The sequence below is a fragment of the Amblyomma mixtum genome, chromosome 9 (genome assembly GCF_055824585.1).
Source record: "Amblyomma mixtum isolate Tamu chromosome 9, ASM5582458v1, whole genome shotgun sequence".
NCBI classification, from domain to species: Eukaryota; Metazoa; Arthropoda; class Arachnida; order Ixodida; family Ixodidae; genus Amblyomma; species Amblyomma mixtum.
Window position 1 is genome coordinate 76,489,341 of NC_143020.1, and position 144,179 is coordinate 76,633,519.

General features: G+C 46.3%; 2 protein-coding genes across 6 annotated transcripts; one reads left to right on the top strand and one right to left on the bottom strand.

The window, feature by feature from the left end:
- The first annotated feature begins 2,332 nt into the window (after nucleotides 1-2,332).
- On the top strand, nucleotides 2,333-5,740 carry LOC149329781 (uncharacterized). The gene is made up of 2 exons (XM_089559630.1): nucleotides 2,333-2,617; nucleotides 4,153-5,740. Exons 1-2 carry the CDS (start codon nucleotides 2,342-2,344, stop codon nucleotides 5,731-5,733), a joined length of 1,857 nt encoding a protein of 618 aa, XP_089415756.1. The 5' UTR covers nucleotides 2,333-2,341; the 3' UTR covers nucleotides 5,734-5,740.
- A 14,392-nt stretch (nucleotides 5,741-20,132) lies between these two features.
- On the bottom strand, nucleotides 20,133-74,920 carry LOC149329782 (uncharacterized). 5 transcript variants are annotated; one of them, XM_089560464.1, is made up of 59 exons: nucleotides 74,735-74,920; nucleotides 55,160-55,283; nucleotides 51,907-51,970; nucleotides 48,938-49,185; nucleotides 46,818-46,943; nucleotides 45,408-45,515; nucleotides 44,660-44,773; nucleotides 44,448-44,561; nucleotides 43,597-43,704; nucleotides 42,614-42,727; nucleotides 42,428-42,541; nucleotides 42,244-42,357; nucleotides 41,051-41,164; nucleotides 40,859-40,972; nucleotides 40,652-40,765; nucleotides 40,440-40,553; nucleotides 40,223-40,336; nucleotides 40,010-40,123; nucleotides 39,796-39,909; nucleotides 39,579-39,692; nucleotides 39,365-39,478; nucleotides 39,152-39,265; nucleotides 38,938-39,051; nucleotides 38,725-38,838; nucleotides 38,550-38,663; nucleotides 38,327-38,440; nucleotides 38,154-38,267; nucleotides 37,935-38,048; nucleotides 37,710-37,823; nucleotides 37,536-37,649; nucleotides 37,358-37,471; nucleotides 36,683-36,796; nucleotides 36,481-36,594; nucleotides 35,326-35,439; nucleotides 35,123-35,236; nucleotides 34,657-34,770; nucleotides 34,502-34,594; nucleotides 34,268-34,351; nucleotides 33,922-34,014; nucleotides 33,757-33,837; nucleotides 33,272-33,505; nucleotides 33,127-33,216; nucleotides 32,955-33,044; nucleotides 32,785-32,874; nucleotides 32,594-32,677; nucleotides 32,417-32,512; nucleotides 32,218-32,310; nucleotides 32,015-32,119; nucleotides 31,399-31,575; nucleotides 30,840-30,935; nucleotides 29,770-29,877; nucleotides 29,198-29,308; nucleotides 28,175-28,282; nucleotides 27,039-27,143; nucleotides 26,195-26,299; nucleotides 24,526-24,630; nucleotides 23,321-23,454; nucleotides 21,592-21,720; nucleotides 20,133-20,713 (listed from the first exon to the last, which is right to left on the bottom strand). In XM_089560464.1, exons 1-58 carry the CDS (start codon nucleotides 74,780-74,782, stop codon nucleotides 21,643-21,645), a joined length of 6,492 nt encoding a protein of 2,163 aa, XP_089416590.1. In that variant the 5' UTR covers nucleotides 74,783-74,920; the 3' UTR covers nucleotides 20,133-20,713; nucleotides 21,592-21,642. The 5 variants fall into 5 exon arrangements, with proteins under 5 accessions (XP_089416590.1, XP_089416591.1, XP_089416592.1 ...); XM_089560465.1 differs by lacking the exon at nucleotides 40,010-40,123 and having other exon boundaries at nucleotides 74,735-74,919; XM_089560466.1 differs by lacking the exons at nucleotides 39,796-39,909; nucleotides 40,010-40,123 and having other exon boundaries at nucleotides 74,735-74,919.
- Between the last annotated feature and the right edge of the window lie 69,259 nt (nucleotides 74,921-144,179).

Consider the following 144,179-nt stretch of genomic DNA (forward strand, 5'->3'; position numbering starts at 1 on the left):
GAACAAAAACTCCAAGCGCTATACCAATACCGTTTCCTCGTTTTTAGCCCCTCACCACCACGCAGGTGGTTCCACCCACCACACAAGTCCGGAGACTGTAATGACGGCTTGCGTCTTAATCGCCGGTGCCATCATTTTCGGGGTTATGCTCGCCACGACTTCCTCCAAGCGCAACATGGCCTGCGACAAGCCCGCCTGCCGAGAGGTGAGCAGTCACGTGACCATTTCAGGGAGTCTTCGCTAGACTACCCCAGACTCTCTAAGAACTCCTGCATTAATTGGTTCAGTGGTTGGTATGGTACACACCGTCCGATCAGAGTACGCCAGAGGACTTAAACAAGCGTAGTGTTAGTCTATTGTGTTCGGTTCCTAAAGTCATGGCTACTAGGCCAAGAAAGAGGCGGACGTTGTCGTGTGTCTTTCCCACGTCGGCGCCTTTTTGCCGCTGAGAGCCACGGCTTTTCGCAGCCGCAGAGCTTGACTGACTGTGCACGTTCGCGGCGTATCTTAGTTCTTATCCAATGTTGTGCATTCCCTCACAACTCAAGATATGTCATTCAATCGCATTCAAGGAGGCTTTGAGAAAGCGTTATTCCAACTCGTTCCTTTTATTATTCTTCATGTTTTTCCTGGTGCTGCTAATACAGATAACTTGAGCGCACAAAAAAGCTTGTGGAAACTTTGTCGGTAACTATGATGACCGCTTTTCAATAGCCAGGCTGTGTAACGACCAAGAAAATGGAATCGACCGCCGAATTTGCATCGACATGCGCTGCCGAGATTTAGCTGCGATTTCAGGTGTCCTCTTTCGTCACGGATAGGCGGATTTTTTACGAGTTGTTTGTAGCCGTATTTATGCTTATATTTCGAATATGAGTTTCCTTAGCGTGGAGGTATTCACCCGAGTTCTGGCGATATTTTTCGGCTTAGCGATGACGTTCCTGAAAAAACAACAACGAAACAATGAGAGAGATGACGGCCTGTCGCAAATCGGGTTCTTAACAGTTGCCTGGGGCCACGCTTTAATTGTTTGGGCTAATAAAAAATTCTGTAGTCTGCCCAAACGAGTCAGCTGCAACAAATATTTGAATATGAAGTGTTCTACTTCTGTCAGTGGCTTTCAAGAACTGCACTCAATAATCCTTTTCTGGCCCGTAAACAAAGTAGGGAGATCTAATTTCTTTGTTCAACTATTGATTTTAAACATAGCCTGAGTCTTTCTCTAGCATCAAAACATTACAAAACTGTCTTTGATTGGAAGAATAAACCTTCCCAAATGTAGTGGTTGGTCATCAATTCATGAAAATCACCGCAGCAAAGGTCAGAGATATATGAAATTGCACGAAAGTTAGTCTTTGTTAAAGCGGATTGTAAAACAGTTCCCTCTGCACCGTTACACAGAAATTTCACACTTCTGGCAGCATACAGGGGCCATTGAACACCATGCGAGAAATTTGTAACAATGCGTCCTTTTAATGAATCCATGAGAGGCGCCTCGTTTTGGATGTTTTCTCGAATAAGCCTGGCAGATTAATTTTCTAAACGCGCAGAATTATCTGTACTGCGTCTGAACATAGTACATTTTAGTCGTATGTGGTCCAAATAATTTTTTATGCACCCACAGATGTCTGCGGGCTGCGAAAACTACTGTACTTGGCACAGTCAAGCTTCTTTCACACAGGAAAGGGCTCCTTTTTCTTGTCTTTCCTGCGTGAAGAGGTTTGGAAGAATTTGACAATGAAATAAGTGTTTTCACTCAGTGCACCCTAAACGCCATGTATTCTGAACAGGCTGTGGGGTGGACAAAGCGAAGGCTGATGATAATGCTACAAGTACATCGACAGCAGCTTATGCGGCAAGCTTTTTAAGAATAATAAAACAAATCTCAAGGAATGACAGTCAGCTTTTAGAGATTGTGATCGGTAGGGCCGACGACTACATTCAAGGCCTCCACATGTCGCTCTTAACGCAGGATGTTCAAGAAAGCACTTCACATGTCTGGCAGTACTGCTAAAAACAAGATATTTTCGCGGATTATGCTACCCTTTTTATTGAGTACTACTCAAAATCTAGTAGTGGAGTACAAAACCCACATTTTACGTTCAGTGAAGATGGCTGGCGCTCTTTTTCAAGCTCTCATATGAGTCTTCTTTCTTGTGCCTGTACCTTGCATACTTCTTACGAAGGGAGATTATAGGACACTTTGCGCCTCCGACGCGTGCGCCCAGTGCTGCGTGTACTACATTTTGCATAATGTGCTTCTCGTGCAGACGTGCACAAGTAGAATCATGCACGGTGCCTGGAAGTGTGCTTCCTTCCTGGTTTCCAGGTGCTGGACTACATGGACTTCATCGTGGATAAAAGCGTGAAGCCATGCCACGACTTCTACCGGCACGTCTGCGGCCAATGGATCGGGAACGGCTCGCTTCCAGGCCCTGTCGCCTCATCCTTCATGGCGGAGGTGCTGCGCAACTACACCGCCAGGAGGCACCGGGAGATGGTGGCGCGGCAGGCCCTCGCGGAGCCCGCCGACTCTGTGTCCCGGTACTACAACAGCTGTGTCACTTACCTGGGCGTCTCAAGGACCATTCGCGAAATCGTCGATAAGGTCTTGGAGGTAAGAGAAAAACACTGCGTATGCGGGACAGGGAACGTGCGAGGGTTTCTTTGGAGCACATTTTATCAAGAGGCAAAAAGTCATTTGGAGGCAGATTCCGCGATGATCTGCCCTGCTGAAGTCAACCCCATGAAGTATTATCAGCATTGCAGTCCAAAGAGCATACATGTTTCATAACTGCTTCTTCCTATGTTGCAGAGTATGCATGATTTAGTTTTTAAGCTTATTTCTTATATCGGAAAAAGGCTAGCGTGGCCGCGGAAATAAAAGAAAACGGACCGTACTATGGCTGCGACGTTTTTCCGTGTTAAATTACATAGCGAAATAAGCTTCAGTATGGAAGAAATTGCTGCTGCATGTACTCAGAGTGGCCGCTTATCAGTACTTGGCTTTGGGAACACTTACCAAAAACCTTTGTGACAAACGCCAGGGGCTCCGTAGTCCTTCTAGAAGAAAGGTTGCGATGGCTACGAAAAGAGGAGCCTTTCGGCAGCAGTCGAACTGAGTGAAGTGGAGCGTGCGCAAGCAGTAAAGAGGGGCCGAGCAGCGGAGAAAGCGTTTGATGGCGATAAAAAAGCGCCCGGATGTGGACTGCCTGTATGAGAAATCTTAAAACCTGCGCTGCTTCTCTTGCAGACCAGCGAACAATCTAAATAACTTACTTTCGGCTGAAAATCACCCTTGAAGACTGTATCCAAAATTTTTACCGGCGGACTCTACATCGGGTGCGGCAACGAGGGTGTCCTGCGGCCACTAAGATTTTGTACCTCCCGAATTCGTTCAGGGCATACTCTGCTACGATGTGGCTACCCTGCAAACAGGGCCGCGCACTGAGAGTCATTACACGCAAAAACCATGGTTGTAGAGCGATGAGATTTTCATCAGTATTCCACTTTGTAATTGGGGTAATATAGGGTGCCCCTTTGAGAGCACGTAATTTTTGCAACTATTTCTAAAAATAAAACAAATCACGGCTACTTCTTTGTACGACGCACTCACACCGGTTGATTGTGCCCCATGGAAGCGTTGCGAAATCTGAAAGGAACATTCGTATGTTCGCGCCGCTAGCTGCTTCGCAATGGCTGCGATGCCTGCATGGTAAAATTGCGCAATTTTCATCTCGTCACTTGCCTGCGCAGACATGTGCGCGCCATCTCAGGTTGCATGGTCTACGCAGTGCGTTGTCAGCTTTGCATTTAATCGGAGTGTTACCTCATTCAAGAAATGGTGAAGGCCAGAGGCCGCCTGTCGAGTGATGAAAGTGAGTTCAGGCACAACGTACACATCTAGGTGGGTACAAAAACAGCGCCTAATTATTGTCCCGCTGTGAGATCGCGCCGTCAGTGTAAAATATAATGGCCACAGGTGAAAACCGAAATATAGCTTTCAAGACCCCGCGAATTGGGGTCACCAAGGAGAGCAATATTCTTTTCTATTTGTTGGCTGAAATACAACTAAGCGCCCTGATGGCAAATATCTTGTGTGACAAGGAAAGCGTTCCAAAGTCCTGAAACTCGAACCCCCTTTCTCCGCAGGTGCCGGGCATAAAGCTAGAATCCTGGCTCAAGATGTCCTCCGAAGAGACATTTTTCAAGCTGCTGCAGCTGTCTTTCCTCTATCGGCTAAACGCTCTGTTCATGCTAACCGCCGGAATTAATGACAACAAGACGCACCTAGCAATAGACAGATGGAGATCCTTCAAACAACGATTGCCTAAAACGGATAAAGACGGCCAAGGGAACAGTTACCTCACCGCCGTCCTTAAAGCCATTGGAACCGAAGGTGTCAACGACGCCGTTATCGCACAATGCCACACCCTCGACGATGGTATCGGGCTCAACGAAACGCTGCGGCACAAGGAGCGCTCCCCTTTGGCGCCGACGTCAGCAGCCGAATGCGCAGAGTTCCCGCCTGACAAATGGCTTCAGGGGATCAACGCACAAGAAATTGTCAAGCTGTCCCCTAACACAAATGTCCTCGCAAGAGATTTCAAAGCTATTTGCAGTGACCTTAAGTCCGTCCTTCTGCATAAGACGACGCCGGTTGGGACCATGTATCCTCTTGCACTGCTGGCAGTCGACTTCCTTAAACTTGATTTCATACTAAACAGCCAATCAAAACAGCTGGAGGAAGAGGTTGTGCAGAAGGTTTGCCACCAGGACACCATGACCACTTTTAAAAGACTTTGGCTTCCGGCTCTGTCCAAGGTACTTTCTATCTCTCCGGGCACTGTCGATGCAATCAATGGCTACTTCTCGACCTTGATGATGATGATTGAGGAAGCCGGTGTCAAATACCCGAAGTGGGTGAGCTTGAAAGATCGAATCACCGCGCTAACCAGAGTGAAAGAGATGCGCATATCGACATTCAACAATGGCACTCTTTCCAAAGAAGACTTGGACAACAGCCGGTTCCAACAGAGTTTGAAAATCACCGGTAGCGACTGGATTATCAACAAGGCCACAGTGCAGAGAAGAATGAAGGCCCCCGATGACGTCGATGAGGACTCCACCATGGCCGACGACGAGGAGTACCTGGAGACCGTGGAGGTACAGTTGCTGGAAGACTTCACGACAAACACCGTAATCGTCCCGCATATGTTCGCCGTGCCTCCAGTCGTGTTCGCAGACGTATCTGCAGGCAGCTACGCCAACCTCGCCATGTTCGGTTTCCTCATCGCCCGGAAGGTGATGTCGCTACTAATCGGGATGCGAGGTGTCACGCCTTGGTCGAACGACACTGCCAGCTACTACGCAGCAGCGCAGAGCTGCTACGCCAACCATTCTGGCACCTTCCACGGTTCGTTGGGCGACACGGAGTTTGACGAGGCCGTCGCAGCCGCCTTCGCGTTGCGTGTTGTCCTTCAGGTTGGGATGTTGGTTGCGAAGACTGCCCCCGCAAGCGAAGCCCCGTTGTTTTCAATGGAGCTGTTCTTCCGTCGAGCTTGCCTATCTCTCTGCGCTGGTGGAAAGCAGCGCGCGGATTTCAATTCTCTCGACCAGGACACAGCTTGGGCCGCATGCACTCTTGCGGTGTCGACCATGGAGGCCTTTCACCGCACGTTCGGCTGTAGAGCGGAGGATCAAATGGCGGCACCATGGCGCTGCAAAATTTAGCGTTCCGCTGCGATGAGTGCAGCAGAAGAGCAGCCAGTAAATACACACCTGCACCTGAATGTGGAAGGTGTGTAATGACTACTAGTATGTTTGTTTTGTTCATAGCCCTGCAGAATTGTGGCATGAACCTATGTCAAAACAACGTACTATCGGGGAAAAACCACCTCACCCTCCTTGTTCCCGATCGTGTCGCAGACCATGAGGGTACCATCTGAAGATGTATATCTGGCATGGACACCAGCACAGGTCGCTGATCTTGACGCCAGGTGTGCATCGTCGGGTGGCACCCTCATGCAGTGCGGCATGCTCCGCATCTTGGAGGAGGTTCACTTACATTTGTCGCCGATAGTACGTGTGCTTTCACTATTTCTTAAGTTCATCTCTCTGCAACCAGGCTTTTGGCGACTCGCGAATCAAGAATTCCAAGGCATATGGTTTCTTTCGATTCCTCCAGTGTGTGCAAACTCTGTGGGTTCCAATTCCGGCTGCCGCTGTCGCAGTTTGATGAAGGGTGAGCTTAAAAACGCCCTTGTGATGTTCCTTATCTGTGCACGTTGATGAACTCTGGGTGATATACATAAGCCGGAGCGCTTCACTAAGGGCCACCTTGTAGGCCATTTAGTGATACGGAACGTTAAACCCCAAATGTGATACCATTATTTCTCTGTCTCATAAGAAGTAGTGCTTGGCTGCAACGCGAAACCTCAGAAGTCCCGTGCATTAGCATCGAATGATGACACCCGATTGCTTCACCCGACTCCACTGGGCGGAATAGGTGGTTTTACCTGCAGCTGCTTTTTTATTGCAGTAAAGTTTCGCTCTTGCTTCCTTCTGATAGCAAAAGCGAATAGGTTCTTTTCTTCTTCTTTCCCTTGCACCAGGGGTGCCCCGTCGGAGACGGCTTGTTATTACTTGAAGGCTGAAGGTCTATAGGAGATTATACTTGCAAACAACAGAGAACTTGCAGGGGATATAAATTGAAGCTTTATATACAATAGTTTACATATATATATACAAGTTGAGCAGTGAGCACAACAACAACATGGAACTGGCTAACATTTAGGGGAGGCCCCTACCCGGCATAGCCGAAGATGCGTTACATCTGTCTCCGTAGCCCAGAACCTCTCTTCCGGGCTCCGGGACCCAGTTTTAAACACACATGGGCCCGGCCCACATTCATCAGCATCCAATCGTGTCAAACCCTTAACACGATTGGTTTTTAGCCGCGTGGTCCGCCCTCCAACTTCCTTAAGGCACATAACTCTCTCTCAAATGTACATATAGTAAAAAGGGCATCATTTTCTCTTAAAACACCGTACATTCCGAGAATTCACACACATGCGGATTGGCCGCCTGGGTTACGCGCCCCGCCCCACACTTCCACCGTATTAAACAAACTCTCTCCCCTATGGAAAGAACAGCAAAATACTTACAAACCACATAGCAAAACACTCCCACTATATCAGACCAACTCTCTCCCCTAAGGAGGAAGAAGCAAAACACACAAAACAACATAGCAAGACACTCCCACGTCTGTCTCCCCAGTACCCGTGACCTTGACGCTTCCCGGCACTAGGGCAATTGTCGGCCCCAACCCAGCTGCGACTGTCGCAAACATCGCCAGGGAGCGCAGATCCACTTTCCGATAAGAGTCGGATCACAATGGACTGCCGAAGCCGCCAGTTGTCCTCCGGGGTCGGGGCGGCGACATCAGTCAAGCGGCCGCCACTGTCCCCAATTAAGCAGGTGGCAGTGCTCGTTTTGTGCGGCGGCGTCTTCTGCGCGCGGCCCGTTTCTTGAGTCCGCGTTGTCGTCGAGCCTCGGGGCTATCCCGGACGCCAGCCAGCTGCACCGCCGCCCACAGCTCCCATTCATCCGGACGCACCGGACCCCGCTTCGTTCGGCAGTGTTCTCTTCTCAAAAGAAAAGCGGTCGAACCTCCGAACGAAGCGTCCGAAACTTAATTGGGCCGCAAGTGGTATTTGTGAAGCCGTGGTGATCTGTCGGCGTAAGATGAAACGGCGGCTTGGCCTTTTTATGCTCTTGGTTCTTTGTGCACTGGCACAAAGCGACCGAGCGGCGAGAAACACGCGTCCTTCCCCAAAAGGGGACAATGGGAGGCTTGGGTGAGCCCGCTCTGCGCTCTCCTCGCCGCCCCGCCGCCGGGGGCTCTCCGGGTTCTGCAGCGGCGACACCAAAGGCGACCGAAAGATGGGCGCTCCTAATGAGACCGCACGCATCCACATATCTCCCTGGGGCCCGCTCAACGACGAAGCCCCCCTTCCTTAGCCGCTAAGAAAGGAGGGGGGAGGGGGAATAAACACACATGGCGCATGCTAGCCCTCTACACGCCCCCCTCAAAATTCATCTAAGGGTTGCAGCACGCTTAGATGAATAACAACAAACACAAAAAGAGGGCTAGTGGCTCACCTACAACGAACCCAAAAACGAAACTAAGCACGCACTTCAAAAGTAAAAACGTTTCATGCATGCTGTGGTCGTAGTACGGGTGTCCCGGTCCATTGGCTGTGCTTACAGTCAGTGCCACACACGTGCGTACGCGTTTCACACATTCACATACAGCGCCTTGACAGAAGTCCACGCTGTCGCGCCGCGACCAGTTACACCTGCATGCACAGCCCCGTCCTGCCCGCGAATGAGCACACATACACACAGACACTTGCAACTGAAGCACTCGTATGAGGTCCGCAAGTGGCCGCGTGAGCCTCCTTGGTCGCACCGAGTGTCCCTGTGTGCATTCGAGCCGTGATATGTTATCAACGAACACGGTTAACGGCTAACGGTCACTCAGCTCATGCGCCTGGTGCCGCCACGGGGCGAGAATTCAAAAGCTGCTGCCCTCCAGGATCGAAAACATCCTGGTCCGCGATGGGTCCGAATCCCCACGCACGTGATGCCCCTGAGGGTACGCTTTCTCCGGCGTGCCAGTACAAACCGCGCGAAGCGTAAGGAGCATAGCCCCTGGTCAGCCTAGTAACCATACCACTGCGGCCGGTTTTGCTGCACTTGCTTTGGCGTACTGCCGCACGGAACGTATAGCTCCACGCGCCGACTTTCGGCGTGAAAGCCAGGCACCTGCCTCCTGGTACTATGCCTCGCTTGGAGCCATCTGCACCTTTAATGCACGGGCAAACCTTAAAATTGCCGCTCCCTGATTGATCTACTCCTGCCGGTTTCGTGGCTTCGTCTGAGACGGCATGAGCTTCCTCGCAGTCACCCGACCCGAATTTGCCCTTCGGCCAGTCCCTACGCATCTCCCTGTCCTCACCTGACCTGATCAGACACCCATTGGGTGCGTTCGACAACTGCGCGGTACTTCCCCTGGTCGGCCCAGCAGGCCCACCTCCATTCTCTGCCTCCGAAGAAAGGCTCTTGCCATCAGTAACGCTCCTGGGCACTTCCTGCCCTATGCCCGGCACAGCGTGCCGTTGCCGCAGCGGTAGCTCTCCTCCTGGCGTTAGCTCGCCAACCTTCCGTCTTTCGTTGCTGGCCGTTTCATGCCGAACGGACTCCTCTTTTTCGCAGCTTGCCTGCGACCGGGTTTTTCTTCCCGAACTCGTGCCCTCGTCCCTGGCCTCATCTGGGGTAGTGCTGATCTGAGCGGATTCCTCGTCGGAGTGCGCGATCACTGCCTCTAATACCGCTGCGTTCCGTTCCATCAGGGTGCTTCCTTCACTTGAAATTTCAGTTTCCCGATAAGCTGACTCCCTTCTTCCTTCTGCCTGGCCGTTTTCGTCTCGTTCTTTTGATATGTCGGAGGTCACAACCTCCGCCATCAAGCCTGCAACAATTTGACCGCTGTCCCGTTTGTTATCGGTCAATTTGGTCTCGCTTACCCCCAGCTCATCAGAATTTGGCTCCTCCCCTTCGTTACGAGCCGCCCGCAGTGGCGGGAAATCTGTGATACCTTCGCGCCCCTCAGGAACCTCGTCCTCACTTCCTGCGCTTTTTGCGGTCTTTTCGGAAAAAGAGGTGTTTCTGCCTACCGGCCGACTGCTTACAGCGTCCTGCCTGCTTCTTTCTTGGCCTGCGCTGGACAAGCATATCAATTTGCCCTCCAGCGCAGACGGCCTCACCTCTCGGGACTCGGAGCGGTTGTGTATGGCTAGTTGACTAGCTCTTCTAGACTCCCTGAGCTTAGCCACTTCGAGCCCTAGCTGCTCAAGCTTCGCTGTTACCACCTCCCAATCCTGAGGCAGCGCCTTTCCAGCATTTTGCTCTGCAATTTGCGCCTGCAGGTCCGCTAAGCGCGCCTTCCATAATTCCAATTGGTCCCTCACATTGAGTGTGGGTCGGCATAGATGGCCCTCCATACCGCTTCCGTACCCCTCGACTGTCCTAACGGCTCGAAACACACGAACAGGGATGTGAACAATGCGACCAAGGAAACTCACAGTTTCGATGCGTCGTTCCGCATGGCCAGCTCCTTGGGGTCGCGTCCACAGCCACTTTCCGCACGCTGCGATGAGCTGTCGCACGCCGCTTTACCGGTGCCCGTCGCCGTCACCTTGCTTTGAACCGCAGATGATCGTCGAGTCTCCGCCTCGACGCGCTGCTTTCCTGACCGGAAGCCCTTACGCGCCGCTGGACGATCGCTGAGGTCCTTGCCGCTCACTTGCTCGCTCTTGCTCCTGAAGCTGTCCGCCTGCGATCAGCTGCCACTTGTCGTCGGTGTCCTCGACTGTCGCCGCTCCACTGGAGACGATGGCAGTTGACTTCCGATGACGGGACCTGGCTTCCTCGACCGCTGCAGCTACTCTCCGCCTGCGCCTCGTCCTCCCAAACCGCCGATGCTCGACTTGTTGATGCCTGGACGTCTCCCCTTCTTTGCCTTCCCTTTTTCCTGCGCTTTCTTCAGACAGCAACAGGATCCTGTCGACTGCGCCAGTAAAGTTTCGCTCTTGCTTCCTTCTGATAGCAAAAGCGAATAGGTTCTTTTCTTCTTCTTTCCCTTGCACCAGGGGTGCCCCGTCGGAGACGGCTTGTTATTACTTGAAGGCTGAAGGTCTATAGGAGATTATACTTGCAAACAACAGAGAACTTGCAGGGGATATAAATTGAAGCTTTATATACAATAGTTTACATATATATATACAAGTTGAGCAGTGAGCACAACAACAACATGGAACTGGCTAACATTTAGGGGAGGCCCCTACCCGGCATAGCCGAAGATGCGTTACATCTGTCTCCGTAGCCCAGAACCTCTCTTCCGGGCTCCGGGACCCAGTTTTAAACACACATGGGCCCGGCCCACATTCATCAGCATCCAATCGTGTCAAACCCTTAACACGATTGGTTTTTAGCCGCGTGGTCCGCCCTCCAACTTCCTTAAGGCACATAACTCTCTCCCCTAAGGAGGAAGAAGCAAAACACACAAAACAACATAGCAAGACACTCACACGTCTGTCTCCCCAGTACCCGTGACCTTGACGCTTCCCGGCACTAGGGCAATTGTCGGCCCCAACCCAGCTGCGACTGTCGCAAACATCGCCAGGGAGCGCAGATCCACTTTCCGATAAGAGTCGGATCACAATGGACTGCCGAAGCCGCCAGTTGTCCTCCGGGGTCGGGGCGGCGACATCAGTCAAGCGGCCGCCACTGTCCCCAATTAAGCAGGTGGCAGTGCTCGTTTTGTGCGGCGGCGTCTTCTGCGCGCGGCCCGTTTCTTGAGTCCGCGTTGTCGTCGAGCCTCGGGGCTATCCCGGACGCCAGCCAGCTGCACCGCCGCCCACAGCTCCCATTCATCCGAACGCACCGGACCCCGCTTCGTTCGGCAGTGTTCTCTTCTCAAAAGAAAAGCGGTCGAACCTCCGAACGAAGCGTCCGAAACTTAATTGGGCCGCAAGTGGTATTTGTGAAGCCGTGGTGATCTGTCGGCGTAAGATGAAACGGCGGCTTGGCCTTTTTATGCTCTTGGTTCTTTGTGCACTGGCACAAAGCGACCGAGCGGCGAGAAACACGCGTCCTTCCCCAAAAGGGGACAATGGGAGGCTTGGGTGAGCCCGCTCTGCGCTCTCCTCGCCGCCCCGCCGCCGGGGGCTCTCCGGGTTCTGCAGCGGCGACACCAAAGGCGACCGAAAGATGGGCGCTCCTAATGAGACCGCACGCATCCACATATCTCCCTGGGGCCCGCTCAACGACGAAGCCCCCCTTCCTTAGCCGCTAAGAAAGGAGGGGGGAGGGGGAATAAACACACATGGCGCATGCTAGCCCTCTACAATTGCGAAAGCAATACTTGCACTTTCACGCCTTTGTCGTGCCGCGGCGGTGACCACCATTGACCTTCATTTGACCTTGTTTGCAATATATTGGATTAGATTGGATTGGATTGGACTGGACTGGATTGGATGGGATTAAATTAGGTTAGAATAGATTACATCAGATTAGATTACATTGCATTGGATTGGATTGGGTTGGGTTGGAGTGGATTGGATTCGATTGGAGTGGAAGGAGTTGCGAAGCACAGCATCCTCAGTTGCGAGACGCGGTGGCATCTAGGCTTCATCCCATACCCGCACTGCAAACTTGCATTGACAGACCATCAGGAGAGTGGCCGATCTGTATGCGCAACGAAGTCATCATCAGTGTGGCCCAGAGTAGCTGAAATAAACAATAAACAAATTTGTAGTTTATATCAGCACCCATAGTCGCACTAGATATCCTGGCCAAGCCCATTTAATTGCGAAAGCAATACTACTTGCACTTTCACGCCTTTGCCGTGCCGCGGCGGTGACCACCATTGACCTTCATTTGACCTTGATTGCATTAGATTGGATTGGACTGGATTGGACTGGACTGGATTGTATTGGATTTAATTAGATTAGATTACATCTGATTAAATTACATTACATTGATTTGGTTTGGATTGGATTTAAGTGGATTGGATTGCATTGGATTGGAGTGAAGTGGAGTGGAGTGGATTGGATTGGATTTGATTGGTTTGGATTGGATTGTATAACCGATGCATCACCACAAGTCTAACCACAAGCACCACCACCAGCTACACTACCAGCTGAACCATGGTGTAGGTACGGATATTGCTTTCGCAATTACCGGGCTTAACCAAGCTAAGCCACAGCGAATTTTTTTAACCTCCTTGGCTCTAGTTTATAATAGGTGTCCGTCTCTGCTATCATGTGGTAGTACGTCGCCTTGGCAGAGCAAGAGCGCGGCTGTGGCGGAAGCGGAAGCGAAGGAGAGGTTTCCTCTGGATCCAAGCAGGACGCTGCAACGCAGCTTGTTTTTTGGCAGAGGCTACGCTGAAGTTGAGCTGCCTCGTGACAACGACCGCTGATCAAATCTTGCCACTTCGGATATTTTGTGCCAGTTTTAGTTTGTGCCGCAGCATATGTACTCTTAGGCGCGTTTTGACTTCATTATACATAACATATTTCCTTAAATGTGTACACAATGGTTAAAGCATTTTATAGGTTGAAAGTACTCTCTTCCAGCAGATTTAATTATTTAAATTTTTCGAAAACATTCCAGGGAAGTTCCGAAGCTGGAGTGGCATTTAGAAAGATGTGCCGGTAAAATACGTCTAATTCTATTCGTCTCCAACTTTTGCTCGTTATCTGCGACTGTGCAGCGAATACCTCACTGGTGACCAAATGAGTGAAATATTGGCGATGTGTTTTGACGGTGTCGCTACCTGGCGATGAGCGACAGAAACTCCGAGGAAGAGGCTACTGAGGGCTCCCGGACGGCAGCATAAGCGGCGTGTTGTCGCTTGGTCAGCGGCGTGCGCTCGTGCTTCTTGCTTTTTAAAGATATTGAGACGATATTGAGTGCGCAGAGCGAGCGATGTACATCTGGAATTTGTTGAATTCTTGGTTGGAAATTACGCTCTGCAGAGTAAAGAATATGGATGAAGTGGCGGATTAGTTAAACATATGCGTGTCGCCGCCGGTAAATCTCTGGACTGTACAGTAACGGCTAGATATATATTTTCGCGTACCGTGGCTAATCAGAACTCAGCTGCTTGACATGCTAAGGCAAACTGCGACTCGTTTTCCTTCCAAGTGTTTGCACCGCCGGAAATTTTTCGGAACGCAAAAGCAGTGCCCCAAGAAGAACAAAAGCCGGGTGGATCATATGAGAATGACTTTTCTTTCCAACGCTCTTCCTCTGAAGCACGGCAGTTTGTCAGCCAATGAGCGGCACGGTGGCTCCATGGCTGTTATAGCAGCCCACGTGGTGTGATAGTTAGAGCGCTATTGCTTGCGACTCAATGTCATGATGTTGAGGAAATATGCGAGGAACCCAGGCTAAATGATTCCGCCTGGTCATGATCCGCTTTCTGTCCGGGTCGACCTGGCGTGACCAACGACCTAGCATGTCCCTTATACTGCAGGTGGTCAACTGGACGACCCGTGTTGTGCAGAGAGGCAGAATAACCAAGGAAAAACAGAAAAGCTGAATTTTTGTTTCCCCTGGAGGCGCGGTCTCTGCCCAGATGCGAGCTGTTCAAGGTTGTGCCGGAAAGTGTTCAGTACATCACACATTTCGCAGCTTGAAGCTTAGACCTCCAAGAGATAAGCTTGTTCGTCGTTTCCATGTTCTAAAAACTTTTGCGCGAACCTGTTCATGAAGCATATATTCTTATCTACTTAGTCCTATTGTTGCGTTCGGCGCAACTTCACACACCTATGCAGAAGAACTGCCTCCGCGGACACTCACCGGGCCCCACAAGCTTCGCATACGTGGTTGTGGCATGACTCGCAATCGTACCTGCTCTATACCGGACCACGTGCATTACAGCCGAATACGGCATGCGCAAATACCTTAACAGAGAAAGTATTCGCAGCTGCGATGGCAGCAAGTAACCAATATAACTTTGTGGAATCTTTCACATCGCAGCATTTGAAGTCACAAGTTCTCGCTCAGCACCTCTCCCTCTTCAATTAAACTTTGAATCCCGCCTTGGCCCGCTCTAATGTGGCTAATTATACCTCTTGAGCTGAGGAGGTTATCAAATGTCAGTGACGTATCTTAGGCTACCAACTTGAGCGCACGCACGACAAGGTTGCTACGGCGTGCCTACTAACTGCGTTACCCTCATCACGGCAGCTGCCTTGGATTTTTTCCTGTCATGCATAGGCCGTGAACATTGCGAATAGCAAATTTAAAAGTACATATGCGAATGTATCATCATTTTTTGCATGTGGGATTCCATTTTTTGCATGTGGGATTGCATGTGGGATTGCGAATGTATCATCATTTTTTGCATGTGGGATTTCATTCCAGGCAAGCAGTGAGGAATAATAACTTGTCGGACGCTGTCAGTTGTCAATGACTCTTCAAAAGCTGTCTTCCGCCCAGCGCAATGTCAGGCCAGTTGAGGCCATGTGGTGAGATTTCCTGACATCTTTAGATTGCAGTTGACTGTACTAGAATATTGGGAAATGTGGCGTCCGCGGAGCAGATGGTCGTCAGAGCGTTCAAAAGCGTACAGGGCTCTGATATAAAAAGGAGAGCAAGGAACCTTGGAACAGTGCGCCAGGAACACTGACACGCTGTCCGCGGTGCCTCCGCACGTCGCTTTCTGCGCTGATTACTGCCGAATCGCGTTCTTTTAATCGCCTGCCGTGATGCAATATGAACTATAGGGTATGGTGGAGAGACGGCCTGACAGAAAATAATAGGTGATATGCCGCGTGCTGCAATAGCGACCTGCGATCGCTCGAAGAATTGGGATTCTTGTTTTTTTTTGTTGCGGAAGCAACACTACGCTAGGTGCCAGCGATTTCGCGGAGCCCCGGAGAGCCCCTTCTGCGCATGCGCGATGAGCGAGTAATACACAGTTACTGCGTAATTTCGTTTCCTCAAATACAATTTTCATTTTCTTCATTACGGCCCCTCTTTCTCTTTCTTCTTTCACTCCACTTCCTCCTTTCCTACACAAACTGATGACGAGTGTCCACCTGGATATGAGAGACAGTTACTGAGTAATTTCCTTTCCTCAAATACAACTTTCATTTTCTTCATTACGGCCCATCTTTCTTTTTCTTCTTTCACTCTGGCTTCCTCCCTTCCTGTACGGTGCGGTTCAGGTGTCCGCCGAGATGAGAGAGAATTACTGTGCCATTTAATTTCCTCAAAAGCGTTGCGTTCAAAGGGCAAGGCATCGCGCCGAACGGATGGTGGCGTTCCGTGGTCATGACCACGGAACGCTGCCAGGGTGCACCCTGGCAGCGCTACATCACGCTGTCGCGTTCCCCTCCTAAAGGCCAAGCTTAATTGTCATTCATTAACAGTTAATTAGTATTTAGTAATTAATCAGTAATTAGCCATTCATTAGTAATTCCTCACTCGTTGGAAATTGGTACTTAATTATGTGTGACGTCAACCAATGGTGACGTCACCAGTGCCACAGAGGCAGTCAAAGTAGTGCGGAAAACGCATTCGCCTCTACGCACTTTAGACAGTCAAAGTGCCCCCTAAGGTGCCGCCACCGCCGCTGCGATTGCCGCGCCGTCGCTTCCTCAATTCTACTCGGGATGCCCATTGTTCAAACCACAACCAATTTTTTTTGCACTCTGCAGGAAGCCAATCGACCTGATGCGCAGTGTCGGGGCATCGAAACAAGGAATTAACAATATAGGTTTTCTTGGGACAGTTCATAAGGAGTAGAGATCCTGCCACATTGTCCCATTTCTTGGTGACAACAAATGTTTGGTCGGCCATTTCTGACATTGCCGTCAGTCGCAGAAACGGGCCACTTCTACTGCACGGGAAATTCCTCTCCCATTTCATTACAAATAACCTTGCCTTGCGCCAGCAGTGGCCACTCTACTCATTGAATATTTCTAGTACAATGCATGTGGCTCAGCAAGGCAGAAAGGAGATGTAAGACTCATTGTTGGTGAATAATTTAACTGATATTGGTACTACACTTTGGAGAAAAGGGAGGAAGAAGTGTTTACGTCTTGTAGCAGCAGGTGAGTCCGCTATGCACCCTGGACAATCCCCCTCCGTAGATATGTGCTATTAAGCCTGAGGACATCATCATCATCAGGTGAGAACGCCGTACTGAACTTTTCTAGATTGATTTCTTCCACCTCGGTTTCATCAGCGAGCACTGAGAGAGAACGGCTCATGGCCATTCGGGCATTTTGCCTACGGTGAAATGCGGCCGCCGAGGCTGCCATTCGATGCACTCCACTAGGGCTGTAATGTCGGACGCCTCGTCTGCTTAAATACCACTTCAGTTGTTAGTTTAATATATGATATGTGCAGGCTACTTTTAGTCATGTTCTGTACGTCCAAATGATGTACGCACTTTGGCGAAATGAATGACCACCTCATTTTGAAGTTTAAAAAATTGATTCCTTCGAAGGTACCTCACATAGAAACGCGTTTGGAAAGTTTATTTCCCACGCTAGCGTACACTAATTACGTGAAAGACTTGGAACATGATGTCCTTGCTCAGTGAGCTGCATTTACCCTTTAATGTAAAATATTAGAAGCAGGCCAGGGGCATTAGATGTAACAAGTCACTTACCTGAGGATAAGCAGCGTTAATAATCGATATCTTCACATGAAATTCTGGTGCATTTGTTTCATGTTGACTTTTATCTAGGTTCCATATCCTGCCGTTCTCATGCTTTCGCGGATCGGGTGTGCTTGCAAGGATGTTCGTTGTTATTCTTCATTCTTTACGTTGGCATCCATTTTGTTTTCAATAAAGTTCACTGAATTCTTAATATGTCACAGAGATTAGATTTTCGAGCCCTAAAACAGTTAAGTTTAAATGCGCAACGTATTCGATCTAGACGATTATATGATCCATTTGCTAAATTGAGGCGTTCAGAGGAAACACGTTTGCATTTCTCGCTAACGCTTTGGTGAGGTTCTGAAAATGCAGCAACAGAATATGTTGACAAGAATAGTTTTTATTAGGCGCTAACTGGTACTGCACTGGCTGAAGCAGTTGGCTGGCGCTCGATTCTACTTCCCCTTTTCGGCCAATATACTACGGCCATTGTGCCCGAAACAGCACGATTGTGGGCATTGAGCGAAACGAATAGCTAAATAAGAAAAACTTTTTGATTAATGCCGTCAATGCCAGAGCAGAAAGTGTACCTCGACGATCTGGCCCCCAGATGGCGGTTGCGGTTCGCATAGCGCCTGCTTCGCACTACTTTAAGGCGCTCATTGCTGTTTTCTGCCGCGCCATCTCGTGCCGCTCGGAGCGGTTTCCACTCTAGAAAACTTATAATCTGCGAGGACAGATGGCAGCACTTAAGTAATAACATTTACGGCTACCTTCTTTCTTTTCCGTCATCTTTGCAAACATACGCGGCGCTTGCGGAAGCTGGAGCCTTTACCTGAGCCTACTGGTGATGTAAAATAAGGTTAACACCACTAGCACCATGGTGTTTTCAGAGCAGTTTTCAGATTACACAGTGAATATACGATGCCGTCTCTTCGAGAAAAATAAGCAAAAGCAACGTTCAAGAGATAGTGAAAGTTTAAACCCCCATTTCTAAGGCTGTGCATTTTTTAAAACACCGCGATAAGTGTGCGAGGTAGCCCCACCCAGCGTGGGGTACTTGACGGGAGCACGACAAATAGAAGCGCATTTAAGCTGAGGATTCCAAGATATATTTCTCGTTTGGCAGAATACCGACCGATGCGGCAATTTGGTAAGAGTTTGCGAGTGCTTTGAAGAAGAGTTTGACGAAGCACGCTACTTCTTTTCTAATCTACCGGTTTAAAATGCCACGGTGAACATTTATTTTTGAAGCCGCGGATCAGCCCAAAACGCGTTCCTATCCGCTTAGTGTTTCCCCAAATCGCGCAAGCTTCTCCTGTAGTCGGGTTTGCTGCCTCGAGCCCTGCGTTTCCTCGCTGATAATGCCGTTCAAGCAGATGCCTTAGGCAGTTTTACGTCGAAGACAGTGCTGAAACAGGACGCTAAACGAGACGCGCACAGTAGCAGACGACTGCTGCGAAATCAATTGCCGATTTGGAAGAATAAGGCCAACGGCACGGATGAAGACCGAGTGCAGTGCCCCGCCGCGGTGGCTCAGTGGTTACGGCGCTCGGCTGCTGACCCGGAAGACGCGGGTTCGATCACGGCCGTGGCGACTGAATATCGATGAAGGCGAAATTCTACAGGCCCGTGTACTGTGCGATGTCAGTGCACGTTAAAGAACCAGAGGTGGTCGAAATTTCTGGAGCCCTTCACTACGGCGTCCCTCATACCCTGAGTTGCTTTGGGATGTTAAGCCCCAATAAACTAAACCAAAACCGAGTAGAGACACGAAGGACTACACTCGCGTCCCATTTGAGTCGCTAGTGTGTTTGTGTGTCGTCTTGTATGTGTCTCTACTGAGTCTGCGTCCGTACCGCTGATTTTATTCTTGCAAATATGCACCCACTGGGCCAGTTTTCCGCTCTACTCAATCAATGCGTCAGACTTTTGAGAGCGATTTACGTTTTATGTTTCCTTATACCCTGGTTTCGTTTGTTATGTAGAGTTTAACGCCTCAAAACGACGTACGGGCTACGATTGACGCCGTAGTGTAGAGCTCCGGACTGCTACAGGCCAGCGGAGGGTTCTTTAACGCGCGGGTTCTTAAAGTTGCGGACCTTTTTACACTTCGCCTACAACAGAATGAGGCCATATACTATATTAGGATGCACTGCCACCAGTTACTCTTCTACTGGTGTGCGGTTGTAAAATGTCGCGAATATTTGTAAGCGGGTGAATCATTCGGGAATATTTAGTGTCACAAAAATAACGGAAAGTTGGGTTAGTTGGTTTCAGAAATATATGGTAGCGGAAGACAATAAGGATGACTACAGGAGCGTGAAATTCCCGTATTGGACAGCATCTTGCGATCGTGGCCGGACTCTTCATCTTATAAAAGAGTGCCTTCTGTAGTCTGTAGTCATTGTTGCCTTGCGATACCATGCTAATGGAGCCATTTCATGACATCTTTGTATTTCTTCTTTCTTTTATTTATTTGTTTTCGCTGCAAGGATATGTTGTGAGTAGTACTCTGATGTTTCTGTGATGGAGCCAGCTCTTCAGTACTGTATCGGTCAAAGAATTCATTTTATCTTTAGCTGTATACAGACGAAGAAACATATACAGTGCCTAGCGCACTTTTCAGAGTGGCAAAATAAAGATATACGGAACATGTCGTTTTTGTCAATACCCCACCTCCGCGTCTCCTACTCTGCTGATTTTTGGCCGCGACTTCTTCACAGTAATCTCTTCAATTTCTTCGCAAAGACATGGCCCTCCACACTTCTTTCTTTTTGTGTGGAAACAAACTTCTAAGTCCTTTCAAAGACCAGGGTAGATAAAAGGGGGAAAAATTAACGCGTTTTGCTGCCTACTGAAGAGGAAAAAGAACAAACGGCCGTTTGTGTGATGTGCAAGTCGTGCACTTTTATTTCTTCAAGCATCGTGACAAAAACTGATAACGCAAAGTAAAAACGGCCATTTTAAACCTTTGTTTTTGTTATTTTTGAATTTCTTCGCAAAGGTAGCTAGGAGTCAAAGTAAAAATAAAAGCGTGCTTCTATAAACGTATTCTAACAGAAAGCCTTGTTAGCGCAGCTTCTGATGCGTGAGTATCAATGCGTAGCAAATACCATGCGCCCAATGCATCGAACATTCAAGCTCACAGGCAAAAAAATAAAGGTTATTCCGGCTTATTGGATATCGCTTAACGAACAGTCTCACACCCAGTGGTGCTTTGACATCATCCTCATCTTCATTTTGCGGCGCTCTTACAAAACGACGACCACTTTGGCAAAGCGTACAAAAATATAACGTCCTCGTACAGGCACCACCGACCCGAACGTATGCAAATTTGCAAGCGCAGAGGTGCCTGGTGAACGCTCGTATTGAAACGTTGACTAAGACGCTGACGCTTCGATGGGCATGTCATGGTGGGGTAGAAGGCCGATGATAGTCGCAGTGCCGTAGCTGCCGTTAGTCCTGCAAAAAAAGACAAATACATAAAGGGAACATTAGAATAGAGAGCACGTCCTAAAAAATAAAGAGTCGTGAAGTAGTAGTAGAAGTAGCGCTCATTTAACTATGGAATACCGGTACTAGAAATAAAAGATATTCCCAACCGTAATAAGTACTTGAAAAACAAATGAAAACGCGCTTCTTTCAAACTGATCAGAAATAATGGCAGTTCCATTCTTGGCAATAAAGCGCGCATAAAACAACAAAGATGAGAAAAGACACAACTTCCTGTTCCTGTCTTTTCTAGTAATCGTCATTTTATGCTCGCTTTGTCATCAAGAGCGGATTACCAAGTAGCCGAGACCCACACTTTATTAAGGCAATTTCACCTACATTACTTCGTCTGTAGGCCTTCGATTTGAAAACCGAACACAGCGTTCTGTTGCTAAATTTCAGAGATCATTCACGAGGCTTCCGGTTTGAGAAAGCGCGGTAGAGCATCGACTGGCGACACATCATTCTCGAATAAAACAAAAATTTGGTCCAGTGGGTACTGGCTGTACAGTCAGGGACAAATGTCTCCGGACCACGTGTTCCTCTAACGAAGCCGATAGCTCTGCTACTAGTCGGCGGCTGGAGACCACACTTGTGGAGGTAAAAGTTAAATTTTTGTTCTTTCATCTCCACAAGTGCGGCCTCCAGCCGCTGTCTGATAGTATAGCTATAAGCTTCGTGTGAGGAACACGTGGTCCGAAGACTTTTGTCCCGGACTGTACATGTTGACGTGAGTGGCTCCCAGTAATTCTTTCTTTGCGCTGTCCTTGTCTGTATGCCCACAAAACATGCACGTTATTGTCGTTCAACGCCTGAATGGACAAAACCGAAGCATGATGAAGTCGTACCATCGCGGGCTGCTGTCGCTTTCGGTAGTCGCCACTAGATGGCGCAATGTCCTACTTCTTCGTCTCCGCCACAGGACTGTGCCGGATGCCAAAGGTGAACCGGGGAGAGCTGCTCTTGTTCATCCAAACCTGCAAATAGAGAGGTGCAAATACGCCTGATGCAAGTTACACCTGTGTAGACAGCTGGGAGTGTTTCTAATGAAGTCCTTCGTTCGCAATTGAATACCGGCTGACCGTTTGCGCTGAATATCTGCCTAAATTGCCGCGCTTGTGGGCTCTTGTAAGGCACCTAATTTATTGAAAGTAATGCGGCGAATGTTATGTATTAGGAGGAGCATGCTAATTCAAAGCGAAGACGGAAAAAGCTGATGGTGGCATAACTTTGCTGTCAGTCAGTGCTGTCAGGTAAGAAGCACAGAAGGGCTTTAAAGAAGCCGTGGACCACAATTAAAACAGCGACGACACACGATAAATAAGATAAACTGAAGCAAAAAGACGAATAATGCATTGTGAGATCAATCTCAAAATATAAAATTCTACTCTAAACTCATAGCACAATACGCAACAGTCCAACCGGCAAAGTCTATCTGTGAGCACTTGTTCAAGCTGCCGTGTTATAAGTTACCGAAAATATTTGCTAGATATAACGAGGACTCTGATCAGGAGTATGAACTTAAAAAAAACGATGGAGGCTTCAGACCATTTCAATATCGCTGTTTTTGACTGTCACAGTTATATGATATACACCAAAGTAACCCATGTTATGTACAAGAGCATCAAGAACGTACAAGAAATGATTGGTTTGATAGTATTTGCGTCAAGTGCAGTATAACGCCTCTTGTTCGCTCCAACCGCCATTCACAGCGGCGTTTAGTCGATTCGGAGGACGGCGCTAAAGAGACAGGACAAGGAAGGGCCATAAAAAAAGAACTGGACATACGCCGCCCTCAGAATAAACTTTAGCTACGAAAAAACTAGCCCTAAGCAAAGTACTACTTGAGCGTTTAGTGCGCTGCCTTCATGACGTACTGTTTTTTGTATTATCTAGTTCGTGACAAAGATCTTGTTGAGGGTAGGTTTACAAATACAGCGAGCGCGAAAAAAAAATGTGCAACGGGGCTCTCGTTCTCAGTACTTAGAAATAAGGTGTAAATTGAGATGAATCACCAACATCAGTGCGGACGCATGTAAAGCAAGCAGGCTTATGGAAGACCTCTTTTCACACGTAAGTATTCAAGGCTGCTCTCACATGCATCCCCGGGCTGCAGCTGATGTGAATATGGTGTTTTTGATCAAGCAATAACCGGCATTCATAGATCTCTTCCAGCAATATAAACGTCGAGCGCTGCCTACCTAAGCCCAGCATTTTAACTCTAGCCTGACTGTTTCCTATTCCGAATGAGGGATTCTGGGTCTGTTGCTGGAGTTAGACTAGCAGATTGAAATGATAGGATGAATTGAAATTATGTTCGTTTTCAAGATATCGTAAATAATTAATACTTGGAAGAAAAGCCAAGATACAACTCCGCTGCTCTCCATTCAGCGTCAGTGTGGTTTGAAATTAGGCAAGTTTTCAAGTTATTATAAATAAATAAACCTATATAAGGAGACGCCGAGGAATCACACCGCTGGTCTTCATTAAACATTTACATATCTGATTAACTGGGTCTCCTAACCCCTTCCATTTCTTTGTGCAAGTACACCGACAGCTATTCTGTGTTACAGTTACCCTTTCTGGTGAATGTGCGCCAGGCCCGGGCTTCTTGGTCTGGTCCGAGGGGATGTTAGTGCGGTAGCTAAGTGTGTAGGCGGGCGACTTGCTCTTGTAGGTGTCCGGTTCCGGAACATTGTACTTGCCGGGCGCTGAAAAAAGAAAAAGAAATCGAAGTAAGTCCACGCTTGCCAGAACAATAAATTTCTCTGCTAATAAAAACATTATTTATAAGTCGTAAACATTAATATTGCGATTAAAAGCTCTTCCAAATTACTTTGAGTCAGCTTTGAAAGAGAGCGCCAGCAAAAAGTGACCGCCTTAGTGTGTCATAGTTGACGTTAATATGTGCCTGTTCAAGCACCACAAGAGACGTTTTTTTGCTTCAAAATTATTGGTACCGGCATTTTTATTTGCACTGAGGTCTGGTGCCTCGTTTCTTGTCGGTATAGGCGCTTTTCGAGTTAGTTCAGGAGATAGTTACATTGCATCCTCTTAATATACCGAACCTTAGTACAAGGTGTCTCTGCTTCATAACAATTTAGGATAGATGCACTGAACGCAGTTAGATGCTCCTTGAAGTCATTGACGATCCTTGTTAAAGTGTACTCGTAGTACTCATGTCACTCAGATGACGAGCAAAAAACAGCTCATAGCTAGAAACTCAAAGCGGCCATATGGAAACATTTGGCTGCCAAGGCAGCTTACTACGATTGTGTTCACACTACATTGTTTCATAGCATAAAGTAAAGCCAGGTGTTCTATGAAATAAGCGAATTACGAAAGGCGCTATAACGTATGCCAGAAGCAAATATGTTGACCAGAGAGCTATCTGAAAACCTTTGGCAAGACGTAACTAGACCGAATATCGATGGCTGCCATTAACGAGCAAAATAGTAGCCCCCGCGTTGCACGAGCACTTACGTGCGAGCGGCGCAGGTGAGTACACGTGAGATTTTCTATCGTGCACTGAAACACAAGTCTCTATGTATCTGTCCGGTGAAAAAGCAGCGTTTGATGTTTCGGTGCTAGAGCTCGAGTTCATGAGCATGGCGCGAAAGCGCCGACAACTCGCCATTACTACCAGATTTTTTTTTCTTTGATTATGGAAGGGCGATGCCCAAGCCTGACTTCAATTTGGCGTTCAATAACATCCCGCTAAGAATGGAAAGGTATAGGCTGTGCACAGGAAAGCAGCAAGGATGATATGTGTTGTGATTTACCAGGTACGTCGTCAGGCCTGGTATCCTTCGGTTTCGTGCCGAACGTGTAAGAAGGCTTGCGTACCAAGAGAGAGTAGGACCGCTCAGGGCGATAGGAGCCTGGTCCTAGGTGATGAAAATCAGTAGTGTTAATTTGTGAGGTTAAGAGTGAAAGAAAAAAGGTGCAGGGAAAGGAAAAGAGAGGTATGAGGTGGTCGGTCTTGGCTGAAAGAAAAATGGTGGCTGTGGCCGGAGATTTTTTTTCTGAGTTAGTACAATTATGTGCTTTTCTTGCTTTTCTGATAATTATTATTTCTCATAAATTTCTGGTTAGATGGTTTGTCATGACTCAAATTACAAACTGAAGGGCAGGGAAAAAGAAAACCTAACCACATAGAGCTCAACTATCAACAAGAGATGAATGACGGTGCAACGACGACAGCACAAGAGAACGATAACACATGTGTTGCGAATGTGGTGTCCTTCTCTTGGGTGCGCATGTGCTGACATTCTGTTGTGCTGTCGTCGTTGCACCGCCGTTCATTTGATGATGAACCAACTCTCTCCTTAGGTCATTATTCTGAACTATCAATAATGTATTGCGGATTGGCTATGATTATTTTCAGCTAAAACCAAACTACAGAGATATTAGAGAGATCGCACAAAGTCGCACAAAAGCTGGTATATAGCAGGTAGTTTATTACGAAACATTTTTCGAATACTATACTGCTTTCGCAGCTAATGCTCGACTTCTTTGTTTAGTGAGCCGACCTTCTTATGAATAATTCTTTAAGAATTACACTCTCATTTTTCTCAATCAAGTTTCTTTGTTTTCGAGAGTATGTAAAAACATAGAGCGGGCAGAATTTCTTAGGACTTAAAAGTGTCTTTGCGCGTGTAACTATATGCTCCGAAACTTAGCACACTTTTCGTTTGTCTGATAAATGGCAGGTATCAAGTAAGATCATTTATTAATATTACTTCTAGTGCCCTTTGTTTGTCCTTTCACAACCGTTTGCGACGTCTTCTGAGCGGTTATGTTACGAGCACGGGCTAATCGAAATTTGCACCAACTCTTAATAGAATCTTCAAAAGTGTAGCAAGGTGTTGATGTGCGCAGAAGAAAGAAATAGTGCGCCAAAGAACCTTTTCCCAGAGCTACGTTGAACTTACTAATACCCTGCAATACCCTGCCTTCGCAGTGACTACAAGAAACGAATGTGTTTTTTTTTCTTTTTCGAGTGTTGCAGCTCTTTGTTCTAAATTTTTCTTATTTTTTATACTCTCCTTCAGCTGGAATTTCCAACAAATGCTCTACGCTTCACAAAATTGATATCACTGCCCGAAAATGAACCTCTGAAATATCGCAACAATGGGGTTTTAGTAATGTCACAGAGCGCTCAGAGGGAAATTCAGTTATTGAAATGCCGAATCCGAAGCTTCTTGAACGAGGAAAGAAAACTTTGGTGAACCGATGGTCACAAATAGTCTTATGATCAGAACAAGGTAAAGGACGCTCTCTTGCAATGCATACTGTGTTTTCCATAACCGATATCTCCATTTTGTCAGCATAAGCATGAGATAATGAAAGTTAGTTATCACCGCAGTTTAATAAGGCAGATCCATTCAAGCTTTTTCTAGCCAGAGTGGATGTTTAACACGTTCGCCTTTCACAGCTCTAGCAAGTTACCGGGAATGTCATCAGGCTTTGCGTCCTTGGGCTTCTGGCCGAAGGTGTAGGCCGGTGTGACTGCAAGCACGGTGTCTGCTTTCTCGGGGCAGTAGGCACCGGGTGCTGCGGCGGTGCGAAGAAGTAGAACAGTTTGGTTGTAAAGATCAATTCGTGCTTCATGACCTGACTTCAGACTACACGCAGTTGTTACGCGCACTAAATGAGGGCCTTCTAAGCGTGTGCACAGTTTTCTGAAAGAATTCTTATTCTTTTTTTTGTCGCTCAAATAACGACTGTGTACAATGGGCCAGTACTTGCTTTGGCCATTGGTCCCAGCAGATTTTTCAAATTATATTTGTACTCGACTTGAGATATAAATAAAAGATAAAAAGAGGCTACTGCAGTTTTATAGAGCGCCAAGGTAACGTAGGAGCTGCTCATTTATATCATACGTAATTTACCTTCACAACAAGCCCAAAGAGTTCATAGTTTCAAACTTGATTTTTGACAGAAAGTTATATGACTAGTCTGGTGATATTTAAACAGCAAGCTTTGCGGGTACTTATGCAATGCGTCACTGTTCTGCGTATTCAATGCACATTTTTTTGACAAAAGGTACTTTAGGTGATATTTGGCTGGATGAGGTTTGGTAAAAATATAAATCCGTATTCTTCTACTTCCAAAATAATTGGCGGTTCCTTTATAGGTAAGACAAATATTACAGAGCGATTTATCCTTGCACATACATCATCCCTTCGTCATTAGCATACATTCGTAAATCGTCGAACGAGGCTTCAGTACAAAAGCTTCCATTCAGACACAGCTGAAGGCTCTAGTGCTACTGAAAAAGCATTCTCATTACCAGGAATATCATCAGGCCTAAGGTCCTTAGGCTTGAGACCAAAGGTGTAAGCTGGTGTCGTGGCTAGAACCGTGTCGGATTTCTCAGGACAGTAGGTGCCGGGTGCTGAAGGAAAGAAGAAAAGCCATGCAAAAGTGCGCCCCGTCATAGAGTTTCTTGTCGACCATGAGTTCCGGCTGCATTCATTCATTGACTACTCAAGCAACGACACACCAGTGAGTGCGAAAGGTCGCTGTTAGTAGGACGAGGTTTGTAAAGAGACACGCCACCTCCTAATTCGGTTGGCGACGCGCGTTCGGATAACGAACAGTTAAGACACTTTAGTTGCATGCAACTTAAGGAGGGAAATGTTGGAGGCCCAAAGCCGACAGTATAGGAAAACAAGTGAAGGTTGGCCAAATATGCAGCAGACGCCACCAAAGGAATCACTGGAACAGCAAACTAAGATGTTAGATTTGTATGGCTCGTTGGTTAAGCCACCGGACGATGCACAAGTATGCCGTTACACCCTAAGCCAACATTCTAAAATAGAAATGTTGCGAAATTTTGAAGTGTCTACTATTGGACATCAGCTTTAAACAATATCGTAAGCATCCACTCACGTCCACTCTCTTTGTGCAGTAACGCTATAAAACACGAAAAGGAACACTAGATAATGCAATCAATCTATCATTAAATGAAACACGTATGGGGTTAATTCTGGTGTCATAATATAATAATATTGCTTCCTCAAGAAAAGGGGTTATTTCTTTCTTCCTTCGTTTCTTTGTTTCCTTTTCCTTTCACTTACTTTTAACCTCTTTTTTGTTTCCTTCTTTTTATTTTAGTTTTTTGTATTTCTTTCCGTCTTTTTTCCTTCCTTCTTCCCTCATTCATGTCTTATTCACTCCGCAAGCATAAGAAGGTTTGCAGTAGCACTGGATCTGTGATAGCTCTGACGCTGCACGACGTTGAAGTGGCTATACAAAGCCTATGACTTGGCACTAATTACTAGCGAGGGCTGAGTAGTACGAGAAGAAATAAACAAAAATAAAACACTTCAGGACTCAGTGATGAGGAGACGGGGCACTTTGCAACATTCCCATTTTGAGAAGGTTAGGTGTGGGGAGGAGCCGGCAAAAGGCGGATTAACCTACCGGGAAAATCATCCCGTTTTCGTTCCTTGAGTTTCACTCCGAAGGTGTAACTAGGCTCCAGAGACCTGACACACTGATCAGCTCTCTCTGGGTCGTAGGCACCTGGAGCTGTCGAAACGCAAGGCCATATCCGTGTTAATACCAATGCGTTACAATTTCCACATTTTCACAATTTACCAGTTAGCTCGAGGATTCACGCCAGTGTTTCTTTCTTCAGCAAGCATACACCAATCTTTCATTTCTGTGCGGCGCAAAAGGCATCGTGACTGCGCCGAAAAGATGGTCGTCTGATATTATTTTATTATTCAGGAAACAGCAGGATTTAACCTTCGTTCGTTTCGTGAAAGATGTAAATATAGCTATAATCATATTTTGTGCGACATTTTTTTTCTTACTCATAATCGCACTACTTCGATGCAGTTTGTAATCAGGCGAGCATGCATAATGAATGCAAAGAAATGCGACGTCCGTAAAAGGTTTTGCATTCGGAATATATTTCACACACACCCTTCGATACACACAGGAGTGCTTGCATGCCTGTTGCTGGTCACATCACTGCGTTTTAACTTGGAATTGCATGGATATGTTTGTAATATCAGTTTAACTCGCGCAAACCTCATTTTGACTTGCGCTCATCAAAAATCTTCACATACGAGAAAAAACCAGCAATTTTGCCACCAGGTGCCCGCTATATGAAAGGTGTACAACGAAGTGACAATCAGGATGGAAGTCGCGTTCCTTAGAAAGAGATCTATGAGCGTCGTCGTGGCACGAAAGTTCGAGCCAGAGTACCATGAGCACGTGCAAGAGCCGAAATCAAGTGCATTGTATGCCGACAGAAAAGTCATCTTCGACGAGCAAAATAGAAGGTCGTAAGAGTGAGTCGGTGCGGTCAAAAAGTGTTCGTATGTGCCACCAGTGCAGAAGAGCGCCATACAGGGTGCTGCCAAGTGCCACAGTGCAGAACCAGTGCAACTCTTTGCAAGTGGTTTGTGCGTCACAACCGCTTCCAAGAGTACAAACCAGGACATCCGGTTCCGCAATGGCAACAGTCGCCCTTGTGTCCGAAGGTATATGACGGAGACATGGGCCACACGAGAGGGTCCGCCCTCTCGGGGCTGTAGTCCCACGGAGCTGCGTCGAACGCATAAACATCCGGTAAAGGAGCACGACTGCCGTACAACAAACAATAAAATGCACTTATCGTTTCAATTTAGCGTTTCAAAGACTCCCACAATACATCAGTCTGGGAATAACTAGCAGTAATATCACACATCTGCACTAAATGCGTAAAAAGTGTAAAAATCTTTCAAAGAGAACAACTAGAGACAACTCACAGAAAAGAATTCCAAACCAGTGATGGAAGAGAAAGGTGGTTCCAGTGAAGACTTTTATTATATTCGTGACAGTACAAAGAAGGGTGCTGAGGATGAACGTGTGCGCAAGAAAGAGGCAAAGAAGAAAGACGTGAGAATTTTACTGGAAGTGGGCACAATGCATGGGCATATACAAGATGAAGGACTGACAGGGGGAAAATAAAGGAAAATTGCACCGACAGACGGGTGATTCAAAAAAGAAATGCCGCAGGCACTGACCAGGCGTCGGCTCTTTTTTCGGGCACTTGATCTTTCTTCGTATTGTAAAGCTTGGCATGCGTGGGAAGCGCAGCTGTTCACCAATGCTGGGGTTATAGTAACCCGGTCCTGTTGTAGTGAAATAAACGTCATAGAACACCCGTAAAGCTCTCGCACCGACAACAATAAGGGATTAATAACTCATTGGCATCCACCCAAATGCAGCCATACTGATACAAAGCAAAGCTATACGGCTTCCACAGAAACATCGCAGTCAAAGAAAGTTCGTGCCGGACCGGGGTTCAAACTCGGGACAACGGCTTCACCGGAGCTGCCGTTGTACCGCCAGAGCTAGCCGGGACAGCGAGGATATGTTATGGCAAGAGCGAATTGATAAATAACCCGAAGTTGAACCGACACCATTCCCACTTCGTGTGATTGATTATTTCGATCTCGCCTTACCATACGTTAGCCGTCCCGGTTAGCTAATATGCTAGAGTGACTGCTCTGGTGTGGTAGTGGTCCCGGGTTCGAGCCCCGGACCAGTATATTTTTTTTCTGTGGACTAAAATTTTCTTTTTAGCCGTATTGCTGCGCGTGTATGGCGTTTTTTCAAAAAGACCAGAAGCCACAGGGCCTCAAATATAAATGATTTTTTACGTTTTCTTTTATGCCATCGTTTCTAAATACCTCTCCAGCGAAAGCCAAAACTGTAATGCGTTCACGACATTGGCATATCTTCTAAACACGGCAGAAGCAATTTTCTTCTCTTTGCAGCGCAGTATTTTTGTTTTCAAACCAATTCGCAAACGAATTCAAGCTGAACAAAAATACCATTTTATGCAGGCAGTGTTTTCGTCACTACCCGCGTCTGAACATTTGTTGGTGTTAAGAATGCATATCGTGGAAAGATAAATGCATTCCTTCTTCTACTCAGATAGAACAGGTTTTAGTGGATGCGTGGGAACCGCAATAATTGCGCCAACATTGTGGAAACAGTGACTGGACACTACATGCATGGAATGACTGCCTGAAGTAAACATTACACTGGGCTTCAGCGTTTGAACGAAAAAAAAAATAAATTGCCGTACCTGGAGTTTCACTCCGCATGACCGCTGCAAAACCTTTCCTGAAGAAGAGGCTCGCAGCTGAACGGAACATTATTCGGCTGTTGTCTTCTGCTTCAGCTGTAGGGAAAGGAATACTTCGAGTAATATGAGACTTGAGCAGGCAGCCTCGAAAAGAACTAACGCTACTAATATATATGTCTAACTTAGTTAAGAAATAAAAATACCTGATAGCAACCGCCAGCTATTTGATAGGTTATACAGTCAGCCTTAGAAAGGTAGCCTTAGAAATTACTCTGTCTCAGGTGGACCTGCATGGCACTCGCTGTGGGGTGAACCGAAAAATTTCCCTTCGATGATTAATGATTTGAGAACTGCGTTCACTTCGTGCTTTGTATACTGCTGAGGAAAATAAAAAAAAGCTCATAAGAACTATGTATAGTCGTGCAAGGCGCATGTTAAAACTTGTGGAAAACTTTCAGTTAGCAAAAACAGAAGTTTCGCTGAAGGAGAAATTTGATACAGCGCACATTGAAAAGTAATCTTAAGCAATCAAATATTAATGCACGAAAGTCTTACACACCAGGAGAAACAGCCGTTTCTTGAGTCCAGGACTGATAAAGTTTGGCAAACAGAGACCCTGTTCCAGGAGGCTTCCAGAAGTCCAAACCTTCTGGAAACCTGGGTGCCATTTTCACGCTTCCTTGGACAAGCCTTCCATCTCGAAAGCTGTCAGGCGACTCTTGTCTTGTCGACGAAACTGTAGTACGAAATTGTTTTCATTAAAAACCTATTACAGTGTTCGCTATGAAAATATGGTGTCATTTTAATCACATTTCTGTACCTGGTCGGATAATAGTACGAAACACTAAAATATGACGAACTCTCTTGGATGTTGGAGGAACAAACATTTCCAACTTATTTATTTTTCGACCAGCATTTCACGAAAGATTCCCGGTCCTTACTGCCCCGGTCGCAACACAATGCGAATAGGAAAGCAAATTCGCTGTATCCGTTTTGCGCTCAACAATGATATAAATTTCACCGCGTTCTCCAGGTGTTTTGGAAAGCCATAAAATGCGTTCCTGTTTTTCTTTGCCACCATGTTTCGGCCATCAAAGTTCGTGCATATTAGGAGCGTGAAATGCAACGAATAACGTTATTCTCAATGAGTAGAAAATGCTTTCGAGAACACTGACCCGTAGGCGTTCGTATAAAAGTCCTGTCCCGGGCTGACACGGTGTCTATCGTTTCGTCATCTTCGAACATGCCACTCTCGTCGCTCGTAGTAAACACGGCCGGTTCTAAATCAAAACGTTTAAAACACAGACATCAGGGCTGGTCTCATAGCATCACACGAGGTAAAAAGCAATAATAAAAAGAGTGAATTTTATGCTACTACCGAGGGCTTTCAAGTGCTGGGTCGAGTATCTCTCCTTCTGACTTGCAGAGAAAGCGGTTATATGTGTGTCAGACTTGGACACGTTCTCTTTCTCTGTGGGTAAAAAAAATGCATGAAATAGCTATTCAGTAGGCAGAGGTGCTACTGCCGATACACTTATGTATCCATATAGTAAGCACTGAGTTCCCTGTAAACGTACCCTCAACATCGTCGATTGCATTTTGGGCTATTCGAAGAGATCGACTCCGCCCTAATCTTCGCTCCGAAGGGCTACCCTTTTTCTCGAAGTCTTGAGCTGGAGAATGCAGAGAAAGGTTAGTTTTCATTCCCTGTTAACAGCAAAAAAACAGCTGCCAATATTTTGCAAGTGCAATACCTTCAATCTCGTCTTTCGTAGCTCTGACTGCGCGTAGCGATCGACTTCGCGTTGTCAGTGCGTCAGTAGATTTGGCTCGCTTATCTGCGTTGACGTGAGAAGAAGCATAGAACTGTCTTTGTAAGCATAATCGAAGATTTTTGGGCATATTGGTTAGCGATCAAAACAAAGGCAGTGATATCTGCAGGTACCTGGTACTTCCTCAACCTCTTTTCGAATGACCCGAAGCGATCGACTTCTTCGAGGTATCGTTCCTGAAAAACCCGCAGCACTTGCCCGTTCTTGAATAAAAAAAAACAACGCGTCGTTAATTTCAACAGAGAGACAAACGAGGGGACAGAAGGATAACCACGGCTCCTACCTCGACCCTCATCGGCTCTCGTTCTCTCAACACGAATTGAACTCTTCGGCATTGTGAGCTCTTTCGTTCCCTTAGAGGCCTTAGACAGTTCTTGAAAGGAAAAAGTGTTACTATCATATCAGACGCGGCACGAACAAATCTGAATGTGAACCTGCAAGCGAGAATAGTGTACCTTCAGTTCCGTCCAGCTTTCTTCTCAGAGTGCGAAGGAAAGTACTTCTCTTCGCAGGCGGAATCGGAGGCCGTGCACCAATTTCGGTCACTGCGAAAGGCCTTCGTAAGTATGAAACGGACAATGCTCTAGAAATACAGCTAACCTTTGGAGCCGGCTTTTTGTTTCGCTATAGTATCCGGCGTGCTTCGCTGTGTCGTTGCTTCCGAAACCACGATTTCCACTTCTGGTCGCCCTTGTGAACGGAAAAGACCGGTTTCATTTTTCCCATACACTGAAGTGGAGCCTATCCTAGCTTCCCTTGTGCCTTCTTCTTTCCGAACAACCTTGAAACCTCGCCTTTCCTTTGCTCTGTCTTGCAATTTCGCAGCATGCGGCTCTGCGATATAAATGTTAGTCTAATCAACTCACTGGCCAAGGCATTGTTAGACTGTGGGGCGAGAAAGGAAAAAGCGTGCTGACCGCATCATAACCATTCAGCACGAGTCTGCTGAGTGACCATTGGTAAGCACTTGTGAGAGGCGAAGAGAAGGAAAAGGGCAGGAATACAGACAGAAAAGAGGATAGAGATTAAGAGAAGTGTTTATAAACGAACAAACTACGTGCATTGGAAGATACTCGGACACCCACCCTCCATGCGAAGTTCTTCTTGTCGGACTAACCGAAACGATCTACTCCTCTGTGTTTCTTCCAGTCGTGATGTGCGCTTTGCTAAGAAGAAGAATAAGGAGAATTAATTAAGAAATTAGATGAGTTAAAACAAAGATTCTGCTAATGAAGGTGCGAAGTAGATACCTTCTGACGCTCTAATTTCAACCGGCTTCTTTCGACCAGCGCTAAGTGAACGACTCCTCTTCACCATTTCTTCCGAGGCTTTTGCATCCTTTTCTGTTGCGAAAAAGGCATACCGTACTGTACCAAATCTCTCAACGCCATTCTTAGCTGTTTATCTACGCGGGCACCGAGATAAGTGTAAAGCTGACGTGGAGGTTCTTACGTGTCTTCTTGTACCCCAAAGTATAAAACTAATTTATATACACCTACGACACCTTTTAACCCTCGAAAACACATCACTTATAACATACACGAGTGTCCTTAGTCAGATTTCGATTTTCTTGCAAAAAAAAAAACAAGCACTCACCATCGAGAGCATCGGCTGTCCTTCGGATAATTCTGAATGATGCGCTTCTCCTAGATGTTTCCTTCAAAGATGATGCCATAGATTCTAATGGCAAGAGATGAATGGGTTGTGTTAGCTAATGGTGTACTGCATTCTATAAAATAATTGATAAGCTCTGTTCAGATGACACATTAATTTCAATCCACTCATTTGAGCTATATGTGTGCCTTTACGAGCACTTTATTACTACTTTACCACGCTTATCCTGGAGGTCTTGTGACTTCGATCTTCTCGGTGGCAATCCGAAAAGAGCTGGATTTCCTTTGTCGGGGTCATATGTCCCTGGCGCTGGGAAATTATCGTAAAATGAAGGCAAACCAGAGCTACAGGCTCTACTCCGCTGTACTAACCGGGAAATGAAGCATTGTCCGGCAATCGCTCCTTGAGCCTCGACCGAATGCTGAAGCGAGGTGATTTTGGAAAAACTACTTCTCTCGCTCTATCAGGGTCATAATCTCCGGGCGCTAAAAGGACACAGAACACAATTGTGAATCCTGTTATTTCTTTACAAAAGAGGGCAGTCTGCAGAGGCACGCTTTTTTTTTGCTAAAGATACTGATGCTAAGGTAATAAAATGAAAGTTTTAAAAAAAAGGACATAATTTAAGTGCGGTTAAGAATGGCTTGCAACGGACAGCTTCTGCCAGGAAAGTGTTGCATCTATGCTGAATAGAAAATGGCTTTAAGCATATTGTTGAACAGGCTTATGAGTCTGTGTGTATTGTTTGCATGTATTCTGCTTGCATGTATTCTTAACAGAGCTGCTTTGCCTCCTCAAGTGTTGTTGCTAGGCTTAGTACTCATGTTTGTGCCATACCTGGGAAAGAATGGCTTTCGGGTGGACCTTGAGGGAGCCTTGCTCCGAAGGTGAATTGGGGCAAGGAGCTGTATACAGACTTAGCAGTTCGGGAAACGTCGTAACTGCAAGGAGCTAGATGGAAACAGTGATCATTTAGCTTTAGGGGAACGACTAAATGGAGGGGAGAAAGGTACGTGGTACAAAGCGTTCCTCGCACTGACCTGGGTAATCGTAGCTGTATGGCTTGGAAGGTCTTAGCTTGAAGCCAAACGTGAATTTAGGTGATCGCACTTTCACATATCTTACACCTCTATCTGGACTGTAGTCCGCTGGGGCTGGACAAAAAGAGGAGGGGGAGACGCGAAGAAAAGGTCTGTATTTCTTACTCCTATTTCAATTATGAATTACAGACTATAATTACGGCAAGCCACGAGGCCCAAATGGCAAAGGAAGTGCTGATTGAAATGGTGCTTGAAGAGTGGTCGACATAACAAAAAGGAAGGGGAAAGAATTCTGTAAAAACTTCTGTCGCGATTTGACTCTATAAAGAGAAAATGCAAGCAAGGCAGTTAATTTTTTTTCACTCCGTGCGGACTGTTTTGCACGGTCCTTTTGTCATCTGTGCTGTTGCTCTATGATGGGTGGAAGATTTATTTCTTTCTTTCCTTACGGGTGGAGCAGCTCTTCCATCGTCCAAGTGAATGTTGGATAGGCCTGAAGTTCGCTTATAATTGACCGACAGCATATAGTAGACAGATCTGTAGCTTCTCTCACCTACTCAACTGTTGGTATCCTGCACCTGCGCGGTGACGGGAATACTGCCATACAAGTGGCGCCTTTTCAACTTCGGTACTTATATTTAATCGAAACATGGAAGCAGAAAAAGATGATCCAGTATACACGAGTACGTTCTTAGCGGAACTGTTTAAAGGACCTATTTAACCCGAGCATGTACTCAATTGTCTATTTCCGCCATATCGAAGATACTAGGTTTTTAATAAGGGAGTAATTACTCATTGGCATCCACCCAAGCGCAGCCATATGGCTACAAAGGAAAGCTATACAGCTTTCTCAGAAACTTCGTAGTTAAAGAAAAATTCGTCCTGGTCCGGGGTTCGAACCCGGGACCACCGCTACATCGGGGCAGTCGCTCTACCAACTGAGCTAATCGGGACGGCAAACTTATGGTAGGGCGAGAGCGAATTGATCAATAGCTCGATGTGGGAACAATGTTGGCCAAATGTTTAGGGGAATCCCCCAAGGTGGAGTAATTAGGTTTTCTTGCTGATATTTCGATAGTTCGTCTTAAATAGCCGCATGAGCACTATTTGCGCACTTTGGAGGCACTCAAAGAAATTGACATAAAGTAGACAAACCAGGGTAGTCAATGTTATCTGGAAGCTTGTCCTTCAGTTTCATCCCTAAGCTAAATCTCGGAGACCCCGGAAAAAGCACAGCTTCGCTCCGTGAAATGCTGTAGTCTCCTGGAGCTACACAGGGATTAAGAGAGAAATGTCATCAGGCGTATGTTGCGCTGCATATGCACGTATGCAGCTAAAAAAGTGCAGAAAGACTAACCCGGGAAGCTCGCTGAATTGGGTTCCCTTTCAGGCGGTTTATAACCTATCGTGTAGCGAGGTGTCGAGGAGTGAACCGCCTTGTCTCCCTTAGACACGTCGTAATCACAAGGAGCTGCCACAGGAATTAAAAACACTGTTTAAATGAATGGATTCGTGTATTTGTCAATGCTCTCTTAATCGATCATGAACTCTTAGGTAACAACTATGGGTTGGTATTTCATATTGAATTGCACAGGTTTCAAGTAAACACTCGTCCTGTTCGCGCTATTTTTTTTCCTCCTACGTGGCAAAGTTGGCGCTGTTCAATTCAATCTTGAGCTGAGCTTTTTTTTTTGTTGCGCACTTTATTTTGACTCAGTCCGAAACGCTGCTGATTTCCATGGTTGGTGCATGGAAAGTGGAAAAGATACGTGGTAGATTTCAACATTGTGGAAACCGGCTGCTGGAAGCCTTTTTAGGACACAGTTATCTGCGTCAGCACACGAAATATCATTGGTTTTCCAAATTTTCAACTTTTTTCCTTTGTGCCACTGTTTCGTCGAATTGAATATTTATTTGTGAACCATGTTTCCTGATGTGATAGCTAGACTTGCGCCTTTCTTGCTACAGTTTACCGCGACAGAGTTTCCGGACCAAAAAAATTATATCTGAAACATTCGTATCGCTTACTAACCAGGAAATTCCCGCGACTCTGGCGGCTTGTCTTTCAGTTTGATGCCGATCGTGTGCTGAGGAGAATGACTTCGGACCACTCGGTCTGCCTTTTCAACGTCGTATTCTCCAGGGCCTAAAAGCAGCGTAGCAACACTGTAAAATGCGATTACACGAAAAGCGCGGCAGCACGAACTAACCGGGATATTCCAGAGATTCCGGTGCTCTTTCTATTAACCTGACGCCCATGACGTGCTGAGGCGACCGGTAGCGAGTAAACAGATCGGCTTTTTCGGTCTTGTACTCTCCTGGACCTGAAACGTAACCCCGTTTGTTTCCCTGACGCAGTCAGTACTACCACTGCACGCACTAACCAGGATACTGGAGGGAGTCCGGTGGCTTATCTCGGAGTTTTCTGCCCATGTGATGCTGCGGTGACCGACTTCTCACAACTTGGTCCGCTCTCTCGAGATTGTATTTCCCAGGTCCTAAAGGGTTATTATTTTTCTCCTCGTAAGCGCCAGCAAGCAGAAACGCGTGGAAGTGATGCAACCGTAACCGCGGCAAAACTGTACCAGTTTTCTACAACACTCACTGACCAGGAAAATCGAACGAGTCCGGCGGCCTATCTTTGAGCTTGACACCGATTCGGTGCTCAGGGGAGTGACTGCGCACCACGTGGTCTGATTTTCCGACGTTGTATTCACCGGGACCTAGCAGACAGCAAAGATGTATAGGAAGTGCAATTTCACTAAAGTGAGCTGGCCGAGACAGGCCATCTAATCAAAACTCATAAAAAGCTGGCGACATCAACTAACCAGGATAGTCCATAGAGTCAGATTTTCTATCTTTCAACTTCATGCCCATGACGTGCTGAGGTGACCTGCCACGAGTAACGGAGTCCGACTTTTCGATCAGGTACTCTCCCGGTCCTGAAACATATGACGAGCTACGTTTTAGGTTCTCGGAAGGACCGCTGGCCACTACTAACCAGGATAATGCAATGAATCTGGTGGCTTATCCCGGAGCCTCTTCCCCATCTGATACTGCGGGGATTGACTGCGCACCACTCTGTCGGCTCTTTCCACATTGTACTCTCCTGGTCCTGTACATTTTTACAAAGTTATTTCCGACATTTGAAATTGTGACAGTAATAAAGAAGAACTTTGGGATAAATTCAGGGAAATATGTGGTAAATATTAAGTGTTACTAACCCGGGAAGTCCAGTGAATCTGGCGGCCTCTGCTTTAGCTTCGCTGCCATCATGTGCTCAGGTGACCTGTCTCGAATCACAGTATCGGCCTTCTCTATCTGGTACTCCCCTGGTCCTAAAACGAGTAATAATTGTTTTCTTGTAGTAGTGAGTCACGGCAGCTGCTTGTTACTAACCGGGATAGTCGAATCCCTCCGGCGGTTTCTCTTTGAGCTTCTTTGCCATGTGATATTGCGGTGAACGACTGTGAACCACATGGTCGGCTTTGTCAACGTTGTATTCCCCAGGTCCTTAACATTGGGTTGAGGGTGCCATTGAGAAAGGAGAACAAATCAGCCAGAAATTGAGGGCAATATAAACCAAATCTCAAGAAATTAACAGTCACTAACCCGGAAAATAAAGGGAATCAGGCGCCCTGTCTTTCAGCTTGGCGCCAATCCGGTGCTGCGGTGAGCGAGATGTGGTTATGGGTTCTGCCCTCTCTACGTAGTATTTTCCTGGACCTGAATATGCGATTTTAGTGTTACCGTTACCGCGTTCTTATTATTCAGGTGCTATCAGATTCAACAGAATTCAGAATGAAGAAAACAGCAGTGAACAGACCCGGGAAGTCTAGCGACTCTGGTGCTCGGTCTTTCAGCTTCATGCCCATTCGATGCTGCGGAGATTGACTCCGTGTCACACGGTCTGCTCTCTGCACGTTATATTCGCCTGGACCTAAGAACACCGTCGCATTAACAGGACCCAAGAACAAGAATAATGCTACAGGAATAGACAAGAAAATGCTTGAATCCTAGTAAAGTGAATATGGCAAACCAGGGTAGTCCACAGATTCCGGTGGCCTGTCTTTTAGCTTGACGCCAATGCAGTGCTGTGGTGAGCGACTTCTAGTGACGTGATCCGCCTTGTCGACATTGTATTCTCCCGGACCTAAGATAATTGTTTAATTGTGAGCAAAGCCGAACGTTAGCAGACTGAGTTAATGAAGCACAGTGTGCTACGGAGTGTAACGGGCATGTATTTGACAAACCTGGATAGTCCACTGCATCCGGAGGTCTCTGTTTTAGCTTAGCACCAAATCCATGCTGAGGTGAGCGATTTCTCGTCACATGTTCTGCTCTTCCCACATTGTATTGCCCAGGACCTAGGCATGTCATGGTACTTTCAGCGCGAAAGAACAGTAATGATGCAGTGAGTATAACATGCAAAAATGATTTCAATGGCATGCGGACATGAATCCTACGGACCCGGATATTCCAATGAATCTGGTGGCGCATCCTTCAATTTAATTCCGAATCGGTGCTGTGGGGATGTACTTCTTGTCACGCGGTCCGACCTCTCCAAGCTATATTGTGCGGGACCTGAGCATGACATATTATAGAGCATTAATGTCACAACTTATTACAGAAACATTTCCTAGGGCAGCAAAACATCAATTCTTCAAACGCCAGTATAACTGACCTGGGTAATGAACAGATTGCGGAAGTTTCTCCTTTAGCTTAACACCCATGCGATACTGTGGTGAACGAGTTTTTGTAATATGGTCTGCTCTATCCACGTTGTAGTCTCCTGGACCTATAGTGATATTGTTGCACTTTCAGTTACTATCAATGGTCAATGAGCAGTGAACTCAGAAATCGCACATACAAATTGTGCAGTATTATCATGACCAACCCGGATAGTCGAACGACTCAGGCGGCGTATCCTTAAGCTTGGCTCCTATTCCGTGCAGCGGAGAGCGACTTCTTGTCACTGTGTCTGCTTTCTCTACGTCATATTCCCCCGGACCTACAAGATCAATTGGAGTTTTAGTACTATTCTTCATGAAAGAAAGTGTATATTCACAGCATAGCGCAACGAGCTAGTGTCACCAAAACATTACGTAACTGACCAGGGTAGTGATGACTCTCCGGTAGCTTCTCCTTTAGCTTGATACCAAATCGGTGTTGCGGCGACCGGCTTCTTGTCACATGGTCTGCTTTATCGACAGTGTATTTGCCTGGACCTGTGGATGCCATTACGCTTTCATTAGTTGGAAAGAGTGCGATAAAAGCTGTGTTGAAGCGTATAAGATTGGATTTAAGAAGGTGGAATTAGACAGACCGGGGTAGCCAAGGGATTCCGGTGGCTTGTCTTTTAGCTTCGCGGCCATTCTGTGTTTTGGAGAACGACTCCTCGTTACTACGTCTGCTCTGTCTGCGTTGTATTCACCAGGGCCTATGTCATAATTTCTCTATTAGTTATCAAAAGTAACACGTGTCACAGGGAAACTAACGGCACTTAATGTTCATTGAAAGGATTAAAACTGACCAGGGTAGCCATGAGATTCCGGCGTCTTGTCTCTAAGCTTCTCCCCAATTCGATAGCGTGGAGAGCGACTTCTAGTCACATGATCAGCCCTGTCGTAGTGGTACTCGCTAGGTCCTAGAAATGCGGAAACGAGCCTCACACTACGCAATAAACTTTCGCGCTCATGTAATATGCAATTCTCTTTGTACTAACCAGGATAGCCAAAGTAGTCAGGTGTCTTTTCTTTTAACCTCACCCCTATACGATGTTCAGGGGACCGAGCACGGACCACATGATCTGCTTTGTTGGGGCTGTACTCCCCTGGACCTGCAAACAATGTACCCACATATTTTCTTTTTTTTAATTCTTATGCAAACAGATTTCTGGGCTTATGTTTTGGTAGCAAAAACATCCGAATCTTGTTTAATTCTGGAGGGCGCAATGCTTATAATGGTTGGGAAATCGGTGCGCAATTTATTTTTATCAGTCGGCCACACTTTGGTGGATTCTAGAAGGTTGCATATCTCACCGCACCATATTTCCATTAAAATTAAATGGCATGCATCCTGCTCTCGTGGCTTTTGTCTAACCAGTCAGCTGCTAACATCGCGATTAACCCTGAGCAACATTATCCGCACTTCAATGACGTAATAATAGCAGTTGTCCACTTCGCTTATCTTCTCTTGTCGTAGGCTATAACAACGAGTAATACTCTTTTTTGGGCGAGTTGGTTCATCTTTGAACGGGTATGTACTTGCGCGATGAATACGGGACAACACAAAGGAGCACACACGATATGTGCAGAGCGGGACTTCCAACTAGTTTATTTATGTTGAAGGCAAATACTGGTGGCACACTTGGCGGTGCGATGCTTACATAAACAGTGCGTGTATTTGCCTGTTAATCTTGTGACTGCCCAGCGCTGGTATAAATGTGTCTGCCTTCTATGAAAATAAACTAGTTAGAAGTTGCGCTATCAGCGTCAATTGAAACGCGAACAAGCCAATTGAAACGCGAACAGCACAACTCGCAGATATTACACTAGGGAGGCAAAATACATGAGCAGTTGATTTTCCCATCGAAGCCGAGAAGACCGCTCTTCTGAAGTGCTAATAGGCCACGCCTGTATTTCATCCCCAGCCTCTAATTTGCTTGATTTTTTGTGCTCGCGTTTCAGGTGTTTTGTTCGCATTTCATTTGACGCTGATAGTACATGTCGTTTGTTTTACTTGGTTGTGTCCCGTCTTCTTCGCCCAAGCACGTACCCGTTAAAATATAACAACGAGAGGTTAGAAAGCTCTTTTATTAGGACTGTGAAACAAACCCCAGGGGATAAATTTTAGCACCTGGAATAAGTGACAGATATAGCCGAAACACTAATCTTTATAGGCAAACAGTTTACGCACCTGGGAATTTCTGCGTATCCGGAGGCTTGTCCTTGATTTTTAAGCCGAAGCTGTACTGAGGCGCTCTCGAGGCCGCCACAAACTTTCCTTTGCTTAAGTCGTATTCCGTAGGCCCTGCGAATGTTTGTGCGTTACAACTAATGCTACTGGCGACCGGAATACACGATAGTCGGGTGTTACGAACCAGGAAAGTCGATCGATTCAGGCGCCTTGTGTTCGAGTCTCGAGGCAAGACTGAACTCCGGAGATCGCGAATACACAATCGAGTCTGCCTTGCTGGCGTCGTAAGCTCCTGGAGCTGAATATTTACGTTTTTAGTCACTGTAAGAGGCCGCGCGCGTGAGGTAGGAAGAAGGCGCACAGAACGAACCGGGAAAATCTGCCGAGTCTGGTGGCCTTTCTTTCAGCCTTTGAGCCATCGTGTACTCTTGCGATCTTGCGTAGACAGCACTTTCGGCTTTGCTAATGTCGTAAGCTCCAGGTGCTGCAGGTTCGAAACGTGCTTCACTTAAAAACATGTTATCGCTGAAGTAATGCCCCACCGCTGTAGCATTGCACAGTGTCCGGTTACAGTCTGTCTATCAAAATTTCCGCGCTATGTAGTGCTTATGCATAACGTTTGGTATTAACAATATATACGTACAGCCTTCGTCTAAAGTATACAGATGAAGGGGTTTGCTTCTAAGCTGTTTTGCAGGGCTCCCCCGCATATATAGCAGTCCAAAGCTTGGGATGATTCAGGATGCGAAGCCATTTTTCTTTCGAGAGATTACGGTTGCTGAGCACGCGTAACGAGGCCTACAGCAGGCCTCACAAGCAAGCCCCTTGCGCCGTACATTTTCGACGGGAGCTGTACATTATACTTGCATACTTTGTGTGAGGTTAGTTAAAATTTAATAACTATTATTTAACTTCAGAACTCCTCTTACAGATAAGCGAAGCATATGATGTATCGAAACGCGGACATGAATCGTGCACAATGCGCAGTTGTACCGCCATACAGGCTTGCTTGCCATTCTGTCGACGGTATATGGTTGCGCAGTGATTCGAGAAAAATGCGAATAAATTTCATTAAGCCCCTTTTTTGTGGCCTTAGTACACGCAGTTAATTAGCGAGTAACTAAAACACTAAAGCCCATGCTATTCGTCGTATTCAGCTAAAAAAACTCAGAGCATACAAACAAGTTCAGCTTACTTTTCTCCAGACAGATGTAGAGAGATTTGCTCAGTGCAGTGCGTTTGTGCGAGCCTGTTGAGTGCTGAAGACAAACATGCAGGACTGAGCAAAGAACGGTGCGAAGTGCCAAATGTGCCGAAGGTGCTTATATAACTGACGATGACGATAAGACGCACCAGGAAAATCTTCTTTCTGTCGTTCCTTCAGACGTCTTCCGAAAGAATATTCAGGCAGCTTCGTATAAGAGCTGTCGTACTCCGTTGTACCAACATACGTACCAGGACCTGGTGGGGAAAATTTTTTTACGTCACCTTCCTTCTAACAACAGCTGTTTCGTGCCTACTTGTCACCATCCTTCGCATCATCCCCGTCATGAGCCAAACTAGGTTCACTGGATGACATATATTTATACCATAATTGGAAACAACTCAAGAACGAAGCGGCTTTTCCCCGTCAAGGAGCTCCCTTCCAGCTAATGGCATCGGCCGATTATCATGACACTGCCAGCACGACCACTCTGGGAGTGGCATATGAAAGGGAAGAGTTCTCTCCCTGTATTGTCGAGAATATTACAATTCCTTCATTCTCACTCCTATCCCTGCATTGTCATGCTAGAAGGGCGGGGAAATTCGGCTGACGCAATTGGCTGGAAGGGGGCTCGTTGACGGAGAAAAGCAGCTTAGGTCTTGAGTTGTACCCGACTATAGTACAGTGCAGGTGCCCTTGATCAGCCTAACATTAACCTGCGCATTTCTTTGCCTTATAATTTTATTTCAATCTACACTGCTCTGGATGTTTTCCTTTTTTCTATCCAGCTTGTTACTGTACCAAACCACTAGTTCTCTACCAGATCAGTGTACGGATCACTAGATATCTTGAAGGCAATGATGAACGAAGCACTTATTCTTCAAACGGTGCTGCTTTTTTTTTATGAGCGTCGAATTTAAAAGTTTTTTCTCCGTTTTCATTTATCATTCAGCCTGTATTGTGAGCGCATGGAAATGGGCAACATTAAAGTTTTACACACCCGGAAATTCAAGTCCATCTTGCTTGAACTCCTTTAGCTTGGAAGCAATACCATACTCTGGTGACCTTGCAAAGACAATGCCTTCTGCCATGGCTGTTTCGTAGTCTCCAGGAGCTAAGCAAGAAGAAAAGCCAATTAGATGAAAGCTTACAAACGCCTTTTATGACTACGCCTTGGGAGCCTTTTACGAAGAGTAACGCATGCGCACTGACCCGGGAACTGGAATATTTCTGGTTCACGGTGCGTGAATCTTCGGCGCATTGAGTAGCTGGGTGATTTCGGATATACAGTGTTGTCAGCCTTTTCCGGCCGGTAGTCGCAAGGAGCTGCAATAAAGCGGCGCACGAATTCTTTCCGTCAGGCGTGTTCAACATGTGTGGCTGACGTCTTGCAACATACGCCTTCGTTTTCAAAAATGCATCACATGTTCACTTCACGACGGACATGCTCGGTCTCAGCGTTATTTAAGCCGGCATTTATTCCACAAATTCCGCTATGGAGTTCGCGGGCTATACGTGTCCAAAAGGTAAAGCTTTCGTCTTTGCAGACTGTACAGAATTTTCTTTTTGAGTATCGCCCAATACTAGCATTCAATAACGAACATGATTTTATCATGACAATAAACAGGCTTCAGGCAGGGCGTGGGAAATTTATACAATGAAAGTTGCACCCTACGTACTACGCACTGGGTGCGGAGTATTAACCGGATATTGCGGTATATTATCATACAGCACTCTCTCTAACGTTTTTGACCCCGGCCAGTTAGAGACGGTTTCAAACAAAAAAAAAAAGACTAAGCCTACAAGAGGTAAGCCTGCCGGTACAGACAAGAAAGAATATTCCCACTGTCTCCGCAGGGCCATGATGATTCTTTGAATCCAGTGAACATTAAATAACAAGATTTTTTTTTCAAGCAGGGAGACGTGCTTTCAATTGTGCGAAAGTGTCGCCGTAACAAACCTGGAAGTTCTTCGGGGCTAGGGTCGCGAAGTCGTCGGCGAATCGAGAAGCTAGGCGATTTCGGGTAGACCACAGCGTCTCCCTTGTCGATGTCGTAAACACCCGGAGCTGCAGTGGTTGGCCGAGTGTGAGAACACCTGCGGCTGCTTTTCCTCGCGAGTGATATGCAGTGCGTTTCACCTTGACTTTCCATAATTTTTAAAAATACGATTTTGAATTAGAAGAACGCTTTTTAGGCATAGAATTCTGAGCTATGCAGTACATCAGCACAGAGCTAAGTGTTAACTGGCAGGCTGGTTAATTAATATGGAATAATTAACTTTTTACCTTTTACTTTTAGGCTCCTTAATTATTGAGAGACGTGTAGCCCCCGCATAAGTAATATTCATATAATCTTTTAGAATTTCGAAAACGCGGTTACTCTCGGCGTTGTGGCCCAGCAAGTTTGGCTATTTCAAAGAGTTACTTGTACTCGGGCGGTTCCTTTGCCTGCAACCTTCTCGGAGTAGCATGCATTCTGGCGCGATGTAACATAAATTTGTTGGGCCAAAGCGCCGAACCTAACCACGTTTTCAAGATTCTAAAACTTGATACAGATATTCCGTGGGCTACACACCCCTCAATAATTAAGGAGCCCAAAAGTAACAGTTCAAAAGTTAGCTATTCAATGTTACTTAACCAGCCTGTTAGTTAGCAAGTTTTATCTCTATTAAAATATGCTACGCCAACCACAAAGCTATGCCGGAAAAGGCGCTCTTCTTACTCAAAAAGCTTATTTTTAAGAATTGCAGAAAGTCTTCAGTAAAATACCCTGTAAAGAGTTATGTGCGTAATAGCATTGTTGGTTGAACGGCTGTAATCCTCTTCTTGCTCTCACGGTTACATGCAGTTCCTGAACGGGCCGATTATTCAGGATCATGGCTCAATGCGTGGCATATTATGGTAAGATGTTTAGAGCTTGGAAAGTTTGAACACATTCACTAAACAACATCGAACAACACATACTTTTTGTCATCTTGCAGATAAATATGATCATCTTATTGTATGCTCAATACGAACAAATATAGCTCGTTGAGTACTATCAATGGAAAACGTCAGGTTTTGTTTACTTTGCACTCTTGCCCTCAGTGAAGAATATGTGGTACCACTTTCCGGTGAACTACGCGTCAGCATAGTATACAGCAAGGCAGAAAAAGTAGAAGCCAAAAACCAAACGAATAGAGGAACTTCGCAGGCATGCTTTTTCACACAAGGTGCATTCCGTGCAGCTCGACATCTATAGAGAATTGGAAAGAAAGGAGCATCGTGAGCAGAGTGTCGGAGGACATGGTGCATGGTGCGCGAAGCGACGAGTGCGGAACGGTGCTCGCGAGGGGAGAGAAAAGTGCCTCTCCTCCCCTCTGCCTTTACCGGGGTTGTCGTTGGGGCGGAAGAGGCTCTTAAGTTTGAGGCCGAAGGAGTAGCGGGGCGCTCGTTTGTTTCTCTGCACGAGCAGTGGGCGGCGGTGAGTTTCTTCTTGGCTTGGGTGATCGGCCTCTGAAACAAGGCCCAGACCGTTTACATAGCCGAACTCAGAGCATCTGTGATCCATTACACGCTCATGTCATTGGGTTCAGAGCGCACCTAACATTATGGGCTGGGCGAAATTATCATGTCCCTTGTTACCCCCAGAATGCACGGCCACTTCAGCGAGGATATTTCTGTAAAACAAACGTGGGTTAGCAGATCTGTTTGCGCCCCAGCACCAATACGCAACCATCAAGGCATCCTCACACAAATAAGCACGCCTTATCTCTCACTGTAAACTACTCACATGATGTCGGCATATACCTGTGTAAAAACGGCATAACATCCTGTGCACAGATGCCGTGCGCCAACGCAATTGAAACCTTCCAACATGACGGTATCACGCTGGATCCGCATTGTGCACAGGCTGTGATGGGCAGAGAGTGACAACTCCGTATGCTGTCTGATCTGCAGAAACCAATACTGAGTTTCTTCAGAAACTGCAATCATAGATTGCAGAAACTTATTTTCAGTTCCTGAAATCCTGTCATGGATTTCATTCCAGTCATAGAATGCGAAACTGCTTATTAATTTCGCTAGTCTGTGACTGGAGATGCCAATTTCCAAGAACTATGTTCTTGAGGGCATCCCTTCATCTGGGACTGATGAAAGTATGCAACGTGGAGCTGTCAGGCACGGCAAAGCGCATTCTTTAAATGAAAAAGGTGGGCAGGGTCGGACGGGTAGCGGTTTCTGTCCAATCCAACAGCTGTTGTTGCCGTAGCTCTGTTTTGCGTTCACCGATTTTAAGGCAGAGAAAACACCTGGGTAGTAGATGAGCAGTGGCAGTCAGTACGAGCTTGAATGAAATTACGCGGCTATAAGCAAAACCCAAGTATAGAATAAATTCCAAACAGCGATCGCAGCCATTCATCGCTATAAGCTTTCCGCATTGAGGGATGCTGAAACAAACACAAGTTGAGCAAGTTTGTAGGAATCAACGCGACTTTCCATTCTTTCCATATTTCAGCCAAAGACTGGCATGTGCAATATAATGTGCAAGGCACCACTGAGGTAATCTCAGCATTCCTCGTGTCATAGTTAACGAAATATGAAGGAGGTATGACAGCTTTGGCTCCAAAAGGATGGTGGCATCGGCAGTGGTGACCAGCAACAGGCAAGCGCACACTTCGGTTTACAGAGGGGATGCACTCCTTTCAATCTATTCTCGCCATCGCAGTTAATAAGGCGAAGAATTGCACGAGATATCACACATTACTGATGCTTTTCCGCACTGATGTTACCAGTAGGAGGCTTCAGGTTTCGTAGTTTGTAATTAGCATCCCTTTAAGACGGCACTTGTGATCAAAGCGCGCGTCCTTGTTCCAATTATTAACGCTTCCAGTGCGTGAAACGCGGTTTGAGCCTTTGTTGCGCACTTCTGTGCATAAAATGGAATTTGTGCACTCCTCGGTACCATAAAAAAAATCCCGAGTAGCTCGTTTGGAAAAGCCAACTTTGTAATTCTCGGAAATGAGGGATAAGAAATTGCGCGAAGACTTTCTTGCTTCTATTCTTTACTACCCTTTGCCCTAGACTCTGCAACACAAGTAAACTCATTCTGTTTGAAAGTGGCTGTTATCTAGTCTGTAGTTCCGGCGCATTTAGACCAGGACTTTACTTCTATTGCTATGACACATTGTTGGGTAGCAGTTTCATTTTGTTGCGAGCACACGACGACTGCTATATGATCACTTTCGCTTCTCTTTTCAGTGCAGTCGTTTACATGACAAAAACCTCCTTTGCCTCCAAAGCCACCGCATGTAAGAAGGTCTTCAGCGTACTGGAGACAACCATGGCGTAGATAAAACCAGTCCCTAAGGCAAGGAAAACCGATTCGGAGTCATCAGCGCTACCTTCTGCGTGTTATAGACTAGGTATATTTTGCCAAAGACTTTTTGGTAGAGCCGGAAATGAGTTTTCGGTACATTAGTCTTTAAGGGTAGAGAGTGCGGCTCACTCACCGGGTATGTCGGCCGGCTTCGGGTCCTTGATCTTAGCGCCGAAGGTGTACATAGGCGCGGCGCTAAGAACGCACGGCTCGGCCTTCTCCGGGTTGTAGGCCCCCGGTGCGGGTGTCTTGAAGCCCTCCGGGTCACGTAGCTTGGGCGCTATCGTGTGCGCAGCCACGGTTTCCTTGCCCTTCTCGGAGAGGCCCGCGATGTTGTACGTGCCCGGACCCGGCACGAAGAGGTCGCGCTTCTCCTCGGTCCTGCGTCGCATTGGAGCATATAGTACATGCAGTGCACAACAATAGCAGAGAACACAATAGGGCATGATGAAATGCATGCAAAGAAAGAGGCCAACGACTTCTGGGCCAAAATGTGCAGAGAAAACGTCTCCAGCAGATTTTAAAGAAAGTGCATGGGTTGGATCCCTTTCAGATTTTGTAAGGCGTCGGCCATGGAGCCACTGGTAATCAGTAAAACGAGGATAAGTTGCTAAACTTGCACGCTACTGTTTCACATGCGCAGGTAGTGTTGGCGCTGATACTACGTGAGCGCACCCCGCTACACAAAACATGTAGACTGAGGCTATTGTACTACGGTTTAAAGTATGTTGTTCTGCCATTAGTAGCGCGTGCCGCATTGAGGGAAAGTCGACTTAAATTTATGAAAGGGTTCACTTAACAATGCAACTCGCCGTGGTGGCTCATTGTTAATGGGGCTCGGCTGCTGCCCCGAAAGATGTGGATTCGACTGCGGTGGCCGCATTTCACATGGAGGCGAAATGTTGCAGGCCCGAGTACTTCGCGATGTTAGTGCTCGTTAACAAACCCCAGGCTGTCCAAATAATTCAGAGCCCTTAAAAACAGCGTCCCTGATAGCATTAGTCGCTTTGAAACGTTAAGCCTATAAAACGAAACGAAATTTTAAGAATGCTATTAAGGAATATAATTACCGGCGTATATAAAAAAACACGGACCAACACATGTCAATGCCTGTTTCCGGAAAAGACTACGAAGGGCATCCATTGGCCAAAAAAGAGCTATGCACATGTCTCCGGATTTGCAAGTGCTCTTGCCTCTACCCGTGTGCTTTGATTTTACCCGTGTTTTCTAGCGGCAGGCACCGAAACTACGCGAGACTTTTTTCACGAGATCAAACGCGTCCCCATTAGCTAAAAAAGATGCCCGAGAAGAAAAGAACTAGGCTCTGGACTTTGTTGATGCAAAATTACATATTTTTCCCTTCAATTGGCCCGCATCTAAGATCATTCAACCACAGTGACTTCCTCGCAATGAAAAAAATGTTTATCATCGACTTCGTCTTAACGCCACGTTTACAAACGGCTTACGGTACCGTTTATGACAAGTGAAGAGTTCGCACTAAGACAGCTACGCCGCACTCAAACAATGGAACATATTCTTTGTTAATGCGTAGCGTATGCCGACGAGCGCGCCTACAATAAACACCGTATGGAGTGGGTCACAAGCTGCCTCTAGCATTGGAATGGGTATTAGGCTCCTGCCTTATGCTGCAGTGACGTCCTTAGAGCTTTTTACTTTCCTATTTTTGCGACGTGTATCTACTCGACAATACCTTTAATACCTCTTCGCATATAAGCATTATACGCAAATTTATAGAACTTCGCAGTTCACTATTTTGAGCATTTATATGTTCTAAGATTGTTCGTTGATCCATCTCAGACAAAATTCAGTACCCAATTTTTGTTTTCTTTTCATTTTTGTCTTCTTTTACTTTATCTTTTTGTGCACCTCTCTCCTTCCATCTTTTTTTCCCTAATTCCATTCCCAACGCAGAGCAGCATGCAAGCGATTTTTGAACGCGTGCTAAATGATCTGCGTTTGACGGAAGGGTTTCTCTTCTCCCCCCCCCCGCCACACACACACACATTAGCGCTATTAGTTATTCCCAGTATTATGGTCATTAACAAAGAGAAGTCCTTCCTTTCTTGATGATTACAGTACTGGTTTCCCATTGATCAACGCCTCCTCCCCCCCCCCCCCCCCCCCTTTTCTGCCAAGAAAAATAATATCTATGTTTTCCTTTCCTTCAGTGTCTTCTGACTTTCTTGATATGTACACCGTAACCAGGCCCTCATTTCCTTACCCGCTTCTGCTAATTTTTTCAAGTAGTTATGTGCTACTAATTATATTTGATTGTCAAACAGAGCTTATTCACTTGACGTAAATTGTGGGGCGCGCCTATGCAGGCAAACATGGCCCCCCAACAAGACAGTAGTCGCATCGCTCTAACAGTGGAGAGGCAGTTTTCTCTGGCAAATCCCAAGGAGTGGCGGAGAGGACTTTTGGCAGCGCCCTTCGACACACTTGTTAGAGATGTCGGGCGTGCTGCCCCTTTCCCATGTCCTTTTGTGCAGTCTTTAGAGACGGCAAATACTCTTCAGTTGGAGATTTTAGTAGCGAAATTCGCAGAAGTATGGCTGCTGAAGGGGTGCGGGGATGTCACGAAGAAGCCTCCTGCCGAATGTTTACATTGTGTATAAGCAGAGTGTTAAATATTTTTGTGTCGGTTATTTTGTGTATATAAATAAATTATAAAAAAACACGGCACCGAACACCTGTTTTGTGCAGGCCATCAGGTGCTTACTTTCGCTTAAAACTCTCAAATTCACGGAATAACACTTGTTAGATGGGCATCCTAATTTATATGTCCATTTCACCTTCAGCGTAAAGGAGAGAAAAGGCAGGTTCTTGAAACTTGAAAGTCTCAGACAGCTTGTATTATACCAACGAGATTCCCCCTCCGGCGAGCTCTGTCCGACTTCAACGTCCCTAATCATGTGATGTTTAGAAATCGACTTGCATCTTAGGCTAGAAGAAAAGCACAGTAAGTACTAGTCAAGCTTCCTCTTTCGTAATTGCTACGTTTCGTCCTCGTTGGCGATCGCACCAGTGCCTAAATTACATCGGGGAAACTACAAGATGGAACATGCTGCTTAGACTTACTTGGTGCCGAAAGTGTATGCAGGCGCCTTCTGCCCTTTTGTGACGTTAGTACTTGTCTTTTCTCCTGAAAAAAAAAAGAATATGCATATTGATCAGAAACGGGAGCTAGAAAGAATTCTGCAGGCTGTATAGGGTGCCGAAGCGTTTATAAAAGCAGAGGTCATTTTTGCCTATTTAACGAATACTTGAGGAAAGGTGAAATGCATGGTATTAGTCATGATAAAGAAAACTAACAAGCATGTGGACAAACAGACTTTTAGCCATCAACAGACAGTAACTAACGAGGCCGGTACTGCTTTGTCATGTTCTCACAAGGAAAGCTGGACCGAAGCCAGTTGAAATGGGACAACAGCAGCCAAAACATTTAGGCACTCAGTAGGTGCCTTCGCCATATTCATTGTCAGTTATTCAATCCTCCATGTAAATGGTCTGAGATAAAATTAAGCAACAAGTAGTTCCCGTCGTACTGGTTAGAAACCATCTGGGAGCCGCGCTGCGTAATGTGGTACCAGATCACGATATAAATGATGAGTACCTTTGTCACCAGCTTTACCATGAGCGTACGAAAATCCTCATTAAGTGGAACCTCGAGGATTTGCCAACTTTAAGAAAAAGCTGGATCTAACTATATTTTACAATTGTCCAGACGCACGCCTGTGCGATTGTGCTCACATCCTCCTCCCATGCGCGTTCAAGGTGTGCTTGCACCACCTTTGCAACTACTTTTCCTGTGGTCTTTTACTGTTTGCTGGCATTTTTGCGCGTAGATTTTACGTTTGTTAAGTGTCATTCATGCATTATTATCGCAGGAGATTGGGAGTCAGTTCAATAAGTAAAATAAATAATTGCTGCACAAGATGAAGCGTTTCCATAACAGACATTCTGGGTTCTCTAAATAATGGCAGAGAGAAACACAAAGCCATAGATTTCCTGGAGGATATTGAGACCTGTTCTACTAAATGCCATCAGTATGAGCTGTGACATGTATCGCTCAGCCACGATACCTAGCTTCAGCCGCCTGAGCAAATGGGACTAAGCCTAAGAAAACGCCGCACCGTCAATCACTTTTGTACCAAAGTGTTCATATGAACAGGTGTCACAAGCATCAGACGATATAACCCGAAACTACTAATTTCTTAACTGTCGGTAATGATTACAAATAGTTCGCTAATCGCTCAGGATTATTCCCTAAAGACGACTTTCCGTGAGGCTTCACGAAGGCCTCAGGCTTTAAAATTTAAGTTACAACTGAATACTACGAATGGCTAGACGCGCCCAAATATCTTGTGTGAAAAAGTTGTAGGTTCATTCATGTATTACGCCCCAGTTTTCAGATCAAGTATTGAAGTGGACATGTTGTGCAAGGGGGTCATAGAGGTGAAGCATGTGAAACAAGGTCATAGTTATGTGACTACTGACATAATTGTCGCCATAATATGGCGAATTCTAAACACGCGGCGACCACGGCGAGACATCGGGGAGGACTCTCTTTGATAGCTTGCCTCTAAAAATAGACAGTTAATTCTCGCTACTGAATACAATGTGGCTCAACCTTTCAAGCATCAGTAAGCCAACTCGCCGGAGCTGCTCAGTAGGTTTTACATTCAGCTGGTTTTCCCAAGGTATGAAACCCAACCGGGGCCATGGGGGCCGTCTTTTGATGGAGGCAAAATACAACAGGTGCCTGGTAACGGTGCAACGTGAGCGCACGATAAAGAGCCACAGGTAGTTTAAAATAAACCGGAGTCCTCCACCAAGGCATTCCTTATACGCTATGTGTCGCTTCGACAGTTACATCGTACGCAATAAATTGAGAAGAGGCTCGAAGAAGAGTATTGATGGTATTGTTGAGTGTAAAGTCAGTGGAGGAGTACTTGATTGAATTGGTTTATGAAGGTTTAACGTCCCATAGCGACTCAGGCTATGAAGGACGCCGTAGTGAAGGGCTATAGAAAATTTCGACCACATCGGGTTCCTTAACGTGCACTAACATCGCACAGTACACGGGCCTCTAGAATTTTGCCTTCATCGGAATTCTAGAGGCCCGTGTACTGTACGATGTCAGTGCACGTTAAAGAATCCCAGGTGGTCGAAATTTCAGGAACCCTTCACTACGGCGTCCCTCACTGCCACAGTCACTTTTCAAAGTTAAAGCCACATAAAACAATCAAATCAAGGTATCCGCCATTGACTTTACTCTCAACAGTACCATCAATGTTCATCGACGATCTTCTCTTAATTTTATTCTGCAGGATTTACATACAACATACATACAAGTTTTATTCTCCACAAACAAGTGGAAGGAGGCGGAGGGAAAAGCCGTACATCTGCGGCTTGAAAAATCCTCCGCCCCCTTACAGTGTATACAGCAGCAGAGTGGGGCAATAAACAGTCGCATTTTTGTTGCAAAGAGGAAAAAAAAAAAGCTTCAACACAAAAGGAGCTTCAACACACACACACAAAAAAAGCACTATATCGCATCACGAAATAAAATAAGCCTAAATAATTTTCAATAAAGCACAGGTTTTGGACGCCTGGGAAAACATTTTTCCCCCTTTTTTTTTAAACGTAAACAATGCAATGTAATTGAACATAAGGATAGACCTGTGCGTTCATTCACAAAAAAAAGTATGAGTAGCAAAATATTTGTACATATTTGGAAGAGACATATTGGATACATCAGCGGCTTCTTTTTCTGCAGCATTCAATAATCGCGGAAGATTATACCGGAGTGTTTGTTGTCCATAGGCAGTGCGACATTTTGGAATTTTCCATCGTTCTGGAGTTCTGGTGCTGTAGGTGGGATAATTGGGTCTTAATTCTGCCATTTCAGCAAAAACTGTACTCTTTCGTTGGACGCTTAAACGGTACTGCCTGCATAATTTGTATTCGTATATATTTCTTACTTTTAATAAATTAAGCGAAGCAAAGATATGCGAAGAAGGTGCTGTGTATTCAACGTTTTCAATTATTCGTACTATTTTTTTCTGTAGCCTTTCAAGCTTCAACAGATTAGTTTTTGTTGTTGTTCCCCAGACTAAATGAGAGTAGTTTAGGTGGGAGACAAAGAGAGCGTTATAGACCATTAGTTTAACTTTTTTTGGAAGAGTATAGCGGTTGCGATTTAAAATTCCAGTTATGCAGCTCAGTTTGCTGATTATACTATTTACATGATCATTCCTCAGACACTTGCAGGCAACATATATAGGGAGAGTGACGAAAATGTAACCCTTGTCTGCAATAACTGTCTCACCGATGGTGGACGGGATGGTGAAGGCCCCTGGGCCGGGGGTCTTGAAGTCCGACGAGATGGGGCCCCGCCTCTGGGTCGGCGTCCATGGTCGCTGCTGGACATAGTAGCCCGACACGAACTCGCTCTGCGAGAATAGGAAATGAAAGACAAACTTGAGGACCCCGAGTATGTGCGCTGAATCTGAAAGAAATTAAGTTCTGAGTTTATTTAATTTCGTTTTATTCACATTCCAGTGATCACATGTTGCGTAAGTCATCGATGGCGGCATTGGAAAAAAATAATATTGCTAAATAAAAAAAAATCGATTCCTTACAGCGAAAGCGAGCGTGGGCTGTAAGGAATGGCTTAAAGTGGCTTGGGTGGAAGGCGGCTACTAGCTCATTCGAGTAATCACGCAAATCTGAGCGGCTCGACAATAGTGTGGACCGTAACAAAAAGAGAGCGCGACTTTGGAAGCGCTCCCCATTCCTAAAGGCCACCCACACGCGCCCGAAATGTCAAAACTATTTGCTTAGCCTTTGTTACTATTTTTATTCACAAAGCGTTTTGTCATCCCCCCCCCCCCCCCGCTCCCCCTCCGCTTCTACGTATACACAGATCACTAAGAAGAATGAAGGAACAAAATCACTGTTTAAAATTTATCCAAGCAGATAATGCAAGAAATTGCTTCCTGCGCTAGATATAAGAATTTTTTTTTCTACAGGGATTTCTCGTGAAGGTTAGTCATAATAATCATAATAATTTTTTGTTTATATTTTTTTCACGCACATTTGTCCAGTTTGTTCATGGTGGCAAACGTTTTCCGCCGGAAAATGCCACGACATGCTCTCGGTTCTAAGGATCAATCGATGCTCAGGTGGAACAAAGACTTTACCCGCGGATAGTTCTTGCCGGGGAAACCGAAGGCAACTGAATTATTACCTAGGCTGGCGCTAAGTTTCCAAATTTGTTTTCAAAAGCATAATTAGCTTCTAGTGCTCTATGGTTTACAGCCCCGGTTGGAACGTCCCTTTTCGTTACGTCATCAGTAACAGTGGCGCAACAAATTCCACTTCGCTTTCGACGGCGCCAGACGTCGCCACCGCCGCCTCGCCGGGGCGTACTAGAGCGCGACCGCGTATACAGCGCCCTGCAGAGGAGGAACCCATGCGTCCTTGCGTCTTCTCCCCCGCCAACTGTCAGCGCAGAGCGTGGATGCTGCCGCCGCGGCCTTCATGCTCTACCGGCGACGAAGCGTGTCCCGGTTTGAGGTCGAACACAAAGGTGCACGCGGAAGCCCCTCATGGAAGCTGCAGTACGCGAGCGCAGATTGGATTTGCCGGGCGGATGAACGGCACAACGCGGTCTGCTAGGCTCGCTTCACAAGGAGGGAAAAGTTATTTCCTCGTCCTTCATTCACCCAAGCGGTTTTGAGGCATTACGGGCGACACGTTTATGATGCCCATTACCAATATCCCTCAAGAGAAAAGTATACAACAGCTGTATCTTACCGGTACTCACCTAAGGGCAAAAACGTGGAGGCTAACAAAGAGTGTTCAGCTTAAGTTGAGGACAACGCAGCGAGCTATATGGAAAGAAAAATGATAGGTGTAACGTTAAGAGATCGGAAGAGGGCGGAGTGGGTTAGGGAACAAACGCGGGTTAAAGATATCCTAGTTGAAATCAAGAGGAAGAAATGGGCTTGGGCAGGGCATGTAATGCGAAGGCAAGATAACCGCTGGTCCTTAAGGGTAACGGAGTGGATTCCAAGAGAAGGCAAACGTAGCAGGGGACGGCAGAAAGTTAGGTGGGCGGATGACGTCAAGAAGTTTGCAGGGATACAGTGGCCTCAACTGGCAAAGGACAGGGTTAATTGGAGAGACATGGGAGAGGCCTTTGCCCTGCAGTGAGTGCAGTCAGGCTGATGATGATGATGTTTATGAAGCCCATCGAGCCCCTTTCTAGTATCCGCTGTGGCCTCGATGGAACATAAAGTTATTCGTGTAAGAAGTGCAAGGAGTAGATTTGCTTGATAGCGTATATAAGGTTTTATGGTAGCTTGAATTATAGTGCACATATGCATGCTTATATCACATCAGAGTGCTTCTCTTATGCACTTTAACGCTGATACTTCAGTTTCCCAAAGAGCAGCGGCGCTGAGAAGGCCTGTTGATACTTTGCGTTTAAGAAGAGATTGTAAAAATTAATGTTTCCTTTTCATTTTGCTCAGTTGCAGAACAAAGCAAGTCGAAGTCAAGAATCGGAAGATTATTATCTACGCACGCCTTATCTGACCTTAAGAAAAGGAGAAGGGTATACAGAAATACTTTAAGCGCTGCCTAATGAGTACTCTGAACAGTTCAGGAAAGTGCCAAAATCGTCACCGCTGTAAGTATAAAGCGTAAAGAAGGTACTTATACCAAATGTAAGCTATTGCTTATGTAGGGTTTTTGTGCACGGCGACATGATTGTTATTCCAGTTCACGGAATTTCAATAGCATAGCCTTCTTTAAACCTACCAAAGCGTTCAGAAAAGACCTGCTAACCATCTGCATGGAAATTCGGAGACGTAACATGCACTTACAAGGTGAAGGCTAAGGAATGAATTCAGAGAAAGGTTTGTCTATTGAGCTAACGCAGGCGACTCTGTAGGTTTCTGACATGCATCTTAGCGTTAGAGGGACATAAACTGCTCTGGAACTCACCACAGGCAATCTAACTTGACGGAAACTGTAACAGGCAGCTGCGCAACCGAGTTGAGCGTGTTGTTTGTAACAGTCGGCATGTTGTCGTCTTGATTTCACTTTAGGCTACTTGACTGCAAGTGTAAACTTCCTCGAAAGAAGGCACTAAAATTGTGCAAATATAATGCATACTCCGACTTTCTAACCGCCGTCCAAGGTCGGTTCTATTCAGAACATCACCACGTGAAATTCAGCCGCGTTCAAGACGCCCCGAGAACATTAACAATGACGTATAGCCAACTAAAGAAAGTTTTCTCGAGTATTAACGTGAAAGTGTTCTCACTGCCATGAAAAATAAGGAAGAAAGCTCGCCAGCGGTGAGTAGAAATAATGCTAAATAGTATTGAGGTAATACGTGACTAGCCTCTCATAATTATTACCACGGCTCCCGGTCTTGCGCCTACCTCAAGTCCAAACGATAGGCTTTCTTTATATTGCTGCCAACTTTTGCGCATTCGTTGGCTCGCTTGCTAAGACTATTTCGCTTTTTGCGAAGCGCATTTGTCCCGGGGGGCTGCTTTCATGATAGTCATTTTCGCACGTCGGTTTCATTATTCACAACGCATGCGCACACTTGTCCTTTACGTCCCAGCGGGGCCACTTCGAAGTAGGAAGGTCCTCTCAGCATGCATATGGAGACAGTCTCTCAGAGGAAAGAAAATAGAAAACAAATTCTTGAGATTTTGATATTCCCGCTCGTAATACGTGCACTTTTATTTTGTATTGTTCAGAGAAAGGCATGCCTTTTTTGTTCTGTTTAGCTAAAAAAATACGTGGTTAGCATATTCATCACTGCAACATTTCTTTTCACAGTTCTTGCGATGACGTTTATTTGAGGAGATAAAAATCAATTCTAGTTTTATACTTTACATTGAAAGTATTCTTCCTTTAAATAAAAGACGTTCTTCACACTGAAGGCTGGGTGCAGTTTAATGTACCCTGCCTTAAACAAGACCTACTCTCATGTAATTCACTGGAGCGCAGAATATTCTGCTGCCTTTAAATCGCGCCCGCATTTGCGCGGTGTGTGCACCAAGTAGACCTTGCACACTGTAGGAGCGTCTAATAGTAAGAATATGTGCAAGCATTCATGAATGAGCGTACAAAGGCTATATAAGGCACGATAGTTTAACATGATCTGTGGTTCTGGCTCAGCTCCCGCAGAGTATCCATAATGCCGCATTTCCCGTACACTCCCTCTCAGACGGAGGCTGTCAGCAGTCATTAAGCAAGAAAGCACGCGCACACAAACATTTCCTATTGACATACAGATAAAGCACGCCATTCACTTCATGTTTCTTGTTCCATATTGCCGGCTGAGCCAGGTGGCGGAGGATCAGAAAAGCTTATGCTGACGGTAGACGCAACAATCATGCAACTATAATAAATGTAAACTTAATCCATGTGCCTCGCATCGAGAAAGAGTACGATATAATATGATGCCTATGACGCGTTTGACATCCTCCAAAAGATCAGGTCTGCATTGTTGAGACCGAAGCCACTCGTGTCTACGGGTCATATTTCAGGGGACACTACAGAACCTCCTACACCCGAACCTAACCTGGTAAGTAGAAAAGAGGTTGACCTGGTGCTAATGAGCTGTATTGATCTGCACGCTGTTGTTTTCCTTGTTTCTTTTGCTGGTTCGATTGTAGCCTGAAGAACAGCACCATTTATTTGTTAACAAATTATGCCCACACTGCCTTTTCTTTCTAGCGGTTGTTCGATGCCGCTATATAGCTACAACGTCAAAGATGAGCCAAACGTGTTCCATTGTGAATTCAGAGGCGTCCCATATCGGTGCACAAATATACACTCAAACGCGCACATGCAGGAGCAGCGGATCTTTTAACCTCCATAAGGCACGCCTCAATATTTTTCTACGTGACAGCCGTATCCTGCTTGGGCTTGTCGCAAAAGGTATTGAAGGAAAAGAACGCGAATGGAAGAATATTAATCCATACAACGAATAAATATGCGTGAATACTGAAAAAACTGATGACGATTGCGATAGTTGGTGCGATAGTTCAGATCTTCCCCTGGCAGCAACCTTCCAGGTAGCGTGTCCCTCTGATAGATGGAGAACCGGTTACACGGACAGCGCAAACGTCTACGACTACTACAACGCGGAACAGAGGAGTGGGCGCCTAAGAGCTGCGTTCTAAAACAAACAGATCTTGTAGGTGGTTACTACGAGTTAAGGGCTTTCAGCAATGTCTCGAAGTCATAATTAACCACGGCGACATTTCACATACGGTTCTTGTAAACCAGCGCAACGGCTCGAAGCCAAACAAGGGAGGGACAAAACACAGCGCTGAGCTCAATAACCATGTCTGACCAAGTCGCCTACCACTTTATGTTGTACATTTCATATACCTTCACTAAAACCTCATCGACCTGCTGTTTGTATGTGAACTGTCCCGGTCACGTTTAATTTGCCCCTGCAGTACATATTACAGCGGTGGGTTCAATGGGAAATATGAAACCAACTCGTGACCAGCGAGTTCGGTCTGCAACCTTGCGCGCGTCAAGCAGATGAAGAAGAATAGCCGTCGGCAAGACGAGAAAGGCGATGGAGTAACACAGCACGGCAAATGCGCTCTCCCCCACGGACGAGTCCTCAATCCGGCCCCATTGACGACGACGGAATGGGAGGGAACCTCCTTTCTGGCGACGGCGGCGCCCAAGCACTTGAGGGCGCCTATACCATCCACGCACCCCGCAACAGGTGCACTCTCGGACAGGGAAGGTCACAGCCGTAGATGTGGGTCAGTGTGAGAGCGGCTGGTGTTTTCTTCCTCTTTTAATCCGCTCCTGGCCTTTCGTCCGGAAATCGGCGGGTCCGCTCCTCCGCGATTATCTGCTGTTTACAGAACATACCTCGTGCATCCAGTGGGCTAAAATATTGAGGACCGTTCATGTTTGCACCGTGCGCTGTGTTGACAAAGAGAACACGATGAAATAACAGACAGGACACGAGCTATGCCCGTATCCATGTCTTGTATTTCTTGTCGTGTTGTCTTTGTGAAGAAGCGCAGTGAAAATATGAACAAAAGCTAGAAAAACCAATTTATTGCCTTATTAAAAGGTTGGTTCCAAACTGTCGGCTTCCAGCACATCGTAAGAAGACCGCTAGTAAGATACCATACACACTGAAAGGACGTGCAAATGATTACGCTTCTGGACTGTCAGAAAAGAGTAAAAAGAAAAATGGACCGAAGAATTAGATGGTAAATAACAAGATCAAATATTAGGGCTTCAGTAACCGTCTCATGAGACATCATTGAATCGATGCAATCAGCCTTCGGAGAGCGTTGCTATCTTCGGTTCTTGTAGGACTCACGGCGGCTGTAGGCGGCGTTATTGCTGCTCTCAGTAAAAGGGCCGGCAAGTGAATTTCAAACACGGTTATATTTTTTTCCGGCGGCATGGACAACTTACTGTCTCAATTTACTACTTCATTTTTTCTGTGTGAGGTGCCTATTAAACTCTCGTTTTATCACAAATAAGCTAAAGATTCTTACCACAAATTGTTTGGTCACTAGATACACCCTTTATTCTGCATCCAGATGCTGAAAGCCATGGTTAGCAAATGTGAGGGTGATTGCACGGCGCCAGGTGCAATACGCCGCACCTAATACAAATACAAATGTCACCAGGAAAACTGTAATCAACAGCTTTAGAAGAGAATAGCGTTCATTTCAGTTTCCACCCCAAAAATGTTACGGTGAACTGGTGTACGCATCGTTGACGAAAGTTTCAGTGCGCCATAATTACTACTTCGTCCAAGGAATGGAAACACTGCGTCAACATCTAGAGAAAAAGGCTAAAACTCTTCATCAACGCTGAAAATGGAGTGTTGTTTTTTATCGAAGGGATGACTGGAGAGAGCGGTAACCATTGACGTATAACGAAAACGCCTCACAGGAAATGATATTTTGCACTTAACACCAAATCTGTATCATTTTAACGAGATGTCGTCGCATGATGGAATACAGCGGTTAATGAGAAGATTCATCGCAAGATGCAACTTGAGGTTGTTTTTATCTGATTTCGAAAGCACGATGAAACTTTTAAATCCTCGTTTCTTAGACATTTCACTGCTTAACTCTTATAGAAAGAGGCAAGATGTTTTCATTTCCAACCGTAATCCATTGGCGCGTTTTGGTCAGTTGCCGTGCCTTTTAACAACGATTTAGAAGCCGGGCCGGCGCATCTACACACAACGCGGGATTGCCTCCCCCGCCTCCACACCCCCACATCCCCCTCTCTTGCTTCAACACTAATATAATAGCTAGAGAAATGCAATCTACAAGCACCAAAAACTGCCGTATGCACTACCTAGCCGCACACCTGCAACGCTACGAGTTGTTAAACAGGCTGGGCTACCCCGGAATTCCCTGCCGTTTCTCTTATGTGCTCTCTCACCCTTTCTCTTTCGAAAAGCTAAAAAATCTCTAGCATTGAAGAACTCACATATGAGCCATGAATTCGCTCAGCAACTCGTCACCTTGTACGGAGCAATTCTTTGGCTCCGCGCCATCGAAGGAAACGCCCCCTGGCGGAAAGGGGAGAACCACCGTCGTCACGACGATAATGTCATGCAGAGAGGCGTGAGAGAGGCTCACGAAGAATCACGTTTAGTCGTGGTCCGGGGGGACACTGCGCGAGGGTATGCCAGTTGCCGTACCTACCGCGCCGCGAACCGTCGTTGGGAACCGCTAAGCGACCTTGGTGACCTCTACTGACCACGGTCCGTAAAGCTATTCGTGGAAGGTGGAGCAGGAGGGGGACGGGAAATGGAAGGGGGTATGAAGAGGTCGGCCACTCCCTCCGGAACGTTTTAGCATGACTAAAGTGCAGGAACGATTATTTACGCGCCAGGAGTGTCTGCAAGAGTTGGTTTCACTGAAACAATACGTGCGTGTCGGCGCCCCTGGCCCGGAAGAAAAGATTCCCTCGGAGAACACATGGAAAAGTGGCGCTTGCAAAGAGAACTGAAGTCCGTTCCATGTAGCAGTCAAACTGATCAATTAAGGAAGAACCGAGAGAAGAATAATATAACAAAACTTCCATAAGAAATCCACTGAGCCTTCTGCGCCTTTTGAAGCAATCATTCTAACTTCACATTAATGTGCAACCCCTACAAGTGGAAAGAATAACGAAACCAAAGTATAAATTAACTAATAAAGAAATGATAAAAGTATTGAAAATAGAGTGCAACGAAATAGAACGTGGCTGCACTCCAGCTCAATCATCCTCATCTTCGCGCCGGTTTACTTTATTCACTGCAATGAACCAACAAGCCGAAATCCGTGCCCTGATTGTTTTGTTTTTTTTTTGTTGTTATAAGATGGACCACATTTCTCTTCAAGAGCATGGTCAAATGTGGCAGATTCAATTGAAAAGAAGGAAAGATACCTCTTAGAAGAGTCCTGAAAAGCACGGGGGCACCCGCCAATTCGCTTTAGCGCTGGCATACGTACGCGGACGCGCCATCGACCCACTTTATTTTTTTGCCTCTCGCGCGCCCACATTTGTCGGGCTCGTGGGTGTTCTGCAAAGGACGCCGGCGTTGCCGTCGCCGCTGTCTCGCTTGACGCAAACATTTACCGATTATCTCCTACGAGCGGCACCCTCGCGCCTCCCTGTCCGCTTCTAGAACGCTCTGTCGGGCGCACGGCTGAAACACAGCTTAAGATTGAGTATTTGCACCGCATTAATGAGCGTCACATATGTTCTCACTCCGTTTGTTCATAGTGCTAGGTATTGGGATCTTCGCTAATGGTACGCAACTGGACAATGCAGCAACCATCGTTATTTCTTGCAAAGCGACAGTTTAACGCTCCGAAAGAGATATTCTTCATAGTTTATCAACTGGAGAAGCTTCAAATTAGGGGCCAATATGCAATTGTTTTTTTTTTTTTCAGTAGGTGCACAGAGGGTGAGTGCCGCAGAAATGGCTATGCACACATTGGGACTGCTTTAAATCCTCCTCTGTGTTGAAAGTCCACTCAGTACATGTGTCCCACGTTTTCCTTAGAGGCGAAAGTAGCATCAGTGTATCTTTCTTACCGCTTCCCACCCGTTCTGTGCTGTTAAACAAATGCAGCAGTGATCGGCCCAAATGGCCACTTTCGCAATATTTGCTAGCGCCTGTCATAATATTGTTTCCTAGAAACTTCAGAGAGGCTATTTTATGTCTGGACCGAATTTATGTCGCTGAGAATCTTGATGCACACCAGACACGTATTAGCAACAGTCATTCATATATATTTCAGACAATATTCGCTAATAATATTCGCTGTTTGCGTTTGTTGCTTTTGTGACGGCATGCACTCATCCAGCAAGCTAATGGACAGAATATTACCAGGAAGGCAGACGTGCTTTTGGAGTTTCATGTTTCCGCGAAGTCAGCCAAACGAAATCATGCTCAGTGGTAATTGATCTAGAACGCAATGTCTTACAGTTTCCTCTAGAACTGCTTTGAAAATACTCGCCGAGTTGGATCAACCACTCCTAACCTCTTTCGTTGAACACGAAGGCGCATGTTGGTTACGAAATTGAACTGGTCGTGTTTTGAAGAATGCAAAGGAATGAAAAGTTTTCGCATGCTCAGATCCCGACATATGCTGATCAACCCTAGCAGACGAATGAACCCAGAAAACCTTTACCTGAACCTTTAAAAATGTTGTTCTCTCACAGCTCAGAACGCAGCTTACTTGTGCAACCTTGATTTATCACTTCCTCAGAGAATGCAGGCAGGATCTGCTGCAATCCCGCTATAACCTTGACGTCAGCTGACGTAAACGCAATGAGCGTCCCAAGAGCCTCTACCGTTTCGCTTTCGCTGACGCGCAGCTTTGCTTTGCTAACTTTACCCAACCCTCGTGCGCCGACGTTTGCGCTGCGTCGAGGAGTCGTTTGACTTTGCCTCCAAGTTAAGAGCAGCGAGAAGTAAAGAAAAAAGAATCCAGAGGCTAGTTTGTCGCAACGACTTTCAAGGGCGCCTACATGTGCGTCCTTTTTTCCTGGAGCGAACAGCCTAAGTTTTCCTCATCATTGTTCATTAGTCGTGACAAATGACGCGTGCACACGATATCGATAGGATATGTGCGCTAGAACTTTTTATTCGTTTTATTTGTACAAGTAAGTTTTGCTGTAGAATGCGAACGCAATTACAAAAAAAAAATAAAAATATGTCTGGATGGTCGCTGATGCTGTGGTTTATCGCTGGTTTTAAATTAGATTCTCGTGCTTGCCTAAGGTGATTGCAGCCTCGTACGCAACTTGTAAAGCATCACACTTTCTTAAAGGTGGGAAATATGCAAAACTATTAACAGCTCAACTCCTTCAAAATGTTCAGCCCCTTAAAGAGGGAATTAATTAAGACGTGTGACGTCTGTAGAGTTACCTTTACGTCGTGTCTACAGCCTTAACAATTCCTTTACGCAAAGTGCCTCCCTTGGCTGTTTTCATCGGCGCAGAAACTCGTAGGACGGAGCACCAAAGCATGTTACGTTCAGATTCTTCTAAAAGTATGCTCCTGCTGAGATGCAAATGCATTGTGCGTGTTGTTGCTTTTATTTTTCGTTAATTTGGCATAAGCGTTCACGACATTATTCCGCTCACGCATTCGGTGTTTTTTTTTTCTTATTTTAATCCTGTCCCGCGTCATCAAGAGCCCCGAAAGTTGGCGCTGATGCTTTTCACGTGACTCTTTTTTTTCGTACAGTCGGTCTTGTCCTTTCATAAATGTCTAACCGCTGTGAAACTGAACTACTTTTTCACGTGGAGTGGTGTTTACGGTTGTGGATAATTGTAAACATTGAAATAGGAATTTTATTTTTGACAGCATATTACTTGTACGTTTTTGCCGTGCTATGTCATGTTCAGGAACATTTTATTCTCAGGAAGCTGAATTAGAAATGGGCCTTTAGCTCGTTCTCTCAAATGTGCCAAACATCAGTAATATCGATGCTGACGGTGCTTGATAAGGGTGCCAGTATGTTCTCTAAGCATTGGATAGGTAGCCTGCGGTTAGGCATAAGTTGATGATCGGTCAAAATACCTTGAAACGTCTCACATGTTGATAAAAATTTGGGAAAAGAACGAGTGATGAATGAACAAAACCTGGAGTTACTACCTTCTTGAAAGCCACGAATAATACGCCTCTCATCGTAAGCCTTACAGTAGGCTCTAAATTGAAAATAGTTTTATTATTTTCATGATATTAATAGTTAAGTTAGCAGTAGAACTAATGGTGACTTATTTTTGTACTGAGTCGAATAATCCAGCGGCCCTTCACTAATGTCCACAATTGGCCTCTGTTGCTCATGTGAGCCCAGTCTTTCTGTACAGCACATTATGCCCACTAGATGCTTCCGCTTATGGTTCGCACCACCTGGGAAATCTTGAACGCCAACCTTGCTGCCAGGCATGTCCTTGGGAGCAAGACAACGAGTTTGTTTGACAAATGGCGAACACGCGAGACAAAACTGGTTGATAAACGCCTCTTCCCTTGGGCTGCGCTCTTCGTGAGCGCGTCGATCGTGAGCGTTTCAGGAATCAAGGACACTGGTCTAGTGTTCCCCCCACTCGAAAGAAGAGCTGTTTAAAACGCATCTACGATAGCTTACCCTTCCTGGCCTGGTAGCTCATACTGGCGAGCTGGCGCTGCCGACATAGAAAGCGGAAGTCAAGGATGCACAGCTGCTATTTCAAGTTCACCGCTGCAGCCTTGCATGATTCGTCTCGCGCAAGCTTTTTCCGCTTGTCTGGTGTGGCGCCGAGAGTCGTCGGACGGCTTGTGTAGAAACGCGATTCGAAGAATTGCTGTCGGCATATAGCCGGCGAGTTACCGGGTGTTCCTGCAACTTGCTCCCATCACCGCCCGGGATATATTACGCATGGAAAAGATTTAATGCGAGAGTTGCAGCGCGACGAATAAATTAGTGTGACGGAGTGTTTTAAGCATAGTAGGCTGGTGTTAGCAGGTCGAGAAAACGAAAGAGAAATCATCTGGAGAATTAGAATCAGCTAGATAGTACAAGGCAGGCTCTCTCTCGTGATGACGCAAGATAACGGACGTCCCTCGTAAGTTTGCGTATGCTTATGTAACCAAAATGTGGAAGCCAATAAAAAGACATAAAAAAAACACTTGAAGTTAATTTGAAAGCCGCACGGCGTGTTATGAAAAGCAAACCATCAGGGGTAACATGAGGCACAAAAAGAAGGAATCGCGGGTTAACGAACAATTCGGACTAGTTAAATATCCCACATTAAGCCAAGAAGAGGGTGTGGAATTTCCCGGGTCATGTGATGTGTAGAATATGCGAGTGATTCTGTTTTAAAAATCAAGGGTGAAAATCAAGGAATAGAAATCAGAGCCATATACGGTAGAACATCAAAGAAGTCAGATCAGGGTAGGAGAAATAATTGGATAGGTCTGTCAGCGCCGAAAGTGGATTTGGAAAGCGATCGCATAGGCCGTGCCCTGAAGTGAACGCTGCGTGAGTGTTGATTAAGCCGTGGTAAATTATAATGAACACAAAATTTAGTCTCTGTACCAAAACATTAGAGTAAACAAAGCCTGTCATTCTCTGTCTGTTAGGACAAATAAGATTACGGTGACTCTTTAGCTACAAAGTGAAGAGGACTACTACATTCACACGCAATTGGGCATGAAGAGATCTGTAGAAAAATGCGGCAGTGCAAGAACCGATGTTTCATACATGCAGAAATATCAGTTATCAAGGGAAGTTCAATGTAAAAGGATAGCAATTCTCTTTTATCATATATAGATAGAAGTGCGCTGCTCTGTGTTGAGTCCAGCTATGTCATTCGAGGTGCTACAGCTGTTTGCTCAATGCCCAAGGTTCCGCTCCAAACCGCGCAAAATCGACTTTATTGTTTTATCTTCGCTCACAATTTTTCTATTCGGCTGTTACAGGAAATACATTGACGCTCTTATTTACAGAAGGTAGCTCGAAGCGAGCAAAACGTGGCTGCTGCGAGCTGTCAGCTCTCTTTACAGATTTGACTGATCGCTTAGCCTAAATAGCCTGTCACCCGCCCACAGCTTCTTTGCAGCTCGTCCCACAACCTCGACAGTTTCGAAGAACTAGAACTGTCTCCACTACGCTCAGAGCATGTCGTGTGTGGGCCATTTCATTTATGGAACGACGAAAGGCGTGTCGGATCGACTGCGGAGCATCGAGAGGCCTGTCGCATATTCAGCAGCACTTCCCGCTTTAAGCCTTTGAATCACCACGAACCTTGTCTGCCTCCCTCTAGCACATCGTGGGCTCGAGGGTAATAATAACAATAATGTTAATCTGCATCTACAGCGTGGGCCAACGACTCCGCCGTAGCACTGACAAGGACTTGCTGTGCGGCTTGCACCCGCTCGCCTATCCTCGAGAGCCGCGGCGTGCGTTGGTGTCGGACTAGGTCGCACGTGGTGCAGGTTCGTTATGCGTTACACTTTTTTTTAGTTTTTGTTTCAATTTTCCTGGCCTGGCTCTACGACGAAGGCACTACTGAGGGCAGGCAGGTAGGCAGGTTTGTCGCGTAAGGAAGAAGAAAGCGCGACCGTATCTCGAGACGCCCGGGCTTCAGACGCGGGCGTGGGTGCCGGCAGGGACGGCGTGTGTACCTTGTTTTTTTTTTTTTTATTATTGTCCACGCCGCGCCGTGCAGTACACATGTGCGAGGCGTTCGTTGGCTCACGAGCGTGGTGCGGGGCTCGTATCTAAAGACAGCTAGCGAGAACCTGCGTTTCCACGAACTGCAAGGCGTTGAGTTGCGTCCTTTTCAGGGTCTCTAGCACCCAGAAAGGATAAAGCTGGGGAACCGTGGCCTGAAGATGTTGCAGTAACTCACATTTAAAAAAAAATAATAAAAAGTGCATCCGTTTTAAAATTTGCCCCTTCCCAAACTGAAAAATAAAAACTAAGAGGCCAAAAGATAAAATTCATGCATGCTTTACTTGCATCCTTTTATTCTCGTTTGAAAGGAATATCGTCGTGCGTTTTAGAGCGCAGCTCTTTGGCGTCCGTTCCTGGGTTTCGCGTCGGCGTCGGCGTCGGCGTCGGCCTCGTAACCAGCTCCGCCCCCAATGTCATGCTTTTCAATTGGTCGAAATGCTCGTGACGTCACAGTGCGCGAATTTCAAATGGGGCCAATTGTACTTTGGCTAGTAACCATGCAACCAATCGATCGTATAGTGATGCTGCAACTAAGTTGGACTGAGTTTAGTTAATTGCTTAATTAATCAATTAGCCTAATTAATATAGAGGAGAATGAAGAGGTCAGAAGAAAAGAAAAGAAAGACGCGCGTCGCAGCGACAACAGCGTCCGCGGAAGGAGACCCTGCTGAAAAAAAAAACAGATAAGTACGAAGCCGCGTTCCCTCCACCACCACGCACTTCCCCACTCAGTAAGACGTTGCTCGTTTCATATACGTTGTGTCGAACATCCTAGACAGTTCCAACAATTGACAGGTTAATGACAGAACACGATGGATAGAAATGCAATAATGTAAATATGAAATAGCCTAATTAACCTTTCTAGTTAGACCGCATAAATCTATAAAACCGAGAACGAAATTGGTCGAGTTGGGGAATCGAACAAGGGTCTCCGGAGTGCGATACGAGCACGCTAGCCACTCCGTAATGCCAGCTGAATGGTTTGGAATGAACAAAGGCGCGTCTAGCTAATACGGCGTCTTCGTTCACTCCCATCTTCCCCCTTCCCCTTACGGCGAGGTGCAGGTGTCCACCCAGATATGCGAGAGAGATACATTTCCTTTCCTCAAAAAATAAATTTACCGTCCAGCAAGGCGTACAGCCGAATTGGCGATGGCGTTCTGTGGACTCCCTGGCAGCGTTGCAAGACGCTGTCGCGTTCCACTCTTACAAGCGAAGCTTAACATGTTAACCACACATCAGTAACACACGCAGACAGCCGATGGACGCGTCATTCGCTGGCAGCACTTGATTCATCATTCACAACCACATTCTTAACGTACGCTCCCTTGCCGCACATGCCAAGGACGTACACCACGATCACATTCTGCGCCATTCCTCTGTACTTTGCTTTGCTGAAACCTGGATGCATCCCGAAGAGCCTCTCGAAATCATAGATTTCCTATACTGCTGTGGTGCTCGCAGAGACCACAACACAGCGGTGGGAGTCGCTATCTACTTGCGCACAGGCCTCTCTGCAATACCAGTCGAAATGTTTGGCACGTCACATGAACTTGGCGAACTGTGCGCCGCAAAGTTGCCCAACGGCTTGCTGGTAGTAGCTGCCTACTTCGCCCCTACCGCACTCACGAAAGACGTCGTGCACTTCCTGCAACTCGCATTAACCGTCCATCGATCCACACCGATGTTAGTAGTGGGGGACTTTAATGTTGACATAAAGACAAACAGCAATTTCCTAACACTTATGCGGGAGAACATCCCGTTCCTCTCGCTCGTAACGCGTCCCACGGCTGTGACAACCTCGCGAGGCACTTGTATAGATCTCGTCTTTGAGAATCAAGCATTGGTGTACCAAGTCGAACATATATCAGTCTATTTCTCCGACCACAAAGCTTCCTTCATGACTGTCAAGAACTGTTAGTGGAATCTTTGTTAAAGGAATACGTGTGAAAAATAAAAAAAAACTCTGTGATAGCGCATACATGTGTTGCTCGATTTCTTTGCCTCAATCTATCGAAAAGGTGAAACAGCTTTTTGCTGCGCTCAAATTTCGCATTAGGAAGTAACGTAATCGTCGGTAACTTTTTTATGAGGGGACTACGTTTTTCACGATGAATTGCCTCCCGTCACATCACATCACCAGTACACGTATTCGGTATGCTTTGACCGTATTTTTCTGGCTTTCGTGCCAAATAACCGTAACACTTAAAAGCGCAACCTGGTAAGACGTTTTTTACCCACTGAGAATCTCTCATTCGCTTCCAAACCCAGGCAATAGACGACAGATTGGCTCGTCGAAGCTTCACGAACTCAGCGCTGAGAATTAAGGAATAGACGGTACCTCGTATGGAAAGTGAAACTCCTCGAGAAACACGTCGCCGCCCATCAATTACTACACCTCTACCTCGCGAGAGAAATATAGAAAACATAAGAAGGAGAAAGAAAAAAAAAGCCAGGAGAGAGTGAAAGCAAGGAAGGGCGTATGCTCGACCCAACGCTTCCGTATAATGAGCGCCTCATTTTCCAGCGTTGCATAATACCGCTTAGATTGAAAATTACGTCTCCGAGACGACGGCGGCATACAAACAAAACAAAACAAAGCTGATGGCGTACGAATGAAACGCCCTCTAGACAGGACGTTCTGTACCGAAACTCGGGACCTTCTATTGCCCCGTCTTCCAAAACCTCTGGAGGGCTGTTCGCGTGCCTTTAACGCACGTTGCGGAAATCGCCGTGAGGTGTCTCTCTCCTATACTCTTTGCTGACTACGCGTGGGAAAGCCGCGTGGGTTGAAAAACAAAATACGATGCCAAACCGTGCACACACCTTTTATGAGGCGAGGCAGAAACCGCCTATTGCGAAACCAATCAGCGTATTCGACGCGCGACCTGGAAGCGGTACAGGGCACAAACGGTACATATTCCTTCTTCTTCCATACCCGATTTGTTCTGTCGGTAACGGTGGTACCGAAAGTTTCTTGTAAAAGACAAAGATGGCAAGAGAGAAAGGGAAACGAAAGACACCTTGTTTCTCCCTTTGGACCGTTTTATTTGCGGTCACGACCCGGAAGTCCTCGCCGTGTACTTGTATGCATAATCTCCTCACGGAGGGATCCCGAAAGGGGAGAGGGTGCGACGTTTTGTTTTGCTATTTGTTTATCTCAAATGCAAATGGCCAATGCGTGGTGCCGCCCACGGACGGATTCGATGCGAGCACGCGCGCGCCCATTCAGAGTCCTCGACCGAGGACTTGCGCTATCACGAATGCGTTGCGCTGGTTCGCTAGCGCGCGCTTTAAACGGTCTTCGTGGTGGTGTAGAGCACGTACGAGCCACCGTAGATGGGAAGAACCTTCGAGGCGATGGATCCCTTCTGGAATACTGCATAGCATGGCGGAAGCCTACCCCCCCCCCCCCCCTTTATTTTTGCTGTGTACGGTGCCAAATGGTTTTTGCATGAGACCTGCACGTGCTACGTGCCGCCGAGAGGGGCCTCTTTGGTGCGGCTTCTGATGCGGTCGCGGCTATCACGATAATGACGCTGATTTCGAAACGCTTTGCACGTTCCTTGCGACCAGCTGTGGCCTATTCGTCATTTTTATTATTCACTCCATGTTCTCTCTAGCACGCAGTTATACCCACGGGGTCAAAATTTTATAAAGCGAGCGTACTACAGCCAACGTGGATGTGCTTCGAATCGTGAGAACTTGTACGAATCCTTGGAAAGCTCCCAAGTACTGCCCTTGTTGGAGTGACCTGGTAGTAAACAAGCTAATGTGCCATTCGCGTTTTCAAATTCAGATTAGGACTAGTTGTTCGCTATGCTTTGGTGAGGTGGTTTCGATCGCTACGGATGTTTACATAAGCAGGAAAATTCCAGCGGGGAGGTGATTTTCATCACTCTTTTCACTGCGGCGAAGAGAAACCTATGACATTTATACACGTCCGGAAAACAGCTTCTATAAATAATTGGAAGGTAAAGTCACAATATAAAGTAATTATTTCGTTAGTATAGCAAACTTAAGAAAAGTCCACCTGGACGTAGGGTAGCCTCACTTTGTGGCTTCGGTCTACTTGTTCTACACTCTTCATGAGTATATCGGTTTTTATATAAGATTTACCCCACAATTTGAGGCTCTTATTTGTTCATGACTTGAACTGAAATGCGGTAAAACTAAAGAATGGCATAGTTGATAACACAGAAAAAGAAACAACTTTTTCAGAATATCATTCCCGACCTAAAAGGTACAAGACACACACCGCCAGCCTGAAGCAGTCGCTTTATATCACTTTCAGAACTTTTTTTTGCGTATGAGAAAAATATTCCGGCCCAGTGAACTGTCCCTACAAGGAAATAATACTGATTGCAGAATACGAAGGATTTTCAGAAATGCAGGAAAAGTGTAGCTCTTTGTCTACGAAGAGATTTTCTTAACCAGTACGCGTATTTGTATTTGAAATGAGGCGTGCGACAGAATATAGTAGTAAATGTAAGGCGCACGTGCCAGCCTCCTGGTGAGAATACTCTTGCAGGCACTCTGAAATTTTTTACACGCAACTAACACGCAACTAGCACAGGAGCAAAAAGAGCAAAACAACAAAAAAAATGACCACAGGAGGTGCAGTCCCGGGCAAACCCTTTTGCGCGGCGGTCTTTCCTGCCTTCAGTTTTTTTTTTTTTGCATTCCTATGTACCCAATGCACCACTTGACTGAATATCAGCAAGCTGACGATGTGTTGGAAGAAAGCAACGACGACCACAAACCAAAGCAGTTAAACTAGTAAGAAGTTAGTCCATAGTACTTTTTATTTTGTCGCCTTCATGACTTAACACTCGTTCATTCATTCATTCAACCTTTGTTCTTCCCTGAAAGACAGTGAAGGTGCTTCTGTTCTATCCTGAGCGAACACAATAACGTCTTTGTTTCGTTATAACCGAAAGACGTTGGCCACAAGTTGAATGCAGGCCAAGCGTCCCTTCGCCAGGCATTGTGACTGGATAAAAGAAGAGCCGTTATCCGGCACCTTGACTGTTACCGCTGTCTAGTTATGACCAGGCTACGGGTTCAACCAGCATAAAGCAGGGAACGAATTTGCGAAACCGTGCTGCCCTAAGAACCGGTGGCTTCTGAATGCGATGGCTTTACCGCTACACTCCCGCTCTGCAGCATTACTCGCACAATGGAGGGCCGTGGCAGGAGCGGTTACGGCATGGTGAACGCCGAGAAGCAGAGCAGCAATATAGTTTGGCCTTCGGAAACCGTAACGAGCTGCCCTCGTCACCTCGTCGCCGTCCTCGTCACCGTCACCGTAACGCTTAGGAAGATTTGGTTGTCGTTGTTGTCGTCAGCGCCCAAGCTCACACTGTTACTGGTTAGGAAATGCGCTTTCATTCAACCTGAAGCTTAACTATAGCCGTACCAAACAAGGAAGGTCAACTCAGGCCTGTTTGACAAGGCGACTTCGCCACGGCGGCTACCGTTGCCAGCTCATCGATTTTCATTTGCTAAATTCTTTCAGGCTTTACCCATTTCAGCCACATAGTTCCTAACTGCTCCGCGTGGATGTGCTTTTTGTGTTGGGAATCCGCAGCGAAATGGCCTGCTAGAAACACCGACAGTGCTCAGAGTATGTCACGAGACCTACTGAGCGTTCCGAAACACTTTCATGGCATCTATTTCACCTTGCTTTGTATCGCCTATGAAATAAAATAATTATACTTCGACTGGTTTCGATGTCAAAATTAGGCTATGCGTCATTTATATACCGGAGCCCTCAGAATGCTTTCACCCTCTGTACCAAAGCGCTGGCTTTGAGCCACCGCAGTATATATATGGCGCTTTTCTTCCGAGCGTGAGTTCGTGGTTTATATCCCAGGCAGGAATATGATGCAGGAAAAAATGAAGAGGTTCTTGCAAAGAGGCATTGCTGGTCGGTAAATATGTACAAACCTTACAGAATGGATCGGCCTGGAGTCCTTCACAATGGCGTGAATCACAGCTGAGCTAATGGCTTTGGCGCATCTTTTCGCTGTTATGCGCTCTCCACTAACGGTCCTCATTTCGTGAATCGTAGACAGCAGAACTCGCACAGTCTCTACCCAGCCGCATACACGCCAATGCATTAAAGACTATCGCTGGCTCACCTTCAGCTGGACGCTGCAGCAAGTGTCACGAACGAACCAAGCGTACATTTCGTCTGCGACGTAGTCGCAAGAAAGCCCGCCGGGGAGTCGACGCCGAGCTTTTTAGCAAGACGATCGCCCAGGAGGGGGTCCCCGGTGGGGGTCTCCAATCAGAGACGATACACTGACGCCGTTTGCGCCCACTCACGATGGCCGAGAGAGGAGGACGGCTGTCGACGTCTCAAGGTGGCAGCACCGACACTCTCAGTTCATTCGTCTACTCTGTGCACTCCTGTTAATGCTACTCCGTCTAGACAGTATGGGGACTACAGCAATGCTCCCCTTGCGTAGAGAGTGCCTGCAGCCGTGCACGCTGTGCACGGTGGCGGGGACGTCGAACACCCCCGCGGTAGACGAGCAGCAGGGATCACGTGCGGCGCGTGCAGTAATGAGCGGAGGTCCCTCATTGTCTTTGTCCCGCGCGCGCGACGAAATCTGGGTCTTGGCCGCTGGTTGCGGTGGTTCCCCCCGACGACCGGCGTCTGCTGCATAGAACGCCGATCGTTGTCCGCGGCTTCGATGCGCAACTTCCTGCGTGGGCGACTTCAGTCGGGTTTTTGCAGGCACCCACTCCCTGTATTACCATAACGCGTCGTGACACCGAGCAGTAATTACGATAATTGGAAGCATTGTCCCCGAATGCTTGATGCTCCCAGCGGGAAACGGCGGTTTTGTCTCTTCTGCTGGGCGCTCTAATTGCTCTGCGGGTTGTTGCCATGATGTTAACATGATGCTGTTCTGCATCTTCATTCGCGTTGCTCTCTCTCTCTCTTTTCTTCTCTTTGTTTCTTCGTTGTTCTCGTTTTTTTATTTGTCAAGAAAAGGCAATGTGTAAGGGAAACGTTGACGTCCCTTATTTGAGGAAGTGAAGTAGCAAGGCACCGTAACGCAAGCTCTAACAGGTAGGCTCTTTGCAAGTAAACTCGACATAATGTCGTTGTAGCCCGCAACTTGCCGAAGTAGAAATACAGGGCATTTATTTGAAATAACGCTTTAATGCATGCGTCTAAAGTCGGATACAGCTCAAGGACTCAGCGGCATGTACCCCTCAAAGAGGGCTGTCCAGCTAATCGCGTCAACCGTATGTAGTGACATAACTGGTAATCCCATCTTATGCAGGACCGGCCAGTCACCTGCGATTTCACGCTAGGAGACTAACCAGGATGTCATCAGAACCGGTGCACACGCAACTGGTTGTAGAGCCTCCTTTAAGGGGCACCGGCCGATGCCTTCTTTAGTTTCATCCGAGCATAGGCGCTTCTCTCTGGCATTACTGCTGCCTATGATCAAGTCCTTTTGAAACAAAAAATAGTAACAGCCATAAAACAAGGTGTGCAACTTCGTCACACAATGCGCTATTGACTGCATGATACGTCGTAGTGCACGCATGCAGATTTTTCTTTCCGAACTGGTGCTCTGCACCTAGCCGCTGCTTTATTATACTGCGAATATTTCAGAAGACCGTATAAAGATAGCTGCGCCTGATGCCATACTCACACGTCTCTCGTATTGCCTTTGCAGAATTCGATACAGCAGACCCATGCGAAATAGGCCAAATAAAACAGCCCGAAACTCTTCGCATTCACGGTGCTATCACTGCATCGCTATCACGGTTAAATGCGTATCTCAAGAGCTGCTGCAATTTTGGCGGCCTGGTGACCGGTGAAAATTGCCAGTATCGAAGCGAATTCTGTCTCATGGTTCACCGTGGACGTGAACTGGGTCTTGGTCGCATCTCTACCAGCGCCGCGAGAGAAAGGAAAGAGAGAAAGGAGGTGATTAGTCGGCGGGCGAGGAGAATCGACGGCAAACTTCCGCCGCGGAGGGCTTTCCCTCGCCACAACCGCAACAGCATATGTACCCGTGCTAACCGCAGCATGCATCCAGGTCACGGGTTTCACGGGTCACCACCGCCCAGAGTGCGAAGGGGGAGAGGGCCTGACTGCGAGAGTGTACACATGAATTGATCGCGCACGGACGTGACTTGAACTTCGCGCGCGCGGACTGCGTGGAAGGTGCTGCACGGCGGTGTGCTGTATATACCCTAAGGGCGGTGCGCTCCCACAGCCCAGCTGCGGCCTGTCTTTGGCTTTTGGACGGGACTAGTGTTTTAAGTTGGTTGGCGGCCACACAGTGTCGTGAAGTGTCGGCGAATGAGCGTGGCGTCGACTCCGTACTTGCATGAACGGTGCGAACCAATCGTGAAATCAACCAAAGAAACGACCATCTGTAGAGGTCACTTGGCGACCTGTTGTTCGAAGAGGACAGGCGTTTTTCCCAGAAGCTCGATGCTGCACGTGTTTGCAGTCGCTGCCAGCAGAGTTGTTGGCATGGAGTCTCACTATGCAAATTGTGCGAAAGGCATGAACTCCGTGTGAATGCTGTTAGATGATAAGGAATAACATCCCCGGACCCAGTGCATCTGATAGATATGATGATAAAATTTAGAAGAAGCCCCTGCACAGTACGCGAAGCGTGATCAGATCTTGAACAATGATAGAAAACAGAACTAAAAATGCTGATTCGCATCTTATTACCGGTTCATATTTTGCTATGCGCACTCCAGCCTTTTTCTGCATTTATGTCGAGAAATTCAATCTGTTCAACATATCGGAAAAAAATTTCCTTATCGCAGCATCATACCATGAGACCAGAATCGCTGATTACTATGCGAGCAAATCACGCTTGGCCAAGGAGCTTTCATGTATCCTTCGAAGTGCCCCCCCCCCCCCCCTCACCACCCCTCACCTCACCTAACTCCCTCCTCAAAGAAAAAAGAGCAAAGTGATGTTCCAGTAGACTGCTATTGCATACGTTTGCAGCTCATTTAACGCGCTTCATCAAGTTGAGCAGTGATTCATCTTGTCCACACCACAGAGCACTGAAGTTGCAACAAAGTATCCGCTTTGTTACCCGAACTACCACACACACGGCTCAGAAGTCCCACGGCAAGCGCGCAATCCATGACCCACATCCCCGCCGACATGCAAATAGTCTCCCTTTTCATCAAACTGTGTGTGTAAATAGTCCCGGCGGTGCCGCACGGAAGATCCTCTGCTATCCCCCCCCCCCCCCCCCCCACCTCCTCCTGCCTCCGCGCGGGCCCGATTGTCTTGCCCGCATTCTGGGTCGCTTGCGCAAGACGCCACAAGCGTCGCCTTGCAGAGACGAGCCGAGCACGAGCCAGCTTCGGATCGGCTATGGATCGTGACAAGACTTCTCTGGTTACATCGCGCCCCGGGGCCACGCGCCATCGAGCAAGAAGCGTCTTGCTCTTTGTCCACCCTATGCATGAAGAAGACAAGCCAAGGCCAAGTACAGGCCGCATGCACACAGAGCTGGGGATCGCACAACCGAACCCCTTGACGACTTCATTCCGCATTGGGGCGACGGGAGCCGGGTGTGGTCCGCGCCTGCCTGTCAAGCCGGGCTCTGCCTAGTGATAGTCCCGGTGTCTGTGCTCCGTCTCGTTTGCAGGGCCGCGCCTTTGTGTGCACCGGGAAGTGTATGTGGTATGTCTTTCTGCAAGCACTGGACGTTGCAGGACGGGCGTGTTTGCACGTGCCAGGCTTGGCAAGGAGCGTACGAGCGATGTTCTTCGAGTAAGAAGCCATGTATAAAGATATCCGCGTACGTGCGCGTCAGCCTGTGCGTACACTTTCCCTTTCCTTCTTTAACTGAGAAGAACGACTGAGAGCTTCAGCGAAGCGGATGGTGTGCCTTCAAACTGCCGGACAGTAGAGACGTAGCAGTGCATAGTGAAAGGTTTTCATGCGGCAGAGGAGTAAATTTTCACTTTCATACCAACCACACAAATTCTCGTGGCTAGCTTGCTTAGCTGGTGAAGAAGCCCGTGTAATTCGTAATTTGGCTAAAGAATAATTCAGAACGACAATCTGTTTGAACCTTCTCGAAAGCTTCAAATGAAGCTGGTTTTACAGTCATCTTAGTTAAGAATTTTATGCAGATTTGTTTGTAAGTATTGTTATAATATATGCGCCTGAAGAAGATAAAGAAACCACAAATCGTACAACATCGATGGTAGCAGCCTGAAGGAGTTAGAGCGACCTCTAAATCGAGTGAGAACTGAAATAAATCGAAAGCGAATACCATTAATCTATGTTTACAGAAGCGATGTTGAAAAGTGTTTCCAAAAGTGGAGTTTTTTGGAAGGTGTTCATTTCCTCGGTACTGTATCCAAAGTTTTGCCGCAATGCCCAATGCAATGCTACTTCCTCTATGCAGTTAGCTACGACCAGCATAGATGAAGTTATGTTTGAAACATGCTCGGTAGAGCGAGCCTAAACTGTCCACAAAAATTCAACTTTTTCAGGTCGCAATCTCAGCCGTCAGTGTTTAAAGAGCGCCGCACTATTACATCTTGCCTTTGGCGGAAAGGTGCTTCGCGGACTGATCCAAAATTGTTTCAAAATTTAACACCAGCTGCTGGAAAAATGCGCCATTTTGCACATTTTGAATAAATTCTGACCCTGAATATGCAGCATGGAGACGACTATTAAAATGTAAGTTTATATTTTGACCTAGTGAAGCTATCCCACTACTCGTCAGTGTGTAGGAAAGGACGTAAACATTTTGTGTTTCACTGCGCGGTCCACCAGCTTTCTTTGGCCTCCATTTACAATTTGCCTTTTCGTAGGCAACGTTGCGTGGAGACCCTTCGGAAACACTCGTCAGCTTTCAATGAAACGTCTTTAGAAAAGTGATAAACGTCATCGTCAATGACTGTCCAAGTAAGGCAACCTGGAGAAAGAAGTCATTGATGGAGACCTTTCGACTGGTGCTTAAGTTGTGCCATTTCCTGCTCGTATTCATGAAGCACTTCCTTTGAGCAGACACACAGTTTACAGTGGGCGCTTGCGCTATTTTGTTTGCGTGTAGCCCCTTTCGCGACTCGCTAACTTTGAATTATGCGGTGGGTAATTTGGTTATATTTAATTTTATTTCTTGCGTTAGCAGCTGTACAGATATATAACTACAATAACAAAACGTTCGCAAGTGTAACAAGACGTCAAGAACTTACTCAATTATGCAAAGCAGCAATCACGCAAACGTCGCTACTTAAGTGCGAGTGCAATAAGCGCTACTAACTTCTGTTGCTGCTTACAGACGTCTTGTGCCAATCCAATACATCCCTGCAAAATGGTATGAGGAGCAATTTTTAACCTTCTTTTCTTGCTGGTTCGTCGACCCAGCCGTGCATAAAACACGTGATGAAAATGAAATTGTTCGCGAAACGCTCAAAAGCGAAAACCCGGTTTTATAGAATTTATTTACTCAGAGGAGCAATAGCTCATGAAAATGTTTTATTTGATTAACTGAGTGCTGAGAGATGCGGTACAAGCCACTACGTCTAGAACTTCACCCAAAGAAAAACTTTTATTTTGCACGCTTCAATGAGCGAATAAGTTATTTTTAAGAGCTCCTTTTCTTCAGCGCTTTCTTTTTGCAAATTATCAACACATCTGAGAGATGTTTTAGTATTAGGAGCATGTTTTCACTATGTACAAATTATTTGTTTTTTTCTCTTTCTTTAACTGCAAGGAATACATGTATGATTCTCGATGATGTTTTTTGCAATTGGAAATGATGACTACGTCAGGCCTGCTCTGTGCAATTTTTGGACGCTCTTTGCAAAGCAGTTGGTGTCTATAAAATAAAACAGAATTTATATTAAACGCGGTCTCTTCCTTGCCACCAACACTTCTAGCCCAATAAAAAGGTGTAGCAGCGAAAGGCGCTTCACAATAGCATGGTTTTCTCGGTTGGAATATCTGTCTGAAAGTACTTCTAGAAAAGCAATATAGAGTGCAGGAGCATCAAAAACTTCCTAGGAAGTTCAAAATTACTTCAGGTGAGAGTGAGCGAATGTGACCGCGTTAAAGGCCTAGGCTTCGATGAAACCAGGGAAAACTACCTGCTTATAGCATACATGTACCTTAGGCATTTGCAGTCCCACTAACGGCTACCAGAAAAACAAAATGTCTCCCAAAATTTGATACTTTGTTGCGTTTCTAAAGTACTTTCGTCTTCTGCACTTAATTCAGTAATGCACATATTTCTGCGTGATGTGCTTTCGTTTCAAGAATAGTGCTCAAAAAAAGGAAGCTGAAGCGAAGGCCTCTTTTTATTTTTTTTTAGGGGGGGGGGGGGGGGGGTGCGGGAGGGGAGGCACCATTTTGCTTTCCATTTGAAACCCAATTTTATGGCTGGAAGAAGTGAATTCAGGCGGAGTAAAAATATGCTTGGTAACAAACTTACAGCTCTCAGCTACCACATTAACATCATCGTCCATCAGTAGCGTAATCTAGGCGCAAGATCCAAAAATTACCTCTCGCGTACTGAAGGCACTAACACTGTCTATGTCAGATGATGTCATAACATTCATCCACGACGACGAATTTACCGGCGTCAAGTTTAATTCGCAGACCGAGCAGAATACCTCATCACAAAATAAGTCCAGGGAGACAAGAGACTCCTAAAGAAACACAACGATATCATCAGTGCTTACTCTGCAGATAGTGCCTACGCAATAAATAAGAAATAAACTTCCAAATCCAGTCATTTTTTCCTGGAACTCATTTATCTATAAATATGCTTTTGCCACAGTGGTACCATTATTTTCTTTATCAGACGGGGGAGAACGCTAGTTCTTTTTCTGTACATCATATGATCATCAGAGAATATACGTAAATAAATTAACCATGTCCAATGACCACTTCAGATTTTATAGCAAGGAACTACACCAAAAGTGACCTTAAATCGACTCCTCAAGGGATTAAAAAAGGAAAAATGGTTTTCATTTGTGTTAAAGAATTTAAGTTCGCAGCGATGAGCGCAAAAGATAGCTCAACAAATTGATACAAACAGTTTCCAGCTACCTCGACTGGTTGCGAGAAAAACGTACCTGGATAAGAACTAAAATACATTGCAAGGACGCTGAAAAAACGGTCCCCTCAAAACAGCAGCGCTCAGTTAAGTGCGAAAGCTATATGCAGTATTCGACGTACTAATACAGTGTAACGAATGCCCCAGACTCACGACGCTTACGAGTGCACAAACAGTTCGCACTGTCCGTGGTTCCGGCAATATAACCTCCAGCCCACTTCACGTAGCAGCCGCTGCCGCCGCCAGCGGAGTGTCGGGCAATCGATCGTGAGGGGAAACAACGCCCGGAGACGCCGAATCACGTTTCACCGTCGGAGACGTGGGGCCGCACGCTCACGTTGCAGCGACGCGACCCTCGTTCACGAGCCGACGTCACGACCGAAGGTCGAGCGGCGGCGCTGGTGTGCGCGTGAGCGACGGCGCGCCGGCTGTGCTATCCACAACGTGCTTTGCTTCCACCCCTGCCCCCTCTCTACACAACCACCCTTCCCCTCTCGATTTCCCACTGCGTTGCTTTGTGTGTATGCTAAGGAATGATCGTGACTATGTTCCGAACGACGAGGTGACCGTTAGTCTGTCGGGACCGGATGTGTGTGCGTTCACGTGTGCCTCTTTTTTGAAAGGCTGACGTTGTTGTGCCGAGTGCGTTTTAGTGCTAGCGCGACTTTATAGAGTAGAGAAACAGAGAGAATGAGAAGGAAAGAGAGAGATGAAAAGGTAAAAAAAAAGAATACGGAAGGAACTGTCCTGCGCATTTGAATGCATACGCAAGTTATTCGTTAATCGCACAAGGGCGTTTCTTTCAGCCTTTCGCTTCCATTCGCGGTGGCTGAAGCACCCACGACTTGCAGGAACTATGCGGCGACTACGTCCGGGACCTCCCACGCGTAGCCCTCCAGTATGCGACCTTCACGGGGCTAGACGCTGCCTGTTTTCCACCTTCAGCCTCAAATCCAGGGCCATCTAATGCACTCATGACTGCTACGTTGCGTAGGATAAGTACAGAGGGCAAAACACATGTCTAGAACGACCGGACTTACTTTTCCGCAGTTCCTAAAGCAGCTGCGACAAGGAAGGCAAGAAATGACGATGAAATCTTGTGAGTTTTACTGCACATGCTTACATACAGACTATTTTTAACCAAGTGTTTTCGCTAGATATCTCGTGTTCACTTCAAAACACGCCCAGAGTGTATCCTAGACAAGCGTTTTCCCCTCTGTACGTGCAAAGAACAAAAAGAAAAGGAATGCTTAACCATATGGTTTTCCAGCTGCATTTTTTTTTACGCCTGTCGTGTCATATACCTATATGTATAGAGTAGTGCGCGAATGGTTTATACAGGAGCAGCGCTTGCGTGATGATATTTCCTTTGCCATCCTAGATACTCCTGAGTGGGATAGAAATGGCCTTACCGAGACCAACGAACCCCATACAGCGCAACAAACACATGCAAGACAGAAAGAACACAAGAAGCGATGTTAACCGGAACCTGATTCCAGTTATCTTCGTGGCACTGGGGAGGGGAAAGAGATTCCGCGAGTAAAGGGAAAGAGAACCGGAGGCACATGCTAATCTTATCGATTAGGGCATTGGCCACGCAATCCTGCTGCACGTAATAAATTGCAATCTGAAAAGCGAGCGACATTCTACTGAAGATGAGAGATCCTTTTGAAACGGCCTTGTCAGTTCGAACGCGCACTCCCCGCTTGAGGTTTCCGAAGGACGCAGTGAGCGGAGTGTGCAACCATAATTTACAGCCACTTCGAAGCACGCCACTGTGTCACGAGATTGCTCGGTGTGAGCAACCGTGTTTCAGTTATTGCACAAGTGCCCAGCCCGTTGGTATACAGCCATAGCATCTCACAGCTGTCCACTGCTTTTTTTTTGCTTGGTTAACTTTACTGCATGGTTATAAACAGCGAGAAACTCCTTCATGTAACCAATGAGCTTACATTAAAGAGAGCCAGAAATAAATGACTGCATGCAAACAGACAAAAAATACGAAGAGAGAATTTGGTTGAGCGTCACTTTCCACAGGCTGAAGTCCTGTGCTGTTCGCGGACGGGGTTGGTGTGCTGGCCTCATGAGGGGCGTCCATTAAGTTTATGAACTCCAAAACAGGGGATAAAATTTCCATAACCTACAATTTTGCTTAAGGCGGACCCGCTGAACACAGCTTCATATACTAAGTAATGATAAAGTGGTGCTACACCAGCAGTAGGGTTGCTACTCCGAAAGTTTTTTTCTTTTTTGAAAAATTGCAGTAGCAGAAAAAATAACTAATTGAAAAAAAAAATGAATTAAAGGGACACAAAATTGCAGGTGTGTAATAAAAAGAAGTGCATAAATCTCGTTTCGGAACTACTGCATACAATAAAGTCGGTGCAATAACGGTATTCCCATCTTTCCCTTCTTTTTAAATTGGTGTTTCAGTGTTACTCTTAAGATGACCTATTACCTACATTGCAAGCAGAACATGTCCATTCTGTGGGATATGCACGTACTAACCCACTCTGCATGTCGGTAAATTTATTATTTGTTCTTAAGCATAATCGTTGGTTACTGTTTACTCTGCATGGAAAGCAACCATTTAAGGAATAATGTACTGCTGGCTGAGAGTATGAATAACCCAGCCTTCAACTACCATCACATTTCCATCTGAAACTTTATCTAGGATAATGTGTTAACAGTGTCAAGCCGAGCGGGTTCTGAGAATTTCCACAGATAGTTTGTTGCAGTAGCAAACTGAATCGCAACTTTTGGTCCGCCTCGGAGGAAAGCCACGTGAGAAACAAGAACCTTTCCTAGTTAAGCGCATAACACGGCCGCAGAAACAAAACAGAGAAAGCTGACAGAAAAAAAAAAACAGGCAAAGTTTGACGTAGCAAATATCAGTTAACACGAGCTAGGGGTGTTTGATATGATCTTACTGTCCAAATTAAAGATGCTCATTGAGTAACAAGAAACAAGTGGAATAGAAATGAGACTTTCCTAACTTTAAATTCCCGGCCATTTTCCCCCTGTATCATAACCGGTGTTTCTTTTTGTTCTGATTCAGCTATATCTGTAGAGAAAAATTGAACGCGTCCAAAATTCGTTTGTTTTAAACTGCCATTACAAAAACAATTCTTGTATTGGTTCATGAGCGCTACCCTCAGAGTGATCAGTTCTGTTGCCGTTAAATTGCGAAAATATTCTTGCCCAGCCTTGGATCGAAACACGAAAAATTTCGCCACTTTTTTCTTCAATTCATCGGCGATGGCTATGGTGCTCGTAATGAAAAAAAAAAGAGCAAAAAAAAAACTAGCAGCCATCGCAAAGCTGATGAGGCAGAGCTACTGCGAACAGAGACGAGAATGAAATGCAGTACCAATACGTGTTGCACTGTCAACCTCTTCCTTATCGTCTAGTATTTCGAGTGGTCGCGGTCGTATCTGATAGCGTTCTATTCCTCTGTCATGCCGCTTAGCCGAAGGATATTTGCCGGAGTAAGGAGAACGACTCAACTAGAAATGTATCATCTTCACGAGCCCTGCTGGCTCATTCCACTTCGACTTACGTAGAAGTTTCCGATATTTCTGTTTATTTTCCGTCATTTTTCTCTCGCCGCCAGTCGTTAGTCCTAATTTAACATATTTCTTAGCACAGTCTTCGTAGAACATAATTGGCTGCATTATTTTAATGCAAAGTGCTGCAAGCTAGCTGACCCCACCCAATTATACGCCCACAGGGGAAAGTTAAGGTCTGACAGAACAATAGTAAACACTTAAACAGCCAGACACACCGATCGCCTTAGTATGATATCCGTGCATATACGTTAAAGTGTACCTTAATGGATTGTTTAGTTTCCTGTGAAATGGGTTCTTCACATCACATGGTTTGGGACAACGATTTCTACAATAATTTCCAGCAGTTTCGTTCTCGTGTGCGTAAACATCCATATTTAGTAAGATTAGGGGTGGGTACACGTAATCTTTATTAATGTTTCGCGGTTCCCCAAGAAATTCTGGTCTTTGAGTCCCTTAACTATTTTAATCATTTCGCTTAGCAAAGCTACTTTGACACTGCCATGATGCCATCATATGCAGCTGGTAGGGGCGACAGCTACAGGAAAGTGACAGGTGTGACCCACATCTGCATACCGCGCACCAGCGCGGTATCCCTCCGCATCGTGACGCCGAAAGAAAAATAGTCCCTACTTCGGTCCTCAAATTTTTCTTTATCTGAGCAATGACAAGGTACTAACTGATAAGTGATATGTGCCTTGCACTCACCTTCACCACCATCGCTACTCGTTCGGCAAAACCACCGAAGACGGGCTGCTCTCGCACGAAAGCGAATGTACCGCCGCCTGTGAGCGCCCCGCGGTGCGCACACAACCTCACCGAAGCCAAGGCAGAGACTGAAAGCACCACGATGGCGAAACGACGTCGCACCGGTTTTGGGCTTGCGCGCACGCCGCCCGCGAAGGCTGGCCGCCCTCGCCGGGCGAGTCGCCACAGAGAGAAGGGTACGGTTTTCTTCTCGCCCGCGCGTGACCGCCTCATTGGCGCGAAGCCAACGTGACGTCACGGCTACGCCTACGTTTTAATTGGGCGTGCGGGGGCAGCGTCCACTTTCGTGCGGCTCGCATCGCGGTCGTCTCTTTTGCTGGCTTGTTCGAGTAGCTCGCGAAAGGGGTTATGGGAGTGTGGTGCGCCATGTTTCATGCGTTGGCACTGATAACACATATGAAGAGCAGGGGATAAAGCTCACTGACTGATTAGATGCGTTCTTGGCGGTGGCATTGTTAGCAGTCGCAAATATAGGTCAGTCCGAGGAAGATCGCCGGTCGCAGGGAGAAAATCAATTCTCTGCCCCTTATCATTGAGTATGGAAGCAAAACGAGTAACTGCAGGAAAGTATTTGATGGCCGTTTGAGACATTGGCAGTCTTAGCGCGGATACATTCTTAGCCCATTTACTTGCTCAATATCAAAGCAGATTATCGAAAATTCTCACGAATCTTTAATAGACAACAATAAATCATTTTTTCACTCGCATCATACCTTTTGATAATGAGCATGAAGCATGACGAAGTCTTTTCGTATACATAAATATTTAAATTATCAGTGTGTTTGCTGCCGTCATAAACATCAGTGTTTTACGTTGGAGTACCCTTAGAGAGAAGCATCGATTCATAGAGTAGCCAAAAAAATGTACTGAAACAACAAAACAAAACATTTAGAACTTATTTTTTGCACATGTTCCCAAGGCTTTGCAGCGGGAGATTTTATACCTTTGGGATGAAAACTCTATTTGGGCACCGAAAAATAAGTAACAAAACCACTTCCGTAGGGTCTTATTGAAACTGACGGTGCAAGCGCTTTTATGCTTGACAACTTGCACTCGCCGTGGTGGCTTAGTGGCGTTGTCATTCGGCTGTTAATTTAAAGGTCGTGCGTTCAACTTTTGGCCGCAGCAGGCCCATTTTTGTGGAAGATAAATGAAAAAAATGCAAAAAATGGACTGTGCAGTGTCAGCATAAGTCAAGAATACTAAGTTTTCAAACTTAAAACTGACCTTTCAAAATAGCGTGCCTTAGAAAGCGTAAGTGTTACTTCAAAAATGCAAACCCGAAATATTTAGACCATTACCGAAATTTACCTGAGTGATGCGGTCACAAACTTTTTTTTTTTGCAAATGGAAGCTGCGGAACATGTTATTTCATGGATTGGAGATAACAGAGCAGAAACAAAAGGACAATTTCGAATGAAAGCGATGAGATAGCGTTCTGCTGAGGGAGATTCCAGGCGACAAGGTCTTCGTGACATGGTAACGCATATTTGTGTGAGGATAAAAAGTGATACGGACCGAATGAAAAGGAATCTGAACATTGTATTGCGTAAGAAAAGCTGCAGCTAGGCCTATGTGGTTTTTAAGGTTACGATTTTTTTAGTGCCCTACTGGCTAGAATAGCGTACGAAGTAGTTACGAAGACAAACATTCTGTTGCGTTTTGTGGTCCACTGAAAAGCAAGACCTAGGAGGTTTCTGTTGATCTGAATCTGATAGTTTCGTCTCACCGACAGCTACTTTGCGCCTTTACTAAGGCCTCTCAGTCGGATCGCTGGGAAGAGCCTGTAGTTTGCTCTTGTATTGAATTTGCACACATAGTATAGTTCCGACAGGTAAGAATTCCTTTTGGCCTAACCAGAAAATGTTTGCATTACAGATATCCAAGCCAGGAAACTAATCCGTTCTGGTGGCTGTTCGCCCAGCTGTATTTATAAATGTTGCAAGATCAGCCAGCATTCAATGCTTTCATCCAAGAGATTAACCTTAGCTCCGCCACAGCTCGCGATGAGCTTGATTGTACAATTGCAATAATTCAGCAATTGGCCACTTTTATCTGTGGATACTGACAGGGAATGGCGCGACTTGCAGGCCAAGTGGAGGTAAAAAGGTTTTCTTTACCTCTTTCAAGCATTTTGACTGGAATGTCACGATGATTATGTGAGCTTGCCTTGTAATACCGAGAACGCAGATAAGTAACCACCCAGGGAAGTCGTCGCTAATGAGCGCAGCAAAAGATAACGCATAAGTAGCCGCTACCCTATGAATTTGAATTATTGCTGGACATTTTTGGAAGCGCCGATGTAGGCACTGCGACCTGATGTGATTTTATGCCTCATAGTTATTCTTCTCTCGAGGTAAGCAAGATGATTATTTTTGAGAATCCTATGAAAGCCTTAGCGTTTTCGTTAACAAACACCTTTGGGTCAAAAGTAGAGAAGCCACGTGGTTGTTTTTTCAGCCGTGTAGCTGGGCAGCTGCGGTATACCAGAAGTTACATATGCGTGGAAGGAAAGCAAGATTCTTTTTGTACGACGGCGGTTAACTTAATGATACTCGGGCGAAGGGAGCAGCGGCGAAAACGTAAGCCAGGCCGCGCACAGACATACGCACAGACATTTCAATGCATCTGAGGGCAGGTTAAACTTCTTCTTTATATTTTACACACTATAATTTTTTTCCCCTGTAAGAGTTCCATACTTAGAGGAAAATAACGCTCGAGAGCAAACCGCGGCTTGGAGACTTCTTGCCAGAGTTTGACATAGAGAGGAGTGAAACACAACAACTTTGAAACAATAGTGTTCAGTTAGTCGCTCATCACGGCCTGCAATTTAGTTATTTTCACGTAAAATTGAAACGCATTATGTTGAATAAAATAAAAGTTTTGGAACGCCTTCTTTCCAACAACCATACAACTTTTGTCTGGATACGCATCAGCGTCAATGATGTGCGTAGGCCTCTTCATGCATTCGTAAAAAAATGTGCAGGTGGCTGGTCTGCCTGTACCACCTTACCGACTCGACTTCACACCAGTCCGATTATGGCCGTTGTCAGAGATGAAAAAAAAAAGATCATATTAAGCTTATGCGCAAGCCTCCGCCGCTTCCGGAGCGGTCAGCTCTACTGTGGCCCGAGCTCTTTTCGACGGAACTGTTGCACTGTTTTTCAACAGCGTCACTACCTTTCACGTCTAATACAGACAGGTCCTACATTTATTTTTTTTTATTTTTTATTCATTTCTTATTTATTTAAGGAATAGTGACAATGCCGTCTGGTAGTCGGGGCAGGAGTACTACAAGTGCCATCTACCACTACTTGTACTTTTTGCCGCTTTGCATAAAAAAAGCAGTCAGGTCTTGATTTTGCGGAGTGTAATCGCCTGTTGAGATACCACTTTCAGTTCTGTTTCTACAGGTTCATGGTTTTTGATTTACTTGCATAGGTCCTGACATCAAACTGAAAAAAATTCTTCTGAAAAGCGGCCATTGGTTCGTGATTGAAACTTAGAGCAAATTTCCTTATTTGTCCTACTACAGAAGACTCGGTCGTTCAGCTAGTACGGTCGACATCGACGAGCAAGCTACAATTTATGCGTCCTCCTCCGAAAGTTTATTCATATTATAGGATTTATTTATTAAAATAACATATACAGCAAGGTAGCCTACACAGCGACTGATTCGAGACCTAGGGTCAAATTGGAATGACCTGACAGAAATAAAACAGCAGGAGAGCAAAAAAGAACTGATCAAACCAAGAGAATAACATTCCCAGCGGTCTATATAACCTAAAGGGTTATTTATTAAAGGGTTTCGGTAATGTTGCTCTAAAAGAAGGGTGCAATTTATTGATCGCATGCACGCAAATAGAAATGTCTAAAAATAGGAGAAGGGAAATAAGACGTGCGTTTGGTAAATGCGGAATAGCAGAGAATAAAGAAAAGAAAAGAATTTTTAGATCCTCTGCGAAAGGCATCTAAAGCCATCCAAAAACACCTCCTTTGCTCCGAAATAAACCCCCTTTTTTTTACTTTTACCTTGGTTGGCCTTTCGGTATGAACCAGCTCACAACCCGTAACACGAGGTCCAGGGCTTCACAACGGTTAATAGCATAAAAGATGGTCACATGCGCACGCAGCCACGTCACATCGCTTTATTTATTCACACCATTACGCACGCGAGTCCTTTTTTTGATTAAGAGCTGAAGTCGACTCTGATTCCCGTACCCCTCGGCTATTTGGGCTGCTTGAAAACGATGCGCTCGTAGGAATGGCGCTTTCGTATGTTCACCTTCTTATAGTGAGCAGAGCAATAGGAACAAACCTTGTAGTAGCCGGGGCTCTGCCCAATAATATGACTGCATGTATTCCGGAAATGGATGTTGGATGTTCTGTTGTAGTGCAAAACTACCAAAAAAAAGAAGGCAGTTATCGCTTTGAGGAGGTGGTTTTGAAATGTCATAGCATAGAGCGTGAAGCGTTCTGAAGAAAATTCAAATCTGCACAGTGAGCCGCTGCGCCGTTTGGAACCTGACCACACAGTATGAAAATATGATGGCAGGCGTGCTTTTCGGTCATTTGGGGTCCCTTTGCTGCAAGGCTGATGTGTGCTGGCTTTCCTGATACGTTCAGTTGTGAGACTCGCCATGACCCACGTTTTCTGATATCGGCGTTTTTTACCTCGTAATCGTAGTGGTAAACCGACTATAGTAGGATACAACTTAAAAAAAAAACAGCAGTTGCTAACACTGGGCCGCAGTCCGCGGCGTCTTGTATTACTCCGCTGGCCACTCGCAACTGTAAACGAAAACACCTTTTCAGTGTCTGTCTATATCAGACAATCCATGTATCAAAGCTCTAGAGATCAAATTTTTTTATTGTGATAAAACTTCTTGTTTACGTAAAAAAAAACGTTTAAGCAGCGGACTACTTTTTCGTCGTGGAGGAATTCTGTGCGCGGAGGCTGAATGTGGGCGGAGCTTCACTGCACACCTAAGTTGTATCCGACTATAGCTCCTCGTACAAAAACGTCCACTCCCACCAGGTCGCCTGCTTGACTGGACCGACTCTAGGGTACAAAGACGTGAATTCATCTCCTCATCTACTCTTATTGACGGCAGCTCCAGAGCTTACTGGCCGCATTAAATTTTAGTGCGCCAGCACCTAGACCCCCACCAGCCGATTTTGCAACATTCTGTCTGGCGACGAGGGCTGCTCGGGATGGGCAGCCTGGTTCTCACAAACCCCACCGGTGGCAGCACCTGCCATCGCAGGGCAGTGGCGCATTGCTTAACCGCTGCACCACAGCGCCAGGAGTGCCGCGGTGGCTTCCAGCGATCCATGAGTAAGAATGAAAAATTCCACATATGTGGGGATTAATCCGTTACGCTATAGCGTCATACTCTTACGGCAGCGCTTAAGTGTCCTATCCAGTTTTAGTTCACTAGCGCTAAGAGATCCACTCACAGACTTCTCAAATCCTTTTATGAGCTTGAAAACCGAGCCTCGAACGAAAACCGAAGTCCCATAGCGTACCTAATTCGCATTTGGCCGAACGACGCTATATCGTCCGTCATTTTTTTTTTTTGGACATAACCCTTTGTAGACCTAGATTCACCCACAAGTAGCGCGTTTTTATGTTGCATGAAGTGGTTTCTACATTTGTATTTCTATGGTGTGTTCCCGTTCTGTTTAACCTCTTTCAGCTGTTTTTAATATTTTGGTCAATTTTCCTAAGTTCTATGTGTATTTTTTTGTTCATCTTGTGGTTTCCCATATTTCTTCATACGGTTTCGTTCTCGCCCTTCTTCCTTCTGAAGTATCCAAGCTTTCTGGCTCTGGGAGGCCAGCTGAAGCCTGTGCCTTCTCTTCTATTTTTTTTTCTGCTTGGTACCCACAAATTTTGGACAAGCGCATTTTTTTCTTCAAAGGAAAGTAGTTTTTGAACGTTATTTTTTCGCGCGTCGTAAGATTGAATCAAAACAAGTAATATATCCGCAGATTCCTCATCAGGTTCTAAGAAGTTTGCTGCTAAATGTTGCCAACAAAAGCCCCCTCTTGTTTTTCTATGGCAGTCTAACTATACTCGGTGAGAGGGCCGTAAAAACTTTGAAAGCAAGATTTTGCTGCGCATCAGAATACTAGACCATTCCCATGAATATCTTCTTAACAGTATCTTACAATACTGCTCGGTTGGCTCACAATTAAAAGGAATGTGCAAGAAAGCTGGGCTTGTTTTCTTGCCTCATCAAGCAGTAAGGTAGCCAAGTATAGCATTACTGAACAAAAAAATTCAAATACTGGAATATAGTGAGATGAAGTTATGGCAGTATCGAACGTATTGATCTATTATTCCGATGTGTAGCAAAATCTTTCTTTTAAAGTTTTCCCACCGCTGAAATCAAATAGCTAAGACTGCCTTAGAAAACCGGCGGTTAACATTATAGGTGACAGCAAAAGCGTTGATAACAAAAAAAAAATGTAAGCATGCTAAGGCGAAATCTGCCGATATATTGACTTGCCACAGTGAAATCTTACAATATATGAAAAAAATTGAGGTCATGAACGTTGTCTCTTTCAAAAATGCTTTCATCTAGAATTGTTGGCCTCGTTTCCAAGTTCTGCGTGGTCTGAACACTAATCAGCCCATCTTGCAAGGAGAAACAATCCGAGGCGACTAAACAGCCTGCTGAACGCCGCCCGAGTGCCTCTAAAGAGCGTCCGTGGGGTGTACACCTGCGTCCGCACGTGTACGTATGTACTCGTCCGACGGGGAGCCCCACGCGTTCGCACCGTACAAGGAAACGCGTCTCGGTCCGGCCTGTCCGCCCCTGAGTCAACGCGGGGACCTTGAACTTAGCGCCGCTTTGCAGCCCTCCTTCTCACGCAGTCGTCGCCTCGCTGTCCTCGACGGCTCCTGCTGCGGCCGGCCGCTGAGCTGTGCACGGTGCTGCTTGCGCTGCTCATACGTCTCGCTCACGCCCACTACGGATACGAAGGGACCTGCCTGATGCACTGTCGTTTCTCTGTCCGCCCGCGGAATGTGGCGTTAGTGCAAGCGTGTGCGTCTGTATGCAAGTTCACGTCTTCAGGCATATGAATTTGCGCCCAAATGCTCATATACCCACCTAGGTGGCCCAGGTAATCGGCCGAGTATGGACAATGGATGGTTTTACTTTTTAGGGCCGCCGGCATTTGCCAATACGCTCCCAATATTGGGCTGATTTTCTATGATGCTTGGGCAGTTTTCGTACATATGTGTGTGTGAGCGCATTAATATGCACATTTTTTGTTTCCATGTGTTCGTGTGCCGCAATGCCATTTTGCTCAGAGTTATGAGCATGCTTTTGGGCATGTGACAGCCGGGGCATAAGCGTCGGTGTGTGTATTTGTTTTTTGTGCTGATCTACGCTTCTGTCGTGCATGCGCGTTGAATGCTTGTGCACTGGCTTGTCTCTGCGCATTTGTTACTGCCTACGCTCGTATTTCGGCGTGCATTTAGGTGTAGCAATAGCTTTGTATGAAACCAGTCTGCGTCGGGGTAGAACGCCTTTTCGCAATCTGTACAAGGCGTGCTGACCTCCCTGCGTTGTTTACTGAGAACTGCATGCACTATCCAGTACGACTGAGCCAGTAAGGCAATAAGGCAGGCTTTTGGGGAGCGCTCTATGTTTTCACTTAAAGAACATACGTATCGGAGATTTTGGAGTCTTTCTGGTCTAAGTATCTCACCAGTAGTACCTGCTGCGTGAGGTTTAACGTTCCGAAGCTACACATGGGCTATGAAGGACAGCGTATTGTAATGCGCAACAATAATGTAGTCTGCCTGGGCTTGTTTAACTCATTCATTACCACGCCTCTGTGCATTGATCCCCGGTGATCGACGCATTCGAAGCATGATTTCTGTGCTACCGCGGCTGCCAATGAGCTGTCAAGCCACCCAGGAGGTGGTTTAAACGCTCTGCATTAGTTTCGGCAGAGTTTGTATTTTAACCCGCAAAAGGCAATTTCAGAAATGCGATCTAATTTTTTGTTCCCGCATAATGTGTTCGCAGCTGCTGGAGCGGCGTGTGTTCGGAAAAATCCCGCTTCATTGAATCCTGCTGCATATGCGGAAGATTTTTTGAATGCCTCGAGCATTCGTGACTCTGACGATGATATTGCATCTTGGGATTTTGTTTCTGATGAAGAAACGGCGCAACCCTAGCACGAAATGTAGGCACCTGTCTGCCTTTAGGGTTAATTTTCCGCTTCTTGATTGTTTTTTCGTTCCTTCAGTTGGTTTACGCACTGCACTGATATCATGAATGATGTTTATGGTTTCTGCAGTGTATCGTAATCATATGGGCAAGATTTACTTTCATCTGCTCGAAACAGAATCGGCTTCTGGTCCAGCAGAAATCGAGGCACCAACCTCGAATTCAGGCTCAGCAATAACAGAAAGCTGTTCACGATAGCTGTTAATGTGTTCCTACTGGTCCTAAATCGTGACAACCGTCTTCCGAAATAGTTTATTTTTTTATTATTCCTCAAATTACCTCAAGAGACATTACATGAGGGATAGGCTGAAAAATCGTAATATTTCGCATATAGATGATCTTCGACGACAAAATGGTAAAATATCAAAGCATTTGAGAGCATTTTCAAGCAATTAACCAATAACGCTTCTTATAACACACACAGAAATTGTGAAGTTTTGACCACACCGAACTGTTCCTAAATATTGTCACGGCTAAACAATGATGGCTAGAGTGATGGCTAACTAAGTGCGGCAATATTTTCTACAAACACATGCATTTGTTACTTTCCACATGGAACGTGGTTTGGAATAGAACGTGCATATCTAAGAGCTAAAAACGCGAACTTGTAGCGTAACACTTCAACACACAAACGCAAAAGGAGACGGGACAGGCGCTGACTAGCAACTCTTTAGTCGAAAGAAGCGTGCAACATATAGACTCTCAAAAATATCAAAAATAGCCAAACATTTATTTTTTGCCTTTCCCCCGCCGCGGTGGCTCAGTGGTTCCGGCGCTTGGCTGCTGACTCGAAATACGGGGGTTCGATCGCGGCCGCGGCAGCCGAATTTCGATGGAGGCGAAATTCTAGAGGCCCGTGTGCTGTACGATGTCAGTGCACGTTAAAGAACCCCAGGTGGTCGAAATTTCCGGAGCCTTTCACTACGGCATCCCTCATAGCCTGAGTTGCTTTGGGATGTTTAACACAAATAACCAACCAATAACGAATTATTTGCCTTTCAAGCACACTGACGTGTCCCTAATGCTCTGATCACCCTTTTTTAAAATAAAAAAGAAGGTGATCGTGTTCGTGTGTTGAAGTGTTGCGCTACAAAATCTCGCTTTTATTTTTCAATCATGGGCCCAATAGGTTCCAAGCGAACGCTGCTGAAATCTGAGAGCCGAGCGCCAAGGTGTGAAGCGCCGATGGCCGGGGGCAGGCTTTTCCTTATCGCATAGTTGATAGTGGAGACAGTGACACAGAGGATGCAGCATCGACAGCTGCTGGTAGCCAGGCGGTCGGTGGCACCGCTTTGCGCCTCCCGTACACGCCGATTGTTCCTAAGAATTAGCTACATGGTCGGTTGTACCTTTCCTGCAGCCGTCTTCTGGTCAGGTCGAATGTCCCAGAGCGGAAGTGTTAAAAACTGCGGTAGATGTGTTCCTGGCGTCCAATTTTTTTACGCGACGCCGCTGATATTAAGGCGAAATCCTTTAATCGGTCATGCTGCTGTATCCGTCCGTAAGCTGGAATGGTGCCTACTGTGGCCTCTCCTCCGCGGAGCGGCGCAACCTCCTACCCTCCTTAGCAACTGGTGCGGCGGTGCGAGGCGCATCTGTGCATAGTAACCGTGACGTCACACAATAGCGGTAGAACGAGCGCGCGCGCGTCGGCGGTGGCAGCTGCACCGCCGCTCCTTCGCCAGACGTCTCGTTGCAGTCGAGTGAGTGAGACGCATGGCTCCGAAGCGGCCCAGTGGTTCTGCGCCAAGCGGTTCGGGGAAGCGGCAGTGGGTTGACCACAAGGCTTTCGCCAAGCACACATTATAGTTTGCAATGTGTCTTCGGTAATTTTTGCGAAAAGTCACCCCAACTCGCGTTTGATCTGCCACCGCTGCCTGCTTTGGCGCCTTGCTCGGAAACGAATCTAAATGACGTTTGCAGCTTTTTTTATTTTTGCGCCCTCTACAATGGCCGCGAGCGGCTTCGAAACGGAGCTAGAGCTACGGAAAGGTTCTCCCTCACACGTAATCTGCTTGCTGATTAAATATTACGTTTTCAGCGCCAGGTTTTGGCGAAACTTTATATTACAAATTTCGGCTATATTGAACTATTTCGTGATTTACGAACTATTCTTCATGTCGAGGTTGGACTGTATTACCTTATTATTTTCATACGAATACGGCACAACAAATGGTTTGGCGGAGATACTTTTTTCTTTTTAAGGATTTCTTTTCCGCTCCTTCAAAAGTGTTCTCAGCTAAAACTAACCATTTGAAAAAGTAAATTTATCACGGTTTTTTTATGGTACATTGCATTTTAGTTCCAAATTTTTTTGCTCAAAGTAAACAATTTTTTTGAGAACAGAGTCTGAAAAAGGCCTTTTTATCTAGTGTTAGAAAAAGATTTCCAGCTGAAAAAGGTTTTGAGGTATTATTTGACTCCTTTAATGATAGTTTAATAAGAAACTTGAAACATTTGGGCGGTGCATACTGTTTTTAATGTTTTTTTTTCAGCAGGAGATATTGCCTTAAAAAGTTTTTTTTTAATTTCGATATTTTTGTGTGTTCGCTGATTTTTTTTCGCATTATCTACACCTAGTAATTGTGTTGAAAGGAAGGTGTTCAGAAAGCGCCATTCTATTGCTATCATTTTCATGCATATTACGTTCTTTTTGCTTATCACATACTGCTCAGAAAAACAGTTATATCTGAATTTATGAAAGCTGTAATGACTAGAAGCCTTCCAGAATGAAAGGGAGATGGGAGGTGGCGATAGAAAAGGGGTGGTTTCATTGTATTATATATGCAGTACATGTTTTAAAACTTACTTGATTCCTCGACAAATGAGAAAAACGAAATGATTCACGCTCTGCTCGAAACAAGTAGCAAAAACTTAATTTCGAGGAGTTCTTTCCGTTTTAACCACATATTAAGCTTTATAAGAAGAAGCAGTGTGATTTACTTATTTTGGTTTAGATTTCTTTGGCTTCGTATTTAAAGCTGTTGAGAAGTTTTCAGGAAGCTTGGCAAGCCCTTCGAAAAGAAAATTGCATTTCCGGCTTGTTGAGAAGGTACGCTATGTCTCATCCCAGCTGTGCACTCCGCACACACCCCTTCTGCATGTCTGCAAATGAGAAAATAAAAATAAATGTTTCAAAAATCAAAATACAGAACTTATCTTGGTATTTCATAGCGATTAAATAACCGAATGAGCAGCTCAAAAAAAATTGACACCTTTCATTACGACGACATCATGCATGGGCTTCTCTGTTTGTACGACTAATTTTTTGTAAGCGTTACCGCGGGAAGACCAATTTGCGGAAGCAGGACTCAGAATGCAAGTCCTTACAGCTTGATCTGGAACAGCCAAACCTAATTGTGTTTAAAATATTCCATCATAGAACTTTGTATTCCGTTGCTTACTATCTTTCAGGAAAAAAAAACGGCACGCAAGGCATATGCACAGCTCTTTGTCTTCGAGCCGTCACTGAGTCCGCGGGGTAACATAATATCCAGCGTGGAATTTTTCGACAATGAGATGGCTTCGGACACCATTACTGCGTGCGCCGTAGCGCACGTGATATTCATTACACATGTAAAGGCGCTTATATAGTTAAAAATAACAGCCGAGTTATGCCTAGATTGTAACCAGTTACCCACTAGGCTCCACGATAAGGAACACGGCACCAGCAATAACTATGCCAATGGCAGCATAACTCGCATTTTAACAAACGAAAAAAAAGAGCTATCACCGAGAAGTTTGAAATGACTTGTCTCGTCAATGAATACTTTGAATCAGTTTTCACTTGGGATAGCGGTGCTACTCCGCAAACGGAAACTCTCAATATACAGCCTGTATCTAAGCTTAGTCAATCCCGAGTTCAATCTGGTTCTTAAACGGGATGAAAAAAAGTTCCTTGGCCCTGATGAAATTCTTCACGCTTTTTTAAAGCGATACGCAGAGTGTTGATCGTTTTAAGTTGTAGATTTTTTCATTACATAATCTGATTCAGGTCAAGATCCTAATGACTGGAAACAGGCTAAGGTTATATATAATTCAAAAGCAATGTGTCAAAGGTGACGTCGCGCAATGCAAATCAATTTCTTTGACCAGTATGTGCTGCCAAAGGCCGGTGCATATTTTGATCAAGCACCTGATGAAATTTGATGGGGAAAATGGCCTTCTGGGGACCAATCAGCATGCTTTTAATGATGTTATTCTACATGCAAAATTCTGTCGTAGGCTACATGTGTGATCGGTAAATGTATTTATGAAAAAGAATAATTGGATATAACTTTTGTCATTATCTGGAAACAATTTGAAAGATTGGTTTGGTTTATTGGGGTTTAACGTCCCGAAGCAACTCAGGCTATGAGGGACGCCGTAGTGAAGGGCTCCGGAAATTTCGACCACAAGGGTCATTTGACGTGCACTGACATCGCACAGCACACCGGCCTCTAGAATTTCGCCTTCATCGAAATTCGGCCGCCGCGGCCGGGATCGAACCCGCGTCTTTCGGGCCAGCAGCCGAGCGCCTTAACCACTGAGCCACCGTGGCGGGTCAATTTGAAAGAATATTGCACAAAAAGCTCGGAATAAATTTATCTTGTTTCCTCGTAAAATCAGCTAATAAACTCGATAGAGGTTTTGCTATAACAAAGGGAACGAAAGTTAGTATATCAACCTCTACTCTTAGTCGCACCAAATCATTTCGATCTGATTTTGAACGAACAGAAAAATTCAGGGGGCACTTTGACTGTCTAAAGTGGGTAGAGGCGGAAGCGTTTTCTGCACCACCTTCGCTGTTTCTGTGGCACTGGTGGCGTCACATGTAATTGAGTACTAATTACTAAGTGATGGCAAATCACTAATTGATGGTTAATTACTCATTAATGCATGAATACTAATTAACTGCTAATTAATGACGCTTAAGCTTCGCCTTTAGGAGTGGAACGCGACAGCGCGTTGTAGCGCTGCCAGGGAGTCCACGGAACGCCACCACCCGTTCGGCGCGATGCCTTGCCCTTTGAACGCAAAGCTTTTTGAGGAGAGGAAATGGCGCAGTAATTCTCTCTCATCTCGGTGGACACCTGAACCGCACCGTAGAGGAAGGGAGGAAGTGGGAGTGAAAGAAGATAGATAAAGAGGAGCCGTAATGAAGAAAATGAAAATTGTATTTGAGGAAAGGAAATTACGCAGTAACTGTGTCACAAAATTCAGGGGGCACTTTTTTGACCTAAAGTGTGGTCACTGATGTGTGGTTAAGATTTTAAGCTTCGCCCCTAAGAGTGGAACGCGACAGCGTCTTGCAACGCTGCCAAGAAGTCCATAGAACGCCATCGCCCATTCGGTTCTACGCCTCGCTCGTCGGTAAATTGGTTTTTGAGGAAAGGACACCTAAACCTCGCCTGAAGGGAATGGAGGAGGATGAGAGCGAGTGAAGACACCGTATTCACTAGACGCGCCTTTGTTCATTCCAAACCATCGAGCTGGCATGGCGGAGTGGATAGCATGCTTGTCTCTCACGCCGAAGACCGGGGTTCGATTCCTGAGCTCGACCAATTTCTTAATCGGTTTTATTTATTTATATGGCCTGACTAGTAAGGCTAATAAAGCTAATTGGATAATTAAGCAATTAACTAAGCTCAGTCCCACTTACTTGGAGCATCACTATACGATCCCTTCAATTGGTTGCATGGTTACTAGCCAAAGTACAATTGGCCCCGTTTGAAATTCGCGCACTGTGACGTCACGGCCGTTTCCACCAATTGAAAAGCGTGACATTTTCTGTCGACAACTGCTGCTTACAACGATGAGACATTCAAGGCTTCCGCCTTAATACATGAACCACCTTCGTGTGGACAGCGAACGCACTTGTAAGCCATTCCGGAGTGTTCGGGATGCCCTTCAATTAACCGTAGACTAAAAAGGAAGAAAGGTGAAATGAATAAAACGCGTCTTTGATGATTATAAAGTAATGAAGTGCGACAATCTCGGTTTAGAGCCAACATTAGTAGATATAAGCTGCAAACGCCTCTGTGGGCACGTGTGAAAATATTTATAACTGTGATTCGATCTAAGAGTAATAAATTGAGCTGTTCTCAAAATGATAAGCGCAAAACATATTTCAAGGCACACGCATTCAAACTACCGCTAATTTAGCTGAAAAATGCGAAGCGGGTCTTCTAAATATTGCTGGCAAATAATGAATACCGGACAAGCACTTTTGCGTTTTCATCTTTTCTTTGTGCAGTTGTGAGAGGAGCACGTGAAAATAAATATAAAATCTACAGAATTCTCAAATGTGATGAAAATGTGATGAAAGGATTAGTAATGGTAAATGCATTCGGGTAGCTGAGATAATTTGGAGATGATAAGAAGAGAACTGCAAGGGAGCATGGCGACTTTGTGGCGACAGGCGTTTTGGCATTGAGTCGCCTTCATTTGGAAAATTCCATGCGACTGACGTAGTAACAAGCTAAAAATGTTTTACTAACATGGTAAACGCAGTAACACGCGAATAAGTGTTCTGGCGCACGGTGGTACGTGACGCGGTGCCGGTACATTTATCGTTGCTGACGCAATAGCATGGGCAATGCGGTAAGCAATGCACCAAGGACCAGAAAAATGTGGCTGCTGTTTCAGTTGGGCGCCTTACCTGTTCTGTTACACTCGCGCTCGCCTAGCTTATTCCAAGCACGCGCAGGCGCGGTGGCACTACAGGGACCCCACCCAGCGCGAATGTGGCGTTTGCGCGGAAAATGCACGTGAGATTAACCGAGGGATAAAAATTGTAACTGCAACTCTGTACACGACGGCAATGTTCAGGTAACATAGTCCAACGGGGTCATACAGCAGCAAGCAATTTGAGGGTGGCGAGCATGGCTGCATCGCAGTGGTCGAGGAACGCCAAAAAATGTGGGTGCAAACAAAGTGACGAAGTAGGTAATAGCGCCCAAGGAAAGCCCGTCGGCTCGTCTACTGCCTCTTATCGCGGATCCGGATTGGCCGTACGATGCGCTCGATGTAGTCCCGTAGGTGAAGGAGGCTGTAAGCCAGCGGCGAGGAATGCAGCATGCATGCTTTGGAGTGCTTAGTGTCGGCGGAGAGGTCGACTGCGACGTGGCCGGCAGCGAGGTCTGTACATATATATATGAACTGGCAGCAATGCAGGGAACTGAAAATCAATGTCGCATGTCTCTGGGCCTGCTGCTTGCCACTACTCTCACAGCCTGTTAGACACTGAACTTTCGCAAGCAGTGGAGACAGAGCCGGGTTAAGCGACTTATGAGTACCGGTCGCAGTCATGAGAGACGCTGTGCTAACTGCAGCGTAGTTAGTAGAGAAAAACCAGGAGTAGTTTTTTTTTAATTGATTCAACAACTTTTATCCCCGTCCTGAAAGACGTGTATCCCCGCCCCCGGCACGCAGGCCTGGGAGACGGGGTGTTGCGCCTCCGCAGTTAGAGGCTGGATGGCAGTCTTTTACTGGTAGCGACCTCTTCCGCCACATGGATGGTGGTGCACTGGAGCTTCCACTAGGGCTACTTACCAGGGTTCGGGCTTCCTACCATGGTCTCCCAGGCTTTCAACGGTGTCCAAGGCTGCGCCTTCTCTTGCGAATGGAACTTAGCGAGCTGAATGGCCACATCTGTACACGGGACGGATTCTGGGGCGCGATATGGTGCCACTCATCTTGCAGTAGGTCCTTGACGAGTCAGCAGCTCGAAGGTGCGGCTGTGGTGCGCGGGTTGTGAGGGCGTTCGGGCTGTACTAGTTCATCAACTATGTGGCACACGCTGGTACGAGATCCGGTGCCTGCACATTTATTGTTGCTGATGCCGTGCCCTGAACAAAGGCGGTGAGCCATGCAGCAAGGACCTGAAGAACATGGCCGCTGTCCTCATTCCTCTCTCCCTTTAGGAATTTTTATGATTTCTTTTTTTAAGCTCGTGCGCCACCGGCAGTAAGGCTTTTTCTCCTTTTACTTTTTTCCTTTTCTTTTTTTACTTTCTTCCGTTTTCTTTTTTATTTTTCTACTTTATTCTTTGTTTCAGTTGGGCTCGTCGACAGTTCTGTTCTCCTTGCGCTCGCCTAAGTTATTTATTGCGTGCGAAGAAGCGGCGGCACAACAGCGTTTTTGGCCATATGACCCCTCCCTTTATACATTACGTATATCCAACGCTTCTAGCAACCTTGCAGAGTATCCGTGATTCGCAGAGAGAAGTAGGCCGTCACTTGAAGCCAATAATCGATCACCTGCAGGTTTATACCGCACTCGCGGACGCAACGTTGCTCTTATGTGCGCGAAAGTGGCAGCTTTTAAATCCTCGGCTGGGCGGTTACTACCCTCTCGACAACTGCGGTTGCGATTGCCTGTGTTTTTGCACAACATGGTATGCAATGTGGCGACGTAATCGGCTGTCTCCACATTAGCAACTATGGAGCTGGGCTGCAGTCACGGCGCAGACATTCTATGTCGGTCCGAGATGTCGGACCTATCAAACCAGCTCAAAACGCGCGGCAGCGAAAAGGCCATAAAAACTTCGTGGTACGTCTCAGGTTATTTTGCTAATAAACGATGCCTTCAGAAAAAATGTAAGAAGCTCGTTCATTTAAGCCATTTTGATAACCAGAGGAGCAATAAAACTATTCCTTTCAAAGGAAGCTCAAAGCCACATCGCGTTTTTACGAGATATTAAGTAGCGTGTTTATGGCAGTGTTCGTTTTTTTTTTACATTGCGAGCAAGAATAACCATTTAGTATGATGTATAAGTAATGTTAAAACCTTTTATAGCTCGTAAAATATTGTTCATAAGAAAGACAAACGCTACAACTTTCTGCTATTTGGTCGTTTGTGCTTTTGCGTGTGATTCCAAGGTACGACCTGTAGTAGGAGCAGGGAGGTTTACCAACCTTACTGGAAGTTTCAAGTGCTGGAAAACTCCTCTCGAGTAATTACATGCATTTATAATTGTATTCACCCTGTTAACAGAGCATTCCATTCCATCCAACCTGCTATGCACATAGCAAGTGCGTCCCTTCTCCTGAGACGACGTACAGCATACCAACTGGCATTCTTCTACGGGCTTCTTCTGCAGGTGAATAAAAAAGGCGACGGAAGCAATAGATAGTCGGAAAGATAAACTATGAAGTCTTTGAAAATAGAAGAAAAACGAGACAGCCAGATAGTGTGGGATGGGCGGATAAAGCTCATACATTTCTGGTGAGTCCTCTTATTCAAGTTTCCATCTATGTACATGCTAGACGGAACCGTGCTCGCTAGCTAATGGTTTTGCAAGAAGTATAATATAAGCCTTTTCTGAATGCTTGTTCTGTTGCTGCGTGTTATAACACACTTTCGAAAGAAAAGTTATATGGCAGTAGGCAGCTGGGACAAGGAAGCTAGCTGCTCTATTGTTTGGCGTACTTCATTACCGCGCGGCTAGTGGTATCACATCTTCGGGTCAGTGACTGGAACTCGGTAACTTGCTTACTCAGTAAGCAAGGGCTATTTACTAAGATTAAAACCCATGCATATATGGCTTTAAATAGGAAGTAACTGAGTACTGAAATCTGCAAGATGCATTGAAGCTGAAGCCGTCCTCTTTTTTAACTGTTACAGCATTAGACTTCACATCACGCGATTTCGCGTTCTGTGTTAGTCATAAAAGACGCTCATTGGTCCAGATGGCAATGACGTCGGAAGTTCATGCGACCACGTTGAGAGGGCGATGATGTCACAAGGTCACTTCAGTGCAGCGCGAAAACTCCAAACTGAAAAACAATGGAGGGGGCACAAGCTGGTTAGAATAGGTTCTTGGCGGCCGCGGCAGGCCCCGCGTCAGTGTGCAGCTGCATCGTCGTTGAATTTGGAAGTGCGTCAGCCATCTGCACTTGGCACCGATCCACAACCTATTATAATGTGTCCACAGTCGCTGGGAGTACGGCCTCACTTCCATGCACTTCTACAGCTGCGGTTGTAATGCTATCTCATTTCACTCTTGAGATGACTTAAAGGGTACTCATAAGTTTTTAGCAGATTACTTGCAGCCCTACACTTATGTGCCAAATGCGCAGTATCGAGACATGGGCTGATCGTAAGTTTGGATTACACTGGTGGCTTGCGGTTGTCTTTCCTTCAACATTATAATAAAATACCTTGTGTCTAAAGCGGGACGATAGCGCATTTCTTACGCTAGTCATTATAACACAATAAAAAAAATACATTCTGGAATGATTTTCTTCATTTTTGTTACACCTAGTTTACTTTGTATGCGGTATAAATGTAAGAGGATATGCAGAATCATTGACAATTGGTATGAAACAAAGAAATCAAGTATAAAAAGTGCTTGAAATACGCACTTTCGTTTCTCTGAGTGGGGCTGTGTCCCCGAGCAAGAGATTGCAGAGCTTCTTTGGAGTTATGTCCTGCCCGGGATACTTGTTAGTCGTGTGAAGTGGTGGGCCGTGAACATCAGTACAAGTTGATGACAGGGTACTAAAGAAACAGAAGAAGATATTAACGCACGCTCAATATGAGTCGCAGAAGTTAACTTTCTCTTTTTTTTCCTAGACTTGATTCGCCGCAAATCTTGTGCTAAATTTGTGAACGAGCTATATAGGTGTGCTTCCATTAGCAAAAATTACGCACACATAGTATTGCTGGACACTAGAAGTTCAGAGGGTCTTAAGGCTTTAGTCTCATGTTGATTGTTGGCAGGTTACGCCTATTGTAAAAATAAGCCTTTCCCATTGTTATCAAAAATAAGGTGCTCTTCCGCGACCGCGATGAGCGTACGCGAGCAAATCTTATAATTGCATCTCATTGCTCTGCGTGCCGCATCTGGTGGCACTTAGAATCTACTCTTTTACCCTAGCATACAACCGGGTTTCAGTTCTCGGGAGAAGTATCACCCATGCCTGCTTGCTTCGCCTGACTTTCGCCTTCCCTTCCTTACCGCACGTTTTTTGTAGGAACAAAAACTTTTTCGCTCCTCCGCTCGGCAAACTCCGGCTAAGATCGTCCGACGCTGATGTGGAATATGAAGCCAAATATGGAGAACACGAGCTAGACATTTTCCGACACACTTTGATCTTTTCCATTTGAATGGGTAGAGGGGGGGGGGGGCGAGAAAATGCTAAATTTACAGCCTGGAGCGAGAAGCAAGCCTGTGGCGGCATAAGCAGATAAGCATCGCTTCCTGATGCCTTATGCTACATGGCCATCGCTGTGCCGCTCGCGCCGCATGTTTACCTCGCAATGTCTTAGGCTATGCTTTCGATGTCGGGGTCTTTATCACCTTTCACCTGCTTGTTCTACGCCGCATACGTTCGCGAACGGCTACAAGGGAAACAGTCGGCTTTGAGGAAAATAAACAGACAGTAGCAGTCTCACTTCACACTGTTCATTACAAACGCACCATGAGTCGCGCTATGAAGAATTATGGTAAAAAGAAGCAAAAGGAAAGGAGGCGCCGGACTTGAGGGTTGCGGAGAAATTTTTGCCGCTTGGGATTCTTTTACACGCCCTGACACCGCAAACGAAACGGTTATCTTAGATTTAGGCTCCACCGAAGCATTGCCACTGAAGTCAGGGATTGTCGTCGCTCCCGTTGTATTCCGACCATTGCTCTGCGACCATCGCAGAGCAACATGGAAACCATTCAGAACGTGCCTGCGCCGACGGACAAGGCGACGTTACGTTCCTTTCTTGGAATGACGGGCTATTACGCGAAGTTCATTCCGCGATACGCTGAGATGGTCGAACCTCTTCGTGAGTTGCTGCGAAAAGATTCAGACTTCCAATGGGATTCAAAGTGCCAAACTTGTTTTGATGAAATGCGTCATTTTTTGTCTGACAGATGCTTGCAGCTGTTTGATCCTGCCCTTGAGACCATCGTTACAACTGATGCGTCCGGAATTGGCCTCGCAGCAGTACTGCAGCAGCGGCGTGGTCACGAAGTGGTTTCTGTTGCTTTCGCTTCCAGGAGATTGATTGATGCGGAAAAGAAGTATTCCACTGGCGAGTTTGAAGCTTTAGAGTGTGTATGGGCCTGCGAAAATAGGCGTGTGTACCTGTGGCGTGTGTACCTGTGGGGCCGTTCGTTTATTCTGCGCACGGATCACCAGGCCCTGGTAACTCTGCTGACAACAAAAGGGGTGGGTCGCAGACCCTTCAGAATTGCAAGATGGCATGCTCGGCTACTCGATTACAACTACACAATAGAATGTCAGAAGGGCAGTGAAAACATTGTGGCGGATGCGCTGTCACGAATGCCACAATCTGCACTCGGGGGGCACATGGAACCGGAAGGGCCTGATGATGCAGTGTGCGTTGTTTCGTCGTGCATAAGCCATGAAGAGTTCGTGGCTGCAACTTCGCAGGATCGAATGCTGCAGGACGTCATGCAGTGGACTACCTCGTCGTGGCTCCCAAGTAAGGATCTACCATCAGGGGCACAGCCCTTTCAGCGTATCCGAGACGAGCTGTCTGTCGCTGGAGGGATTCTTCTTCGTTGTGAGCAGTTTGTTGTGCCGGCATCGCTAACTGGGCGCCTCCTGTCAGCAGGGATTCTTCTTCGTTTCGAGCAGTTTGTTGTGCCTGCATCGCTAACTGGGCGCCTCCTGTCAGCAGGGATTCTTCTTCGTTGCGAGCAGTTTGTTGCGCCTGCAACGCTAACTGGGCGCATCCTGTCAGCAGCAGCTAATGAGTCGCACCCAGGTATTTCACGGACTAAACAACGGCTACGTGAGAAGTACTGGTGGCCAGGAATGGACAGACAGGTGGAACATCTGATTCAGTCTTGCGCTGTCTGCCAATTCGTGGACAAATCGGCGCGACTAGTAGTGACCCCGTTACAGCCGGTAGTGTTCCCTTCATGTCCATGGCAGAAATTGGGCATTGATATTGATACATGCATTCGAAGAAGAGACAGAAGTAGTGCATGCGCTAGAAGAGGATGAAGTTAGTTGGCTCTCTCGCGCACGCTCGAACCACTGGGTGATCGCCGCAGGTTTTTCGTCTCTGCGCGGGTGTTCTTTTTGGCGTTGCACGCTACAGTTTGGTGGAGGCGCTGGGTACGCTTCCCGACCTGCAAACTCCGTACAGCGTCACTACGGACCTCACACCGGTTCACCAGCGACCCAGCCGCCGTCTCCGCGGAGAGTCGCCTGAATTTGGGCCCCTTCCCCCGCCAACAAGGACGACGCAGCCTCGACCGCCGAGTCCAACTGACATGGCCACTGACACCAGGACCCAGCCGCCGATCCAGCCTCTACCGTCGAGTCCAACTGCCATGGCCGCTGACACTAGGCCCCTGGCGCCGATCCTTTGTCACCCACCGCGAACACCGCCATCTTTTCACGGTGACGTGTTCGAAGACGCTGAGGACTGGCTGGAGACGTTCGAGCGGGTCGCACGCTGCAACGGCTGGTGCGACGAGCGCAAGCTGAATAACGTCTACTTTGCCCTGGAAGAGTCTGCTCGGACGTGGTTTGAAAACCACGAGGCTACACTTCCCACCTGGGAGACGTTTTGCCGGAGTCTCCTGGCTACGTTCCCCAACGCTGACCGCCGGGAGAAGGCTGAAGCTGCGCTGCACTCCCGAAATCAGCGCACGAACGAAAGCGTGCGCATGTACACCGAAGACATGGCCCGTCTTTTCAAGCGCGCCGACCCCAACATGACAGAGGAGAAGAAGCTGCGCCATCTCATGCGTGGGGTTAAGCAGGAGCTGTTCGCGGGCCTCGTGCGCAGCCCACCCCGCACGGTGGCGGAATTTCTAACCGAGGCGACCACGATGGAGACGACGCTGCAACAACGGGCCCGCCAGTACAACCGGGACATCAACTGCATGGTGCCCGAAGGCTTTTCGTCGTGTCTCGGCGGCAGTGCAGACACCTTGCGTGAACTAATTCGCTCCGTTGTCCGGGAGGAACTGCAACGGATCCATCTGCCTCAGGTTGCACCTGCGCCGCTGGCAGCGCTGTCCGAAGTTGTCAGGGACGAGGTGCGACAGGCTGCGCAGGCACCTCCTGTCCCCGAAGCGCCATCCCGGTTCGATGACCGACCCACGTACGCATCTGTTGTACGTCGCACGACAGGCTACGGTCCCATTACCCCAACGCCTGGCGTGAGCAACATCGGCACATGTCACGCAAGCGTGCCTGGCTACGGTGTGACCCCGTCGACCTCCGTGAGTAACATCGCCACGTATTCTGCAACCGCATCTGCTACAGCTGGGCCACGCCCTCGCAAGTCGGATTTGTGGCGTACACCGGACCGCAGGCCTCTCTGCTACCACTGTGGGGAGCCTGGTCACCTCTACCGCGCCTGTCCGTACCGCCAAGTGGGCCTTCGCGGTTTCCATCCCGACGCACCCTGCCCTCAGAACGGCGAACGACCGCATGAGATTGCACAGCATCTCTGGGCACGCCAGAACCCTGCCTACTCTGGAAGGCGCGAGTCCCGTTCCCCTTCGCCTCTCCGTTATCGCTCTTCCAGCCCTGGCCGCCAGAGTAGCTCTGCTGGCCGTCGCTCGCCGAGTCCGCGTCGGGAAAACTAACACCAGCGACCTCTGGAGGCAAGGCCGCTGACGTCGGGACGTGTCAAGATCCTCCATCGCGGAACCCTCGAGCCGACGATACCCGGACAGAGATAGGCAGCGACAGTATCAGATACGCTGCATCCGATTTGCGTGTGACAATTGATGGCACTGACATTACCGCGCTGCTCGATACCGGTGCTGATTACTCTGTTATGAGCCGTGCCTTCGCTGGAGAACTTAAGAAGGTTCTGACACCGTGGACGGGGACCCCCATTCGCACCGCTGGTGGCCACCTAATTTCCCCTGTGGGCAAGTGCACGGCTAGATTTGGGATTAGTGGTTTTACGTACGTTGGTGAATTTGTCGTACTCCCCGAGTGTTCCAGAGACTTGATTCTGGGGATCGACTTCCTGCAGTCGAACGGCGCTGTGATTGACTTTCAGGAGGCACGTGTCACGTTCTCGACCAAACAGGCCGTGGCGCGCTTTGACTCCCGCGATCCCTGCAGCAACGCTCTGCGCATTGTCGAGAACGACGTCACGGTGCCGCCGCGGTGCAGTGTTCTGGTGCTCGTGCGGAACGACCTCTTTCATGACTACGAGGGCCTAGCGGACAGCCATAGTCCACTGCTGCTTAAGCGGGGACTTGCCGTTGCAAGAGGTCTCGTCCAACTACGTGACGGCCGCACCCACGTCCTCCTGACTAACTTTGCCAACGAATATCAGCACCTGGCCAAAGGCATGGCTATTGCCTTCCTCCACGACGTTGCTGAGGTTCCAGGTTTGTGCACCGTGGGAGGACCCTCTCCGGAGTATGCTGGCCCACATTACGTTCTTCAGTCAGTCAGAATAAATCCTGCCTTGCCGTCGGTTCAGAGGGATCTTCTGTCGGCCCTCTTGGCAGAATTTGCGGACTGTTTCGCTACGTGCTTGAAGGTCGGCCGAACTCCACTCGCCAAGCATCGTATCATCACTGACGAGACTACGCGACCCGTCTGCCAGCGCCCATATCGTGTTTCCCCGGTGGAGAGAGAAGCCATTCAGAATCAGGTTGCCGAGATGCTTGCAGACGATGTCATTCAGCCGTCCACCAGTCCGTGGGCATCGCCTGTGGTTCTTGTCAAAAAGAAGGACAATACTCTGCGTTTCTGCGTGGACTACAGGAAACTTAACAGCGTGACCAAAAAGGACGTTTACCCGCTGCCCAGGATAGATGACGCGCTCGACCGATTGCGGAACGCCAGATACTTCTCGTCATTCGATCTTAAAAGCGGGTACTGGCAAATCGAAGTGGACGAGAGAGACCGGGAGAAGACGGCTTTCGTGACGCCTGACGGCCTCTATGAGTTTAAAGTGCTCCCATTTGGTCTGTGCTCAGCACCGGCCACTTTCCAACGCATGATGGACACTGTCCTCTCCGGCTTGAAATGGCAGTCCTGCCTGGTGTACCTGGACGATGTCGTTATATTTTCGCCCACCTTTGACCAACACTTGGAGCGGTTGCGCATTGTGCTACAAGCGCTCAAATCCGCGCAACTCACCATCAAAGCCGAGAAATGCCATTTTGGCTTTGAGGAACTTCGCTTTCTTGGTCACGTTGTCAGCGCACAAGGTGTTCGCCCGGACCCTGACAAGACTGCTGCCGTCTCAGGTTTTCCACGCCCAACTGACAAGAAGGCCGTTCGCCGGTTTTTAGGCCTGTGCTCCTATTATAGGCGCTTTATTCAAGATTTCTCGAAAATCGCAGAACCGCTGAACGCACTGACCCGTGACGACACGCCCTTCCTGTGGGGGACCGACGAAGAGGCTGCATTTGTCGAGCTTCGCAGCCGTCTGCAAAGCATTCCGATACTCGGCCATTTCGACGAGCATGCTGCCACGGACATCCACACTGACGCCAGCAATGTTGGCCTTGGTGCAGTACTGATCCAGTGGCAAGACGGTGCAGAACGGGTCATCAGTTATGCTAGTCGGACACTTACGCGCTCCGAGACCAATTATTCTACAACGGAGAAAGAATGTCTTGCAGTGATATGGGCCATCTGCAAGTTCCGACCGTACCTCTACGGACTACCCTTCCGTGTGGTAAGCGACCACCACTCCTTATGCTGGCTGGCGAGCCTCAAAGACCCCTCAGGACGCTTGGCTAGATGGAGCTTACGCTTGCAAGAATACGACTTAACAGTAGTTTACAAGTCTGGCCGCAAGCATCAGGATGCGGATTGTCTGTCGCGCGCGCCTATCCCAATCAATACCGAAGAAACCACCGATGATTTTCCTGTCCTGGGCTCTGTTAGTACCACCCAAATGGCGCAGCTTCAGAGGGCGGACACGGAGTTGGCGCCGCTCATCGATTACTTCGAAGGCAGTGAAGCTCCCATTCCGCGTGTTTTTCTTCGAGGGCTTCACACCTTCACTTTACGGTCTGGTGTTCTCTACAAGCGCAACTTTGCCAACAGCAAAGAAGTGTTCCTACTTGTCGTACCATCACAGCTGCGGTCTGAGATCTTGAGTGCCTGTCATGATGCACCATCCGCCGGCCACCTTGGAGTCAGCCGTACACTCGCGCGGATTAGACAAAAGTATTATTGGCCCAGGTTACTCCAATCGGTGCGGGCCTACGTCAAAACATGCCGTGAATGCCAACGTCGGAAGACTCCTCCATTGAAACCGGCCGGATTTCTTCACCCCGTCGATCCACCGAAGACCCCTTTCCATCAAGTGGGCATGGACCTCCTTGGCCCATTTCCGAAGTCTTCGTCTGGAAAGCGTTGGATAGTCGTTGCGACTGACTACCTCACACGGTACGCTGAGACCACGTCTCTTGCCAAAGGCACTGCTGCTGAAGTGGCGCAGTTCTTCGTCCACAACATTGTCTTGCGTCATGGAGCACCCGCCGTTGTTGTTACTGACCGGGGAACTGCTTTCACGGCCCGCTTAACCCAGTCCGTGATGACTCTGACGCACACGAGCCACCGACGTGCTACGGCGTATCACGCGCAGACAAACGGGTTGGTAGAGCGACTCAACCGCACACTAGCCGACATGCTATCAATGTACGTTGACGTCGAGCATCGAACTTGGGACGCCATTCTGCCGTACGTAACGTTTGCGTACAACACCGCCCTGCAGGAAACAACCAGACTGACCCCCTTTCAGCTTGTCTTCGGTCGCCCGGTGACCACTCCGTTGGATGCTATGTTGCCCGTGGACCCTTACTGCGACTCTGACGCTGACATCGACGTAGATACCTTCGTTCAGCGTGCTGAGGAAGCGCGTCAACTGGCCCGCCTGCGCATCCACCGTCAACAGGAGGCTGACGCCACTAAGTACAACTGTGGACGCCGTTTCGTCAGTTATGCTCCCGGCGACCTTGTGTGGATTTGGATACCTGTTCGTCGCCGCGGGCTCTCTGAAAAGCTGCTGCGCCGATACTTCGGCCCTTACGAAGTAGTGCGCCGCATCAGTGATGTGACTTATGCAGTTGCTCCCGCCCCGACAGCTTGTTCATCGCGCCGGTCGCACCGAAGTGAAGTCGTACACGTTGTTCGCATGAAGCCTTACCACGACCGGCTACCTGACTGAACTGCGGTCCACTGCAGCTGTGTTCTACCCTTTCGCTGACTTTTCTCTCCTAGCCGCATCGTGTCGATGCTGCAGAAGAGGGGGGCAGTGATACATGCATTCGAAGAAGAGACAGAAGTAGTGCATGCGCTAGAAGAGGATGAAGTTAGTTGGCTCTCTCGCGCACGCTCGAACCACTGGGTGATCGCCACAGGTTTTTCGTCTCTGCGCGGGTGTTCTTTTTGGCGTTGCACGCTACAATATAGTTGGCCCATCTGCGTATGCACCCGAGGATAACCGGTTTGTGATCACACAAATCGACTACTTTAGCAAATGGCCCGAAGTGTGTTTCACGGCTAACGCCACGTCTTCAAACGTTGCATCATTTCTACGCAGTCTATTCAGCAGGGAAGGCTACCCCGAAGAACTTGTGTCCGATAATGGGCCTCAGTTCACATCAACCGATTTTGAAGAATTCCTGCAAGAGAGAGGTATAAAACATACTTTTCCCACTGTCTACCATCCACAAGCGAATGGACAGATCGAACGGTTTAACCGCGTGCATAAAGATTACGTCCAGGTGTGTTTGCAGGAAAAGCGGCCCTTAAAGGATGCCATCACAGAGTACCTTGGAGTATACCGGTGCACACCACACGCGACGACAGGAGAAAAACCTGCCCTGCTTTCGCATGGGCGTCATCCAAGAACTAAGCTGGATGTAGTCGGAGCTCCAGGTGCCCAGTTCTTCCAGAGGCCAGACATTGAGTTGCAAGCGTTGCGTCACAGAGTGGCCGAACATCAGCAGGCAAGCAAACAATACACGGATAGGCGACGAGCTGCCAAGCACGCGGCGCTTCAGCCAGGCCAACGAGTACGGATCAAGTTGCCAGGGCACATTCCCAAAGGTGCTCTTAGGTATTCCCAGCCATTGACAGTTGTTAAGCAGTGGCACCAAGACACCTACGAACTGGAAGATGGCCGGAGGTGGAACCGAGAGCGTTTAGTGCCGTACTCTAGGGAGCATCTGCCCGCTGCCGTCGCAAGCTTTCAGTTCGGCGCTACCCGGAACTTCCTTGGGCCTCATTCGACAACAGCGCCGTCAACAGAAAGCTGCGCAGCTCAAGCATCACCAGCGAGAACGGAACCACCCGTAACTTTCCGACGATCAACGCGAGAGCGAAGGCGACCCTCGTGGTTCGCGCACTATGGAATGTGATTGTTGACAATGTGAAGTAGTCAAATGAGCCGCCACCTTGGCTCGTTTTTAGAAGGGGGGGGATGTTATAGTTATGTTAACCTATCCTGGAGGGCACCATGGGCTACCCTAGCTGCGTATATAATGACGCAATTAATCTATTAAAAAGGGTCTTCTTCTTTCGGCTACTGGCGTCGTGCTTGCTTGGCTGGCTGCTGATCTGCGTGTGCCAGCCGGCGATACAACAGTCTTCATGCTCTCTGGTTGAGGTTGTTATCTACTGATGGCATTAGCCTTTCAATTATTCTGCCCGGAATCACTCCACTGTAGTGACCATTAAACGTTAAATAAAACTGGCCATCAGGGGCAGAGATCTGCGATCTGGCAGATCTACGTCTGCATGAGCACAGTCCCCACAATAGCCGGCAGCTGCAGCTGTCACCATCTGAATCCTAGGTTACAGTTCGAAATAATTTAGCAGAAAACGGAAAGCCTCCTTTTTTTTTAATTGCACATTGTGCGTACTATACACAACGACGAGAAGAAATGTTAGCTCTTGGCAGGTTGGTTGAGCCAGTTGAGCCTTGTTGATTTGTGAAATCAAGATTTAAAAATGGGCCTTCAAACGACGAAAAGATTTTGGCGAAAATAATGCAATACGACATCAAATTTCGTCTTCGGCATTCGAGGTCTGATCTTGTTTTTTAGCAAATGCAACTTTCTACACTGCTAAAGAAAAGCGAACACAGAGATAGACAATGGACAGCAAGGCCGTGTCCCATTTGTTTTCTGTTTCTTTCGGCCTCGTGGTGAAATTGGTTTCATTTTATGACTCCAGAAAGCAGTAGGCGTTCTCCACAATGATCAGTCATAGGAGGAAAGAGAAAAACCCAAACACTTTTACACGGACGGTAAACACCTGATCTTTGCTTTGGTGCAACCTCACTCTAATCGATGCTAGAAGGAACGTCTCTCTTCTGAAAAGAGTACCGAGGTGTCAAAGATGTAAGCCGGGCGCAATAATTTTATTAAAAAAAGGTTTTAATGCGCCAGTGTGTCTATGCTCCCGCTTATAATTTTAATTTTTCATTCAGTTGTCGACCAAAGCTTTGTTAGTAATCTGAATATTGGCAATGGGTGGGCTGATAAGTCCTATGTTTTTTTTAATAGTCAACGGTAATTTACTGTTGCCTTATCATTCACACATCGGCCGGTTAGGACGGAGTAATATTTTCCAATACCTAAGAAATAAAACATTATAATGTTGACAGACGTGACGCAGGCATTCGAGTGCTCCCTGGAGCAGCCGTTGTTGAATTTTCTTTCGCATGTTCTGGAGCACATGCCAGCCGACTTCTGAGGAGCAGTGAAAATTATTCACACTTCATATTTGTTGGCCACATCCTTCAATTTATATGCACTACGTTATGAAGGCGAGGTACGACTGTGGATATAGGCGTGCTCACCCCCACTAGCATGACTTTGTTTATAAGGCCGTCCTTTCATACTTTGTAGAAAGGACTCTGATACAATCGTCACCATATGGTTAGGAGAGAGCGCCAACTGAAGCCCAATCAGTTGGTTCTTATAACTCAGCCAAAATCAGCCCCGGTTCTGTCCGTTCTTTATCTGCGTGTTGTTTACTCTTAACTACTCTAGAACACCATGTTTTTTGAAAATAGCGCAGCTACCCAAGAAATTGCTGCTAATGCTCTTATTTATTTGTGCTATACACGCCTTACCAACAGGATGTACTATCAACCTTCAGATTCCAAAGCGACATAAAGAAGTGAATTTTTTGGGTGAAGAAAAGCAGCCGGCACCAACTTTTGCGAGGAGCGAAAAAAAAGGAAAAGAATAGAAACGAAAGGAAAAAAAGTGATTGCCAAGATTTATCAGAAAACGGAATTTCACTTTACCTCCAATGCGCCTTAATTTGCTGCACAGTGCAGTTTGAGAGAGAGTACTTTCGTGCGCCAATGTTTCCATTTCCCATTAGGTACCTGTCGTTAGGAGAGCAGTTTTCTGCTCCTGGGTGATTATAGGTGAGATTAAGAGGCCCGTCGCCGTCATGAGTTGCCCCTAGTCTGAAATTTGAGAGCGGAGGTTACGCCGATAACAAAAAAAAAATACTAGGGAGTGCACAAATTTGTCCATTTCAGACAGAAAGTGCATGAACGAAGCAAAGAAAGAAAGGGATAGCGATCTTCGACTGTCGCGTTCTTCGCGATCTTCGACTGGCGTGGCACAACATGTGTAAATATGAACTTGTGCTACACATTTAAAAGAATATAATTGAAGGAAATATTGTTTTCTATATTTTTCGATAGCTTCGAAAACCTTAGGGTACACTTTGGTAAATATTACAATTATTACATTGCTGCTAACAATTTTTGATTATCAGGAACTGACACTTGACCAAATTAAAATGCAATAAAACAGTTGCAACGGATTGCAATAAAAGCGTTTCCGGGTATCCATATTTTTTTGCGTATTTTTTTGCAATATTTTGTACCAGGTCCTGCAAACACCTAGTCGGGGCGCCTAGAATGCTCCATTAAACGGCTGCAGAGCAAACATCATGGCACTAAGATTTTTTCAAGAAGGTCTGTATGGGCGGAAGACATGCGGAAAGTCATTACATTCCGATTGTGAAACGAACTAAACGCATAGCATATAGAATAAGAATCATTTTCCTTTGCAGAGACTCCGTATTCTAAAAAATTCGCATGTGGAGCTCGTGCGACACATTTTTCAGTAACGATGAGAAGAGAGATGATCTACGGCATCGTAGGCCGTTTTGTTGAGCATTCTCTAGAAAGGAAATAATTTCGCTGCCTTTGCGGTTGCTCAGGCAATCTGGCATTGTGTTCGACAAAATCGTGTCATGCTTTTGGTTCCGTTATGTGGTGGTCGTGGATCGCAGTCGACTAACAGTGAACACCCATCTACTTTTTAAAATAATTCTTTTTGAACTAAAGTACATCGATATTATGGCTTCCTCGCATCCCAGATATGCTTCTTGCATGAGAAAATTAAGTAATCGCACAAAAAATCTATTGCTGAAAAGTACTGTGTGATGAAATGTTTGTTAAATGAAATTGTTCATTCGATATGCAGAGTAATAGGATTTTGTTGAAAACTTACGTGTGGGCAAGCTCGTGGGATAGTGTTCTTGAGGAGCTGTATGAGTGCGGTATATCAGTCACGACTCCTACTTTCTTAGGCGTGCAAATTGAAGCCGGCATTGCCACTCCTGAAAAAGAACATTTCTCTTGTCATTCAGGCTACTTGAGGTTGCACTGATCAACAGAACGTTTACAGCGTAAAGATCTGAATTAGTGAGTTTAGATTCATGTAAGCCACTGGTGGGTTCGCATTGTGATATTTCTGCCGTCAACAGCCCAACCGTAGAGGCAAATGAATGTCAGCAAAATACGTGAATTTGGGGCACAGATCTGTGTCCTGACAGATCTACGCCGCCATGCACACACAAACACGCACAATATTCATCTGCTGCAGTTACGTTTTGAAGTCCAGATCAGTGCCTTACAGGAATTTTCTTAGGTGAAAAGCCTGCATTTTACCTTACCGGTTTCTACCTTGCTAAACACAGCGCTTTCAACTTAACCATGTGGCGCTCCTGCCCTCTTAGGGAAGCGAGAAACGTTATTCCACTCATGGCCCAATCGCCCCTAGTCCTACTTGGAGTTTTACCATCCGACTAGGACACATCTGTTCGTGTTGTAATCTGAGCAACACAAAAATAATATACTTCAACGCCGCGCGAACCGCAGGGTGAACACAGCAAAAGCGATGCCTGAGCAATACTATGCTTTCACGCTGGGGTTCGAGCAGAACCTGTGCAATTGGGGTGCAGCAGAGTGGCCTGAAGTTTTATTTCTCTCTTTACAAACGGTTGGTTCTGTGGACACCGCAGGAACCTGAAGTGGCTGAGAATCATCTCCTATATATCTATGGGCATGAAAGGGATTTTCTCGATCAATCCTCAGACATCACTTCATGAGCGAGGCTATCTGCTGCCTATATGTCCGAAAATATGTGAGTGTGAATATGTGCCTCCGCCTCCTAAAGTTAAGTGCTAGGGCACTTAGAGATTTATGTGGCAAGTCAGATCAGTAATGAGACCACTTGCAAATACGGTTTAGCAACGCTTGCCCGTCTAACGCCTCTAAAAGGCCACTGATGTTTTATTATTTACTACATTGACGCCGCAAGGTTGAAAGGTTTCCATATTTTCGAGTGCAGAAGTTCGACATTCATGGCTGCCCGTGTAACTCCAAGAGTTCTTCATAGGTACTTTCGCTGGAATATATTCAGGTTACCGAACTGTGCATTTTTTTCGCTCGAATATGTTCAGGTTACCAAACTGTGCAAAGGATGGAATAATTGAGAGTTGCTGCATCATGCAGCTCACCACCAGGGCTTCGTTGAGTATGACCACTTAGAAAGGTGTTTGCCCTATTGCTCACCTGCTGTTCTATGGATGAAATTAGGGCACGGAAATATAGATGTGAGAATTGAGTCGACAGCTCACTGCCACTGGAGACGGCAGTCAAAAATTACTTGAGAAAAGGGAATGTGACGAAATTGGCGAATGCACGAGGCTCCAAGGTGTATCTTGAGCCGCGCATAACTTCTCCCTATCCAGGGGATATGAAAGAAGCCAACAGCCACAGAAACCAAGGGGCACAGGGGATTTTTTGTCTTTTTTTTTCTTTTTTTTTTAATTTATTTATTTTGGGGTGTTGATCAATTCAGAATATTACTGAATATATTTTGGCTTAAAGCTAATTGATTAGAAAAGCAGAAGAAAAAACAACCACTGCCGCCGGTGGGATCCGAACCCACGACCTCCGAATTACGCGTCCGGTGCTCTACCTCTGAGCTACGGCGACGGCTGTCAAATCTTCTGCTTTCGGGATTTCTAATCAATTAGCTTTAAGCCAAAATATATTCAGTAATATTCTGAATTGATCAACACCCCAAAATAAATAAATTATTAAAAAAAAAAAAGAAAAAAAAAAGACAAAAAATCCCCTGTGCCCCTTGGTTTCTGTGGCTGTTGGCTTCTTTCATATTAATATAACGAGCCCCTCATTTCCCTTCCCTTGTTTCCCTATCCAGGGGAGTTGGACAGAGAGGGGAGAAACCTTTGTCCAGCCGTGGGTAAACAAAAATTGCAGGAGACACTTAAGCTCCGTCCTGAGAGTATGACGCGTTAGCTTTATTGGGTTAATGAACCTGTATGCGGATTGGTCAGTCTCGAATTTATATCACCAAAATTATTCGCAACGTGCCACTGCCATGCCGCGGAAGGCGCTGCCACCAGGGGGACCCAGTTGCTCTTCCCGAGCAACCTCTTGCGACTAATCATTAATTTAACTGCCATCTGCCCCGGTGATCAGTTGGCTCGCAATCTGGTGGGCAGGTTGCGATGACATCACAGGGTCACATGATCTAGGAGGGCCACTTAGTTTGCTTCTCAGAGTATTTTTCGCTCACAAATCCGACGACGCCCACATCGACGATGGATTTTGTGTAGAACGGGACTCTTAGTGCTGTCGCGTTAAAAAGCAGACATTTTCGCTCATATATTCAGAACCACGCCTTAACAATAATCTTAAGATGACGCTCTGTGCAGCTGTCAAGGTTTGTCACTGGTGTTGGTAGCCGGTAAAGGAATAACAAGCGTTACCTTTATATTTTGACATGTCGACTTACCTGCGCTTTTCCTAAAAGCGTTCGGGAATGCCAGCCATTACAATGTTAACGACAGTGGAGGAAAGAACAATTCACTGAGGCTAACCTGAAAATACGACTCTTTGCCTCACAAACCTCACAAACCTCATTCCTCACAATCAATCAGTGATGAACCTGTCTACAGATGTGAAAAGATCGGCCTGCAAATTGATAGCTTTGAAACCATTCGGTATGGAGGTTTCGGACAAGTATTTATGGTAATCCCGCAAGGTGGAGTAGATTTGTAATAAAGGAGTAATTACTCGTTGAAATCCACCCGAGCGCAGCCAGAACGCTCTTCTAAGATTTAGTGGTCAAGAAAAATGAGTAGCGTACTACTATCCGGTACTACTTTTTTACGCGGAGGCATGCATACGGATGCATCATAAAGACTTTCTGGTCCAGGCTAAGATTGGAGACGTTCAAAGACGCATAAGGATTCCCGTAGTATGTGTAGCGCAGCACTTCAATCGGAAGAGAAAACTTTATTCTGCCGCGCTAACGGTCAACATAACGAGCAAGTTATGTACAACTCGGTAGGGCAGCTACCTCAAGGGCCAGTACTAGAATTCGGAGTTCATTTAAGAATAATTCAATTCAAGCCAATTCACTAATAATCCCTGTACGGTTACACAGCATTATCAAATGAAATTCTCGACACTCTTGAAATTTGTGACGGTGAAAACGAGCAACATCACAGCAAAAATAATGTTCACTGCAAAAGCGACAATCAGCAAGCCACCGCAAAGTGCCATCTGAAGAAGTTTTTCAGGATGTCGCGCTGCATTGCGGGGATATGCGAGCGCAGGGGTTCAAACAAAACACAACAAAAAGTAGAACAGACCGCAATTAACTCCTGATTTCTCTTTTTGCATTTTTCAAAAAGTCTACAAGAGCTCAAGAGTGGGCCACACCAAGGACAACCATATTTGGTTTGCAGGTCGTTGGTGACGCATGAAAGAGTCCCTTCTGCCGGCGTGTCTGGCCGTGACCTGGCCACTAGGGGGACACGGGCCTTTTCTTCGAAGCAAATTGAAAATCGACTCGCACGCTGGTGACAATTCCAGTCAGCGATCTGAGTGGAAAAGAAATATTACCTGCATTTCACAATATTAATGAGCAGAAATGAACCCAAACAATTCTTTTACAAGTTTACGCTGAGTCGATGTTCAATTTGCTTCGAAGAAAGGACCGATGTCCCCTGAGTGAGCTGCAGTGAGGCAAAGATATTTATAGTATCGATTGTACTATCGATAGTTTTGCATCACTACATCTCATTCAGGGGACATAGGCCCTTTCTTCGATGGAAACTGAACATTGACTCGCAGGCTGGTGAACATTTCAGTGAAAGGTCTGAATGTAGAAGCAATATTACCTGCATTTCACAGCATTAATGAGCAGAAATAAACACAAAAGATTATTTTACAAATTTACGCCGCTGATTATATGACACTGTCTTGATATACTAGCATCGAAATCTTTTTTTCCGGTGATATATAGTTTAACGTATGAATTAATCTGTCGGCTCCATGGGCTAATTTTCAGCGCTGCATATCTTTGCCTATACGAAGAACTTCGCAATATTAAAAGGAAACTGATGGGGTTGTAGAGAGAAACACGCATAAAATATTTATAAATAATGAGCAATAAGTATATCTTTATGCATTGAAATTCAAAATCCTTCTTGCTGGCAAAGCGCGTTTTGTAGAGGAAATACGAAGACGTTTTTGAACTGCCATTAACGGAATCTTTCTATGGAGCTGGCGAACATTTTGAATGCGTTCCAGGTGATCTGATTTTAGGTTATTACCTGGAAAGCTTGAAACCGGGAAGAACACTCCAGGACTGCTTTTAGGTCGTGAGAAAGAAAACTTTCAGTTTGTCTACCGCCAATGTCGTCAGTGATGCGAGAGCTATGAGATGTTGCGAATGAACTAAGGATGAAAAGATGATAGCGCATGTCGTCTAGTAAGTATTCTTAATGTGTCTAGTCATGCTAGGCACGTAAAGGATAAATGTCTGTGGACTCTCTCAGCGCTGCAGAAATTGCCGCTGTTGCTCCTGGATGTGGGTGGACAAATGTTTGTGCTTTTTGTACCTACCTTAGTATATAGCAATTACGCGAGCTTCTTGAGCTTTGTAGCCAACTTTTTGTGTTACCAATGCATGACGAGCAATTTTGCGAAACATAACTTACCATGTACACCTTCGTATGTCTTGCCTTTTAAAAGCTCCATTGGTTCGCTGGAAATAAATATGTATTTAGTCTCTTGCCGACTTCATCGCCTATGCAATTTGTAAATTTATCTTCTTGCTTTCATTGACTTCTGCTATCCCACAGCTAAAAATATTAATTTAAACATAAAGATCAATTTCTTAATTTGAAGTGCCCCCAGTTGCTTACAAAACTGGATAAAGGGGGTAACTTGCTGCGGAGGTCAGAACATTGCGATCCACCTCTAAATACAGAAGGGTGATTGTTAGGGCCAGTGGGTAATTCGCATGAGGTTCCACAGCGCAATAAGCAGGGACAATACAAAGCGCAAGAGCTTGCCTTCTGTCTTGTCCCTGCTTTTTGCGCCATGAAACCTCATGTACGTCTCAAGGTTGGCAAGTGTTAGAGGAGTAACTATACACTAATTCATTTTTGAAGTAACATAAAAACTGGTGAATTATATTTAATTAATCTATTTTAACTCAATACTGAAAATTATGGTTTTGAACAGGTCTTTCTTGTGTCTTTAAGGCAACTTATATAATCAGAAGGACAGTGGCCCACCGTTTACCCATGGTACAATGGCGCCGTGTGTGGTAGGAAGACTCCCAGGGACCTATGTAGTGAATGACGAATTCCGCATATGTGGACATTAACCGATTATCGCTATCTGAACCACTGCCATCCATGAACACTGGATGTAAACACCGGAAGCGAAGTAAAAACCGAACTGCTAGGGCTGCGAATTCGCATTTGGCCTAACTACGCAAATCGACCATCAATTTTTACTTTGCCTATTGCCGCTTCCCCGTTTTCTTAGTAGCTTTCGATTATTTGCTCATCATCGTTGGATTTAGGCGCTTAAGCCTGTACCACCTTCAGTAAGTACCTCTTATGTGTCCAGCTATATCCTGATGGGTGAGGAATACTGCCATAATATATATATATATATATATATATATATATATATATATATATATATATATATATAGTACATATGTATACTGACATAGTGATGTATACAAATTTTTATACTGATATTATGTAGCCGCCGCGGTGGCTCAGTGGTTATGGCGCTCGGCTACTGAACCGAGAGACGCGTGTAATGTGACCATGTAAGGGAAGGGGCTTGTGTAATGCACGGTGTCAGAGTACGTTAAAAAACCCAGGTGGTCGAAATTGCCGGAGCCCTTCACTACGGCGTCCCTCATAGCCTGAGTCGCTTAGGGATGTTAAGCCACCTAAAACCTAACTAATAGTGTATGTGGAGGCGCACTATTTAAATGAGTATTTATTGAGCGAGTAGCAAAGTGAATGTCGCCTAGGGGTGAGTGTATCGATTGACTGTATGTTTGTGTCACGTGATTTTAGAGTGTCATGTGATCAGGCAACCTTAGTACAGCGAGCGATCGGTTTATATGGTAATAAGTGGAGACGCGTACACAACCTTTTTGGAACCCTGGAAGGTCACCAAATGCCGGACTAACTAAGGGAAACAAATGTCGAAATACTGATTGCCAACGGTTTTAAATTATCTTTTTACTGAAACAAATAATGACATTTCCGCGATTTCCTCACAGAATTTGCGTACCTGGTTTGTATAACCTGTTTATTTTTTTTCTTTCCTCGCTTTGATGTTGACGTGTACACCTTCGCCGCACGCTGCTGCGCTAGTGTGTATGCTGGGAGGTCAGGACTCCTCAAGCTGTTTTTTCAGCTTTTTACCTGCCCTCCTCGCAACATTCCTTTTCTGTTGCGGAATAAAATTTCAATTTCAATTTCAACCCAAAACCGATATCGCGTCATATCTTTATAGGCGTAGCATAAGTGTCCGCAAATTTATATACCGAGTAATGTAAATTTATCTAATGTAAATTTATGTCTGTGGAGTCTCATCTTTCTTTTATCGGTAATTACTTCAGAAATGAAATGATAGCCCAGTTAAGCAGCGCAGCCGTCTCCATGCGTTTTTTCGAGTGATCATTGCAACTAAACAGAGAGCAGCTCACCATTGCTATCATGCTACAGGTGCCAAACTACAGCACAGAACTGCGTGGTGCAAAGCACGGCAAACTTGCTCAAGGCAGAGAACTCGCCGAATGAAAATAGGCGCCGACGCATTTTATGAGACTGTGAGCGGGCGCCAGAAAAATGGCTACGAACACGACGCCCCAGGGCGGGCGACAGTACTACCGCGTGAGAACGTGGGTTGAATGAAACCCTCTTGTGTTTGTCTGTGTATTTGTGTCCGCGTGTTGAGCAAAACATCTTGCTAACGACAGGCTGCTGCAAGAAAGCGTGAACCCCGCTGAAATCTGGATCGAAGTCGATCCTTCCGGCCTAATAGAAATTCCTTCATGATTTTTTTTTTATTTCGATTACATTCCTGTCTCGAAGTGCAAATTTTTTTTAGTGGAGAACCCGCAATGTTCCTTACTACGTTGCAGCATTTAGCTCGTCCTCTACCGTGTCCATTCAGCATCGCTGCCTGAGAACCGATATATACTGAACGCTATTGTTTTAAGCTACCAATGAACCAACTAGCCAGCACGTGTATCCTTGTAAGCTAGCAACAAAAATTGAGACATGTTACGCTATCTATTATGTTGTCCAAGAAGTCAGCTTTCACCTTCAAAGTAATTTGTAACTATTCTACAAAGAGGTGAATGATGGCGTGGAAATGAAGAGCGGGGAGCGAAACTTTTCTTATCGTGGAAAACTCCCTGAAATCTAGACGGCCTTGTAAATACTTCAGTTTCTTCTGTTTTTCTCTCGACCGCTGCGATAATTTTATTCCGCGCTAATGGCAGCAGAGGCATCAGCATGATGTCTAGTGGTCTGGTTTAAGTTATAGCGATGGATACCTCATAATAACCGCTCAAATTATTAACTGCTGTCTGCCGCTGAGTATTGTTTCTTACCTGCTCTAATTTTTACCGCCTACAATGCAATAAAGTTAATCGATGTATTATGGGCGCTATTTGCCGTCCCTCTATACTAAATGGCCAAGATTTGGTATCGGCGACTGTACAGCAACGCCCATTGTGGGATAAAAAAAACCTACCCCCAGCCTTGAGCTCGGCAGTGAAGCCAGTACAACAGTGCGGTGAAACACTCGGTGACGATATATAACGATTTAATCAGTGTCTTTTTTCTTAACAGCGCAATAATAGCTCTGCCCACATGAATAAGGATGTCTGGATACTAATATTGAGCTAACAACAGGAAGGTAAATCGGATAAACCATAAAAAGTACCCAGACGGGTAATCAAAGGCCGGGCTCATTTCCACGATTCTCGTCGGATGCCTACAGCTAAACCTGTAATTGAGCAATGACGACTTGTCTTCTGGTCATTTTCTTCCCATGTTAATGTACCCAAGGCATTTTGCCGTTCTTTTGAGCTTGTTGGATGTCTCTACTCGTCTTTGAATGCAGAATAGCAGTTTTGAGCAGATACGCGTGAGCCTTGGCAGTAGGGTTCCTTTTCTTGCGGAAAACAATATAGCGATGTAACTCTATACTTAAGGCGTAAGCTATTGTCAGCTGATGTAAAAACATTTTTTGCACAAGATTGATATTATTCATTTTTTTCTTCTATTAAATTCGTATTTCTTAGTAAGCAATAGTGTCAACTAAGATACAATATTTTGTTTTGGAATTTTTCTTAAGCATTACAATTCCGTGTTTATTAATTTACACTTTACAGTTTTAAAGCACATCATATTAGTATTAGCAGTATCGAAAAAGGTATCTTCAAGTCGAAGCATTCCAGTTTGCTGGGGTGAAGTGACGGCACCAGACCGGAGAATTGCCATTCGCCATCATCGTCATCAGTCTGACTACGCTTACTGCAGAGCAAAGTCCTCTCCCATGTCTCTTCAATTAACCATCTCCTTTTCCAGCAGCAGCTCCCATATCCCCACAAAACTTCTTAATCTCATCCGCCCACCTAATTTTGTGCCGCCCCTGGTACGTTGAATACCATTCCGCGAATTTCGAATTGCCATTGGCTGCAAGGAATTAACGTTATCAAACGGGGAGTGATGCCGCTTGTTATAGCTGCTAGTTTTGTAGCACTGACAACTCACATTGGAATTGTGATTTTTTTCTTTAACAGGTATAAATACTTTTTAATTGTTTGCTAGCGCTGGCGTCCTATGTTGTTCAGTCTACTTGAACTCCTCTAGCTGGAGTGCGTGACGCTTAAGATTAAATGTTCTTTTTTTTGGTTGCTTTGCTCAAACAATAAATTTCTTGATTGCACATTTTTTACGCGTGTTTTAATCCTCGAGTTCTTTATCTTTATTGGTTTCATTTTAATCCTCTTTGATAGCAAATGACACGCCTACAGCTGTGTTTCAAGTTAATATTGAACGTAACAAAACCAATCGGTTGGAGCCCTTAAATTATTTAGGATGTGTTTAAGATATAAATAAATAGTGAATAACAAATAAATACTAAGTGGTGCCCTCCAAATTGGCGTAAATATAGAAAATTGATATAAAACCTCAGTTGGCGGAAAACATTGCGGCTTATAACGCAGCGTTTGTAACGTCTGGTTATTTTGGCTTCAGTTATTTGCTGTTCAAGTGTGAAGTAAGTCATTTATTTGGAATAAGCAGCAGATCAGCCGAAAATATTTGGGAGCCATGCTCGGAGTGCGACACGATAGCTATGTGGGCTATGTGTGATCGAGTTATTAATTGAAAGGGCAAAAACAGGCGATAGGAAATGAAAGGTGATTGTAGAAATTATAATTGCGCATTTGTTTCAGCCTGTTAAATGGTCTAAAAGATGTTCCACCACGATCACGCATGCATAGAGAGGACATTATGTTCTCGATGCGATTCTGCGCTAAAATTTTAGCGTTGGTAATACTGGCGCATGAAACATGTGCAGGCCAATAGCGCTAGACGCGCTCAATATCCATTGTGAGCCGCTGCTAACTGTCTTGCTTGCTTGTTCGAGTACAGGCGTCAAAAGGCTGTCAAGAAATTTTGAAAGGTGTTTCTGATAATTGTTTCTCAGTTAATAACACTACAGACTTCGAAAATTTTAAGATACTTAGCCGTGCTTTGTTGCAAGAATAGGAAGCGTACCTTCGTCTGGGATCTATCAAATGTATATGAAAATGTTACTCTTGCTCACCTGAATGAAAAAGGAGCCATCACATTTCCTTTTCCTGTTTTCTTACCTTGTGAACAGGAATACAACATCGCAGCTTTCACAACAACCATTGGTTAGGAATTTCATAAGTTTGAGAAGCGTTTTCCCAGCATCCAAGGTTTTTCGGCTTCGGTGGTGTTTGATAACTTCTGAATCCTAGGGTGAAAGTAATTTTAATAGTTGCTTATAGGACCTATCGCTATATGAAACTTTTTCTCAGTAAGGCGCGTTCGTAAAGACGCAGGCGATAGACGCAGGCATTCAACAGTGTCTATAATAAATTACACACTGCAATTTTACTCTTCATGAGTTGGCACTAAAGCACGCGAAATAATTAAGCTAACCAAATTTTCTATTACGTACTGTACGATGACATATCTGGCATGGTTTTAAGATGTGTCATAATGTAGAACAGAAGATACCCCGTAGTCGCAATGCCCTTTTATATATGGTATGCTCTCCAAGTTTACCTGAGTTGGTGGAATGCACTCGTTCTCCACGCATTCCAGACATTTGCAGCTGCACTTCTAGCCTTACTCGCGCTTTACCTTCCAGAGCATTTTTCAGTTCTTCGATTTGTAGTTGACATGTTTTAAGTGTGGGTTTCTCGCTGATTTCAAAGGATCGCATATGGTTCTGATTCTTACGGTTACACTGTGCGTTTTTTCTCTCTTCTTGTGATAACCTTAAATCAGACTGCAGTATTTGAAAAAAAAGGTAAATTGGCACCACTGGTTTGGTTTGGTTTATGGGGTTTAACGTCCCAAAGCGACTAAGGCTATGAGAGACGCCGTAGTGCAGGGCTCCGGAAATTTCGACCACCTGGGGTTCTTTAACATGTACTGACATCGCACAGAACACGGGCCTCTAGAATTTCGCCTCCATCGAAAATCGACCATAGCGGCCGGGATCGAACACGCGTCTTTCGGCACCACTGGTATGTTCATGAATTCAACGCAGAATTCTATACATTGACATTATTTTTTAGGCGTTTTATGCCGTTTTGTTTTTAGTTGCTATCTGCCGGGTCTGATAAATGCAAAACCTAAAAAAAATAATTAGGGAAAAGAATCAAAGCTCGCTATTTTCTCAAGTCTGCAGGAGAGAACACAAGGAAAATTATGCACACATTTTTAAAATAAGCGTTTAATTACTTAGGTTGCCTAAAATCTAGCTGTGTCTCAGTAAATTTGATAAAAGGTTTAGTGTCCCTGGCAAACGTTTTTGGCTGTGTTTAAAGGGCGCAAACTAAATAATTTGCGAGTTTCTCTGGAAAATTGTGGAGAGAGAAGAAAATTCCAAACACAATGCAAACTAAGCGCTTACATCAACAATAGTGACATTATTCAGTTGAAATGTTATTTTAGGTCTTGCCATATCAGTGTATCTTAGATTGACCTGAAAAAAAGGAAAGGAGAAATTTGTCAGTATGCTGCTCATCAAATGGTAATAAAGTTATCGTCTAAAGTCTAACATCAGAGACTCAAAATGGGTGTCACCCTTTGTGAAAAGTGATGTTCAGGAAAGTAAAAACAACGCTAAATTTTACACAAACCCCACAGAAAGATGGACAGGACGGGCGCTGACTCCAACTATGTTTATTGAAAGCCACATGTCGCATTTATATAGCCCAAAGAAGGTGAATGCATGCGCATTTCATACATGGCAAAAACACACACACACACACATGTACGAAAAGTTTTCATAATCGCGTATTTTTTAGCAATCTATGCTCACTTCCTCGTAGGGAGATAGAAGTGGTACTGACGCACATGCCACCCCTCTCTTTGATAAAAAATGCTTCTGCCAGTTCGCGAGCTAATCTATCTTTACTTCTAGTTAGAATTTTTATCTCGTCAAGTCGTGGCACACAGTTCTTTTTATTTTCATCAATGCAAAAGCGGTAATAGGCGGGTAGGTTTTCGGACGAATCTGATGCGTTCCCTAACAATCTTCTTCTATGTTCCCCAGTACGCTCTTTGACGCAGCATCCAGTCTCACCGACGTACACACTGCCACATATTAGGGTGTCTCGTAGACCAATCCCGTGGCGCACCTTACGTACGGCTTCGAGTGCTTCTTCCCACACCCGGATGTTGCTTTAGCACCGCTGCTAACGTTTGGGCACATCATGGCCAATTTGCACGGGGCGGAGAAGAACATGGGGACTCCGCACTTGTTGCCAACTGGTTTTAAATTGTGAGACACCATGTGCATATACGGTATCACCACTGGTTTGACTTCACCGAAAGTTTCTTTCCGGCGTTGCCCCTTTGGCTTGCCCTTAAGTCTCTTCAGCAATGCCTCGGTCACGGCAGCCAAGACGTGGTCAGGGAACCCTGCTTTGCGCAGTCTGTTCACCTCCCCCTGGAATCTCGCCGGCATCATGTGAGAGCCCGACTTGAGGAGTGCTGATTCCATAGAAAGGGCGGCAATAGCCCTCTTAACAGTTTTTGACTGAGCGGAATCACACGGTAAAAAATCAAATATGGGCGCAAGTTGACAATTAGGGCCTATCTTGTGTTCCGCGTATCGTTAAGCAACATTCGCTGACCTGTATATCCGATAACCTACAGAGGGGAGGGGCATTTTAATCTTTTAGCCATGATGCCACCCTTATAAAAATAGTGTATAGGCAGTCTATGAACTTCTTTTAGACCCTATTGCCTTCCTACAGATATTTCTTTTTGTCTATTCATAGTATACAGACTGTCTACAGACAAGTCTGCTAAAAGTGTATGGTCATAAACATATCGATTCTCTATAGACTTTCTATAGCCTTTGTATTGCTTACAGACTCTTCTCAAGGATTTGTCCATAGAGAGTTTATAGACTTTATAGACAGAAGTCCATAGACAAGCTATACACTGTCTAAAAAAAATTTGCAAGGGCAAACAGCTTGATGCGTTTGAAAAGTTACTAGACTTAGGAATAGGAATAAAAGCTATGCGAAATAGAAACTATGGAATAGAAACTATGGAATATGGAACTATGGAATAGGAATAGAAACTATGGAATAGCACTTCTTTGCATATTACAAGAAAGGCCGATTTCATTTGTTGTTACGCTAATGGCAAATCTACCCTAGGCTTTCATTGGGGTATTTTTTCAGTTTTGAACCTTCGAAATGAAGCGATTCGCATAAGGCATCACGGTACCAAAATGATGCGTCCACAGGGACGCAGCGAAAGAACAACTCCAAAGCAGCTATGACAACAGATAGGTACAACGTTACCGAGCAACTATTGATGTTTATAAGTGGGAGCATCGGATAAGAGCATTTCAATTACTTTTCAAATTTCTATTGAAATCGACGTGGGCGCGGTGCAAACCGCTTTAATGTTGCCGATCCTGGCCATTGAAATTTCGTTGCCTCCTCTGCTCGGTGTAGACGAAGGGCATCCATTCTCGCTAAAAAGAAGGAAGTATGCGGCCTCCTTGCGTGCAATAGTTGCAGCGCGATCAAGCCTATTGACTGTAACTTTTCACCGTAAGAGAATTAGTTTTTTGTTCTGCAAAGTTTCGACATGCAGACATTTTTGTCACACTGTGCGCACCTTACCGATTTTAGCAACGTAGCGAAGTAAGTAGTGATATCTTCTCGCTTTGCGAAGGCGGCTTGGTATTTTTGGGTTGCAATAACGCAAAGCTCAACAACAAAGTGGTGACAAGGCTCCGATGATATTTCCTCGGTTGCTCCTGTAAAATCAGAACTTCCACGAACAGTGCAGTGAAATTCCTTTATCTGATAAGGCAATTAAAATGCCCGGCTGACTAGCGGTAAAGCCTTGTACGAATTTTGGTGGCCCCTCTGGGCTGGCCAATAATTCGTACCTCCGCTTGAAACACCGGGGTTTTGCTCTATAGAGCGCAGGTTAGGAATATCGCTTCAATGACTGAGCCGCCGTATCAGCAAAAATGTTATGCCCAGTACCCCAGATGCACGTGCTATAAACTACAGCCCACTAAGTTTTTTGGGATGTATCGAAATGTGTGCGAAACACTCTTCTCCAAAACAAAATAAGTCCGCAATTGTTCGCATTGTTTCTTGTAAAGAGAAGAGCGAAAATTGTGCTTCTTTACCCTCTTAGTACCACATCATTGTCAGATTTGATATAATCATCGATACGCTGGTTCCGCAGAAAGACGAAAATTTTTTACTTCCACTTCTAACAGAATAACAGAGCTGTGGCCGGACTGGTGAGGCAGTCATTTGAACACAGCGAGGGAAGGTACAAGCATGAAGCTCCCACTAATGAACCACCAGATAAAAAGATTTCTGGTAAAAAGTACCGTTCTTATAGTCTGAGAAAGAGTATCTCAATAGCGTTAAAATGGAAACTTTCAGCCGTGCTGAATCTGTGCTCAGATAGAGAGATTTCAGAATAAATAAAAAGGTAAGGCATCCATCGCTTGTGGATGAGGATCGTAATGCTAGCTAGTGGCAAGTGTAGAAAGCTTTGTGATTAATGAAAAGGAGCCAAGCAGCAGGTGAAGATCGGGTAATTGCAGATTAGTTGAAGGACAGGGTAGAGGATGGAAGGATTTGTTGAAAAATTTACCCCCTTATACTCGCTGTGCCTTAGGACCTTGAGCGCACCAGAATGGCCGAGGAACAATAAGATGACGTTAATTGAAAATAAAATTTATGTCAACGACATGAAAAATCGCTGACCGATGAGCTTGCTATTGGTCGTTTACAAGGTATTTACCACGATAATCGCTGATTGAATGGAACGTTCGTGAAAATCGACTAAGCAGCGTGAAGCAGCCTCGCCACCAGCGCCGCATAAAAACAGCAGCTCGACATCGACACTATCCGACATCGGAATGACGCTGCCACCCAGAAATCCCCGACGATGCGCCGCACCCACGATTTACATGCTCGGCGAAGCAGTGACGTGACGCTGAGGACGATGTGCAACGCAGAGCCAGGAGATATCACTTGGAAGTGGCTATCAAGGGCCGGAAAGCTGCCGCTCTATTCAACACAGGAGCCGATTATTCGATGATGAACGGAATATTCGTCGAGCAGCTCATTAAATTAATGACAGCTTCAGACAGTCCCCAGATTTGCACAGTAGAGGGCCACCTCATTACGCCAATGTTGCGATGCCCAGCGCGAGTGACTGTCAATGAACGTACCCATCGTGCGGCCTTCGTAGTGTTACAGCAATGTTTCCGCGATGGTATAATGGGCATGGAAGTTATAAATGAACATCAGGCGATCATCTACCTTCAATCCAAGCGCATCACTTTTCCAGTGGACGAAGCCATCCTTTCGATGACAACAATGGAGCAAGCATATTGCCTTGAGTGTCCTGGATAAGCAAGTGAGTGTCCCACCCAGATCAAGCTTCATAGTCACCGTAGGTTCCACGGGTGCGATGAACATTGAAGCTGTCATCGAGGGGAACAAAGTTGCTTCCAAGCGAGGAATCGGCAGCGCAAGAGGCATTGCACATTTCCGCAATCGCCAAGCTCAAGCCCTACTGACGAACTTCAACGAAGAATACCAGCACACTAACAAAGGAACGCTGATTGCTTTCTTAGAGGAACTACCCGACGTTCGCGACGTCTTCGCCCTCTCCGATCGAGAAACAGGAGATTTACTCAAGTAACATCACAAGCACGTCTTCGACATAAACCCAGCCCTACCCAAAAGAAACAAGACAAGATTCGCGATCTGCGTCGAAGGTACAGCGAGTCCTTCTCGTCATTACCGAAGATACAACAAACGCCGATTGCCAACCATCGCATTATAACAGCCCTTACCGTGTGTGGCCGCGAGAATGGCAAACTATTCAGGACCATGTGGAAGAAATGCTTCGCGACGACGTCATCCAGCCATCGAAGAGCCCCTGGGTGGCACCGATTGTTCCAGTGAGGAAGAAAGACGGCGCATTTTGATTCTTCGTCGATTACAGTCTGTTGAACAATATAACAATAAAGGACGTCTACCCCCCCCCCCCCCCCCCCCCATCGATTACACACTGGACCGGCTCTGCAACGCCAAGTACTTCTCATCGATGGACCTCAAGAGCGGCTACTGGCATATTGAGGTCGATGAAAGAGATCGGGAGAAGACCGCATTCATCACTCCGGATGGCCTCTTCGACTTCAAGGGGATGTCATTTCAACTCTGTTCTGCTCCAGCGACGTCTCAGCGAGCAATGGATACAGTGCTGGCAGGCTTGAAGTGGCAAAGTTTTTTTTTTTTGTACGTTTAGATGGCGTCATCGGAAGGCAAGGTTACTTCACCCCCCGCCTTGTTCAAGCGAACAAAACAGCCTACGTCCTTGTTGTTTCTGCAAATCTCTACGAAGAAGTTCTACAGGCTTCACATGACGAGCCGACAGCTGGACATTTCAGTTTTTGCCGTACCCTCCGCCGCATTCAATACAAGGATTACTGGCTCCGACTGTCTGGCGATGTCGCATGAAAACCTGCCAAGATTGTCAGCGACGAAAGACTCCTACCACCCGACCAGCAGGATTTATGAACCTTATTGAAACTCTCTCAAGGCCCTTCCAGCAGATCGACATAGATCTGTTTAGCCATTTCCCAAAGTCAACGTATAGAAATGAGTGAATAATCACAGAGACCGACTACCTGACCCGCTACGCCGAGGGAAAAGCTCTAGCGACCGAAACAGAAGCAGAAGTTGCCATATTTTCCGTTTAGTGCATTCTGCGACACGGTGCCGCCGATGTGCTCATCACGGGCACATCAGAGTGTTCACGTTGGAACTGACGTATGCAATCCTGCGCTACAGCCGAACAAGCCACCGGAAAACAACTGCATACTACCAGCAGACCAACGGACTGAAGGAGCGCCTGAACAAAACCATCGCTCACATGGTCGCTATATACGTAGGTACATGCCGAACACAAGGCCTGGGACTTCATCCTTCCTTACATCGTGACGCCTTTCCTTTTAGGCTCGTCCATGGCAGGGAGGTCACGGCCACGCTAGATGCCATGATGCCCGAAGTTACCGAAGAAGATAACGTCGACATCGCCGCCTACATTCAGCGCTCAGAAGCCCGAAGAGTTGCCCGAATACGGATCAAAGACCAGCAGCGGAGCGACGCCAGACGCTACAAGTTACGAAGACGCAACGCGGAATACAAGCCAGGAGGCAGGCTGCCTACACCATCAATACTCCGACACTATGACCCAACAGCACCTCCCGAGGTACCTGCGGATACGAGTGACGTTTCTCTCGGAGGTGTCATGGCTCAGCGCGAAGGTGGGTCTGAAGAATATCTAGTTGCGTATGCGAGTCGCGTGCTCACCTAAACTCAATGCAAATACTCCGTTACGGAGAAGGATTGTTTAGCTAGAGTATGGGCGCTAAATAAATTCCGACCCTATCTCTACGGCCACCAGTTTAAGGTCTTCGCGGACCATCAAGCGCTCTGCTGGCTGTCGTCTATGAAAGATCCGCCCGATCGCCTCGCTCGACGGGCTCTCAACCTTCAGGATTGTGACATCGAAGTCATCTACCGATATGGCCTTAATCATATGGACACCAATGCTTTGTTTCGGTCTTCCCAGCAACGCTGCCTGCTCCTCGGCGGCAGACCCCGTACTCTCGCCTCTTACCGTCGCTGGTATCCTTGCGGAGCAGCGGAACCCTCTGGCTTGCGTACCTCATTGATGTCGTGTCCACATCTCCGAAGATTACACCTTCTCTAGCTTTACGACGTAAAGCACCGCACTAAGCTCTCCTGCACGGCCTCCCCTATCACGGCAGCTAAAGATGGTCGGCAGTGGCTTCGCTCGATTCCTCGGCATTCGATATCTTAATTTTGCCCCTCTTTCTGCACCGACACTCAGCGGGCGCGCACCTCTGTGCTAAAAACAATTAAAAGAATTTCTCAGCGTTACCATTGCCGTGGTATGTTCACCTATGTTCGCAAATACTTCCGATCTTGTATCGCTTGTCAGCGGCGGAAGTCATCCCCTCTCCTTATGACCGGCCCCTTGCAACCGCTACCTTGCCGGCTTTGATCGTGTCAGCGTTGACCTGTACGGCTGGCTTCCCTGTACAGTCTCAGGGAACCGTTCGATTATCGGCGACGTCAGCCACCTCACCTGTCCTGTTATGCCGAGACAGCCGTCCTTCCCGCTGCTACTGCCCGCGAAGCTGCTTTATTCCTGCTGCATCATTTTATTTTTCGCCACGGTGCGCCGCGTGAGGTATGAAGTGACAGAGGCCGCGTTTACCTTCCCCGCGTTACAGAAGCTCGGCTTACAGAATTTCGCAACGTACATCGGACCACGACTGCCTACCACCCTCAAACGGGCTCACCAAGCGCTTCAATCTCACTTTCGCAGACATGCTCACAATGTACGTCGCAGCATACCACACCGACTGGGACGCTGTCCTTCTTTTCGTAACGTACGCGTGCAACACCGCTGCGCAGTCGACCACAGGCTTTTTCTTTATGTTGAACGGCGTGAACCATCGTCCACAATGGACGCCAGCTTACCTTATACTCCCGGCGCCTACGAGTGGATGCCCCTATCCGAAGTTGCAAAGCATGCGGAGGAATCTCTTCAGTTGGCCCGTTCTTTTACCTCAGAATCCCAAGGCCGCCAACAGCATCGCCACGATAAATAGCAAACGTCGCACTTTTTTCCTACTAGATCACTAGTTCGCCTCTGGGTTCCAAGCCCATCACCGGGACTGTCTTAAACATTTCACACAGAATACCACGGCCCTTATGGAATCGTAGAGAAAACGCAGCCTGTAAGTTTCATTATGGAGCCGCTGATCCCCTCTTTGGACTCGCGCCTCAGCGGCCGAGAAACTGTCCACATTAGCCGTCTGAACACGTACTACGACCCGCTCCTCTTTGCATCGCCAAAGATAGCCAGGGTGTCTCCTCTACATTTGTGGGAAAATTTAGCGAGCCATGACGGCCGTGCCTGATGCAGCCTAGGATGATGGCTGAGAAAGAGGAAACGCCGCCGCTCTGAACGACATCTCTTCGTTTGCACTGGCTGTCTTTAGCGTTACCCGCCGTTCTGCACGTCGCTTTGCGTCATCAACAGAAAATTTTATTTCCTGAAGATTGGTCCACAAACCTCATTTCAATTTTAATTAACAACCCAGTGGTCTGTTACGCAGCCTAGAACAACCGGTATCACAAGCTGACAAAGAACAACATGACCTAATTTCAACTCAATCTTTCTTTGGAAAGCCGGAACTCACAACCATCGTGCAGCAATATCAACATGGCCACTCTTTTATAAAGGCAATTACAGGAGGATGAGCCAAAAATGTCGCAGAAGTATTGTACAGCCCTCTGCTTAGGATATGCTGTTTTTCACCTCCAGGTAGTTTTGCGTGTCGTGGTTCCGTACCATGACGCCATAGATGAATCCACTAGTGCACATCGAGGAAGGTCGCATGATCCAGAGATCAAGAGTATGCAGTAATTAGTGTTCTGGACTATCAGGTTCAGAAGTCAGCTCATATTCGTCAAAAGCTGACGGAGCTCGCCCGCGAGTTTCTTTAGGGGTTGAAAAAATGTTGAGATTCAGAAGGTTCTGCGCTGGCTGACTGATTATAGTCCGCAGGCCCGTGTGGTCTAATACGTTGATCGTTAACGCTGTTGTGGCGATCACTGCGCCACACAAATGAAGGTTACTTGTTGAGAATGGAATGTGGCTGAATGATTTCGAATTAGTACTGGCATGGTGCGTCAGACAACCTAGGACAACGTGCCCTGTCGCAATGTTTCTGCTAGCAACAAAAAGCAAAACAGCATAGAAAGAAGCTTCTTATGGCGTAAATTTAATATTTTATCCAAGATAAGCAACAGGAAGAAGGACGGTGGGTCTTCTGCCCCATGATGATATCAGGAGGGAGTACTCACCTGCATGAAATGCGCTGGCACAAAGTGTGTATAAACGGAACATACAGCAAACAGACTTCATTTTTCCTGGCAAGTAGACACAGCTCTTACACCATGCTCTCGTGGACTGGGTGGGTTATTTGAAGTTACAGTGACCGGGGTTCGTTAAAAAATTTTTTCATGTGAAAATGAATACTGATTGCCTCGCCTGTTTCCAAGGCCTGCCGAAGTTCTTTTCTCACAGATGGCTTAAGTGCATTAATTTAAAGAAATGGCCCTCAGCAGAAAAGCAGTGTTGAGAGATCCCTTAATTAAACTTAATTACATTGGTACATTGCAATGTAACCATTGGTAACACTTGTTCACACATTTTTGTATAGCGTGATCTTTAGCGTGCAAATTTAGTCATAAAGTAGCAAGAAGATTCTGAAGGAGGAATATAAATTCGCTTTACAAATTATATGCCATATTTCTATGCGTTTATGTACACGTAATTATTTCTGAATCCTTAAAATCTTAGCACGATGGTTAAGAAGTGCAAGAGCGCTATACCTTGCACTACCTCTACGGTTGCGGATATCTCTGAACTGCCTCTTACACGTATCATAACCCAAATGTTCTAACGACAGCTTTCGGAAACCTAGCAGCACGGCTGTACGCCAGTAAGCCTGGCAACAAAAGTTGAAGCAGGCTGCAGAGTTCCATTATATATTTCTTTATTTAATAATTATTTGAAAACAAATAGCACTTGTGTCTTCTTGGGTAATAAGGTAGAAAGTATTTGCAAATGTATTCGCTGATAGCAAAAATGAGTTTTTTGGGTTGTTTAGGCTGTAGCTGAATTTCGGAGACAGGTAACCTCAAATTTTCGACATATGCAAAGGTCCAGAGGCAGTAGAAGCTAATAAAAATGGCGACTAAAGAGTACTGTTGGTGTTAAAGAGACAGGACTGCTTTCTTGCCGTTATGAACATTTTACTAGAATCATGTGCATGTACGACCAAACACACACACACTTCAAAAAGACGTTTTGAGAGTAAGTAAAACAGCGCTAGACACGGGACGAAGGAAGAACAACACACACAAGGTTCTTCCTTCGCCCCGTGTCTAGCGCTGCTTTACTTACATATGATGTACGAACTTGCCCAAGCCTCCGTCTTAACGTTTCAGAGATCTACCACCTGTTTTCTAGAAATACGCGCACACACACAAAAAAAGCTTTAACATGTAAGGAAGAGCTGCAAGTGTTAGAAACAAGATTGCTTTATAGAAAATTGTCAAACTCTCAAAGAAAGCTTTCCCCACAAAAGTGACATGAAAAGATTTTTGCCGCATTTTGAGGTCAAGCACGAACATTTCTGCGTGTTACACATGATGTTTGCATGCAGGTGTTCGCATACAATGAGAGCTAGACCTATCATCAAAACTGCTGATCCTCCTCTTCTTTTTTCTTTTCCTCTTTCTCTCTCTCTCAAGGAAGTGAGGCAAAAGGTAATGTCAGTGACCCATAGTCGAAACAAGCAAACTGCTCAGGAACATCTTCCTTAACTGTTAACACAACCTTCTTGGAGCGTTAGATCTTATGGAGATTGTTCATGGTGTATACGTAGTAGTAGTGGCTTCAGCATCGAACGTCCTAATGTACCCCTGATGGAGCGCAGCCGGATCTAGATGGGGCACGGCACGAGGCGCAAAGAGATGGGCGCTTACTATATGTAGACGGTGAGTTATCTACAGACGTCGAGAAGCAGTGATACAAACTCAGCGTTGACACAAACTACCTGTATTGCATAGAATCACCACACCGCATGTCAATATTTGCGTCAACTATTTCAACAACCTGTCAGTGTTGAAAGTGGTACAGAGAGTGGCTACAGCCACGGCGACAGCAAGTTTTAGTGTGTGGTGTCTTTGTGCGGCGCAGTACATTGTATGTTTTTGTACGACTGCGCTTTCTTTTGACGTAATTCGCAGCGCCAGTTCCAGTTCTGGCGGCTGTCTCTTCTTGTCTCGCCGTCATTATTCGTGCTGTTGTATGGTGAACCGGGCAGTGAGTGGGGACGTCACAGGATCGTTGTACAGTTATCCTGTGCTCCCAGAGGGCTCTGCCCAGGACAAACGTAATTCGTGTGCGGGTGCGCGAGCTCCATGCCGCCGGTCAACAATAGCAAGCTCCACAAGTACGTACTCGCGAAACAGAAGCCTGCCTAGGAACCCTTCAGAATCCCCACCTTCTGCATCCCGAGACAGAAGAATGCCGTTAAAAACGCAAAAATAAATTTGCGATACATGTTAAACCGCCAATCGATAAAGGACATGGGAAATCCAGTCTGCGCCTTTCATCCGTATAACTACGAATTTGTAAACGCTCTTTGCTTTTTCACTCTACGCATGCACGCCCAAGCGAAAACCAGAGAGAACTAATTTCCTGGCAGCAATACCTATATGTCTGCACAAATTTCCAAGTGCACTACAGCTTAAGTTGGCTCCTTACTTAGTGCATTAGCATTCACGAGCCCACCTAAGCTGAGGACTGTACGGCTTTAGCGTATCAGTTTCAAACGCTGTAAAACGCGCTAACTGCCCTGGTACCGGCCCAGGGCAATGCTTCTTCGTGTCAAACATACATTGTATATGCGTATATGTGCAGAAACATTAAAAAAGTAAATAATTTCATTCTAAAAAGACGGGCATTCCTCACTTTCCGAAAGATATGTTCACACTAGTTACTCGCGAACGCTCTGATACCATTTCAGGTGAAAAGCAGGAGTGAAAACAGTCACATTGGCCGAAATTGAAGGCGCATGCCGGTCACGTGCTGCGACTAGTGACCCCGATTCTCAAACCGCTTTACGCATCAGCGCCGCTTCTCAACTGATCGGAAGCTTGTTCTTCATTGTTCTTCGCTCAGGTATTCGTTGCGGTCGACATTGGGCCCCGAAATCACCAATTCCGAGCCACACCGCACCGAATGCGAGCCTGGACGCCACGCTTCCTAGTGTGAATATCGCCGCGGCGGGTCTTTTCGTCGCTCGAAAATCGCAGGGGGCTGCGCGCCCTACCCGACTCGCCATTGTGAATCTATATATGCATATATATAATGCAAAATATGCTGCTTCCTAGTGATTTTTTTTAGTTTTAATACAATTCATTGTGCGCTTGGCGATCATACACTCAATAAGTGCGGACAATAAGGTGCGCTCTGTATCTATGCAGATTTCTGCGAAATGCCAAAGCCGCCGATGAAAATTTGTCGCAGTAGTATGATAGAGATCACTTTTGGTACCAAATATATTTTGCAAATCTGATGTAACGAAAATTATTCGGAACGAATGTGGAAAATTGGCATCTTTCGCAATGACTCATATCTTGAGGCTTCCGTGAAGCGCTATGCAAAGGGGAGGTGGCTGAGTAACTGTGACGTTCTGGTTTTCAGCTAATGGTCACAGGTCCGAATAATAGGCGCGGCGGCTGCGGTCAAGTGAACACGAAATAAAGGAAAAGACTGCTTGTGTTCGACGAAGTGTATTGTTTAAAGAAAGCGCCGAGTGGTCGGCACTGATTGCACTCTTTATTACCAACCTTGTGGAACCTTACGCTGAGGTTCGGTGAATAAAATTCGGCATATAACTTGTCACACAAAGAGAAGAAATGAACGCGAATAGCGTTTAAAAACAAGTCCTTCTCTATCTGTGAAGACCTATGAGATGGCGCCTTTGAATACCGTCGTGAGTAGGTTAAGAACGAATAGCAGAGTCAGTGAATGTCAAATTTACGAATTGGAAAAAACAGCGCAATAAAAGACGAGGCACAAGAGAAGGCTGTGCCTCGTCTTTTATTGCGCTGTTTTTTCCAATTCGTAAAACATGTACCAACCAGCCCGTATTTGCCCTCTTCTGGAATGTCAAATTCCGGGTGTACACTTAAACCGCCGGGTGTAGGAAATTGGGAAGTGCACGAAACGAGACTGAACCGTCACTAATAAAATTAAAAAAAGAAACTGCAGGACGCTTAGGCTTCGCTTTAAGAAGTGGATTGCGAAAGCGTGTCTGAGCGCTGCCAGGAAGTCCAGGGAACACCATCGATGATGATGATGATGAAAACTTTATTTGGAACCTTGTTAGTTTCGGACACATAGGTCTTTGGGCCCCCGCACGGCCCCACTGCACTCAAACGTTCATGTGCCGGAGGCTCATGACGCTGGCAGCCCGGCATGCGACGCCTTGCCCGTTGGAACCAGCTTTGAAGGCAACTCATTTTTGACAACATATCGCACTAATAGCTGTCGCTTAAAATCGCATTGACACATGGCGACCCTCATGTCATTCGTTGTTTGTTTTTAACCTTAACCCCATGTCGTGTCTTGCTAAGGGAAACGACACTGTAGCCGAGGTACAACAAGAACTCGGGTTTATTGTCAGCCGGCCGTCAGACCGCGCGTCCAGCTGGTCGACGACTGCCCGCGAAAACCAACACGCATGTGCTTATATCGAGATACAGACAGGCAAGGGGGCGGTGCCCAAATACCGGCAGGTGGCCGTGAGTTGGCCGTTTGCTTATCGTGATACAAACACTACATTCCCCCTTCCCTAGACGATGCATGCTCTCATTAAACATGGTTGACATTTATGACAAACGGTTAGTTTTTATACAGAAATAACAGAAACAAGTGAACGGTTCAAACTCTAGTTCCAAAAATTGGTTGACACAATCACGGCACTGATGTGTACCGATCCGGCGGACGTCTTTCCCTTGTCGGATACCGATGTCGTGTTGAGGCTTCGTGGCCCCTGTCGCCAGGAGAAGACCCCGAGTCGTGATCGATGTCTTCGGAACCGAGGGCTTCCGTCGATACTCCGCCTCCTGCGGCAAACGCCCCTGGATCTTCCTCCGCTGTGCCCGCTGCTTGTTTCGGCGGCTGCATGACACTCTGTTCATCAGTGCCCGCCGATGACCCAGATGGTTGCCACGGCTGCCAGGAGTCCTCACCATGGGCGCCACAACCGTGGTCTGCAGACGTTGCCTCCGGGTCTGCCTGCCTTGTGCGTATGTGGTCTTGATGCCTCTTCCACTCCATGACCCCACGTGGTGTTGTCACCTGTAGCACATAAGACACTGGTCCCGAGCGTGACGTCACCGTTGCCTCTAACCATCTTGGAACTACTCTAGAGTTCCTCACAAGCACTTTGTCCCCAACGCAAAAACTGCTCTGAAGTTCTCTTCGACTGCCAGTTTGTCGAAATTGCTTTTGCTCGACCACTGAACGAGTACTAGGCTTAAGTAAATCGAGGCGAGTTCTGAGAGGTCGCCCGATCAAAAGCGAAGCCGGAGATTGCTGGGTGGTTGCGTGAGGTGTATTCCGGTACGCTAGAAGGAAACTGGCTAGTCGTTCTTCAATGGGCCGGGCTCTGTTCTTTCGCAGGGCTTCTTTAACTGTTCGTACAAATCTTTCAGCCAAACCGTTACTTGACGGGTGATATGGCGCGGACCGTACATGTTTTATTCCGTTCATCTTGAGGAATAACTGAAATTCTTCGCTGCAAAACTGCGGCCCGTTGTCTGACACGATGACCTCGGGCAATAAAAAACGGCTGAAGAGGTCACGCAGCTTACCGATGGTAGCTTGTGCCGAGGTCGACGGCATCGGGAAAACCTCCGGCCACTTTGAATGAGCGTCTACCGCCACCAAGAAGTTGCGCTGAAGAAACGGGCCAGCAAAATCCAAGTGGAGTCCGGCCCATGGCCTCGTAGGCCAAGCCCACGGATGAAGGGGAGCTTGGGTAGGCAGCGCTCGTTGCTGCTGGCAGGCCGCACACGTTTTCACGGTGTTCTCCAAGTCGGCGTCAATTCCTGGCCACCAGACGTAGCTCCGGGCAACTTCCTTCATCCGCACTACCCCAGGATGCCCCTCGTGCAGCTCGTCCAGGATTGTCTTCTGTAAATAAGGGGGAACCACAATGCGCATTCCCCAAAATAAACAGCCTTGGTTAACCGACAACTCCAGTCTTTTTGAAACGAATGGTTTCATCTCATCAGCCACTCGCTCGGGCCATTGACCCATTACCGCGTGAAGAACCTGCCGTAAGGTATGGTCACGTGATGTTTCCCGCGCAATATCCGAGCTTGTTATCGGGAAAGTCTCCCACCGAAGTGCGTAGCAGGCGGTTACTTCGTCGTCCTCTTCCTTCTCGCCACTCCCGGGCAGCGGTAGACGCGACAGACAGTCTGCCTCTACGTTGCTTTCCCCTGAACGATATACTATATCGTAACGGTAGGCCGACAGCGTAATTGCCCACCTCTGCAAACGAGCCGCGGCAATGCTTGGTATTCCTGTTTTGGGACCGAGTATCGTCTGTAAAGGCTTGTGATCAGATACCAAGCTGAACTCTCTACCGCAAATATAGTAATGGAACTTCTTAATTCCGAAGATTAAGGCGAGCGCTTCTCGCTCTAACTGGCTGTAGTTCCGTTCACTCGGCGATAATGTACGTGATGCAAACACGATCGGCCGCCTGGAACCATCTTGTTCCACTTTCGATAAGACTGCACCCAACCCATAAGATGAGGCATCGCACACTACCTGAAGCTTAGCTTCCGGATCGTAATGTGCCAGCACCGGCGCTTTTATTAGCAGCCTTTTTATCTTTTTGAATGCTATGTCGCACTGTTCACTGCAGACCCACGGCGCATTCTTGCACAGCAGCTGATTCAGTGGGAAGATGACTGTTGATAACTCTGGCAAAAATTTTCCGTAATATGTCACCATGCCCGTAAACGTTCTCAGCTGTTTTTTATCGGCTGGAACGGGGGCTTCTAATACGGCCTTTACCTTCTCTGGTGATGCTGCAATTCCTTGTTTACTGACCACGTGACCCAGAAACTGCAATTCTGGTTTAAAAAATTCACACTTCTCTGCCTTAATCCGCACTCCTCTTTCGTGCAACCGGTTCAGTAACGCACGCAGGTTCACTAGGTGCTCCTTTTCGTTCCGGCCCGTGACGAGAATATCATCTAGGTAGCATATCACTCCTTTTAATCCTTTTAACATGTTGTCCATTATCTTTTGAAAAATCGCAGACGCACACGCCACCCCGAAGGCTAAGCGATTTACTGCATACAGTCCTTTGTGCGTGTTGCGGGTGAGGTACTCGCACGAAACCTTGTCCATTACCACTTGCTGATACGCTCTACTCAGGTCAATCTTCGAGAACACCTGCCCTCCCGAAAGTGTGGCCAAGATTTCTTCGATCTTGGGCAAGGGGTAGTTGTCAATGTTTAAGCAAGGGTTCAAAGAGGCCTTATAATCTCGGCAGATGCGTACGCTGCCATCTTTTACCACAGGTACAATTGGTGAGGCGAAAGCACTGTTCGAAATGGGCTCGATCACGCCCAGACTAACTAGTTTTTCCAGTTCTTTCTCCACCGCTTCTTTCAGTGCGAACGGAATGCTTCTAGCTTTACAAAACTTTAGATGCTGTTCTGGCTTCAGGGAAAGTTGAGCTTGTTCACCTTGAATTTCGCCGAGTTCATCGTTGAACAACTGCGGATGTCGGCTTAAGACTTGTTCCAAGTCCCGGTGGTCTTGCGCACCCACGTGATTAACGCTACTCCAA

What these genes read in the sequence shown, in the direction of transcription:
- LOC149329781 (XM_089559630.1), top strand. Translation starts at nt 2,342, where the DNA reads ATGGACTTCATCGTGGATAAAAGCGTGAAGCCATGCCACGACTTCTAC. An exon ending in TCGTCGATAAGGTCTTGGAG is followed by an intron (nt 2,618 to 4,152) that starts GTAAGAGAAAAA and finishes CTTTCTCCGCAG; the next exon opens with GTGCCGGGCATAAAGCTAGA.
- LOC149329782 (XM_089560464.1), bottom strand. Translation starts at nt 74,782, where the DNA reads ATGTACGCTTGGTTCGTTCGTGACACTTGCTGCAGCGTCCAGCTGAAG. An exon ending in GGATGCAGTGGACTATCCAG is followed by an intron (nt 39,479 to 39,578) that starts GTTTGTCAAATA and finishes CAATTATCTTAG; the next exon opens with GTCCGGGAGAATACAATGTC. An exon ending in AAAACGGGATGATTTTCCCG is followed by an intron (nt 27,144 to 28,174) that starts GTAGGTTAATCC and finishes TCTTTCCTTCAG; the next exon opens with CACCCGGCACCTACTGTCCT.